We start from the raw sequence: 144179 nt of genomic DNA, 5'->3' as shown, positions 1-144179 counted from the left end.
CAGGTGACGAATGACAAGATTGGACAATTGGAGGCCACGCAGATTGCCACCAACACCAAGCTTACGTGCCTGGAGACAGCAGTCGGCAATATTGACAAGAGTCTTGCTGCTCTTTTGTGGTGTTTTGATAAGCTCCATGCGAAGACCAACGAACAGCGTGATGATTGGGAGGATGAATATATTGCTGATACTGAACAAGATGAACAAGACGCTCGCCATCGCCGATGGCTACGCACTAATCGTAGAGGTATGGGTGGTTTTCGCTGACGTGAGGTACGCAACAATGATGATGCTTTCAGGAAGATTAAATTTAAGATACCTCCTTTTGATGGTACATATGACCCTGATGCATACATTACTTGGGAAATTGGTGTTGATCAAAAGTTTGCATGCCATGATTTTCCTAAGAATGCTCGTGTTAGGGCTGCTACTAGTGAGTTCACTGATTTTGCTTCTGTTTGGTGGATAGAACATGGCAAGAAAAATGCTAATGACATGCCACAAACTTGGGATGCTTTGAAACGAGTCATGCGGGCTAGATTCGTTCCTTCTTACTATGCACGTGATCTGTTACATAAGTTACAACAATTGAGGCAGGGCACTAGAAGTGTAGAAGAATATTATCAGGAATTGCAAATGGGTATGCTACGTTGTAATTTAGTGGAGGGTGATGAACCTGCTATGGCTAGATTTTTGGATGGGTTAAATCGAGAAATTCAGGACATTCTTGCGTATAAAGATTATACTAACGTAACCCGTTTGTTCCATCTTGCTTGTAAAGCTGAAAGGGAGGTACAGGGACGACGTGCTAGTACTAGGCCTAATGTTTCTGTAGGTAAATCTACATCATGGCAGCCACGCACGAATACTTCTATGGGCGGACGTGCACCTGTACCAACTCCTTCACCGAGTCGTGCAGCAGCACCTTCTCCATCCAGCGACAAGCCACATGCTCCTCCCACCATTTCAGCAACCAAGACTGTCCAGAAGCCAGCCGCTAGTGCTTCCTCTGTTGCATCCATGGGAAGAACAAGAGATGTCCAATGTCATCGGTGCAAGGGCTTTGGGCACGTGCAGTGTGACTGTCCTACCAAGCGCGTTTTGGTGGTCAAAGATGATGGTGCGTATTCCTCCGCTAGTGATTTTGATGAAGATACACTTGCTTTGTTTGCTGCTGACCATGCAGGTAACGAGGGAACACCAGACGAACATATTGATGCAGGTGCAGCTGAACACTACGAGAGTCTCATTGTGCAGCGTGTGCTTAGTGCACAAATGGAGAAGGCGGAGCAAAATCAGCGACACACGCTGTTCCAAACCAAGTGTGTCATTAAAGAACGTTCCTATAGTATGATTATTGATGGAGGTAGCTGCAACAATTTGGCTAGCAGCGAAATGGTGGAGAAGCTTGCACTCAGCACCAAACCACACCCACATCCATATCACATTCAATGGCTAAACAACAGTGTTAAGGCTAAGGTAACGAGGCTGGTGCGCATTAATTTTGCAATCGGATCATATCATGATGTTGTTGAGTGCGATGTTGTGCCTATGCAAGCTTGCCATATTCTGCTCGGTAGGCCTTGGCAATTTGATATGAATTGTGTGCATTATGGTAGATCAAATCAGTTTTCACTCTTGCACCATGATAAGAAAATTGTGTTGCTTCCTATGTCTCCTGAAGCTATTGTGCGTGATGATAATGCTAGAGCTGTCAAAGCTAAAAGTGAGAATAATAAAATTGTCAAGTCGGTTGCTAATAAGCAAGATGAGATACGATTGAAAGGAACTTGCTTGCTTACTACTAAATCTGATATTAATGACTTGATTGCTACCACTTCTGTTGCCTATGCTTTGGTGTGCAAAGATGCTTTGATTTCCATTCACGATATGCAGCATTCCTTGCCCCTGCTGTCGCTAACGTTTTGCGGGAGTATTCTGATGTGTTTCCAAGTGAAATACCAGCGGGGCTGCCACCAATACGAGGGATTGAGCACCAAATTGATCTAATTCTAGGTGCATTGTTGCCCAAACGTGCGCTGAATAGGACTAATCCAGAAGAAATGAAAGAGATTCAGCGACAAGTGCAAGAACTACTCGACAAAGGTTATGTGTCCTTGTGCTATTTCAGTTATTTTAGTTCCCAAGAAAGATGGAACGTGGCGTATGTGTGTTCATTGTAGAGCTATTAATAATATCACAATTCGATATCGACATCCTATTCCACGTTTGGATGATATGCTTGATGAATTGAGTGGTGCTGTTGTGTTTAGCAAAGTCGATTTGCATAGTGGGTACCACCAGATTCGTAAGAAATTGGGAGATGAATGGAAAACTACTTTCAAAACTAAGTTCGGGTTATATGAGTGGCTAGTCATGCCTTTTGGGTTAACTAATGCACCTAATACCTTCATGCAATTAATGAACGAGGTTTTGCATGCTTTCATTGGCAAATTTGTTGTTGTCTGCTTTGATGATATATTGATTTACAACAAATCCATGGAGGCACATCTTGATCATTTACGTGCTGTTTTTAATGCTTTACGTGATGCATGTTTATTTGGTAACCTTGAGAAGTGCGTCTTTTGCACAGATCGAGTATCTTTTCTTGGCTATGTCGTTACTCCATGGGGAATTGAAGTTGATCAAGCTAAGATTGAAGCTATTCAGGGTTGGCCTGTATCAAAGACCATCACACAGGTACGGAGTTTTCTAGGCCTTGCTGGGTTCTATCATCGCTTCATGAAGGATTTCAGCACCACACAAGAGAATGCGTTCACCATGTTCAAAGATAAGTTGACACATGCACCTCTCCTCCAACTTCCTGATTTTAATAAGACCTTTGAGCTTGAATGTGATGTTAGTGGAATTGGTTTGGGTGGTGTTTTGTTACAAGATGGTAAATCTGTTGCATATTTTAGTGAGAAATTGAGCGGACCTATTCTGAATTTTTCTACTTATGACAAGGAATTGTATGCTCTTGTGCGCACATTAGAAACATGGCAGTATTATTTGTGGCCCAAAGAGTTTGTTATCCATTCTGATCATGAATCTTTGAAACATATTCGTAGTCAAGGAAACTGAACCGTAGACATGCTAAGTGGGTTGAATTTATTGAATCTTTTCCTTATGTCATCAAACACAAGAAAGGGAAAGAGAACGTCATTGCTGATGCTTTGTCTAGGCGATATACTTTGTTGACACAACTTGATTGCAAGATTTTTGGTTTGGACACAATTAAAATATACTTTGTGAATTGTGGCAGAACCAACCTGAATTATACCGGCTCAAGTACGTGAGTCCATTCCTGAGGGCTCCAACGTGCTTCAAACGGTATAATCACTTGGCCTGTCGGGTAACGTCCCGATAAACCACCGAATACAGGATCAATAAGGTTACCTCACACAAAGGTGAGTCTAGAGATACAGTCACCATCATATTTTACATCACAGAAAATTACGTTACAAGAGTTTCCAACATTAGTGCAAAGTTTCAAATTTAGAGAAAACATTACAAACTGTTAAAGTTATGGTTTTGAGCAGCGGAAAACATATGCGATGATTTACAATACGTCGTCAAGACGGATGTCATGCTAAGCCCAGGCACGACATCACTCGGTATCATCAGTGTTGGCCGGGAACGGATCCCATTCCACGGACCAATCTTCTAGAAGAGCACAGGGCCAAGGTAGGGGAAGAGTAGGGTCTTCAAAGACATTACCTGAAAAACAAGTAACTAGCAAGACTGAGTATACTAATACTCAGTAAGGCTTACCCAGGTTTGGGTATACTTTAGCCCGTAACTAGACTCATGAAGGCATTGTAGAGGCTTTGGGTTTATTTTCAGCTGAAAAGCAACAGAGAGTATAAACTATTTTCAAGTTTTAGCTTTCAGATTCTAGTTTGATTAGCCATTCTAGGTAAGCACCTATACTAAACAAGCAAGATATAGATTATCATCCATCAAGATTATTCCATCAACAGTTATACTTTTTACTCGATGTGGCAGAAGGAATAAGCAGTCTCGATCCTCGTGAGAGGCGGACGATCCGAATCGAATTTTAACCTTGCAAGGTAAACCTAACACACACGCTTGGAATACCAATAGGGCGTTCCGAAGCAACCGTTTCCCTCATATTCCGGGTTATGGATCGGGGCCACCACAAGCGACTGCAGGACCGTACGCACATCACTCGTGCAGGACATACGTCTGTAGCGCGACTACAAAACCCGTATTCCTGTCTGCCATGCAGAACGTACTCCCACACGTCGGTGCGTGTAAACATAAAATAAAAGTCGAGTGGTGGAGACGCGTTCCATTCGCCGAGCCAATCGGGTACTAGGTTTACCGCTTACCATATTTCGCGGTATGTGGCTAGTACTTTCAAAAGCTTAGCCACCACTACCACACATTTCGACCTTAAAGCTTTTATCAAAACAGACAGGGTAATCCTCAGGTCATGATACAGCACATGACCCTGTCCATCATCCTTATATTTGTTGCAGAATTGTAAACAAGCAACTCCTATATCGCGCGAGTGACAGGAAATCACCCGACTTTTACCGGCCCTATTTAGTAGAGCATCTAAGCGATAAGGACTCAGGTACAGTACATTGGATTCCTAAGATCTTATGCAACTAGGGTTTCATTTCAACTCCTAGACGTAATGCAAGATATATAATATAATAATGGAATTGTAATAGATTGAAATACTGGGATATGCACCGGGGCTTGCCTTTACTGGAGGGGCTGAAGTCAGGGATGTTAGTATTGTTGTCTTCCGAACTTTGGTTCGGGGCTTCCAATAATCCCTTGGTGACGTTCACTTGGTTTTCAGGAACATCCTCCGCAGACTTCTGGGAGATCTCGTAGGTACCGTTGTGGAAGTAGTCGTATCTACATGCAATGCAATATTACATTCAAAGTGTGCACATAAAACTATCTTACTTCACAATAAAGTTGCAATCCAACACTCATTTAACATACTACTCACATAACAACCAAAAGATCTGAGACTAAACTTAGATAGAGCTTTAAGAGGACATCTAATTAGAATCGGCTACTTGTTGAAGATTACAACAGAGCCGATTGGAAACAACAGAGGTTTATTCGATTGAAAGGTGCATCGGTTTCCTAATTGATCGATGAAAGCATCGATTACTTTAGCAGAGGGATGATTCCTAAAGCAACTATGTCTTAACTGAGATGTGCTTAAGTGTTATCCTAGGTAACTAGGTGTAGTTCTATCGGCTCGACTACATCAGCACAATCATTGAGTGACGTACAGCCGATTGGAGTGTGATTGAGGGTAGGTGACCGATTGGTATATAGCCGATCTCTCAGTCGATAAATCAACTGATAGAAGTGTGTGGATAAGGATGGGGAAACTAAGGATCAATCGGCCGTGTTTGACCGATATGGAAAAGCAACCAAAATCGGCTTGGGTCGGCCGATGGCAAGAACGTTAAGATCGTGTGTGCATCTCCGATACATCGACTATATGCAGTCGATGTAGAACAGAACAAAAGAATTGTATCGGCAGTAGCCAATACTAGAAAGGTAACAATCGTATCAGCTAACCAGCCGATGGTAGAAGCATCGACGGACAGCTGTTACACAGAAACATCATAGACTCAAAGAAAACGGATGCTAAGTGGCTGGGTTGATAACCTAACACTGAAGCATAGCTGTTGAGACGTATTAGCTAAGCAGCAGATACATACAAACTAACAGGGATCCTTTTACGAAAAGGATCTTAAGGAGACGGCAATCAAGACAAGGACAAGGTCTGGATGGCAGGGATATGAGCGTTCGTGTGATGGATTAACTAATTATCACACTTCTCCACTTGAGACATACATCCTATAATCTATGCTCAGCTACAACACATACATATCACAGAAGGTACAAATAAAGCATTCATTTCCTAATATTTAACCTAGATCACAAATCAAAGATTTCAATTCAAGATCATAACATAAAACTTGTAGATTTTGACCTAAGGATTCCAACAAAACTGATTTTGCATTTTTATGAACTTCTTACAAAATTCTATGAAATGTAGAAGTTCACGGATTTGAAATAAAGAAGACTCTGAAAATCTTATAGAAAACACTCTAGAACTTTCTAAATTAACACAATTAAGTCCCTGGTCCGGAAAAACAGATAACAGGAAGTTAACAATGATATTCCGGCAAAGGAGTCACCGGCATTAGGAAGATTCAGTGGATTAGGGCAAACCTTAGGGTGGCCTTGGTTATGAAGGAGAACACGCGGAAAGTAAATTCCCGCGGTGAATAGGATTGGTGACGATGAAATGAGCTCGACGATGACGAGATTCCATGGTTGACGAAGAAGCTTGCCGGGGATTGCAGTGGGTAGAGAATGGCCGAAGAAGTAGTCTCCGCGGTGACTTGTGGTCTTGCTCGGCGATTGACGAGGAAAAGGTGCTGCTGGATGCCGTGAATTCATGGGAGAAGCCGATAGGGCCGGATTGGTTCACCATACCATCTCTTCCGCGAACCTCAGGGTTTTCCGGTTCACGAGCTGAGTCTTCTCTGCTCACGCATATGCACTGCAGAAACACATCCGATATGCCTATGCAGTCACTTGCAGGGCCGCCGTACCTGGCTGCAGCTCCTGTGCGTCACTCTCGCTTGCACAAGGTGTAGCTCTGCCTCTTTTTCTGCTAGCTGCGACGCCATCCGAATCGGCCTACCACTGCCATGGGCAGAATGCTTCTACTCCATACTTGCGGATGCGCTAGTCTAATTCAGTCCGGACCTCCGCCTTCGTTTAGCCGTGCCACACTCGCCCCTTCTGCCTCCGCAAGAACCGAAGCCCGCTCACACCGGGGCTATCTCCATATCTTCCGCGAGCAGTCCGCAGTGCCGCTTGATCTCATTCGCTGCTTTCCCTTTAACGGCCTCCGACATCCTCCACGCGCGACTCTACTGCTCCCTGGGCGGGTCCGCCTGCAGCCGCCGCATTACAACTCCTCTTGCATCGCGCGCGACCTCCCTGCACATCGTCACCCTGCACGCTGTGCAGCTGCTCCTCCGCTTCCAGCTGCCGAACCTGTGTTCGCCCGGCCTTGCCGCATCACTTCCGCACTCGCACACGCATGTTCGCGCCACCTGGGCCTACTCCTACCCCGGCCGAGCCACTCGCGCACGCGCCAACCGCGCCTCCAGTGCCCTCCGCGCGCGCTCCGCTCAACACTTGTCCACACCGCCAACTTCCATACGCCATCGCGTGCACGCTCGCGCCAGCCGCTCGACGTCGCTCACGTTCGCTCCTGCACTGCCCGTGAACCGCCTGAGTGTCCGCTCGCCGCGTGCTGCTTCATCTGCGCGCCCACAACACCAGCTTTCACTTCTGCCCGCGCCGCTCCCGAGCTGCCGCGGTGCCGCACGCGCCTGGCTCGCATCGCCTGCTCCTGCTCAAGCCTGCACTGCTCCTGTTTCCAGTGCCTGCCTCCGCTCACTCCAGCGCCCGCCACCCTGCGCTGCCCGTACGCCTGGCCGCTGCCGCTCGGGCCCCTGCGCCAGCCGCCGCCAGCACCTACTGCCGCGCGCACCTCACCGGCGCGCCCACGGGCCAGCGCCGCGCGCCGCTCGCCCCGCCTGGGCCGCGCCGCCTGGGCCCGCTCGCCCGCCTGCGCCAGCCGCTCTCCGCCTGCGTGCCTCCCGCGACGCTCGCCGGCTGAGCCGCGCTGCCTGCGCTCGCACGCGCGCGCCCCCGGGACGCTGCCCCGCCTGCGCCTGAGCCCTGCGCCTGGCTGAGCGCCGAACCGTGGTGCCCGCTCCCCCCATGGCCGCCCACGCACCTGGGCTACGCCCCTCCGCCCGCCCAGTGAGCCGGCCGAACACCTGCCGCCCGTGCTCTGGCCGCTCTGCCGTGAGCCGCTACTGCCTGCTTGTACTGAGGAGAGAAGGGAAACAGGAAGAGATGGAGATGACGCTGGTGGGGGAAAAAGGCAGGGTGCCAGAGAAGATAAGGCAGAAGAGGGAAAGAACAGAGGAGAAAGGGAAAACAGATTTCCCAAGGACTTATACGTGATTTTAGAAAACTGCAGGGGCTCATTTGTAAAGCAAAATTTCCCGTTGATTTAAAACCCTAATGAAGAAATGCCCAAAACGAAAGTTGGAGAGTTTTTCAAACTCTACAACATTGCTTTAGGGCTCAAGTTCAAAAACTCAAAACTTATATTTTTATGCGTGAATCTTTGAACAAAAGTTGGATTTGAATTACTTTTGTCCTAAAGAGCGTAACTTTATAAAATTCAGGACCTAAATGCAAGCATTTATGACACGTCATGATGACGGGATAGACTCGTCATAATGGTTGGATAGACATGTCATGATGACTTGCACTTTTTACACCTTAGTCCTGAGTAAATTTTGAAAGTTACTTTTGTAAATAAAATACTTGCATAAAAGGACTTGTACTTTTATAAAATTACATAAATACCCTCATTTTCACCACTTTACCCAAAATTTTTACACACTTCAACACACACATTTCAAATGAAACTTTTGGATAAATAAATATATATTTTTACAAGGGATAAAATAAGATAAACATGTTTGCAAAACCACCCTTCACTTATTTTGAAATTACCTCTTATCCAAATACATTTTGCAAAAACAACCCTAGGAATATGACAAGATGAATATAACAGGAACATGGATAGATTGTACATGGATGAGTTTGATGAAAGAAGAGAGAAAAAGGTGATCAAGTTCTCTCAGAGCTGAGATCATAACATGAGGTTGATAAATGTCGGCGACATTCATCATAAAACTTATGGATAGCAAATGAGGATAGCACGAGAGATTGATAAGTGATGTTTGAAACATTCCTGCTCAGAGTTTATTATCTGAATGATTTAGATGATGTTGATTGCAAAACATGCCTATTTATACTAATGCAATCAAGGGATAATGACAAAATGCTCCAACTCAAAGTGCAATGCTTGATATATAACCATGAATGTGATGTATTGTTGAGATGTATGATTGCAATGATGATGCAACATGAGGATGGAGGATTCCATGCACGATCGAAATGGTGCATATGACACAATGCAATTACCATGATGCTGACCGAATGATGCATACACCATGATGCAAGGATGATGATACTTGCAATGTATGCACGTATGAAATGCATGAAGTATGATGCATACCCTCATGGGTTGATGATGCACGTGACTCGCACCCTACAACCATTCTCTCGTAACTAACACCTGAGTAGTTCTATATCCTTGAGCGAGAATCAACAGTTAGGACACTAGTAAGGTTGCAAAAAAAGAGATTGCAGTGGGGTTACGTCACATATACCTAGTCACCAGTGCAATCCTAATGGCTCAATCATATGGCTGCAGCGCACATGAGGCCTTAGGTTCTGACACGGCATCATGGTCATGTGATTAAACACCACCACAAAAGAGGAATAGCAACCTTGTAGTGCCAACAGCAACAAGATAGACTTAGGAAACCCAAGACAACCCGAAGTTGTATTGGATACACCCGTTAGTCAGTCTACGGATTTTTGATGACGATGCAACACCATGCACTGACCAAAGATGGTATGTGTTATGATGCATGACTTTTGCTGGGAGAATTGTATTCAAAAAGTAATTATTGCCATAAATCTTTTGAATTTATCCAAAATCATCTGAGCAAAAATTGAAGGTGCAACTTTCAGATGTTGTAACTGGAATAGCCAACAATATAAGGTACAACATCGAGAGAGGATAGATGAATCACTGAATGATGGATTGAAGGGTTTGCTGATGATTATCAAGATGTAACCATCAAAGGAAAAACTCAATGGTTTTGCCGAAACAGATTCCAAAACAAGATTAAGGGTTTGAGTTGGCCGTCAAGCTAAGATCGGTGATAAGATTCAAACATGATTCAACCTACTTGTTTCACAAAAGGCGTTCTCAACTCTAAGTTAGCCTAGCATATTACGTTGGCTCCTACAACACAAAGTCTAGACGGGCATTCAGATACAAGCAACATATTTCAGTACAATAACATAACAAACAAGGCAATCAAATCAACCCAAGATAACATGATGCATGCACGTCCTACACGTCCTCACAAACAATATAACTGCCAAGTAATCTTGGTCTTACGTGGTTAGTTACGGTGGCATCATATAAATACGTCTCTCCCTATCATATCTAGTCGATAATCCTAACCGTTCAGAACCTATCGAATCGTGGTTAGCATTCCTGCAGAAAATCACAAGATATGTATACCGAACCTTTCATGCCAGCATGTCATGAAAGCATCCTCAAACATTACTGTTCACTATAGAAACAGCATTTGTACAATTACCGCCGTACAGACAACGTTAACATATGTTGTGAAAACAACGTATTCACGGGGGTACCGCAAAATGCGGGGGTATGAACTGCGATCGCCATACCCTGCGCCGAACCATATACTCCCAATGTAGTCAACCGAAGTTGGTACATTGGCAGCATCTCAAGTAGGCCACTGCTTGAGAAACAGCGTTCGGTTCGCATCACCGACGGGAAGGCCAAGCTCCCTCAGTTGGCTGAGGATCCTTACCTTCTTACCTCACCGTCGAAGGTGTCGTTACAGAAAGTAAAATCGGATTGTGCATGAATTTAAGTTTTGACAGAAAAGTAATGCTGGTAGTTAGGGTTATATATATATATATACTATAGCCACCTCTATTTCCCACATAAGCATTACCCTAGGGCTTTACGTACTAAGCATAATCCTTAACGAATCCAACGTGACTTTTCCAAACATTTGGTTGGTCAAACTTTTATACTGAAAGCATTTTTAAGGTAAAATGTATCTCCAGGGTAACCTTATAGCTCTGATACCAGCTGTGGCAGAACCAACCTGAATTATACCAGCTCAAGTACATGAGTCCATTCCTGAGGGCTCCAACGTGCTTCAAACGGTATAATCCCTTGGCCTGTCGGGTAACGTCCCGATAAACCACCGAATACAGGATCAATAAGGTTACCTCACGCGAAGGTGAGTCCAGAGATACAGTCACCATCATATTTTACATCACAGAGAATTATGTTACAAGAGTATCCAACATTAGTGCAAAGTTTCAAATTTAGAGAAAACATTACAAACTGTTAAAGTTATGGTTTTTAGCAGCGGAAAAAATACGCAATGATTTACAATACGTCGTCAAGATGGATGTCATGCTAAGCCCAGGCACGACATCACTCGGTATCATCAGTGTTGGCCGGGAACGGATCCCATTCCACGGACCAATCTTCTAGAAGAGCACAGGGCCAAGGTAGGGGAAGAGTAGGGTCTTCAAAGACATTACCTGAAAAACAAGTAACTAGCAAGACTGAGTATACTAATACTCAGTAAGGCTTACCCAGGTTTGGGTATACTTTAGCCCGTAACTAGACTCATGAAGGCATTGTAGAGGCTTTGGGTTTATTTTCAGTTGAAAAGCAACAGAGAGTATAAACTATTTTCAAGTTTTAGCTTTCAGATTCTAGTTTGATTAGCCATTCTAGGTAAGCACCTATACTAAACAAGCAAGATATAGATTATCATCCATCAAGATTATTCCATCAACAGTTATACTTTTTACTCGATGTGGCAGAAGGAATAAGCAGTCTCAATCCTCGTGAGAGGCGGATGATCCGAATCGAATTTTAACCTTGCAAGGTAAACCTAACACACACGCTTGGAATACCAATAGGGCGTTCCGAAGCAACCGTTTCCCTCATATTCCGGGTTATGGATCGGGGCCACCACAAGCGACTGCAGGACCGTACGCACATCACTCGTGCAGGACATACGTCTGTAGCGCGACTACAAAACCCGTATTCCTGTCTGCCATGCAGAACGTACTCCCACACGTCGGTGCGTGTAAACATAAAATAAAAGTCGAGTGGTGGAGACGCGTTCCATTCGCCGGGCCAATCGGGTACTAGGTTTACCGCTTACCATATTTCGCGGTATGTGGCTAGTACTTTCAAAAGCTTAGCCACCACTACCACACATTTTGACCTTAAAGCTTTTATCAAAACAGACAGGGTAATCCTCAGGTCATGATACAGCACATGACCCTGTCCATCATCCTTATATTGGTTGTAGAATTGTAAACAAGCAACTCCTATATCGCGCGAGTGACAGGAAATCACCCGACTTTTACCGGCCCTATTTAGCAGAGCATCTAAGCGATAAAGACTCAGGTACAATACATTGGATTCCTAAGATCTTATGCAACTAGGGTTTCATTTCAACTCCTAGACGTAATGCAAGATATATAATATAATAATGGAATTGTAATAGATTGAAATACTGGGATATGCACCAGGGCTTGCCTTTACTGGTGGGGCTGAAGTCAGGGATGTTAGTATTGTTGTCTTCCGAACTTTGGTTCGGGGCTTCCAATAATCCCTTGGTGACGTTTACTTGGTTTTCAGGAACATCCTCCGCAGACTTCTGGGAGATCTCGTAGGTACCATTGCGGAAGTAGTCGTATCTACATGCAATGCAATATTACATTCAAAGTGTGCACATAAAACTATCTTACTTCACAATAAAGTTGCAATCCAACACTCATTTAACATACTACTCACATAACAACCAAAAGATCTAAGACTAAACTTAGATAGAGCTTTAAGAGGACATCTAATTAGAATCGGCTACTTGTTGAAGATTACAACAGAGCCGATTGGAAACAACAGAGGTTTATTCGATTGAAAGGTGCATCGGTTTTCTAATTGATCGATGAAAGCATCGATTACTTTAGCAGAGGGATGATTCCTAAAGCAACTATGTCTTAACTGAGATGTGCTTAAGTGTTATCCTAGGTAACTAGGTGTAGTTCTATCGGCTCGACTACGTCAGCACAACCATTGAGTGACGTACAGCCGATTGGAGTGTGATTGAGGGTAGGTGACCGATAGGTATATAGCCGATCTCTCAGTCGATAAATCAACTGATAGAAGTGTGTGGATAAGGATGGGGAAACTAAGGATCAATCGGCCGTGTTTGACCGATATGGAAAAGCAACCAAAATCGGCTTGGGCCGGCCGATGGCAAGAACGTTAAGATCGTGTGTGCATCTCCGATACATCGACTATATGCAGTCGATGTAGAACAGAACAAAAGAACTGTATCGGCAGTAGCCAATACTAGAAAGGTAACAATCGTATCAGCTAACCAGCCGATGGTAGAAGCATCGACGGACAGCTGTTACACAGAAACATCATAGACTCAAAGAAAACGGATGCTAAGTGGCTGGGTTGATAACCTAACACTGAAGCATAGCTGTTGAGACGTATTAGCTAAGCAGCAGATACATACAAACTAACAGGGATCCTTTTACGAAAAGGATCTTAAGGAGACGGCAATCAAGACAAGGACAAGGTCTGGATGGCAGGGATATGAGCGTTCGTGTGATGGATTAACTAATTATCACACTTCTCCACTTGAGACATACATCCTATAATCTATGCTCAGCTACAACACATAGATATCACAGAAGGTACAAATAAAGCATTCATTTCCTAATATTTAACCTAGATCACAAATCAAAGATTTCAATTCAAGATCATAACATAAAACTTGTAGATTTTGACCTAAGGATTCCAACAAAACTGATTTTGCATTTTTATGAACTTCTTACAAAATTCTATGAAATGTAGAAGTTCACGGATTTGAAATAAAGAAGACTCTAAAAATCTTACAGAAAACACCCTAGAACTTTCTAAATTAACACAATTAAGTCCCTGGTCCGGAAAAACAGATAACAGGAAGTTAACAACGATATTCCGGCAAAGGAGTCACCGGCATTAGGAAGATTCAGTGGATTAGGGCAAACCTTAGGGTGGCCTTGGTTATGAAGGAGAACACGTGGAAAGTAAATTCCCGCGGTGAATAGGATTGGCGACGATGAGATGAGCTCGACGATGACGAGATTCCGTGGTTGACGAAGAAGCTTGCCGGGGATTGCAGTGGGTAGAGAATGGCCGAAGAAGTAGTCTCCACGGTGACTTGTGGTCTTGCTCGGCGATTGACGAGGAAAAGGTGCTGCTGGATGCCGTGAATTCATGGGAGAAGCCGATAGGGCCGGATTGGTTCACCATACCATCTCTTCCGCGAACCTCAGGGTTTTCCGGTTCACGGGCTGAGTCTTCTCTGCTCACGCATATGCACTGCAGAAACACATCCGGTATGCCTGTGCAGTCACTTGCAGGGCCGCCGTACCTGGCTGCAGCTCCTGTGCGTCACTCTCGCTTGCACAAGGTGTAGCTCTGCCTCTTTTTCTGCTAGCTGCGACGCCATCCGAATCGGCCTACCACTGCCACGGGCATAATGCTTCTGCTCCATACTTGTGGATGAGCTAGTCCAATTCAGTCCGGACCTCCGCCTTCGTTTAGCCGTGCCACACTCGCCCCTTCCGCCTCCACGAGAACCGAAGCCCGCTCACACCGGGGCTATCTCCATATCTTCCGCGAGCAGTCCACAGCGCCGCTTGATCTCATTCACTGCTTTCCCTTTAACGGCCTCCGACGTCCTCCATGCGCGACTCTACTGCTCCCTGGGCGGGTCCGCCTGCAGCTGCCGCATTACAACTCCTCTCGCATCGCGCGCGACCTCCCTGCACATCGTCGCCCTGCACGCTGTGCAGCTGCTCCTCCGCTTCCAACTGCCGAACCTGTGTTCGCCCGGCCTTGCCGCATCACTTCCGCACTCGCACACGCGTGTTCGCGCCACCTGGGCCTACTCCTACCCCGGCCGAGCCACTCGCGCGCGCGCCAACCGCGCCTCCAGCGCCCTCCGCGCGCGCTACGCTCAACACTTGTCCACACCGCCAACTTCCATACGCCATCGCGTGCACGCTCGCGCCACCAGCTCGGCGTCGCTCACGTTCGCTCCTGCACTGCCCGTGAACCGCCTCAGTGTCCGCTCGCTGCGTGCTGCTTCATCTGCGCGCCCACAACACCAGCTTTCACTTCTGCCCGCGCCGCTCCCGAGCCGCCGCGGTGCCGCACGCGCCTGGCCCGCATCGCCTGCTCCTGCTCAAGCCTGCACTGCTCCTGTTTCCAGCGCCTGCCTCCGCTCACTCCAGCACCCGCCACCCTCCGCTGCCCGCACGCCTGGCCGCTGCCGCTCGGGCCCCTGCGCCAGCCGCCGCCAGCACCTACTGCCGCGCGCACCTCACCGGTGCGCCCACGGGCCAGCGCCGCGCGCCGCTCGGCCCGCCTGGGCCGCGCCACCTGGGCCCACTCGCCCGCCTGCACCGGCCGCTCTCCGCCTGCGTGCCTCCCGCGACGCTCGCCGGCTGAGCCGCGCCGCCAGCGCTCGCACGCGCGCGCCCCCGGGCCGCTGCCCCGCCTGCGCCTGAGCCCCGCGCCTGGCTGAGCACCGAACCGTGGCGCCCGCTGCCCCCACGGCTGCCCAGGCACCTAGGTTGCGCCCCTCCGCCCGCCCAGTGAGCCGGCCGAACACCTGCCGCCCGTGCTCTGGCCGCACTGCCGTGAGCTGCTACTGCCTGCTTGTACTGAGGAGAGAAGGGAAACAGGAAGAGATGGAGATGACGCTGGTGGGGGAAAAAGGTAGGGTGCCAGAGAAGATAAGGCAGAAGAGGGAAAGAACAGAGGAGAAAGGGAAAACAGATTTCCCAAGGACTTATACGTGATTTTAGAAAACTGCAGCTACTCCCGTTGATTTAAAACCCTAATGAAGAAATGCCCAAAACGAAAGTTGGAGAGTTTTTCAAACTCTACAACATTGCTTTAGGGCTCAAGTTCAAAAACTCAAAACTTATATTTTTACACGTGAATCTTTGAACAAAAGTTGGATTTGAATTACTTTTGTCCTAAAGAGCGTAACTTTATAAAATTCAGGACCTAAATGCAAGCATTTATGACACGTCATGATGACGGGATAGACTCGTCATAATGGTTGGATAGACATGTCATGATGACTTGCACTTTTTACACCTTAGTCCTGAGTAAATTTTGAAAGTTACTTTTGTAAATAAAATACTTGCATAAAAGGACTTGTACTTTTATAAAATTACATAAATACCCTCATTTTCACCACTTTACCCAAAATTTTTACACACTTCAACACTCACATTTCAAATGAAACTTTTGGATAAATAAATATATATTTTTACAAGGGATAAAATAAGAAAAACATATTTGCAAAACCACCCTTCACTTATTTTGAAATTATCTCTTATCCAAATACATTTTGCAAAAACAACCCTAGGTTTTTCTGTAATTACAAAGATACCCCTTTTTACTTGCACTTTAAATTTTCAAAAGCTTCACATAACATACACAAGCTTTACACTAACAAACACTTACTTCACACTAACAAATTATATACCTAGCTTACAGTAACATGAACTGTCACATGAATGATGCTGATTTTAAGGATGTCTTGCTGCATTGTAAGGATGGAAAAGCATGGAACAAATTCATCGTCAATGATGGGTTTGTGTTTCGAGTTAACAAGCTATGCATTCCAGCTAGCTCCGTTCGTTTGTTGTTGTTACAGGAAGCGCATGGAGGTGGCTTGATGGGGCATTTGGGAGAAAAGAAGACAGTGGATGTACTTGCTGGTCATTTCTTTTGGCATAAAATGAGAAGAGATATGGAGTGATTTGTTGTACGCTGCACTACATGTCAAAAAGCTAAGTCACGTTTAAATCCGCATGGTTTGTATATGCCTTTACCAGTTCCTAGTGCTCCTTGGGAGGATATTTCTATGGATTTCGTGTTGGGATTGCCTATAACTAGGAAGGAACATGATAGCGTTTTTGTGGTTGTGGATAGATTTTCTAAGATGGCACACTTTATTCCATGTTATAAAACTGACGATGCTACACATGTTGCTGATTTGTTCTTTCGAGAAGTTGTTCGTTTGCATGGTGTGCCAAACATAATTGTTTCTGATCGTGATGACAAATTTCTTGACCATTTTTGGAGAACTTTATGGGCACAATTGGGAACTAAGCTTCTATTTTCTATCACTTGTCATCCCCAAACTGATGGTCAAACTAAAGTTATTAATCGAACCTTGTGTACCATGTTAAGGGCTGCTTTAAAGAAGAATATTAAGTTGTGGGAAGAATGTTTGCCTCATGTTGAGTTTGCTTATAATCGTTCCATGCATTCTACTACAAAGATGTGCCCTTTTGAGATTGTTTATGGCTTCATACCTCATGCTCCTATTGATTTAATGCCTTTGCCCACTTCTGAAAAATTGAACTTTGATGCTAAGCAATATGCTGACCTGATGTTAAAACTGCATGAAACAACTAAAGAAAACATAGAGCGCATGAATTCTAAGTATAAGCTTGCTGGTGATAAAGGTAGAAAGCAATTGATTTTTGAACCTGGTGAATTGGTTTGGTTCCACTTGAGAAAGGATAGGTTTCCTGCTTTGAGAAAATCTAAATTGATGCCTTGGGCTGATGGACCGTTTAAGATGCTAGAACGAATTAATGATAATGCATATAAGCTAGACCTGCCTGTGGATTTTGGGGTTAGTCCCACATTTAACATTGCAGATTTGAAGCCATATTTGGGAGAGGATGATGAGCTTGAGTCGAGAATGACTCAAATGCAAGAAGGGGAGGATGATGAGGACATCGCCACCAATTATACATCCACACCTACACCAGTATCTACTTCGACAACACATCTTGGTCCTATTACTTGGGCTCATACTCGTCGGCTTACCCATCAAGTAAGTTCACTCTTAAGCTCAGGTTCATCAGATTTAGACAATGGAGAAACGTGCACTCTTGTTTTACTTAGGAACAACGGATTGGATCAAAAGGAAAGAGGCATCGTGCAGGCTGGATTCGGACTGCAGCACAAACACGACTTGTGATGGCCACCACGACTTCATCTGGACTTTGTTTTGGACGTTCAAGTACTTCCTGGAAAGCTTATCAAATCTACTTTCCAAAAGATCCGGAATCACCTCCATATCTATTCGGAGTCAACCGCAATCGTCGATTTACTACAGAGTCCTTTTCAGCCATGGTGCTGCGTCACCCTATTTTGGCCCAACGGGCCGTGTATCAAGTTGAGTCCAATTCGGACGCGTCCTAGGGTTGAAACATGACCCCAGCACCCTTGTGGTAGTTCTCCCACTTCTTTATAACCTTCAGCCACCGTCAAGAATACTGAGGTTTTGTTAGATGCAAGTTTAGCTTTTGCTACTTCCTTGTAGACGTGCGTGCTGATCCAGCCGCCCGTCCACTTATTTTCGGAACCCCACCATAGTTGAGATTCAGTTTGAAACCTTCAGTTACATCTCATAATTTCAGTACTTGTTTTACTTGTTCTTGCTAGTTCTTCGATTGCTTGCATGACGAGTGCCCTAGTGGCCGGGTGTCGCAGTTCATAAGATCGCGGCAACCATAGGAGGTGGTGTATCGGTTGCTAAGGTGCAGCATCCTTGGAAGGCTATAGTCAGGCCGTGAACATTGCCTCCTCCATTAATCGAGTTATCACCTCCATTAATCGAGTTATCCCATGCCTCTGATCGAAAGATCAGGAACAAACCCTAGCAGGTTCACATCACTTAGTGTCGTAGGGAATCTCCAACCGGGTGGCGGAATGCACCCGCCTAATCCTAGACTAGGATGAGTTTGGGGAAAGTCTAGGGATGCTTAATCAAGAGGTGAAAGAACACGGAAAGCACACAGGGATTTAGAGTGGTTCAGGCCGCCGGAGCATAAAACCTTACGTCCACTGTGCGTTGTATTGCTTATGAGAGCTTGTGGAAGCTTGAGAGTGTCTATAAGACTTGGTGGTGTGAGAGTGAACCTCCGTTCTAACATGTGCGCTCTCCCTTTTATAGGTTCAAGGGGAGCGCATACACTGAGTGGGGTCTCGACAGGTGGACCCAGCGACATATTAAATAACGTACACATTGGAGCCTTAAATGCTACAGATTTGGAAATCCTGCTCTTCGGCCCCCGTGCGTATCCCCTACCAAGGTATGGTCATGCGCCGTCTCGCTTGCACAGTGCCTGCTGACAGTGACATGCAGAGTAGAAGACATGCTATCACTGTTGGGTCAATTCCCGCTGACGGGCGAAGGGGCTATGTTGACTTGCCGTGCTGTAACCTGCACGCACACTGTAGCAGCGCACGCCGCAGCCCTCCTGCAGCAGATCATAATTACCCTTTGCTCATGCGCGCGGCGCTGTGATGTGACTACACACCGCCCGCCCGCGCGCAGAGCACGGTGATGCGATGCGCCACCTCGGTAACAGGCGGGATTACCGTGGTGTTAGCATACCTGCCCAACGTGTCAGTGGGCAGCCCATGCCCTGTCTTGGGCACGCGCACCCCACCTACTCACATTTAATGCGGTAGTTGGGCTGGTGTTCCACTGAAGGCTTACTGCCACCGGACACGTGGCGGAGCTAGCTCAGCAGCCGCTTCCTCAGGGGCACGTGGCGGCACCGGACCTCCTCCCCGGAGGGAAGGGAGGTCCGGACCCCCGAGGCCGGCCCAGGTGTACAGGCCCCCAGGGGGTCCGGCTTCCACACGTGGCGGCACCGAACCACCCCGCGGTGGTTTGGGCCCGCGGTGACCATTCCTGAGCACCTTGTCCTTGTGGGCACGTGCAGGTGCCGGACCTGCCAGAGCACCAGGTGAGGTCCGGAGATCGTGACCCCAGCTGTTAGGCCCGAGCCGTACGCCCCATCACCCAAAGGCTTAGGGTGAGGTTACGGATAACCTCGCGCCCTTCGGGTTGGACACCCTAGCAGGAGGTACTCCTGTCCGTATGTATCGACAGAGGCCTCCGGGCCCACCTCGGGTGAGGAACGAACCCACAGGTGGGGCCATAACCTTGTGTTGCGCTGGGTGGACAGCTTGCGCCCTCAGTGAAGGGGCAAGAAGGACCTTCCCCCCCAGCGAGATCCCCGAGGGGTCATCCTCTATCCGCGTTCTGCGCGCCTGATGGTTCAGCTTCTTGTCTTATTCGCGCCCGTCCCACGGCACCGGCTTTTCGGATTCCACCTTTTCCCCCTGTCTCCAGCAACCACGCCTTTTACCAGCGGGCGTGGGTCCACCGATCATAGAGGGTGAGAGGCGGGGGCGTGGTGCGAGCGACTCTTCGACTTCTCCTCGATCGCCGTGGAGTTCAAAGGGGGAGTAGCTTTACTTAAAGGCATGCACCACAGGGATCGGCTATCTTTTCGTACTTGACTTCTCCAGATGCCGCAGCGCCCCTTCGTCACCACTTGCACATTTGCGATCTGCTTTTTGTGCCTGGCGTTCCATCTTCCTCCTGCATCCTTGCAATCTTTCTCCTCGCACCCGCAGCAATCACCGCCATGTCTTCTCTTCGCCATCCCCGCCGCTTCTAGTGCCAGGATCAGCTCGACACAATGCGCCGCCTCTTGGGGTGGACCACGCCGGAGCTCTCCGAGAAGATCCGGGCAGGCACGACCTCCCTCAACAACCTGGTCACGGGGGAGTTCGTACTCTTCAATGCGCACGCCACCTGCGGGCTAGCGCCTCCGATCTCCTCCTTCTTCCTTCTGCTCCTGGAGGAGTTCGGTCTTCAACTCCAGCACCTCACTCCCCACTCCGTCCTCCTCGTGGTCGTCTTCGCCCACTTCATGGAGATGTTCGTGGGGGTCTGTCCCTGGGTTGCCATCTTCAGGTATTTCTACGCCCTGGTCGGGTTAGGGAGGAGCAAGTGCGAGGTTGGCGCCTACTACTTCAAGCTTCGGCACGGGATGTCCAGCTCCTACATCAACACCTTTTCCAGTGCCAAGTGGGAGGACTGGCGCGACGACTGGGTCATCGCCATGACCGATGCCAACGACCGCCTCGAGTTGCCGATGGAAGGGCCCCTCCTCGACTGCAACTGCTAGAAGGCTAGGCCGTCCCTACCGGAGGAGCTCGACCCAGTGCTGGGCTGGGTCAAAACTCTGGCGAGGGGCGGCCTGACGTCCATGATGGTGCTGGGTGACTTCCTGAGGCGCCGTATCGCTCCCCTGCAACAACGATCCAGGATGGCCTGCATGTTCACTGGGTGAACAACTGCTGCAGGATCGTCCACGGGGCTAGCTCGGATCTGTCTAGCACGGAGCTGGAGGTCCTGATTCGGTCGATGACCGGCGAGGCGTACGCCCCGGAGTCGCTGGTGGTTCCGAGGGGGATCAAGGCCCTGTGCGAGGACCATGCAATGCGGACGACGGTCCTGGCATCATTGCCGACTCTGACGAGGGCGGTCTGCCGGTCCGGCAGGTGGGGGGCGACCCCAATCGTGGGATCCGAATCCCCGGCACCTCGCTCGACAGCTAGCAATGCGCCTACCGAAGCCCCGGCGGATCCTGCCACGGAGGTCCGGCTCCCGCCAGGAAAGGGAAAGGGAAGGAGCCGGAGCTACGCCACAAATACAACGTGCGCTCCGGCCCGAACCGCGAGGATGATGAGGAGCGCGCCATCCCGATTCATAAGGACGACGAGGAGCGCTCCATCCCGATCAGCAAGGACGATGAGGCGCACGCCATCCCGATCCGCAAGGACGACGAGGAGCGCTCCATCCTAATCCGCAAGCATGACAAGGTGCGGGAGGCGGCACCTCGTGGAGCAGCCGGGACCACGAGGAGGCCGGGTCGCAAAGGCTCCATCGCGGCGATGGGTCCTACCTGGGGGAGCCGGTCCCCAAGCGCCAGAAGATGGTGGAGTCGGGGGGTAGAGTAGCTCCCGAGCCCCGCCACCGCTGCTGCAACTTCGGCAGCTGCAGGGGAGGCCGGAGGAGGCGCGGCGGTCTTCGTTGCAGCATCGATCACCGCCACCTCCACAACAGCGCCAGGCATCGCCAACGCAACCATCCCAGCCGTAGAAGCAGGTCCCACCGCCACCACCAGCGCAGCAGCAGTAGGCCCCGCCACCACCGCCAGAGACGTCTTCAGTGAAAAGACCCCACCAATCACCCGGTGCATCCTCCTTAGGGAGGAGGGAAACCCCGATTACGCAGGCAGGGTGGGGGGGTGTGAGGCTACACGTGAGTGGTTAACTCCTCATGTTTTTCTTTGTTCCATTTAATTTTTGGATCCTTATCTTGATGATGTTTGCCAGGACTGCTTGCCCTACCACAACCTCCGTGTCCTCCATCGAATCACTAGCCAGGAGGTCTGGCCCCCAGCTGGCTCCTTCCACCTCTGCTGGGGGCCGGCAGCAACAACGGCAGCACCACCGCCCCCACCCACGTCGGTGGAGGCCCGAGCCGGAGCCCCGGAGGCCGAAGCCGCACCCCAGGAGGAGGTGACCCCTCCGACCATGGAGGGCGGAGGGTCAGCCGCGGCGGCCGCATCAGGAGCCACGGTGGAGGCCCCCTTGATAGAGCCGGTTGTAGAGGAGGCTACGGCGACGGTGGGGGCAGCCACAGCGGAGGTCGCAGTGGCTCCTAGCTCCGGCCCCCAGCCTGCACAGGAGGACATGCTGGAGGTGGTATACGGGAGGCACCTCCTCTCGAAGCCGATGAAGGTCCCACTCCCCCACCTCTTGGTTAAGGCCCATCGGGTGATGGAGGAGGCGGAAGCGGGCTTCCGGCAGGAGTGGGAGGAGCTAGAGGCAGAATGCCATCGGCTCTTCGACTAGGAGCGCCGTCTAGGGGAGTGCATCTAGGCGGTGGCCTCCCACGCCGCAGAGGAGCCGGCCCAGCTGGAGCGGGAGCGTGATGTCCAGCGCAAGAAAATGCGCAGGGTCATCAACCGGGAGATGGCGGTCGCCTGGAAGGAGAAGGAGGTGGACTTGAAGGAGCGGACTGCTCATCACAAAATCGACGGTGCCAAGGCTACGGCAAAGATGATTGACAACAAGCGAGCCGCCCTCTAGCAACGGGAGGTGGCCGTCCAGGAGGAGAAGGCCCGCCTCGCCGCCATCCGGATAGACATGGAGGTCCGAGCTCGGGACCTCAAGGAGTGGGAGGTGGCCGCCCAGGAGAAGGAGGCTCGCCTCGCCGCCCTCCAGACAGATATGGAGGCCCGGACCCGAGACCTCAAGGAGCAGGAGGTCAAGGTGGAGGGGCTCCTGGCGGAGCAGAGCCCCGGGATCGAGCAGGTTGTGAAGTAGGTCAGTGAAGCAAACACCACCCTGGATTCCCTTGGGCTAAGTCCCATCCAGGTTGCAGAGGCCCTTTCTTCGCTCGGCACCGTCCTTCCGGCGCTGGACTCCGCTGCTGAGCGTCTGCAATGCCTGGAGTCCACCGTTGTCGGGTAAAGGGCAGGAGCTCGCTCGGGTGGTGGTCGACTACATCCTCACGTGCTTCCGGAGCCATGACCCTGCGACCCCCCTGACTCCAGTCCAGGTTGGCCCCGTACCAGAAGCGGTGGCCGCTGCCCAGGAAGGAGTACAAGAGGTGGTGAGGATCGTGGCCGCTCGCTTCGAGCGCTTCACAGGGCCGGACCTGCAAAAGGAAGAGGCCCCTCCGGACCGCCAATAGAATAGATATAGTTTTTTGTATATATTGTTAATAATGTAATGTTTCTGTATATGACAAGCAATAAAAACTTAGCTGTTTTGCAAGAAAACTTAGCTGTTTTTCCAATTGCTTGTTCCGTCATGTGCTTCCCGGACTACCGAGGTCCCTTGTGTGGCAGAACTGCCGGAATTATTCTGACTCAAGTGCGCTAGTCATCGCTGTACAGCCGATACTAACTCAATGCACTTCAAATGGAACAACCCATTGGTCTGTCGGGTCTCCGCCTGATGCAACCACGGTTCAACAGGATCGAAGCAGGTTTACCTCGCGCGAAGGCGAGTTTACAATCACATCATAGCTCACCAATTTTTAATTTATTGAATATTGAACATTATTACAAACCGTTTCAAACTTAAGTATACTTATACAGACATTGTTTCCAATGACAAACTAAACAGCTTGTCCAGGTTCACAGCGGAAGAAAAATTTACGCGCGACTACACACGTTGCGGAGGTTGACATCACACTCAGCCCAAAGTATGACGTCATTCAAGAGGGTCACTGCCAGCCGCGGACAGATCCCACTCCACGGACCAGCCAAATGGAATGGAAGTTTGCCATGGGAACTATCCGTGGGGTTTTCAAAGGTCATACCTGAAAAATAGACTAGCAAGACTGAGTATACTAATACTCAGCAAAACTTAACCACTTCATGGTATACTTAGCCATGTAACTAGACTCATGAAGGCTTAAAATGGTTCTGGGTTTAATTTCAGTTGAAAAGCAACAAAGAGTATGATCTAACTTTCATATTTTAGCTTTCAGATTCTAGTTTCATTAATATTTCTAGGTAAGCACCTATACTAGACAAACAGGGTAGAGATTAACATCCATCCAGATTATTCCATAATGGTTATTGTTCTTACTCTATATGGCGGAAGGAATAAGCAGTCTCAATCTTCACGAGAAACGGACGATTCTGAATCGAGTTTCATAACCTTGCAAGGCAAACCTAACTCAACGCTTGGAACATCCAACGATAGTTCCGAAGCAACCATTTGCTTTTCATTCCGACTCGTGGAACAGGGCCACTACAAGCGACTGTAGGACCGTACGCACACCAATTGTGCAGGACATACGTCTATAGCGCGACTACATGACCGTACTCCTGTCCGCTGCGTGGAACATACTCCCGCACATCAGTGCGTGAGAAAAATCAAATTATGAGTGGTGGGAGGTATGTCCACTCATCGGGCCGATTGGTTACTAAGCTTACCGCTTTACCATATTTCGCGGCATGTGGCTAGTACTTTCAAACGCTTAGCCACCACTACCACACACTGCGACCTTATCAACTTTTATCAACACAGACGGGGCAACCTTCCGAGTCATGATACTGTACATGACCCCGTCCATCATCGTTATAGTGATTGCAGAAAAGTAAACATTCAACTCCTATATCGCGCGAGTGACAAGAAATCACCCGACTTCTGCCAGTCCTATTAGCAAAGCGTCTATTCAATAAGGACTCAGGCTCAATACATAGGTTTCTAGGATTCATACATCTAGGGTTCCATTTCAACTCCTAGATGCAATGCATAATATAGATACATAAGTATAAAATTGCATAAGTGTAGTAATTTAAAGTACTGGGTTATGCATCGGGGCTTGCCTTCTTGAGTGGGGTTGGGGGCAGGAGTGTCAAAGATTTCCGAACTTTGGTTCGGAGCTTCAGTTAGAGTCTCCATGATGTTTACTGGGTCTTCAGAAAACCCTTACTCAGTTTCCTGGACTAGCTCGTAGTCTTCGTCGTCGAGTGTCGTTGACTCTACCTGATATGCAATGATTTGAATTAATTGGTTCTCGAGTTAACAGTTTTATTTCATAAAAAAGTTGCAATCCAATAGGTTAATACACATAATTTCATAAAGCAAGAGGTTTTAAAAATAAACTTATTATTGGTATCCTAATTTAATAGTCCTAATTAGTTGAATTAATTGAATTAGGTTAACAAGTTTGATTTTTAATTTGAAATTCATAAAGGCTATGGCATTGCATTTTTGTGGATAAACTTATTCTTAGTGGATAAGCTTACTATGAATTTTTCATAATTTTCTGAAAATAGACACTAGGGTATTTGAATTTAGTTCAAATGTTAGGTTTAAATTCAAATATTAGGTAGAACAGTGCTATAAATTCTTGAAAATTTAATTATAAACTAACTATCAATATATCAACATATGGTAAAAATATCTAAGCATGAAAAGCTTTAGAACAAGTTTGAATAAATTCAAATCCTTTCAAGCTTGATTTGCACAAAATTAAAGTAGCTGGAGCTAGGGTGCAATACTGGTGTTGAAATTTTTACACAAGCTTGTACTTACCTTAAAAAGACTACACACCAAAAAGCATAGGAAAAAGAGCTAGCAAGCAAAAGTTATGCACAAGATACCCTTTTGCTAAAGTTTAAAATAAATCAAAAAGTATTTAGTTTCAAACCAGATTTTATTAACAAAAGTTGTAGAATTAGACTTTTGGATTCCAACAAAATTGGTTTGGCAATTTTTGGATTTTTCTACAAATTCCTATGGATTTTCAAAGTTGGCTATTTGGAATTAGAGAGGGGTACTAATTTCCTACAGATAGGCCCCTGGAAAGATTTGAATCGTTACAAATAGACCGTTGGTCGGGTTTTACAGAAGGGGCAGATCGACGGCAACCAAATCCGGTGAGGGGGCGCATCGGCGGCGAGGGGCAAGTGAGGGAAAAGGTTCAGGGACACATGGCGGTCACGGGGGTGGCCGGTGTCGGGGAAGAGAGGGGCCGACGCAACGTAACGACAACGAACAGGGGCGGGCGGCGGAGGTCCGAGGGACGTCGTCGACGTTCCGGTTATCGGAGGGCAGGAGGGCGGCACGAAAGTGGCTAGAGAGGTTCCACGTGATGATGTGGTGCTGGTGGTGTGCTTGGCCGGGGCTAGGGGGCAGTGGATCGCCGGGACGACGGCGAGTTCGAGCGGCGGCGGGAGCTCGAGCTCACCGGCGTAGCGGTCCGGTCGTTCTGGTGCAGGAGAGCAAAATTGGGCGGGTTGGTGAGCTTCAGTGGGTGACGGAGATGCTGTTTGTGTACTGGATCGGGGATGGGAAACGGCGTGGGCGGCTGACGACGGCGACCAGAGGTTGCGGCGGAGGTCCGGTGTGGTGCGGTGGTCGGGAAAGGAAATGGCAGTGGGAATGTGGGTGCGGGAACATAAGAGGGAGTGCATTGGGAGCTCTAGGATGTGCTTCAAGTTGAGGAGAGGGCACAGCGAGCGAGAGCTGGTGCTGGCGGCCTGCGGCGTGCGGGGCGGCCGCGGGCGGAGCTCGGCCAGTGGCGGGGACAGCGTGGCGCGTGCGGGAAAAGACAACGGGGAGAACTAGGGTGGCTGTCGACCGGGGAGCGACGCGTGGGGGCTGCCAGGAATAGGAGCTGGCACTGGTCGGGCTACAACGATGGCGAGCAGCGGCGGAGCGCAGTTCGGGCGGGTGGCAGAGCGGCGAGGCAAGGCGAGTAGATGGCCAGCATGGGGTGGGGATAGGCGGCGCAGACGCTAGGGCGGCACGTGGCGCGAGGAAAGGCGGCGCGGGGGCGGCGGGTGCGCAGCACATTGCCGGCGAGGGTGGCGGGGCGGCGCAGAGAAGAAATAGAGGAGGAGAGGGGCTGGAGGTAGATGAAGGGGGCCTGTTTCCCGAAAGTGCAGGGACTCCTCTATAAAGCCTAGATAACTTTCAAACCATAGCTCAAATGAACATGTGCCCAAAAGCAAAAGTGTAGTGTTTAGCAAGTTCTATAACTTTGCTTTAAGGTTCAGTTACAAAAGAGCTAAGGATTTGAAACTAATATAAAACTTAGCAAAGTTTTCAACTTTAAAGAAATCCTATTTAAAAACTACATTACACTTACATCCTATGTGTAGTTTTATCTATATTTGCGATTTAAAAGCAAGTTCTTGACTTTTACAAAACAACCTTCATATATTTGGATTTTACCTCCCATTCTCACCCATTTAACACTAAAGGACCTAAATTTTCCAGAATTACATAAATATCCTTTTCCCTTTTGCATTCAAATTTGAACACACATACACAAGATCAAACATGCACACATACTAGAATTTAGTGTGTTTGTAATCCTAATACTTGAATGTTACAGCCTTCCCCCCTAAAAAGAATCTTGTCCCGAGATTTCAGAATAAAATGGAATTGGACGATTAGATTTGGGAGTTGGCTTGAAGGAAATCTGGGAAATTTCGTTGAAGATAGGATTCGGTTTCCCAAGTCGCTTCTTCTTCAGTATGATGATTCCATTGAATTTTGAACATCTTGATAGTTTCTCTTCTAGTGCTTCTCTCTTTAGTATCTAGCACTTTGATTGGATGTTCGGTATAAGTTAGATCAGATTGGATTTCGATGGTTTGGGGATCGATGATCTCGGTAGGAACTTTGACACATTTCCTAAGTTGAGATACATGGAAGATGTCATGGATGGCTGCTAACTGAGGAGGAAGTTGAAGACGGTAAGCTACGGGTCCACAGATTTCGAGGATTTTAAAGGGTCCGATGTATCAAGGAGCAAGTTTTCCTTTTACGCCGAACCGTTGAACACGTCGAGTAGGAGATACTCGAAGATATACGAAGTCTCCGACTTGAAACTGTAATAGTCTCCTTCGTAGGTCAGCGTAGCTTTTCTGTCGAGATTGGGCTGCCTTTAGATTGTTTTGAATAGTCTTCACTTTTTCCTCTGCTTCAGTGACAAGGTCAGGTCCAAATATCTTACGTTCGCCGATTTGTGACCAACTTAAAGGAGTTCGGCAACGGCGACTGTACAATGCTTCAAACGGAGCCATCTTGAGACTGGTTTGATAGCTGTTGTCGTAAGAAAATTCTACCAATGACAAGCATTTGTCCCAGAAACTTAACGGTATCCAGCCAAAACTCACATTTAGAGAATTTGGCGTACAAGTGGTGGTCTCTTATTCTCTGAACAACAATACGGAGATGGTTCCTATGATCTTCTAGATTTTTAGAGTAGATCGGAATGTCATCAATGAAGACCACAACAAATTTGTCGAGTTCTTGCATGAAGACAGAGTTCATGAGATACATGAAATAAGTTGGAGCATTGGTAAGACCAAATTGCATGACCAAATATTCGTAGAGTCCATATCTGGTGGAAAATGCTGTTTTTGGGATGTCACTCAGCCTGATCTTGATTTGATGATAGCCGGAACGAAGATCAGTCTTAGAGAATATCTTGGCTCCGGCTAACTGATCGAACAGAATGTCAATGCAGGGCAGAGGATACTTTTTTTTGATGGTTACCACATTGAGGGGACGATAATCTACACATAGCCTTAAGCTATTGTCCTTTTTCTTCACGAATAGGGCTGGACAACCCCATGGTGAAGCACTTGGACGAATGTAACCCTTATCAAGGAGATCCTAGAGTTGGAGTTTTAACTCTGCCAGCTCATTGGGTGGCATACGATAGGGTCTCTTAGATATGGGGGCTGTGCCGGGTTGGAGTTCTATGACAAATTCAATATCCCGGTCCGGGGGCATTCCAGGCAAATCATCTGAAAAGACATCCGAATATTCGCAGACAATAGGGATGTCCTTTAACTTGATCCCTTCTACAGCATAGGCATAAGAGTTACTGCATTCCCGTTGTGGAAGATAGAGAATGGTAGCTTCATGATCAGGTGAATCTATCTCCACAGTTCAGAAAAAGATATCTAATGATACTCGGTGCCGAGTCATCCAATCCACGCCTAGGAGGACATCCATTCCTTCTAGGTCCAATAACATTAAATCTGTTTTGATCAAAATACTACCCAGCTGAATTGGCACCTTTCTATAGATTTGATTTGATGAAATTTTACCGCCAGGAGTTGTTATCATATAGGTTCCTGGAGTAGGATAGAGATCTAGGCCTACTTTTGTTCCACATTTTGAACTGATAAAACTATGGGTGGCACCAGAATCAAAAATTATAATCACGGGTTGATGGTTTATAGAGAAAGTACCCGTCATTATTGGCACACCCTCGGGGAGTTCGGAAAGAGTCGTGAAGTTCACCCTTCCCTGGCGAACTTGTACCATCTGCTTCTTGCCCTTACCCTTATTGTTTGGGTTGAATGTTTGCCCTTAGAAAGATCTTCGGGTTTGAGGGCCATCCTTAATGAAATGGGACGGGCTGCCGCAGTTGAAACAATGATAGTTGTTGTTTCCTTGGTTGGATAGCGGAAAGCTCGGCCGTGAGCCTTGTTGCTGTTGCTGCTGGGGTTGTGGTGTCTGTGGTCGATTGAATCGAGCCTGCTGGGGTGGCCTGGCTACCCATCTGCCTGGTATATTGTTTCGAGGCGGTGCTCGGTTGAGGGTCTAGTGGGTGTCTTCCGTTTCTTCTCAGCCCGGTGGGCTGAGATGCAATCCTCCTGGGTAATGGCCATATTGACCAATTTATTGAAGTTGTCTGCTCTTACCAAATTTAGTCATTCCTTAAGCTTGGTGTTCAGGCCTCGATGGAAATGATCTCGCTTACGGGCATCAGTGTCCGCATGATAACCCGCATATTGGCACAGGTGATTGAAAACCTGTGCATATTGCAGAACGGTGCGGGTTCCCTGAGTCAAATTCAGAAATTCATTGAACTTTCGCTCAATGAGTCTCTCTGGAACGTGATATGCTCTAAAAGCGGCCCGGAATTCGTCCCATGTGACGACATGACCAGCCAGCTGCATGGCATAATAATGGTCCCACCATATGCGGCCGGTGCCGCGAAGTTGTTGGGCTGCGAAGAGTGCCTTGTTCTCATCTGAACATGGAGCAGACAATAATGCGAACTTAGACTCGATGGTGTGGAGCCAGGCGTCAGCGTCGAGGGGCTCGTCTGCCTTATGGAACAATGGGGGCTGGGTGCTGAGAAAGTCTTGATAATTAGCCGATGGGTGTTCATCACGACCTCGGGGCTGGTGATAAAATTGGCCCATCAGAGCCTGCACTAGCTGGTTGAGGAGTTCTGTCTGTCGGGCCATGACCTCTGCTAGATTTGGCGGGGCTGGTGGCAGTTGCAGGGAACCGCTAGCTTGGTCTGCCTGGAAACCTTCCGAGGTTCCACATGTGGCTCCAACCATCTGAAACAAAGGAGATGTCCATTATCAACCATATTCTTACTCCTATTTTCAGATGATATATTGTTACCAAACAGATATGTGATTCACATGCTCCGTTCAATCAACTCATTCCAAGTGTAAGGATATTGAGACAAGATAATAGAACACGAGGCTTAGATTACAATGCAGATACTGGTGGTCCTTAACATCTTACATCAGGGTGGTTCGACTGCCACGGGTCAAACTATATGTACACATGCCACATATACTACAACAAGTGGCTCTAGGTCTAGGTAGGCTACTCACTACCGATGTCACAGCATGCTACACTAAGTACATCTGAAAGATCGACGATTTAGATGGACTAAAAATTGTCGAGGTTGCCTACGGAGGACTGGCTGCTGGAAGAGGAGTGATCTGGCTGAGGATTAGGTTCTGGGTCTCCATGCTCAGAGTCAAGATCGGAAACTCCCTCGATTTCCTCTGGGTCTTCTTCTTCGCCTTCAGGGGCTACAGGTACAGCAGGAGGTATTGGCTGTTGCTGAAGTTCGTCCATGTGAGCATGGGCATCGTCAACCTCAAGAATAAGGTCATGAATTTGCTCTTGGAGGAACTCAATGATTGTGTTGCGTTGAGTGATTATTGCATCACTCTCATTGATTTAATCCTCCCGGTGAAGAATAGTCTCCTCACGTGCTGCGATAATCTCCTCCTTCTCCGTGACCAAGGCTTGAAGCTCTACTATCTGAGTGACCTGTCAATCAGCATTTCGATAGTGGCCTTGAGCTATACCAATCAACTGACCCATACCGCGGCGTAGCAGGATTTGATAGTGGTGTTGAACATTCATGAATCTGATGATACCATGGATCGTTTCTTCGGCTGAATCTCCCAACATGTGGCCATAATGGGCTATCCTGAAATTCCACTCAGGATCACCAGAATCTATTGCAAGGAATAGGCCAATGGGATGCCCTGCAACTTCCATGGGATGCTGGTTGCAGAAGATGTGGATGGCCTCCAGAGCTGCAGTCTCAATGGTATCGATGAGACGATAACCAACCACATCAACCTCGATGGGCTGCCACTGAGAACGAAAAGGGTGCTGAGGAATAGTCATCTTGACTCTGCACCGGGGAACACCCTCCTCTCTATACTCCACTCCATCGTACTGGGGAGGCTCGGTGTAGAAGAATAAACTAAGTGATTCCCATAAAAGATGGGGGAAAACCCTCCCAGTGCAAGGCATTGGTATGGAGATGCCCTGCATGATCCCAGAAAATGTTTGAAGGAGCCGCCATTCAGGCTACCACAAGGATTCTATTGAAACCACACTAAAGATAGGCAACACTTTACCTATCCTTAAAAGAACAACACATTCAAGCACTCATTTTTGTTTGTTAATGGATTGTGCATGCACGAACTATTCGACCTCACAACCAAAACAACTGCCGAATATCTTTGGACTTACGTGGTTAATTTCAGTGGCATAACACATACGTCTCTTACTAATATCTAGTCGATAAGTCCTATCCGTCTTAACCTCTTAATCGTGGTTAGTGTACCTGCAGAAGACCACATTTATATAATCTGAACCTTTCATGGCTGCATGACATGAAAGCGTCCCCAAACAGTACTCTTCACTATAGAAATAGCATCTGTACCATTACTGCCGTACAGACAACGTTAACATACATTATCAAAACAACGTATTCACGGGGGTACCGTTTAAAATAGGGGTATGAACAGCGATCGCCATACCCTGCGCCGAACCGTATACTCCCAATATATTCAACCTAAGTTGATATATTGGCAGCATCTCAAGTAGGCCACTGCTTGAGAAACAGCGTTTGGTTCGCATCACCGACGGGAAGGCCAAGCTCCCTCAGTTGGCTGAGGCTCCTTACCTTCTTACCTCACCATCGAAGGTGTCGTTACAGAAAGTAAAGTTGGGTTATACATAAATTTAAGTTTTGACCGAAAGTAGTGCTGCAAATCAGAGCTATACTCTTTACATATATATATTAGTAGCCACCTGATTACTCCCATATAAATCCCTAGGGCTTTACGTTCTAAGCACCAACCTTAACGAATCCAACGTACTTCGTAAATTCATTTGTTAAGCAAGTTTTTATCCTGAAACATTTTTAAGAGCTGCTGCAGTTGTAAAAATAAATCTACAGCTCTGATACCAGCTGTGGCAGAACCGCCGGAATTATTCCGGCTCAAGTGCGCTAGTCATCACAATAAAGCCGATACTAACTCAACGCACTTGAAACAGAACAACCCATTGGTCTGTCGGGTCTCCGCCCGATGCAACCACGGTTCAATAGGATCGAAGCAGGTTTACCTCCCGCGAAGGCAAGTTTACAATCACATCACAGCTCACCAACTTTTAATTTATAGAATAATTAACATTATTACAAACCATTTCAAACTTAAGTATACTTATACAAACATTGTTTCGAACGACAAGCTAACCAGCTTGTCCAGGTTCACAGTGGAAGAAAAATTTACGCGCGACTACACACGTTGCGGAGGTTGACACCACACTCAGCCTGAAGTATGACGTCATTCAGGAGGGTCACTGCCAGCCGGGGACGGATCCCACTCCACGGACCAGCCAAACGGAATGGAAGTTGGCCATGCGGAACTATCCGTGGGGTTTTCAAAGGTCATACCTGAAAAATAGACTAGCAAGACTGAGTATACTAATGCTCAGCAAGACTTAACCGCTTCATGGTATACTTAGCCACGTAACTAGACTCATGAAGGCTTGAAATGGTTCTGGGTTTAATTTCAGCTGAAAAGCAACAAAGAGTATGATCTAACTTTCATATTTTAGCTTTCTGATTCTAGTTTCATTAACCATTCTAGGTAAGCACCTATACTAGACAAATAGGGTAGAGATTAACATCCATCCAGATTATTCCATAATGGTTACTGTTCTTACTCTATGTGGCAGAAGAAATAAGCAGTCTCAATCTCCGTGAGAAACGAACGATTCTGAATCGAGTTTCATAACTTTGCAAGGCAAACCTAACTCAAACGCTTGGAACATCCAACGATAGTTCCGAAGCAACCGTTTGCCTTTCATTCCGACTCGTGGAACAGGGCCACCACAAGCGACTGTAGGACCGTACGCACACCAATTGTGCAGGACATACGTCTGTAGCGCGACTACATGACCGTACTCCTGTCCACTCTGTGGAACGTACTCCCGCACGTCGGTGCGTGAGAAAAACCAAATTTTGAGTGGTGGGAGGTATGTCCACTCCTCGGGCCGATTGGTTACTAGGCTTACCGCTTTACCATATTTCGCGGCATGTGGCTAGTACTTTCAAACACTTAGCCACCACTACCACACATTGCGAACTTATCAACTTTTATCAACACAGATGGGGCAACCTTTCGAGTCATGATACTGTACATGACTCAGTCCGTCATCCTTATAGTGATTGTAGAATAGTAAACATTCAACTCCTATATCGCGCGAGTGACAGGAAATCACCCGACTTCTGCCGGTCCTATTAGCAAAGCATCTATTTGATAAGGACTCAGGCTCAATACATAGGTTACTAGGATTCATGCATCTAGGATTCCATTTCAACTCCTAGACGTAATGCATAATATAGATACATAAGTATAAAACTGCATAAGTGTAGTAATTTAAAGTACTGGGTTATGCATCGGGGCTTTCCTTCTTGAGCGGGGTGGGGGCAGGAGTGTCAAAGATTTCCGAACTTTGGTTCGGAGCTTCAATTAGAGTCTCGATGATGTTTATTGGGTCTTCAGAAAACCCTTACTCAGTTTCCTGGACTAGCTCGTAGTCTTCGTCGTTGAGTGTCGTTGACTCTACCTGATATGCAATGATTTGAATTAATTGGTTCTCGAGTTAAGAGTTTTATTTCACAAAAAAGTTGCAATCCAATAGGTTAATACACATAATTTCATAAAGCAAGAGGTTTTAAAAATAAACTTATTATTGGTATCCTAATTTAATTATCCTAATTAGTTGAATTAATTGAATTAGGTTAACAAGTTTGATTTTTAATTTGAAATTTATAAATGCTATGGTCTTGAATTTTTGTGGGTAAACTTATTCTTAGTGGATAAGCATACTATTAATTTTTCATAATTTTATAAAAATATACACTAGGGTATTTGAATTTAGTTCAAATGTTAGGTTTAAATTCAAATCTTAGGTAGAACAGTGCTATCAATTCTTGAACAATTAATTATGAACTAACTATCAACATATCAACATATGGTAAAAAGATCTAGGCAAGAAAAGCTTAGGAACATGTTTGAATAAATTCAAATCCTTTCAAGCTTGATTTGCACAAAATTAAAGTAGTTGGAGCTAGGTTGCAATACTAGTGTTGAAATTTTTACACAAGCTTGTACTCACCTTAAACAGACTACACACCAAAAATCATAGGGAGCTAGTATGCAAAAATTATGCGCAAGATACCCTTTTCCTAAAGTTTAAAATAAATCAAAAAGTATTTAGTTTCAAACCAGACTTTATTAACAAAAGTTGTAGAATTAGATTCTGGATGCCAACAAAATTGGTTTGGCAATTTTTGGATTTTTCTACAAATTCCTATGGATTTTCAAATTTGGCTGTTTGGAATTAGAGAGGGGGTACTAATTTCCTACAGATAGGCCCCTGGAAAGATTTGAATGGTTACAAATAGACCCTTGGTCAGGTTTTACAGAGGGGGCAGATCGACGGCGACCAAATCCGGCGAGGGGGCTCATCGGCGGCGAGGGGCAAGTGAGGGAAAAGATTCAGGGACTCACGGCGGTCACGGTGGTTGCCGGTGTCGGGGAAGAGAGGGGCCGAGGCAACATAACGACGACGAACACGGGCGGGCGGTGGAGGTCCGAGGGACGTCGTCGACATTTCGGTGACCGGAGGGCAGGAGGGCGGCGGGGAAGTGGCTAGACAACTTCCACGTGATGATGTGGTGCTGGTGGTGTGCTTGGCCGGGGCTAGTGTAACACCCTAAGGTAATTTCCTCAAATTTTAATTAATTTATTTGAGTTTAAATAAATTTTCCAGTCTTTTACTTAATTTATATCGCATTTAAAGTAATTTTATAACGCAAGTAATTAAAATTTATCATAGGATTAAATTGTTTTGTGCATTCATGCTGCAGCATTGTTTTATTTGTGTTGAGTTCATAGGTTTGAATTCAATTTGTATTTGAATTCAAGTAGAATTGTTTGAATCAGTGGGGTATAGAAAAAAGAAAAGGAAAAGAGAAAGAATAAAAGAAGAAGCCAGCCCAAACCATCCCTCTCAGCCCGGCCCACTCTCTTTTCTTCCCTGGGCTCCCTTCCCTCTCTCCTTTCCCTCCCAAGGCCCAGCGCAACCCTCTTCTCCCTTTTCCCTTTTCCCCCGCGTGGGCCAAGCAGGCCCATTTTCTTTCCCCAGCCCGAGCTGCGCCCGCTTTCTCTCCTCTCTCTCCCACTGACCGCTGGTCCCGGCCTGTCAGCGCTCTTCTCCCCCTCTCCTCTTCCTTCTCCGGCGTAACGGCCGCGCAACGGCACGGCCGAGATCCCCGGCCCCTCCCCGCCGTAACCCTACCCCGAGACCTCTGGCCTGCTCCTCTTATCCCCCTGCGACCTCCCTTGAACCTATCCCCACCAGCGCCGCCTCTAACCCTAGCGCCCCGCTCGTCCCGAGCCTCTGCGCCGCCGCGTTCCTCCGCCTCTGCTCCGCCGCGAATCCACAGCTCCGGTGGCTCCCAGCCCAAGCCAAGAGCTGCGGTAGCTCCACCTCGTCATCAGGTAGCTGTTCAGGGCCTCTGCGTCAACCCCCGAGCCCCGGCACCACCTCCCTCCGCGAGAGCCGAGCCTTTCCGCCGTCGGTCATCGTCGTTCTCCTCCGCCCACTGCAGTTCCGGTCTCTTCAACCCTCTGGTGAGCCTCCCCTCCTTCCCCAGGTGCTTGTGCGCCAGATCCCTTAGTCCTTAGCAGCCCGTGGCGCCCGGAACGCGCGCACGCCGGCGTGTTCACCGCCCCGAACCGCCATCGCCGTGGGGATCCCCTAGCCGAGCCCTAACTCACCTTCTGGAGCGCATAGATGGGTTCCCCACGTTGTGCTCTACCCCCTAGGCTTGATCTCGTCGTGAAATGCCCCCGGGAACGCGTGATCGCGTGTCTCCGGCGAGGCGCCGCCGCGGAGACCGCGCTCCGGCGAGCAGCGCCGCCAGCCCGCGCCCCCTTCTGTTTCCGGCCGTCCGATCCGCGATCAACGGGTCAGATCAGAACCCGCGTACCGTTTCGCTCGCGCCGTCAGATTCAAATCCAAGCGTCCAGATCCACGGATACCCCTTCGGTTAATAGATCTAATCTCAGCCGGCCGCCTTAGATCTAACGGTCCAGAACAGATCTTACCCTTTCAGCCTTGTCTTTTTGCTAAAGAGCCCCCGTTCTTTTCAAGTATCAACCCGCAGTCCACCCCGTGAGTCAAAAATAATTGCAAGTAGGTCCTTTTCTTCCTGTTTAACACCCCGAACTCTCTAGAATTTATTTCTCAGCCCTAGTTTTGGAGTTTTTGCGTGCTAGCCCCTGGATCTAGGGTTTAATTGCGTTTAAGTCCTCGGTTTTTGCGCAGAACCCCTTAGGACCTCCAGTTTTCTTACAAATAGGTCCCTGGACCCTGTTTCGAGCGTAGTTTCCGCGTTTTAGCTCCGTTTTAGGCGTTCTTTATATCCACGCGATCGTTGTAACGCGTAGATTAGTTCTAGGCTAGTTCCATGCGCTGTTCTATTGTATTGGTGTACTGTTTTCTTATAGTTTGCTATGGTTTGTGCATGTGTGTATGTGTGGGCTATGTTTGGTGATCGTGAGTGTGGCAGAACCAACCTGAATTATACCGGCTCAAGTACGCGAGTCCAATCCTGAGGGCTCCAACGTGCTTCAAACGGTATAATCCCTTGGCCTGTCGGGTAACGTCCCGATAAACCACCGATACACAGGATCAAATAAGGTTACCTCACACGAAGGTGAGTCCAGAGATACAATCACCATCATATTTTACATCACAAAGGATTACATGACAAGAGTTTCCAAAAGCAGTACGAAGTTTCAAATCTAGAGAAATCATTACAAACTGTTAAAGTTATAGTTTTTGGCAGCGGAAAATATACGCGATGATCTACAGCATGTCGTTAAGACGGATGTCATGCTAAGCCCGGGCACGACATCACTCGGTATCACCAATGTTGGTCGGGGACGGACCCCATTCCACGGACCAATCATCTGGGAGAGCATAGGGCCATGACAGGGAAAGAGTAGGGTCTTCAAGGGCTTTTCCTGCAAAACATATAACTAGCAAGGCTGAGTATACTAATACTCAGCAAGGCTTACCCGGGATTGGGTATACTTAGCCCATAACTAGACTCATGAAGGCATTGTAAAGGCTCTGGGTTTATTTTCAGCTGAAAAGTAACAAAGAGTATGAACTACTTTCAAGTTTTAGCTTTCCTCTTCTAGTTGAGTATTTATTCTAGATTAACACCTACACTAAGCAAGCAAGGTAGTGATTATCATCCATCAAGATTATCCATCATTAGTTACACTTTTTACTCAATGTGGTAAAAGGGATAAGTAGTCTCAAGCATCGTGAGAGGCGGACGATTCGAATCGAATTTTTAACCTTGCAAGGTAAACCTAACACACACGCTTGGGATTACCGGCAGGGCTTTCCAAAGCAACCGTTTACCTTTCATTCCGACTCGTGGGCAGGCCACCACAAGCGACTTGCAGGACCGTACGCACATCACTCGTGCAGGACATACGTCTGTAGCGCGACTACAAAACCCGTATTCCTGTCTGCCATGCAGAACGTACTCCCACAGGTCGGTGCGTGAAAAGAACCAAATAGATCGAGTGGTGGAAATATACCCACTTGCCGGGCCGATCGGTTACTAGGCTTACCGCTTTACCATATTTCGCGGCATGTGGCTAGTACTGTTCAAACGCTTAGCCACCACTACCACATAGATCGACCTTAACAACTTTTAACGAAACAGACAGGGTAACCTTCAGGTCATGATACAGCACATGACCCTGTCCGTCATCCTTAAAGTGGTTGCAGTAATGTAAACATGCAACTCCTATATCGCGCGAGTGACAGGAAATCACCCGACTTCTACCGGTCCTATTAGCGAAGCATCTAACCGATAAGGACTCGGAAGCATTACATTGGACTCCTAGGATTCATGCATCTAGGGTTTCACTTCAATTCCTAGACTTAATGCAAAATATAATATAGATAGACATAGATTGCAGTGTAAATAAAGTAGTGGGATATGTCCGGGGCTTGCCTTTACTGGTGGGTCTGAAGTCAGTAAGTCAACATCTTCCGAACTTTGGTTCGGGGCTTCAGTTAATCCCTTGGTGACGTTCACTTGGTCTTCAGAAACATCCTCCGTAGACTCCGGGGAGATCTCGTAGGTACCGTTGCCGAAGTAATCGTATCTTCATGCAATGCGACATTACATTCAAAGCGTGCACATAAAACTACCTTACTTCACAATACAATTACAATCTAGCACTCATATAACATATTATTCACATAACAACCAAAAAGATCTAAACTAAACCTAGACAGAGCTTTAGGAGGACAACTAATTTGGATCGGCTACTTGTTGAAGATTACCACAGAGCCGATGGGAACAACATGGGTTTAGCCGATTGATGAGTGCATCGGGTTTCTAGACGATCGATGAAAGCATCGATTATTTCAGCAGAGGAATGATTCCTAAAGCAGTTGTGTCTTAACTGAGAGGTGCTTAAGTGTTATTCTAGATAACTACGTGTGGTTATATCGGCTCGATTACGTCAACACAATAATTGAGTGACGTATATCCGATCTTTCAATCGATAAATCGACTGATAGGAGTATGTAGATAAGGAAGCGGAAACTAAGGATCGATCGGCCGTGTTCGACCGATATAGAAAAGCAACTAAAATCGGCTTGGGTCAGCCGATGGCAAAAACCCTAAGATTGTGTGTGTCTCTTCGATACATCGACTCTGTGTAGTCGATGTAGGACAGAACAACAGACTTGTATCGGCAGTAGTCGATACTAGAAAGGTAACAATCGTATCAGCTAACCAGCCGATAGTAGAAGCATATCACAAGAAATGTATCGGCTGACAGCTGTTACGCAGAAATATTCTAAATTCAAAGGGAACAGATGCTTAGTGGCTGATCTGATAGCCAATACTGAAGCATAGTTGCAGAGAGGTATTGGCTAAGTAGCAGATACACACGGATTAGTAGGGATCTTTATACGAAGAGAACCCTAAGGAAACGACAATCAAGACAAGGACAAAGTCTTGAAGGCAGAGATATGAGCACTCGGGTGACAGGATTAACTAACTGTCACACATCTCCATTTAAAACATATATCCTATAATTATTTCCCAGCTATATCACATGCATACAATATAAAGCACAATAAAACATTCATTCCCTAATATTTGACCTAAACCACACATTAAAGATTTTCACTCAAGATCACAACATAAAACTTATAGGTTTTGACTTAGGGTTTCAAACGAAACTGATTTTACATTTTTATGAACTTCTTATGAAAATCTATGAAATGTAGAAGTTCATCGATTTGAAATACAGAAAGCTTTGGAAATTTTACAAGGAGCATCCTAGAACTTTCTAAAACGTAGCAATCAAGTCCCTAGTTCGGGAAAACCGATAACAGGATGTTAACGACGATATCCCGGCAAAGGAATCGCCGGCATTAAGAAGATTCAGAGAAACAGGGCAAACCTTGGTTATGGAAGAGAACGGACGGAAAGTGATTTTCCTTGGCGAACAAGATTGGCGATGGGAAGAGCTTGATGAGAGGGTTCACGAGCTTTCTTGAGGTGTTGTGGTCTTGCTCGGCGATCGACGAGAGAGAAAGATGCTGCTGGATATCGTGGACTCCTGGGATGAGACGATGGAGCCGAATGGGTTCGCTATACCGACTTCTCCGCGAACCCTAGGGTTTTTCTTGCTCACGAGCTGACCCGGCCACCGGTGGAACACTTCCGCTCGCACTCGCGAACATGCCGGTTCAGTTCCGCTCGGACTTCCGCATAGATCAAGAGAGCTTGCCGTACCTAGCTGCACCTAGTTCCTCCGAGCTCGTCGTACCAGGTCACTGCCTCCGCTTCGTCGCCTTTGCTTCGCCATCTTTCTTTCCGGCTCGCCGCTCCTCGTGCATCTCATGAGCGAATGAGCTCGCACCTTTCCTTTCAATTCGTCGGCCTTTGTCGGGCGTGCTCCATTGGTGGCAGTGCCCCAGACTGGCGACCGCCTCCTTCCCGTGCTTGCTCGCGTCGGCGCCGGCCTGAAGATTGGGTTCCCGTCCCTGAATAACAGCCGCCATCGCCACTCCTGCACCATTGCTGACAGCCTCACCGACACTTCCGCATACGTGTGCCTGCGCGTTCCCGTACCGCGAGCTCCGCGCTCAACTCGCGCAGACCATTCCACAACATGCCGTCGGCCCCGCATCCGCACACGCACGCTTGCACGTCGTCGTCCTGCTCGGCCACCTCTCCTGGCGCACGGCCCCTGCAAGCATCGCCCGTGTGCCGCTCACGCCTGCGCTAGTGCCTCTCCTTCCGCGCGCGCGCCTCCTCCAGCCCGCCGCCGGCGTTCTGCACAGCCCGCCGCCGGCGCTTCGTTCCATCCGCGCGCTTACGCCACTCCGCGCGCTACTGTTTGCTCCGGCTACTCGCCTCCGTGCGAGTGCGGGTCTCGCACCTGCCGCACCCTCGCCGGCTCCCTGTGTCCGCGCTCCAACCGAGCCGCCTTACATCGCCGGGTTTCCCCTTTGCGCCTGCGCACGTCACTCGCCTGGCCACCATCCTGCGCGCGCCTACTCCTGGGCCAGTCTCCACCCGAGCCCCGCATCCTGGGCCTGCTGCTCGCCCGTTCCCGCCGTGCATCGCTGGCCTCCGCGCCAAGCCGCCCCGCGCCTGCATCGTTCGGGGCCGTGCGTTCGCCTGCCTCGGGCTGAGCCGCCACCACCTGGAGCCGCCTGCTCCCGCGGCCGGACGCCCTGCTCCGCTCGCCCCGCGCCGAGCCACTGCCTCCGCCCGCCGAGCTGCTCTGCTCCGCGCCGTCCAAGCGCCCTGCACCGGCTTGCCCACGCAGCCGCGCGCCACGCGCTCCGCCCAGCCGCCAGCGCCTACTGCCGCCCCGCCTGCGCGACGCCCGCGCGCGCGCGCGCCTGGGCTCTGCCGCGGCCCACCGGCCGAGCCGCCCGCTGCGGCTTCCGCCCCAGCGCGCCCTCTGCTGCCCGCGCCAGGAGCCGCGCCTGCTGGCCTGCGCAGCCGCACTCCACCCGCCTGCCTGTGTTGCTGCCTCTGTGGACTGGTTGGAGGGGAGAGTAGACGGGAGAGAGAGAGAAGAATAGATGCAGACGCCAGTGAAGGAGAAGGCCAAATAGGAGAAGAACAGAGAGAAAAGAAGGAGGATTAGATTTCCCCAAGGACTGATGCGTAATTTCAGAGAACTTCAGGGACCTATTTGCAAAACAAAAATTTCCCGTCAAACCAAAGCCCAAATGAAGGAATGCCCAAAATGAAAGTTGGAGAGTTTTTCAAACTCTACAACATTGCTTTAGGGCTTAAGTTCAAAAACTCAAAATTTACATTTTTACGCGTGAAGTTTTGAGTAAAAGTTGGATCTGAATTGCTTTTGTCCTAAAAATGTAATTCGTCAAATTTCAGGACTTAAATGCAAGTATTTATGACACGTCATAATGACGGGATAGACTCGTCATAATGGTTGGATAGACATGTCATGATGATTTGCACTTTTTACACTTTAGTCCTGAGTAATTTGAAAGTTACTTTTGTAAATCGAACATTTGCATAAAAGGACTTGTATTTTTATAAAATTACGTAAATATCCTTATTTTTACCATTTTACCCAAAATTTTTACACACTTCAACATACACATTTCAAATAAAACTTTCGGATAATTACATAATTTTTACAGGGGATAGAATAAGAAAAACACCTTTGCAAAATCACCCTTCCCTTATTTCGAAATTACCTCCCATACAACACATTTTGCAAAAACAACCCTAGGTTTTTTTTTTGTAATTACAAAAATATCCTTTTTACTTGCACTTTAAATTTTTCAAAAACTTCACATAAACACACTTAACTCTATACAAATAAACACATATTTCACACTAACAAAATATATCTAGTATTGCAAATACACGAACTGTCACATCCTCCCCCCCTAAAAAGAATCTCGTCCCGAGATTCGGACGAAAGGCTCTAAGGGTAAGAGAAGTGAATCACACACCAAAAGTGGCAAAAGCAATCACACCAGAGAAGATTGAGGGTGATGACGAGAGCATGACGAGATGAGTATAACGAGAGCATGAAGAGATGGTACATAGATGAGTTAACAGGATAAGAGAGGAAAAGGTGATCGAGTTTTCACAGAGTTACGATCACAACAGGAGGACGATAAATGTCAGCGACATTCATCACAAAACTTTGTGGATAGCAAGTAAGGATAACACAAGAGACTGATAAGTGATGTTTGAAACATTTCTGCTCAGAGTTTATTACCTGAATGATTTTAATGAGGTTGATTGCAAAACATGTCTATTTATGCCGATGCAATCAAGGGATAATGATAAGATGCTTCAATTCGGAGTGCAATGCTCGACATATAACCATGAACATGATGCACTGTTGAGATATATGATTACAAGGATGGTGCAACATGGGGATGAGGGATCCCATGCACAATTGAAATGGTGCATATGACACAATGCCATTACCATGATGTTGACCAAATGATGCATACACCATGATGCAAGGATGATGATACTTGCAATGTATGTACGTATGAAATGCATGAAGTATGATGCATACCCTCATGAGTTGATGATGCATATGACTCGCACTCTGCAACCGTTCGCTCGTAACTAACACCTGAGTAGTCCTATAGCCTTAGACAAAGATTAGAAGTTAGGACACTAGTAAGGTTGCATAAGAAGAGTTTGCAGTGGGGTTACGTCACATAGACCTAGTCACCAGTGCGCCCCTAATGGCTCAATCATATGGCTGCAGCACACATGAGGCCTTAGGTCCCGACACGGCATCATGGTTATGTGATTAAACACCACCACAAAAGAGGAATAGCAACCCTATAGTGCCAACAGCAGCAAGGAAGACTTAGAAAACCGAAGGCAACCCGAGGTTGCACAGGAGGCATATCCGTTAGTTAGTCTACGGGTTTTCGATGATGATGCAACACCATGCACTGACCAAAGATGGTATGTGTTATGATGCATGACTTTTGCCGGGAGAATTGTATTCAAAAAGTAATTATTGTCATACATCCTTTTAATTTATCCAAAATCATCTGAGCAAAAAATTGAAGGTGCAGCTCTCAGGTGTCGTAACCAAAATAGCCAACGATATAAGGTACAACACCAAGAAAGGATAGATAGATTACTAGATGATGGATTGAAGGGTTTGATGATAATCATCAAGGTTTAACCATCAAAGAAGAAGTTCAATGATTCTGCCGAAACGGATTCAAAACAGGATCAAGGGTTTGATTTAGTTGTCAAGCTAAGATCGGTGATAGGGTTCAAAGATAACCTAATCCACTTGATTCATAAAAGACTTTCTTAACTCTAAAATAACCCAGCAGATTACATTAACTCCTACAACACAAAGTCAAAACATGCATTCAAATACAAGCACATATTTCAGTACATCAATGTTTCAACCAAGGCAATCAGGTCAATCCAAGATGTCATGATGCATGCACGTTCTACACGTCCTCCCAAACAAAAATAACTGCCAAGTAATCTTGGTACGTGGTTAAGTACGGTGGCACAATATAAATACGTCTCTCCCTATAATATCTAGTCGATAATCCTAACCGTTCAAGACCTATTGAATCGTGGTTAGTATTCCTGCAGAAAACACAATATGCATATACTGAACCTTTCATGCCAGCATGTCATGAAAGCGTCCTCAATCATTACTGTTCACTATAGAAACAGCATCTGTACAATTACCGCCGTACAGACAACGTTAACATACGTTATCGAGATAACGTATTCACGGGGTACCGCAAAATGCGGGGGTATGATCTGCGATCGCCATACCCTGCGCCGAACCATATACTCCCATTATAATCAACCGAAGTTGGTATATTGGCAGCATCTCAAGTAGGCCACTGCTTGAGAAACAGCGTTCGGTTCGCATCACCGACGGGAAGGCCAACCTCCCTCAGTTGGCTGAGGATCCTTACCTCCTTACCTCACGATCGAAGATGTCGTTACAGAAAGTAAGGTTGGGTTGTGCATGAATTTAAGTTTTGACAGAAAAGTAATGCTGGTAGTTAGGATTATATACATATATATAGCCACCTCTATTTCCCTTATAAACATTACCCTAGGGCTTTACGTACTAAGCACAAACCTTAACGAATCCAACGTGACTTTTTCAGACATTTTGTTGGTCAAAATTTTATACTGAAATCATTTTTAAGGTAAAATGTATCTCCAAGGTAACCTTATAGCTCTGATACCAGCTGTGGCAGAACCAACCTGAATTATACCGGCTCAAGTACGCGAGTCCAATCCTGAGGGCTCCAACGTGCTTCAAACGGTATAATCCCTTGGCCTGTCGGGTAACGTCCCGATAAACCACCGATACACAGGATCAAATAAGGTTACCTCACACGAAGGTGAGTCCAGAGATACAATCACCATCATATTTTACATCACAAAGGATTACATGACAAGAGTTTCCAAAAGCAGTACGAAGTTTCAAATCTAGAGAAATCATTACAAACTGTTAAAGTTATAGTTTTTGGCAGCGGAAAATATACGCGATGATCTACAGCATGTCGTTAAGACGGATGTCATGCTAAGCCCGGGCACGACATCACTCGGTATCACCAATGTTGGTCGGGGACGGACCCCATTCCACGGACCAATCATCTGGGAGAGCATAGGGCCATGACAGGGAAAGAGTAGGGTCTTCAAGGGCTTTTCCTGCAAAACATATAACTAGCAAGGCTGAGTATACTAATACTCAGCAAGGCTTACCCGGGATTGGGTATACTTAGCCCATAACTAGACTCATGAAGGCATTGTAAAGGCTCTGGGTTTATTTTCAGCTGAAAAGTAACAAAGAGTATGAACTACTTTCAAGTTTTAGCTTTCCTCTTCTAGTTGAGTATTTATTCTACATTAACACCTACACTAAGCAAGCAAGGTAGTGATTATCATCCATCAAGATTATCCATCATTAGTTACACTTTTTACTCAATGTGGTAAAAGGGATAAGTAGTCTCAAGCATCGTGAGAGGCGGACGATTCGAATCGAATTTTTAACCTTGCAAGGTAAACCTAACACACACGCTTGGGATTACCGGCAGGGCTTTCCAAAGCAACCGTTTACCTTTCATTCCGACTCGTGGGCAGGCCACCACAAGCGACTTGCAGGACCGTACGCACATCACTCGTGCAGGACATACGTCTGTAGCGCGACTACAAAACCCGTATTCCTGTCTGCCATGCAGAACGTACTCCCACAGGTCGGTGCGTGAAAAGAACCAAATAGATCGAGTGGTGGAAATATACCCACTTGCCGGGCCGATCGGTTACTAGGCTTACCGCTTTACCATATTTCGCGGCATGTGGCTAGTACTGTTCAAACGCTTAGCCACCACTACCACATAGATCGACCTTAACAACTTTTAACGAAACAGACAGGGTAACCTTCAGGTCATGATACAGCACATGACCCTGTCCGTCATCCTTAAAGTGGTTGCAGTAATGTAAACATGCAACTCCTATATCGCGCGAGTGACAGGAAATCACCCGACTTCTACCGGTCCTATTAGCGAAGCATCTAACCGATAAGGACTCGGAAGCATTACATTGGACTCCTAGGATTCATGCATCTAGGGTTTCACTTCAATTCCTAGACTTAATGCAAAATATAATATAGATAGACATAGATTGCAGTGTAAATAAAGTAGTGGGATATGTCCGGGGCTTGCCTTTACTGGTGGGTCTGAAGTCAGTAAGTCAACATCTTCCGAACTTTGGTTCGGGGCTTCAGTTAATCCCTTGGTGACGTTCACTTGGTCTTCAGAAACATCCTCCGTAGACTCCGGGGAGATCTCGTAGGTACCGTTGCCGAAGTAATCGTATCTACATGCAATGCGACATTACATTCAAAGCGTGCACATAAAACTACCTTACTTCACAATACAATTACAATCTAGCACTCATATAACATATTATTCACATAACAACCAAAAAGATCTAAACTAAACCTAGACAGAGCTTTAGGAGGACAACTAATTTGGATCGGCTACTTGTTGAAGATTACCACAGAGCCGATGGGAACAACATGGGTTTAGCCGATTGATGAGTGCATCGGGTTTCTAGACGATCGATGAAAGCATCGATTATTTCAGCAGAGGAATGATTCGTAAAGCAGTTGTGTCTTAACTGAGAGGTGCTTAAGTGTTATTCTAGATAACTACGTGTGGTTATATCGGCTCGATTACGTCAACACAATAATTGAGTGACGTATATCCGATCTTTCAATCGATAAATCGACTGATAGGAGTATGTAGATAAGGAAGCGGAAACTAAGGATCGATCGGCCGTGTTCGACCGATATAGAAAAGCAACTAAAATCGGCTTGGGTCAGCCGATGGCAAAAACCCTAAGATTGTGTGTGTCTCTTCGATACATCGACTCTGTGTAGTCGATGTAGGACAGAACAACAGACTTGTATCGGCAGTAGTCGATACTAGAAAGGTAACAATCGTATCAGCTAACCAGCCGATAGTAGAAGCATATCACAAGAATGTATCGGCTGACAGCTGTTACGCAGAAATATTCTAAATTCAAAGGGAACAGATGCTTAGTGGCTGATCTGATAGCCAATACTGAAGCATAGTTGCAGAGAGGTATTGGCTAAGTAGCAGATACACACGGATTAGTAGGGATCTTTATACGAAGAGAACCCTAAGGAAACGACAATCAAGACAAGGACAAAGTCTTGAAGGCAGAGATATGAGCACTCGGGTGACAGGATTAACTAACTGTCACACATCTCCATTTAAAACATATATCCTATAATTATTTCCCAGCTATATCACATGCATACAATATAAAGCACAATAAAACATTCATTCCCTAATATTTGACCTAAACCACACATTAAAGATTTTCACTCAAGATCACAACATAAAACTTATAGGTTTTGACTTAGGGTTTCAAACGAAACTGATTTTACATTTTTATGAACTTCTTATGAAAATCTATGAAATGTAGAAGTTCATCGATTTGAAATACAGAAAGCTTTGGAAATTTTACAAGGAGCATCCTAGAACTTTCTAAAACGTAGCAATCAAGTCCCTAGTTCGGGAAAACCGATAACAGGATGTTAACGACGATATCCCGGCAAAGGAATCGCCGGCATTAAGAAGATTCAGAGAAACAGGGCAAACCTTGGTTATGGAAGAGAACGGACGGAAAGTGATTTTCCTTGGCGAACAAGATTGGCGATGGGAAGAGCTTGATGAGAGGGTTCACGAGCTTTCTTGAGGTGTTGTGGTCTTGCTCGGCGATCGACGAGAGAGAAAGATGCTGCTGGATATCGTGGACTCCTGGGATGAGACGATGGAGCCGAATGGGTTCGCTATACCGACTTCTCCGCGAACCCTAGGGTTTTTCTTGCTCACGAGCTGACCCGGCCACCGGTGGAACACTTCCGCTCGCACTCGCGAACATGCCGGTTCAGTTCCGCTCGGACTTCCGCATAGATCAAGAGAGCTTGCCGTACCTAGCTGCACCTAGTTCCTCCGAGCTCGTCGTACCAGGTCACTGCCTCCGCTTCGTCGCCTTTGCTTCGCCATCTTTCTTTCCGGCTCGCCGCTCCTCGTGCATCTCATGAGCGAATGAGCTCGCACCTTTCCTTTCAATTCGTCGGCCTTTGTCGGGCGTGCTCCATTGGTGGCAGTGCCCCAGACTGGCGACCGCCTCCTTCCCGTGCTTGCTCGCGTCGGCGCCGGCCTGAAGATTGGGTTCCCGTCCCTGAATAACAGCCGCCATCGCCACTCCTGCACCATTGCTGACAGCCTCACCGACACTTCCGCATACGTGTGCCTGCGCGTTCCCGTACCGCGAGCTCCGCGCTCAACTCGCGCAGACCATTCCACAACATGCCGTCGGCCCCGCATCCGCACACGCACGCTTGCACGTCGTCGTCCTGCTCGGCCACCTCTCCTGGCGCACGGCCCCTGCAAGCATCGCCCGTGTGCCGCTCACGCCTGCGCTAGTGCCTCTCCTTCCGCGCGCGCGCCTCCTCCAGCCCGCCGCCGGCGTTCTGCACAGCCCGCCGCCGGCGCTTCGTTCCATCCGCGCGCTTACGCCACTCCGCGCGCTACTGTTTGCTCCGGCTGCTCGCCTCCGTGCGAGTGCGGGTCTCGCACCTGCCGCACCCTCGCCGGCTCCCTGTGTCCGCGCTCCAACCGAGCCGCCTTACATCGCCGGGTTTCCCCTTTGCGCCTGCGCACGTCACTCGCCTGGCCACCATCCTGCGCGCGCCTACTCCTGGGCCAGTCTCCACCCGAGCCCCGCATCCTGGGCCTGCTGCTCGCCCGTTCCCGCCGTGCATCGCTGGCCTCCGCGCCAAGCCGCCCCGCGCCTGCATCGTTCGGGGCCGTGCGTTCGCCTGCCTCGGGCTGAGCCGCCACCACCTGGAGCCGCCTGCTCCCGCGGCCGGACGCCCTGCTCCGCTCGCCCCGCGCCGAGCCACTGCCTCCGCCCGCCGAGCTGCTCTGCTCCGCGCCGTCCAAGCGCCCTGCACCGGCTTGCCCACGCAGCCGCGCGCCACGCGCTCCGCCCAGCCGCCAGCGCCTACTGCCGCCCCGCCTGCGCGACGCCCGCGCGCGCGCGCGCCTGGGCTCTGCCGCGGCCCACCGGCCGAGCCGCCCGCTGCGGCTTCCGCCCCAGCGCGCCCTCTGCTGCCCGCGCCAGGAGCCGCGCCTGCTGGCCTGCGCAGCCGCACTCCACCCGCCTGCCTGTGTTGCTGCCTCTGTGGACTGGTTGGAGGGGAGAGTAGACGGGAGAGAGAGAGAAGAATAGATGCAGACGCCAGTGAAGGAGAAGGCCAAATAGGAGAAGAACAGAGAGAAAAGAAGGAGGATTAGATTTCCCCAAGGACTGATGCGTAATTTCAGAGAACTTCAGGGACCTATTTGCAAAACAAAAATTTCCCGTCAAACCAAAGCCCAAATGAAGGAATGCCCAAAATGAAAGTTGGAGAGTTTTTCAAACTCTACAACATTGCTTTAGGGCTTAAGTTCAAAAACTCAAAATTTACATTTTTACGCGTGAAGTTTTGAGTAAAAGTTGGATCTGAATTGCTTTTGTCCTAAAAATGTAATTCGTCAAATTTCAGGACTTAAATGCAAGTATTTATGACACGTCATAATGACGGGATAGACTCGTCATAATGGTTGGATAGACATGTCATGATGATTTGCACTTTTTACACTTTAGTCCTGAGTAATTTGAAAGTTACTTTTGTAAATCGAACATTTGCATAAAAGGACTTGTATTTTTATAAAATTACGTAAATATCCTTATTTTACCATTTTACCCAAAATTTTTACACACTTCAACATACACATTTCAAATAAAACTTTCGGATAATTACATAATTTTTACAGGGGATAGAATAAGAAAAACACCTTTGCAAAATCACCCTTCCCTTATTTCGAAATTACCTCCCATACAACACATTTTGCAAAAACAACCCTAGGTTTTTTTTTTGTAATTACAAAAATATCCTTTTTACTTGCACTTTAAATTTTTCAAAAACTTCACATAAACACACTTAACTTTATACAAATAAACACATATTTCACACTAACAAAATATATCTAGTATTGCAAATACACGAACTGTCACAGCAAGTGTGAGTACAAACTCGTACTCAAAAAGTATAACACAACTATGAGGCTCTAGGCTAGCTGACTCAACTGCATTAGCTTTTAGTCTTGGCAAATTTTATTAAAACTATTTACTATAAGTGGATGAATTACCATAAACCCAAATTACATAAGAAATTAATCAATATTAATTAAGAGCTACTGAGAACCATCCAAACCAAACCACCCGGGGAATCTCCCTAATCAAAGGTTGATAACCCCACTAATCAGACGGAGGATCTGGGCCGCTCATGACTGTGAGCACAGCTGATATATCAGTTTAACACTCTTGAGAGGTTGCACAACTTTACCCACAAGTCGTGAGCTACGCTAGTTGTTCATCACACTTCCTTAGGTGAGATGGCTAGCAAGCACACTACGAGACCGTTACAAAGGATCACGTTGGTGAGGTGTAACCGCTAAGGTTTCTGGATCAGCAACGATGGGGCCCACCTCCGGGGGTACAAGACACACAGCACAGACCAAGCCGGAGGAGCAGGGAACATTGAAGCTTACCACCCCTCTTGCCCACGCAGGTAAGTTACTCCCGAACCAACACGACCTAATTAATAAGTCAAGACCGTCCCATTCCAGTCTTGTGGTTGCGCGGTTGTCCCAGGTTGTCGCTCTATGAACCGGTCCTTATGGAGAGTGGCCAACCAAGCACTAAGCACCGTGCTAGCCCTCTAAACCATGTTTCTAACAAAAACATCTTTTAAGGAGACGTGAGCCACTCAAGCACACAGCACAGAGGGCCACTCTCAGAATTAAGTTGCATAAGACCATTAATCAAATTAATTAAAAAGGACCAAGTGTGTTATAGCGCAGCAACCTAGCACAACTAACCAAAATGCAACCCAAAGGAAAAATTTAAAGGATATAAAGTGGCTAGGAAATCCTTATAGGCATACAGAATTAAAATGCAGTATGAAATTGCATTAAAAGTGATAGGAGGTTCATGTTATACTTGCCTTCCTCGAAACTCTCCTGCTGCTGCTCAAACTGCTCAGAAGACGGCGGCTCCTGGTACTAGTCCAAAGGCTCCGCGTCTACTCACGATCATCAAGCATGGTCCACACATACACACATGCACAAACAATATCAAACTATAAGAAAACAGTACACCAATATAATATAACAGCACACAAAACTAGTCTAAAGCTACTCTACGCGTTACAACGATCGCGTGGACATAAAGAACACCTAAAACGGAGTTAAGACGCGAAAACTACGCTTGAAACAAGATCCAGAGACCTATTTGCGAGAAAAAATAGAACTTCCAGGGGGTTCTGTGCGAAAACTGGGGACCTAAACGTAATTAAAGCATAGACTCGGGGTCTAACGCGCTAAAACTCACGGCATGGACGGCGGGTTCAATTTTGAACAACTCCAGGGGGCCGAACAGAAGAAATAGGACTAAAACGTAAATACTTGTGAACTAAAGAGGACTGCGGGTTGATTCTTGAAAAAGCCGAGGTCTCTTTAGAAAGATCACCATGCCGAACCGGTACGTTTTAATCTGGGCCGCCGGATCTAGCATCTATGGCCCAAATTAGATCCTAACAGCGAAGGGGTACGCGCGCACGGTGACCCTCGGATCTGGATCCAACGCTCCTGACTCTCACTTTCCTCGGATTTAACACGGTGCGCTGGATCGACGACGGACGGCTCAGATTTAAAACCCCGGACGAACCGGTACGCGTGGACTCCGTCCGTTGGATTTAGATCCCGTGGCTCGGATCCAACCCAACCGCGATCTAATCCTATGCGCTGAATACGGATCGGGCGGCCAGGAACAAAAGAGGCGCGGGCTGGCGGCGATCCCTCACCGGAGCTCGGCTCCCGCGGCGGTGCCTCGCCGGCGCTTCGTCGGAGCAGGCGATCTGGGCCGTCAGTGGGTCTTTTGGCCTGCGGTTCTGCCGTAGAGCACGAGCGCGGGATGGGTAATCCACTGGTGGGCTCAGGAAGGGGCGGCATCGGCCGGAGGGAGAGGCTCGCGGGGAGAGGCGGCTCGGGGCGACGAACATCGCCGGCGTGCGCGCGTTCCGGCCTCGGGTGGTGCCTATGATCTACGACATCTGGCGCATCGTGACCAGGGGGGACGCGTGGTGCTCACCTAGGGGTTGTGGGGGCCGGAGCTGCAGCGGACGGAGGAGAATGACGACGATCGGCGGCGAAAGGGCTTGGCTCTCGTGGAGGAAGGTGATGCCGGGGTACCCCAAGCGTCTGGATCCCACGGTCGGCTCGGGGTTGACCTGTGAAGCTGGCAGAGGGGTCAGGGAGGCGTGGGGCTCACCGGCGGCGAGCAATTTCGGCGGCGGTGGACTTACCCGCGGCGGTGTTCCGGGAGAAATTCGGACCGAGGAATGGGCCGAGGTCGCGGGTGAAGGGCGCTGGAGCTCCTGGGTGGTGAGGCGGTGCTGAGGCGCAAGCTCTCGCGGGCCGTGGCGCGGTGGAACGGCGTGCCCACAGTGGCGCAGAGGAGGTGGTGCGGCGGAGGAAAAGGGGGCGGCGGCGCTGGAGGTCCTCGGGCGACGCAAGAGCTAGGGTTAGGGTTCAAATGGTTGGGGCTGCTCTTTGTAGGGCGGCGGAGCCACACTGGCGAGCGGGCCCGGGGAGAGAAGGTCGCCGGCGATCTCGGGGCCGTTGCGCGCTGGGGAGGAAGAAGGAGGGGGAGAAGAAAGGCGCTGACGCGTGGGGCCGCTGAGTCAGAGAGAGAAAGGAAGGGAGGGGAGAGCGGGCGCGCGGCTCGGGCTGGGGAACGGGGCAAGCTGGGCCGGCGCGGCCCAAGCGGGGAGGGGAGAGGAGGGAGGGGGCCCGAGGGGGAAGAGGGGTAGCTGGGCCGCCGTGGCCCATTCGGGAGAAGGAGAGGGAAACGAGAGCTGGGCTGGGCCAAGGCTTTGGGTTGTTTTTCTCTCCTTCTTCTTTTCCTTTTCTTTTCTATACTCAACTAATTCAAACAAATCTAATTGAATTCAAAATACAATTTTGAATTCAAACCTATAAACTCAACACAATTAAAACAATGCTCCAGCATGAATGCATAAGCAAGTTGATCCCATGATAAATTTTAATTACTTGCGCTATAAAATTACTTTAAATGCGAGATAAATTAGAGAAAACCCTGGAAATTTTATTTAAGCCCAAATGAATTCATTAAAATTAGGGAAAATTACATTAGGGTGTTACATCCAACTAGATCGATCCGAACTTCCAACATTCCAAAACCGGACAAGCGCGATCAAGGTAACAAGTCATGTAGCGAGCAAAGTGATACTATTCCAAAAATTCCTTACAAGCTATGGACCAACTCTAAGCATGGCTAAGCATTTATTCAATTGATTAGTTAGTAACTACAAGTGTCAATGATATGGATATATAAAAACAAGGAAGGTAAATGTACGAAAATAGAATCAACGATGCAATAGATAAATATATAGCATAAACATATATACCCAAGTGAGATAACTAAATTCAATCAAGTTAAGCGGGTCAAGAAATCATGCTTAGCTGCTTGCCTTGATTTTCTTCCGGCTCAACAATGAACTCAACTCCCGGCTCGGTTTCGAAGGTCTCGGCGGGCTCAACGGGCTCGTTTTCTGGCGTTTCGGTCACTATAATGCATGAATGAAATGCATGCATTAGCATGATGCTGATAATATGAGAATGATATGATATGAAATGAGGAATGAATAACACACTTAAACAAGAAAAGCATCACGAACACTAGAAAAAGGTTCTCGCTTACTATGCTCTTAAACGTAAGGATCTAAAGCTAGGATTGCTCAAAATAATTCATCTAGCAAGCATAAACCAAGATTTAATTTTAGCATATAGGGAACATCATAAGAAACTTATGAGAGTTGGATTTGTAGCAAAATCATTTTATCGAATTACTTATGCAATTCACAATTTTCAGCTACTCTAAATAAGTTCAATCTTAAAAGATATGCAAAATATTTCCACAAATTCTCAGAAAATTACCAGAGGATATAGACATGAAACCAAAGATAACAGAAGTGGTTTTGCCTTTTTATCATATTTCAAAGAAAAATTATGAATTAAACAAGATTGCAGGCAGAGAACAATTACACACACTAAAACCCTATCAACCAGCATAGATTCATTTGCACAAGTTGCACCATGAGATAGCACATTTCACTAGGAAGCCTCCACAAGGTGGCATTTTCCTATTGCGGGTGCAGCTGGCGCCACGGCGAGCCTCGCCATCAACAGCGAGGCAGCCGCACCCCCGGTTTTGCCCCTGGTTGCGCCCTTCCCAGCAGCTCGTGCCCAGGCCGCCATCCTCCCTCTCGCGCCTATAAAAGCTCCACCCGAGGCCCTGAGCTCGCCGTCCCAACCCAACTCTAGCAAGTCGCCACCCGCGCGTGGACACACCACTCCGCCCCCACATTGCCCAAAACCAACCCTCCCATAGCTTTCTCCGCCTCACACCAAAGCTGCACGGCAGTCCCCGCGCCCTCTTCCTCACTGGAGCGCTGCCACCACCATCTGCACCGCCGCCGGCTCTGGCCGGCGCCAGCGCCGGCGAGTCATCTCGGTCCATCACTTCCCCACCTAAGGCCGCAAACAGGTGCGGTTTGTTCCCCTCTTGCCTCTCCCACATTCGCCCCCCGCCGCTGGCGACCCTTGTCGCTGGAATTTGGCCGGCCGTCGCCGTTCCCCTGCACAAAGGATCCTTTTACTTCGATTTCAATATTTCTAGGGAGATTTCCGTAAAATCTCAGGGACACATCTATGAACTTTGAAAATGTAAAACAACTCACTAGAAAAATCCTAAAAATACAAACTAAGAAGTTCTAGACTCCTTCTACAACTTCGTACTTCCCGGGCTCTAAAAATTGCCAAACATTTACTGGAGCAAGATCAAACTACCAAAAACACAATGCAATAACAAAAACTCAAAAAACTATTAAGGATTGCTCACAGAGATTCAAACAAAACTGCAGTTTTCAAAGCTTCCAAGAATTTTATGGCTCGGGATAAACATCACAAAATTGAGAAAAAATATTTTAAATTCACCAATTGAAAGCTAGTATTTGAATAAAATTTTTGGGAGCACAGCTTCTTAGCGAAATTTAAACTTGCTTCACAACATTCACTTAAACAAGGTAAGAAAATTAATTAACTCAAGCCAATCACACGCACATGATGCTTCATTATGCTTGGATAATGCTTATGATGATATTGTTTTAATAGTTAACCATATTTATCAACTTTGGGTCGTGACAGCCACCAGCTTCAGGAAGTCTTAATGGAGGAAGAACACCCGGGCTGTGAATTGCGATGACGAAGTCAAAAAAGATGGATTTGTGCTGAGGTCTAATGCCTAAACTGCCACTGATTAAAATAAAGCACGTGTTGTTAAAATCAACGCTCCAGATAAATTGTTGTGGGAGCAACCAGTGGCTCCGTTCAAGCACCGTAACATCTCTGCGACCGGACAGACCATCGCCACCTGCTCTCTCACCCAACCGCGATGGCCTGCGGCGCGGCTCATCCCGGCTGCGGCGGCCTGCACACGACCCCTCTCCCTCCACCCATCCGCCGATCTGAATTGCCGCCGTGCCCTTCTCAGCCGCCTGGCGCTGCGCAGGAAGGGATTCCCAATTGTGGCGGCCTGCGCGCTGCTCTTCCCCGGCCTTGGCGTCCTGCGCAGGAAGGGACTCCCGATCGCGGCGGCCTGCCGCGAAGCAGAGGTTCGTGACCCAGGTGCTCGCGGCCTAGCTTCTTTTGCCCAGGACCTCGCCAGCGCCAAGCAGTCCACGGCTGGCATCGAACCTCAGCGCCGAGCAGCAGGGATTCTGCCCAGGATCTCGCTGGCATGAAGCAGTCCCTGGCTAGCGTGGAACCCCAGCACCGAGCATGTGAAGTGACTTCGATTGATCATATTACTAACTGAAAGGATAAAGGAAAATATACCAGAATACCCTTAGCATTATTTGCATGAGTGGTTCCTAGCCCACAAAATTTTAGGTTTTGGTCCACGTCCAGATTCTTCGTAACAGGTTGCTCTTACTTTTTAACCGACCATTGGATCTGGATTCCTCAACGGCTCTTAGAGTTCTCAAGCATCCTAAAAATTCTCTAAGACTCCATTTACAATCTTGGAACTGAATTTCATTCTAATAATCATAATTTAGATATTAAGCTAATATGATTATATACAGAATATATTTATATACTATTATTAGATACTTATGTGCTATATTTCTAGAGCCAAATTGTATGCTATAAGTTACGGAATAAAAACAACATAGCTTGGTGGTATATAGAACCAATTTCCATCTTCCATCCTATAAATTTATGATAAGCTTATATCTAAACTTTGGAAAGTGGTCGGGCAAATGGTGGGATATCAAATTGTAAGCCAAATAGACTACTTTATTAAATATATTTCAATTCAGCCCCTAATAATAATCATGTTTGGCAACGGGAGAGACCAGCAAGCGAGCCCATTGCCGAAAATTGCCAGCAGATCAATCTTTTTTTTAGCATTTACCCCATCCTCTGGGCCCATTAGCTCATATCTGCGGCCCAGTTATGCGAGGCTCGGTCTTGGAACACGGAACCGCCGCACATGAGTCCCCCGCAAATCGTGCGTGAGCCGCGCGGCCGCGCCACCACCCACCAGAGAGCAAGCCGCCGCTGTCGCCGCCTGCCCGCCTGCCCCTCCGCCTGGGCCTCCCTCCCCGCGGTCGGCAGGTGCTAGGCGCTCCAGGCCTGCACGGAGGCATGAGCATGCCTCCGCTCTAGTTCCCTCTCCTCTCTGTTTTTCCCGCTTCTTATTGGGGGCAGGGGATGTCAAATCTCGATTCCACCGCCGCGGCGGCGGGGAGGGGGATGGCGGAGCGGGAACCCACCGCCGCATCTGTTCCAGGTACGCGAGTGCACGCCCTCTCGTCTCGACGCTACTGTATTCGCAGCAACGTAGCCGTTATCTGCTAGGCCTTAGAGCTAGGGTTTATGGCATTAACTTGGGATGAGTGCTTCGGGTTTGTGTTCATGCTCACATGGCTGCTTAGATGAGCGTTTGCTTCTCGACCTTGTGTACGGAGACTATTGCCTCGCGCTATGTCAGTTCATTCCCTTTACTAGCTTCCTGGAGAGAGCTTGCTAATTGGGTTGGTTTCCTGGTTCCTAGCTTTGAATGGGACACCGAAACGCATGAGGAGGAGGAGAAGGAGGAATAAGATGCGGGAGCAACAGGACTCCCCGCCTGGTTTGGATTCCACGGTGGCAGCAGAGGTGGAGGAACAGGGGGTGGCAGCAGAGGCAAAGGGAAGGAGGATGGAGGAGAGGGAGGCCCCCGATGCTGCTGCTTCTGGTATGTGTGCTTGCCTGCATCCTTTGACCTTGCCATAATGTTGCTACAATGCCATGTGCTTTGGCAATACACTCCTGTTACTAGCTATGTGGAGGTGTGGAAAGACCGTGCTAACTGGGTTGATTTTCTGCTTCATAGCTTTGAATGGGACAATGAAATGCAAGAACAAGAAGAAGAAAAACAAGAATAAGATGCAGGAGCAACAGGAATCCCCACCTGATTTGGATTCCGTGGTGGCAGCAGAGACAGAGGAACAGGGGGAGGCAAAGGGAAGGGGGATGGAGGAGCGGGAGGCCACCGATGCTGCTGCTTCCGGTATGTGTGCGTGCATGCGTCCTTTGACCTTGCCATGATGTTGCTACAATGCCATGTGCTATGTCAATACATTCTTGCTACTAGCTCTGTGGAGGTGTGGAAAGACTGAGCATGCTAATTGGGCTGGTTTCCTGGTTACTAGCTTTGAATGGGACACCAAAATGCATGAAGAGGAGGAGGAAAAGGAGGATTAATATGCGGGAGCAACAGTACTCCCTGCCTGGTTTGGATTCCACGGTGGCAGCAGAGGCAGAGGAACAGGGAGAAGCAAAGAGAAGGGGGATGGAGGAGCGGGAGGCCACCGAGGCTGCTGCTTCTGGTATGTGTGGGTTGCCTGCATCCTTTGACCTTGCCATAATGTTGCTACAACGCCATGTGCTATGTCAATACATTCCCGCTACTGGCTCTACGGAGGTGTGGAAAGACTGCTAACTGTGTTGATTTCTGCTTCATAGGTTTGAATGGGACAATGAAATGCAAGAACAAGAAGAAGAAAAAGAAGAATAAGATGCAGGAGCAACAGGAATCCCCACCTGATTTGGATTCCACGGCGGCAGCAGAGGCAGAGGAACAAGGAGAGGCAAAGGGAAGGGGGATGGAGGAGAGGGAGGCCACCGCTGCTGCTGCTTCTGGTATGTGTGCGTGCATGCGTCCTTTGACCTTGCCATAGTGTCGCTACAATGCTTAGGATAAGGCTCACAACTAGGTTTTATCAACTAGGCAGTAGGCATGCTTCACTTGGTGTTTACCTTTATGTGGTTACATAGATACGCGTCCATCATGTCATGTCAGTTTAGTTTTCGTTTTAGTGTGTACTAATTTCTATAGCGAGAGTTGTGATTATAGTTGGTTTCTTGATCTTAGCGCTGGAGGGGACACCAAAGTGTGATCAGGAGGAGGCCAAGGTGAAGGATAGTGTGACGCTCAAGGAGGAAGCCACCGACACTGTTGTTTCAGGTATGCATGTGTCTGTACACCCTTGGCTCTTACTGTATGGCGCTGTGATGCTCTTACTTCAGTCCGTGCTAGGGTTTGTCACATGAAATGGCAAGGGCCACTTCTCTTTGGTTCATGCTCAGGTTGACATGTTCGATAGAGTGAGTGTTCTGATTATAGTTGCTTTCCAATTTCAGCTTCAGAGGGTACACCAAAACGCAAGAGGAAAAAAAGGAACAAGATGCATGAGCAACTAGAGTCCCCGCACCCACAGGCAACGTCGGGTATTGTTGGAGTGGATAAAATAATGTCCAATAAATCTGAAAATGGCTGCGCAGATGGGGTAGAGGCATCAGGACATGCTGATGTTAATATGGATCCCATAAATGGGGAGGATCCAAGTTGTGCTCAGTCAAATGCAAATGATGCTGATATTTTGGTAGAGAATTGCTCCAATAACTTGCAGGAGAGCTCTGCGGAAAGAAAGAGACAGAAGAGAAAAAGAAAGTGGGGTTCATCCAGCAGAGGGCCAGGTTTCTCTTCTGAGAATGATGGAATGGTTGCTAAGGACAGCCTGGATTCTTCAGCACATCATGATCTTAGCTGCGTATGTGCTTCATGTTTAGTTGAGGCACGCAAAGATAATATCAAGAATATTTACTCACCAAGAGGATCACTGGTCAGGTTTCGCAGGAAAAAACTTCTGATATTGGATCTTAATGGTTTGCTTGCGGATATAAATCAAGATTACCACAATGTGCACAAGGCAGATGCAAAGGTTAAGAACAAGTTAGGTAAGCTTGATATCCTCATAGTTGAAACGGCTGTTCTCTTAGTAGGACCTAAGTTGTAAACCATGCTAATTTGCAATTTACTCCTTTACCAGTTTTTAGAAGACCGTACTATGACGATTTTCTGAGATTTTGCTTCCAGAATTTTGAGCTAGGAATATGGTCTTCAAGGAAAAGGTTACTTTTGTCCCCTCTTTTCTTTTCTTTCTTTACTTTATACTCTATTCTGTTCTAATTGTTGTATTCTAACTCTACAGGGAAAATGTCAGTATTGTTGTTAACATTCTTATGAGGAATTTCAAGCAACACCTACTATTTCGTTGGGTAAGTAATAGAAAAGCTGGAGGTGTATATTGTTGCTATAGTCATGAACTTCCTTTTTTTTCTCATTGTTTTCATTAGAGTAAAATGTTGGTGGGTCATCAACTTGTACTGCTGTGTCATACAGGTCACTGTACTACAGATTTGCATTTTTAAGTATGATTAGGGAGCCATTAATTTGGACTAGTTAACCCATTGTGGCATTTGGTGATTGCATGGCAGCAACATCAGTTAATAGAACACCTAAGCCATTGGCAGTGTGCACCTGTGGACACTTTTTGCATAAAAACCCTCTGGCTAGTCAGTTTAGTTTGTCCCTGGACTATATAGAGCCCAGCCAATATCTGATTCTCCTCCTTATTTTAAAAATATCTCATTCTTCTCATTTTCCATTGTGTATTTCAAATGTTCCTTGCATTCTGTAATTTAAGCATCTTGCCACTCGACTTTTCCTTGGTTATATACATATTTTCGTTGGTGCGTAATCCTGTCACCATTTTGGATTTGATCCTCTCCATCATGCTGCATGTACATGTGTAATAAGAGATGAGAATTTCTCTGTTTTAAACAATGAGAATTAAGTGGTCTTACAGACTCATACTTGTTAAATTCTTCGCAGCTGTTGTTGAGCAGAATGTTGCATTTCATAATTCATTGGAAAATGTTCTACACCACCATTTTAGTGGGATTTCCTCCAGATACCATAAGTTTTATAGTTCTAGGCCGTCATTCTTTCCATGTTTGTAGACCAATTTGTTGCTTGCTCCATCAATAAACCAGTGATCACAACTGGTTTCTCAATGATTTACCTTGTACCACACTTAAAAGTCATGGTAAAGGCGTCTCACACAATCTATGGTCATCATTAGTGAACACATCCCCACAGCTGGTACTGAGGCCCACAGTACAAGAAAACAATAGGAAATCAATCAATGAGCGAGAACAGAAACAATACAAATAAAGTATATCCAGGTGCTGACTTTTTGCCTTTCAGTCATGATGGTCCAAGATACATTGTTATCTATATGCCTAAATCATGTCCAAGATTTGCAGGAATTTCCAGGATTGTCTCCACTTGCTCTACATGACGGCTTGTGCGTGGGAATGTGCTATCTTTTGGGTCAATCTCAAAAGATATCTTGCTCTCCAATTTTTCTTAAGGTGGCAGCCATCCAAGCAAATTAGAGGCCAGCGGCCACTTACAAACCTTCGGTTGCAGACATCAAGTCATGGTTCTTAAGGTGTCGCCTAGGCGGTGAGGTGCTCGCTGGGGGCAAGGCGTCCCCGATGCCTAGCCGCTAGAGAGCGAGAGAGAGCAGGAGAGAGCGAGGGAGGGGGAGGGTGCCTGAAGCGGGAAAAAACGCATTGCCCTCTGCTCAACTGCGATGGTGGTGATCTGAAGGGGATGGCAATGGGGTTCTGTTTGAGTTTTGGGAAGAGGGCGGTTCATGGTTGGCGGAAGGGCTTCGGGGGAGGGCATGCTCGATGGCTTGTCATTTCTCATGCAGGGTGGTGGCGTTGGGAGAAAGGCTGCGGCGCAGAAGGGAACCGAGAGGATTGGGTAGGGGAGGTGGGAGGGGGAGGGGTTATATATGGGCTGTTAGCTTGGGTTGGGCTTTAGCAGGCTAGTGGGTTCATTAATCATTGTGGTTAGGGCCCATTGATAGATTTTTCTTTTCTAATTTATCTGTGAGTATGGTGTCAGCCTTAACGCCTCACCTTAGCCACCTAGGCGATAAGAGGAGGGTGGGAGTTGCCACGGCTCTCCTTAATACTTAAGAACCATGCATCAAGTGATATACACACACACACACACAAAACTAAGAAAACAATTTCACAAAAAGTCGGCTTTTTGCATAGTCCCACAGCTGTTTTTTATTGTGCAACTGCTTATACAGCCTTGAATTCTATTCTTCGAGCCCTTGCTAGCTTGCTTTTGAGCCATGCTGTATTCTGCACAATCTTTTGCAGACTTACTCAAACTCATCTTATGCTTTGCCCGCATAAGTCTGGACCGTGAAAGATTAGGCAAACCACTATCTGGGGTGTAGTTTAACTGCACTTTGAAGATTCAGGGCCCTAGACAGGAGGGAAGTCAGGCCTCCCCATCAGGGATTGGAAAGTCAACCTCCTTCCTACCCCTATGCAGAACACCATTGAACCTGACTCGGATTTGTGTGAAGGCATGCCAACTACCATCGGGGCAGCCTAGTTGCTGCCACCATCCACATGAATGATTCATTTTGCGTGAGGTTTCATAAGGGCTGCTATTGAAATGTCAACAATTAGTTTTTTTTCAAAAGAACATCAAGGGCACCCCTTTTCTGAGGTGGACTGCCATGTGAGCATTTAACCATATTAACCTTTTTAGACACACCAATGACCCACTAAATGTACTTTATCGACAGGAATATCTAGTCTTAAGTACAGTGACCCCTGACCCAGATGATAGGGCAACAAGCTGAGTGACACATTGTACACTTACTCTTTCCATCAATATGGTAATGGAAGTTATGGATCCTGTGCTGTGCATCTCTAAATCAAAATAATCAATTTTCAATATTTCTCATTGGTAAGTTGGGCTGTGGCAGTTCTTATCTTTTTATAGGAATGCTGTCCCCTGTGTTGCCATATTACTTTTATGTTATGATTTCTATATTTGGGTCACGAGTTACTCATGTACTAATGTTTTTGTCGATCATGTTTGTCAGGACATGTCTTATTGCACTGTTACGGGGTGCAACACAATTGATAATAAGAACAAACCATTAGTGCTGAAGGAACTTAAGAAGCTGTGGAATAAGGAGGACCCTAAACTCCCATGGAAGAAGGGAGAGTTTTCACCTTCAAATACATTACTAGTGGATGATTCACCCTACAAGGCTCTGTGCAACCCGGTACTAAGTTCATCATGGCTCATATATCTGTGATCTCTGTTAAAAGCATGGCCCATATGTTGTAATTCATGCACTTTGCTTTTGTTATTTGCTTTGTGCAGCCAAACACTGCCATCTTCCCTCATCCTTACAGTTACCGTAACCAGAGTGATGATTCCTTGGGTATGCTTTAGCACGTCACAATGCTGTTTACTGTTTCTAGTGTCATAGATTCTAACGTTCTGTACACACTAAACAGGACCTGGTGGAGACCTTCGGATGTATTTGGAGAGAGTTGCTGCTGCAGACAATGTTCAAAATTTTGTCCGGGATAACCCATTTGGTCAGAATGCCATCACGGAGAGTGATCCAAACTGGAATTTCTATGTGCAGATAGTTGATAAAGTTGAGAAAGCAAATAGAATAGTTGATAAAGTTGAGAAAGCAAATAGTGGATGAAGTGAAGAAGCAAGTGAGAGGTCTTTAGCTTTACAGGCATGAAGGGTTCAATCCGCTTAAAGTTTTGCGTTTGCTTGCGTTGCTTGGCAGAAGTTTTCCGTTGGGCCAGTGCAAGCATGTGTAGTATTAGTTTAGAAATTGTTGTTTCATAGACAAAACACGATTCAAATTTTTTGGATAGTTACTATTTCACCATTTCCTGCTGGTATATCATAACTAAAGAAGCTACAAGGGTGGTTCTCCTGAACTTTAAATATAGCTGAGGACTGAGTTGTGAATCATAGGCTCCCTTTGGTTCAGCTGTGAACCTCAAATTCACGTTCTGAGAATCAGATTCCCAACCAAAGCCTTCCGAGGAACGAATCGATTCTCGTAAATCCACCGATTCCACGCAGTGTAAAATGATGCGTGTAAAATGTGTAAAATGAAATCGGGACGCAACGCAGATTTCCCCGCTTCCCCGCCGCTGCACGTCCTCCTGCTCCTGCCCCCTCCCACCTCCCCCCCCCCCCGACGTCCTCCCGGCGCCCCCTGCCGGCCCCGCCGCCTGCCCCCGACGCGCCGCCTGCCTACCCCGCCGCGCCGCCCCGACGCGGCCCCCCGGCTCCCCCTCCCTACCAATGCCCGTCGCCCGCCCGCCCCCCGCCATCCCCCCGTGGCCCCCCGGCTCCCCCTCCCTCCCGACGCCCGCCACCCCCGCCGCCCGTCTGGCCCAATTCGCGCCGCCGCGTGCGTGGGGAGGATGTGGCACCAGCGCATGGTGGAATGAGGAGCTTGCCGGCTGTCGACCGGAGTGTAGGAGGAGAGGGAGACGATGACATTTCTGCTATTTCTCGAGAATGTACGGGAGAGCACGGAAAGGGGCTAGAAAAGAAAAGGAATATATGTTTCTGCCGTTTATGAAATATGATGTGTATTTATATGTTATATATAATTTTTAGAATGAAATACAAAAAGATGATAATTATAAAATTGAATAAATTAGTATATATATATTAAATATTGATAAACTTGAAAATTTCCTCTTTAAAACGGTCATCTACGGTTCCATGTGATTAATTAGAATATAAACGGTCTTACACGGCCTTAGGGGTATAACTGACATTTCTTGCAGAAATCCACAGTTGGCAGTTGATTCAGCCAAACAGCTTTCAGCTTTCCGACAGCTGATTCCACATAGCAGCTTTCCCACAGCTTATTCCAAAAATTAGATTTTCAGGAATCCACAGCTGAACCAAACACAAGAGATGAGATAGAGTGAGAGGGAGAGCAAGCTAAATGGGTAAATGGGTAAAAGTTCTCTCCTCCAAGTTTTAGGGCTCTATGTATAATTAGAAGGAGGTGGAGGAGGTGATTGTTTATATTTATTCTATTGGTGGGGTTAAATATTATAAGTTAGTACCTAGTATTTACAAAGAAGTCCTTGGAAGGTTCCTGGATGCTGCAACTAAGTTCCTAAATCTTATAAACAAGCCCTTAGATTTCGTAACTTAGCCTCTTTTACACAAAGGGGGTCCCTAGCTTTAGGTGATGGCTTAAGGCGCACCCTTAATAGTAACCCTTCAGCTATTCGGTCTCGGCTGGCACAAGCTAATCTTATTAAAAGAGGTATATCTACAATCTAGCCTCCGGTTGCAAGGAATGTTCTTTCCAACTTAGACATGTGTGTCTCACTAAAAACTCCATCCTAAAAACCTAGTGGAAAAAAGGGCATGGAGAAAAGAGCACGCACATATTTTGATTTACATGCACAAGTGCCAACTTTAGATCCTTCAGAGTTTCAATTTTGCAAGCCGCTTTGCTCTTGAGCTTCAATCAGCGAGTGGCTCATCTTCCGGTGTAGTGGAGTAGTCGTGGCCGAAGGTAGTCGCAGTCAGCGATGTAGTCAGACAAGTCATGGCTGAAGGTAGTCACAACATCTTCAAGTCTTTTCTCACAAGCACTGGACAAGACTCCATCGTCTAAGAAGGACCGGTCCTCCGGTACACCTCCAGCCCCTCTTGGTTGGTGCTCATGAGATAAGCTTTGCATGTAGTGGAATTAGTCGACGTAGATGACATAAAAGTTGAGGTAGTTGTAGTAGTGGTCGAAGGTGATGCAGTTGTCATGCACCTTGAGCCGTTGAAGGTGATGATGAGCGGGCGAGCCCTTTGAGCCGAAGTAGCGGTGAGAGAGATATCGAAGGTGAAGCCGAAGGTCCCAGCAAACCCCTCAAGTCGAAGTAGTGGCGAGGGTGATGTCGGAGGCGAAGCTGAAGATCCCGGCGAGCCCCTCAAGCCAAAGTAGCGGCGAGAGAGACGTCGGAGGTGAAGCCGAAGGTGACGGCGAGCCCCTCGAGCTGGAGTATCGGCCGAGGCGGAGTAGTTGATGATACCGAAGGTGACGGCGAGCCCCTCGAGCCGGAGTATCAGCCGAGGCGGAGTCGTTGACGATGCCGAAGGTGACGGCGAACCCCTCGAGCCGGAGTATCGGCCGAGGCGGAGTCGTTGACGATGACAAAGGTGACGGCGAGCCCCTTGAAAGTGCATTTGGCCCCCTAAGTGGGTTTTGGTGTTGATGACATACAAAATTAAGGAGCTAATGAGTTTATCAGGTTATGGACAGGTTAAAATTCAATGAAATAAAAATGAGCAAGAAAAAGATGCCAAATTTGCTTAAAGGATGGTGTTGGCCTTAAAAGAAGATCTTTTAATATTTTCTATTTTGAATTTGAGTATAGAAAACACCTTACTGTGAAGACGGATGCGAATGGATAGCATGATGGCATCAAAGTGCTTATTTGAGATGCTGACCATCAAGGAGAGACACACATAATCACACACTTGTGCACCTAGTTTTCTGATTGTTTCAGTATGTGTCGAAAGTTCCGACACCTGTCGAAAATTCCCAGTAACTTCCGACAGGGGATTCTCGGCCAACCAGTTTTAGCTGGGTCGGAAGTTCCGACCCTGTGTCGGAAGTTCCGACAATCACTTAACCAGTGCACTGACGGCTAGTTTTTGGGGCTCAGGTATTTATACCCCCTCAGCCCCTCCTTCACTGGCTGCTGACCTAACCCAAGAAAAACACGTCCAAGAGTATTTACTACTCCTCTCCAATCCCTCCTTGAGCTAATTCTTTAGTTGATTTGAGCTAGGGTTTGAGTGAGAGCAAGATTGAGGTGTGAGACTAAACCTTTTAAGTGAGAGGGCAGCCAAGTTCATCTCAAGAACACTTGAAGCATCTTCATCCTTCAATTCACATTTGTTACTCTTGAAGCTTGCTTCTAGACGGTTTGGTATCGCCCGTGGAGCGTCCTCTCGTGTGTGTGCATCCTGGGAAGTTTGTATTACCCTATCCTTTGTGGATTTTATAGTAAGTGACTTAATCCTCCTTTATGGTTGATTGAGTGAGGTAAAGGATTAGTGGAAGACCCGGCTCTTTGTGAGCTTCTCAACGGAGAGGTAGCTTCCTTAGTGGAGGTGAACTTTGGTAACAAATCTCTTTTATCTTATGCTTATTACATTTATTTAGTTCTTGTTGACATAGAGGTTATTTTTTTGTTGATCTACGTACTTGAGTTGTTGTGCTTGCAAAGATCACCTGCAGAAGTCTCCTAGTATCATTGTGCATAATTCAGTTAGATTCTGCAGTTTCAAGTTTAATTTTAAATTTCGTATAAGAACTTTTCTTTTGTTGGAAGTTCTGGTCCTGTGTTGAAAGTTCCGGTCCTGCAGAAGTCTCGGATTTAATTGCTGAGAAGAATTTCTAAGGTTTTACTGTTACGCCTATTCACCCCCCTAGGCATCACCAAGATCCTTTCACCCCTCGAGCTGGAGTATCGTCCAAGGCGGAGTCATTGACGGTGCCAAAGGTGACGGCGAGCCCCTCGAGCCGGAGTATCGGCCGAGACGGAGTCGTTGACTGTGCCGAAGGTGATGGCGAGCCCCTCAAGCCGGAGTATCGGCCGAGGCGGAGTCGTTGATAGTGCCGAAGGTGATGGTGAGCCCCTCGAGCCAGAGTAGTGGCGGGGATGAAACTTTGAGTGCCAGGCTTCGTCGAATCTACAACGTAGGTGGCGTTGATTCGACGATTTATACCTGAAAGAGGTGATATATTTGCAACGGGTGTAGAATGGTTCGGCGACCATTTTCTTGGAGTTATCCATAAACACAAGTGCTTTTTGCACTTTTCTTTTTTCTTGGCCGAAGGTGTTTGGCTTCGTGTCCCTTAGTATTGATAGTTCCTTGGCTTTTTTGTGCTTATTGCACTTTTCTTTTTCTTAGGCGAAGGTGTTTCGGCTTTGCATCCCATAGAATCGATAGCCCCTTGGCTTTTTTTTCTTGTTGCACTTTTCTTTTTCTTAGCCGAAGGTGTTATGGCTTCGCATCCCTTAGGATCGATAGCCCATTGGCTTTCTTTTGAGGTCATAAGCCTCTTAGCTCCTCGGAGCTATTCTTTTTTTGCCATGCATGATGATGTGGTTATGCAATGAGTTGATTTGATGTATGCTTTTAATGCATATGAATGGAGATGGATGCATTTGCAAGGATATTGCAAGATTTGCCAATTCCAGATCCTTGAAGCTGACAAGGACCGAAGGTCAAGACAGTGCTCTTTAATGCTAGAGCGGATGAATTGCCATTGTTAAGGTGGAACCCAACTATTGATGAACATCATTATAATGGAATTCAATGACTAATGAACACCAAAAGAAACCAATCCAATAGCCAGTAAGAGATATCTCTTGATAAAAACCCATAACATGTGAAAACCAATGTATCAAGCACTTAGGTTTGGGATGAAAACCAATATTCCTGCAAAATGAATGCGAAGGTCTTTGGGTTAGCCTAAGGCGGAGAATGAGTGTTTACCTTGAAGAAAACCTGCATGTTAGTGAAGGCAAATTTCATTATATAAGAAATGTATAACTTTCAAAAACATCTCCTCATGTTAGTGAAGGCAAATTTCATTGTATAAGAAATGTATAACTTTCAAAAATATCTCCTCTGGTTGAGTGTTTTGGGTAAAGTCTAGATTGGAGGTCATAAGGTGTTTTGGCTTCAAGACCCTTAGGTCTAGAAGCCCCTTGCCAATCAAGTGCTATTGCACTTTTAGATAAGTATGCAAAGTTTGCGAGACATGTGAACTTTGCTAACTTACACAATTGGAGCATTCAAGATGCGATGGTCCATGTTTGCAACTCTTCGTTGCTTCGACCCAAGATAAGCTGAAACGCTTAGACAAAAGCAGTTAAGCATCGCAAGGTTGATAAACATCTCTAGGTGTGGTACCTTCGAGATGTTTTGCTTGGAGTTCTCTAGCACATTCTTTGCTTGTAGAGGTTCTTAGCTTAAAGAAATAGTGATTTAAGTTTAGTAAAGAATGCTTGTAAATGACTTGGTCCCTCGAGGACCTTCTAACCTCAATTTCTGAAATATATTCTTTGCTTCTGAAGATTGCTTGTTTGGAGAGAACATGATCTAAGGTGAGCAACAACCGCCCTATAAATGACTTGGTCCCTGGAGGACCTTCGAACTTCAATTTCTGAAATATATTCTTTTCTTCTTAAAATTCTTTGCTTGAAGAGAGCCCTCGTCCATGACTAAGGAAAGCCAATTGAAGCGTCCCCCCCCATCAGGCAAGACTTAAAAGTGTTGCTTTATCAGTCCCAGGAGGCTGATAACACTTTTATTACATCAGATGGTACATCACCGTACAACTCTGCGCGGTAATGGGCAGTGAAGCGCCACTATCGCGAGGATTACAACTAAAACCCACACCACTACACTAGCTATGAAAAGGAAATCATCAGAGTCTGGCGCCATGCGGAACTCCAACGGTGGCCTTAACCACAGGCAAGACTGGGTGCAGGACGAAACCCTACTCGATGTCTTCGGGGACGTAGTCTGGGTCTTCCACTGTAAAAGTAAGAATGGGGTGAGTACAAACGTACTCAGCAAGTCCAATCACACCCACGGAGGGGGGGGGGTATATCAGAATTTAATGCACAGGACAATCCAAGGATAAGGTTATGGTTCATTTGCGGAAAACTCGGTTATATGAGGGGATTTGTTTTAAAAGCATTTTCAAAATGAATTTTCCAATACCAAGGAACACACGGTATTGATCCACACAGATCCAAGATTTAAACTGCTACCGGACTCCCCGTCCGCCGTAGCACACGACACAACTGCCGGACACTTTTCCAAAAAACTCGCACTAGCCCAACCATTCCCAGAGAGAAAACACTAGTTATGTGACCACACCGTAACTTGCCCAATACCGTGGGCACTGCTATTCGAATAGATTTTTATCTCTGCAGAGGTGTGCAACTTTACCCACAGGTGGGGTACCATAGCACGAACACCTTAGTGCCGGTGCAGATCCCATCAAAGCCCTTACGCACCTTAGCTAGACCTGGCTAGCCATCACGGGATCTGTCAAGGGGTCATTCGACCTATCACCGAGGTTTAACCGAGGCATAAGTCACACAGAGCTTATCCCGTCTCCTTGATCACCCGTTGCTCCCAGCTCTCCTGATGGCTATCAGACTAACTAGTGGGGTTAGGCTAAGCCGTTGCCCATACAACGGTCAAGTGGTTTGCACGACAGGAAGCTAGGTGAGATGACACATCAACTCGGTCCTTAGGGGTGACAAGATGGATATCTCCCTTCCTCGCTCAACCACACAGGTACGAGCACACCAACGGCAAGTCACATAGAAATGCCATCCATCCCGTCTGACTTGTCTTTCAAAACCACATTTTATCCCTTCCCACACACACACATTTTCTTTGTAAAACCAGGTAGACAAGGTATGGTTATCACAAACAAGGGTGGCTATCCTACCATGTTTTCAGCAAGCAAAACCATGCAATTTTATAAAACAGGCCACTGGGTTGTGTTTATAAAAACTAGGACAGAAACATGCATCAAAGGGTGGAGTTGAACTTGCCATCGTCAAACCCTTGCGGGAGGTCCTGATCGAAGCACTGCCCCTCGGGCTCGGGATCGGGATCGCAGAACTGGTCCTCGTTCACCTGGTCACAGTCGGGACCTTCCTCGTTCACTCCGTGTCCTAAGGCGCAAACAAACAGACACACAATCAAGCGGAAGAACTAAAAGCTTTCATCGTTGAGCTTGAATCGGAAATAATTTAGTTACGGAGTTAGGGGTAATATTGTTGGGTGGTTTCTTAATGGCGTGGTTGAAACTATGCTAGAAAGGGCGTGGTAAAGTTTCAGGTCGATCGGAGGTCGTTTGGCGCATAAAATGACGAGGCGAAGGGGGTTTCAGGGGCTAAACAGGGGTCCAGGGGCTTATTCGTAACTTATCCGGAAAAGGGCAAGGACCTATTTGCGAATTCTAGAAATATTCAGGGTACGCTAAAGGGTGTCGAGTGTATTTAGGTTTATGTATTAGAGGGTTCAATTTAAATTAATAGAAAGAGCGAGGCTTCTTTTGCGAAAAGGGAGTGAATAGAGGGGTGTTCATGGGAAGGGGGGGGTTTGGGTAATACAGGGAAGGGGAGGGGGCTCTGGGCAAAAAGCCCTTTCTTCCTCCTCTCCCCCGCATAGAACAGAGGAGGGAGGTGGGGGCTTCTGCGCGGGCCATCCCCGGCGGCCTGGGGCGCGGCGGTGGCTCGGGATGGGGGAAAAAGGGAGAGGGAGGGGAGGGGATTCGATTCCCGGCCTCACCTCGGGCCGGGGCGGCGCGAGGAGGCGTGGCCACGGGAGCAGGGGCGGTGGCGCTGGGCGGCTCGGCGGGGCGGCGCTGGAGCAAGGGAGGCGGGGGTCTGGGCGAGCGGCGGCGGTGGTGGGGTGCCGAGGATGCCCCTCGGCCCTATTTATAGGCGGCCGAGGCGGTGTGGAGGCGGGACCGCGTGGTGGCCGGTCTCCGGCTCGGCGGGCGCCATTGATGGCGTCTTGGCCGCTTGCGGCCGTCGTGACGCGGTGGCGAGGGTCGAGGCGCCGCACGTGGGGGAGCGCTGTGCGGCCACAGTGGCGGGGAAGAGACGGTCGGCGCGGCGGGGCGGGACGCGGCAGCGGCGTCGTGGGGGAACGCGCGTGCGCGTGCGACGCGGCGAGGCGTGGGCCGGGGCGGGCTGCGAGCGACGAACGGCGCGGCGCGGCGCACGGCCACGCGTTGCGCGTGCGCGTGCGTCGTGACGCGGCCGGGCAGGGGCTCGCGCGCGGCGCGGCAAGGGTGCGCGGCGCGGCAGGGGCTGGCACGCGGCCGGGGTGAGCGGCGCACGGGCGCGCGCGCGTGCGCGACGCAGGAGGGGCCGGCCGACGTTCAGGAGCAGGAGAAGGGTAGAAGAGAAGGGAGGAGAAGGGAGGAGGGGAAAAGGAAAAGAGAGAAAAGAAAGAGAGGGAAAAAGAGAAGAAAGAAGAAAGGAAAAAGGAGAGAGAGCAAGAGAGAGAGAAAGAAGGGAAGGGGGGTTGCGTCGGCGCCGACCGCGGCGGCGACCGCGGCCGGTCGGCCACGCGCGCGGTATTCGCGCGAGGAGAGAGAGAAAAGAAAGGGAGTCGCGTCGGCGCTAATCACGGCGGGCGGTCACGCGTGGGTGACAAGCCACCGAGCGGTGCGGGACGGGACGGCGGTTGGCTCGCGTCGGCTGTCAGGATGGCGGAGAAACGTAGAGGGTTAGAGCTTGGGTTTGACGACGAATAAGTTTTTGATCGGAATACTTTAACGTATGGTTTAATTTGGAAATTTTCGGGGCGTCACAAACCTACCCCACTTAAAATGAATCTTGTCCTCGAGATTCGGCCGGCTCCTAAACAGATGGGGAAACTCCTTCCTTAGGGCCTCTTCACGTTCCCAAGTTGCTTCTTCCACTCCGTGTCTGCTCCATTGAACCCTGCATATCCGTACTTCGGAGTTTCTTGTCCTCCTAGTGACAGTGTCTAGAATTTTGACCGGTACTTCCTGGTATCGCAGATCCGGTTGCAGGTCTATTGTTTCTACCGGCACGTGTTCACCCTCGGGTACTCTCAAACACTTCCTTAATTGCGAGACATGAAACACTGGATGTATATCTGACATTTCTTCTGGTAACTCCAGTCGGTATGCTACTGCTCCGACTCTCTTTAGAACCCGATACGGTCCAACGTATCGAGGGGCCAATTTTCCTTGTACTTGAAATCTTCGCGTTCCTCGAATAGGCGAGACCTTGAGATAAGCAAAATCTCCTGGGTCGAAACTTATTTCTCGCCTTTTCTTGTCTGCGTAGCTCTTTTGTCGAGACTGAGCTGCTTTCAATTTCTCGCGGATCTCCGCTACTTTTTCTTCTGCCTCTTTTATAAGTGCGGGTCCTACTAGGGTACGTTCTCCAACTTCCGACCATATTAGGGGAGTTTTGCACTTCCTTCCATAGAGAGCTTCGAATGGCGACATGCCCAAGCTGGCTTGGTAACCGTTGTTGTACAAAAATTCTGCATAAGGCAGACTTTGCTCCGAGTCCTTTCCGTATGTCAGGACACATGCTCTCAGCATATCCTCCATGATTTGATTTACCCTCTCGGTTTGGCCGTCCGTCTGTGGGTGGTACGCGGAGCTGAAATCTAACTTGGTGCCCATGGCTTGATGCAAGCTTTTCCAGAACCTAGAGGTAAATTGGGTCCCTCTATCTGAGACAATCCTGCTAGGTACTCCGTGTAGCTTTACTATGTTTTCCACATAGAGTTTTGCCAGCTTTTCTCCACCGTAATTAGTTCGTACGGGTATGAAATGTGCCGATTTAGTGAGTCGATCCACTATTACCCATATGGAATCGTGTCCCTTCTGTGTTCGGGGTAGACCCACTACAAAGTCCATTCCTATCTCGTCCCATTTCCACACCGGGATAGGCAAGGGTTGCAATAATCCCGCCGGTTTTTGATGTTCGGCCTTGATCCTTTGGCAAGTATCACAATGAGCCACGAATCTTGCAATATCCGCCTTTATTCCATTCCACCAATATTTTTGCCTTATATCCATATACATTTTGGTGGATCCTGGGTGGATGGAGTAGGCCGAGTTATGGGCTTCGTCCATGATTATCTGCCTGAAGTCTCCGTTCCGGGGTACACAAATCCTATCCTCGTACCATAACGTTCCCTTATCGTCTACTCTGAAACCTGGTGCTTTGTTTTCTCCAGTTTGTTTGCAGATCTTCATTAACTCCTGATCCGAGCTTTGGGCCTCTCTAATCCTGTCCTCTAGTGTCGATTGGACGTTTAGCACTTGGCTGGAACCTCGAGGAACCATGTGCACATTTAATCGTGCCATTTCTTCGCGCAGATGGTCATTTTTGGGCCCATAGGATTTTCGACTTAAGGCATCGGCTACTACGTTTGTCTTCCCGGGGTGATACTGAATTTCCAAATTGTAGTCCTTGACCAACTCCAACCATCTTCTTTGCCTTAGATTTAAATCCGGCTGGGTGAAGATATACTTCAGACTCTTGTGGTCGGTGTAAACCTCACACTTATTTCCAATCAGGTAGTGTCTCCAAATCTTAAGGGCATGCACTACGGCTGCTAATTCCAAATCATGGGTCGGATAATTCTGCTCATGAGTTCTGAGTTGGCGGGAAGCATATGCAATGACTTTCCTGTCTTGCATCAGTACACACCCTAATCCTTGTCGGGATGCGTCACAATAAATGACAAAGTCCCGATGAATGTCCGGTAGGGTCAGCACTGGGGCGGTTGTCAACCTTTGCTTCAATTCTTGAAAACTTCTTTCACAATTTTCCGTCCAGGCGAACTTCTTCTCCTTCTTAAGAAGTTCCGTCATGGGTCAGGCTATCTTGGAAAATCCCTCGATAAATCTCCGATAGTACCCGGCTAATCCAAGGAAGCTCCTGATTTCACTAACGTTAGTTGGTCGCTGCCAGTTAGAAACGGCTTCGACCTTCTCTGGGTCTACTGCTACGCCTTCCGCGGTCAGAATGTGACCAAGGAAAGCTACTCTCTCCAACCAGAATTCACACTTGCTAAATTTGGCATATAGTTTATGTATCCTTAGCTTTTCCAACACTACCCGCAGATGTTGCTCATGTTCCTGAACACTCTTGGAGTAGATAAGTATGTCGTCGATAAAGACTACGACAAACTTATCCAGCTCGTCCATAAATACTTTGTTCATGAAATTCATAAAATAGGCAGGGGCATTGGTTAGTCCGAAGGACATTACAGTGAACTCAAACTGCCCGTATCGGGTGACAAAAGCCATCTTGGGGATATCACTTTCTCTAATCTTGAGCTGAAAATATCCTGACCTTAGATCGATCTTGGAAAAGTACCTGGCTCCTTTTAGTTGATTGAACAGGTCATCAATCCTGGGGAGTGGGTACTTATTCTTGATGGTGACCTCATTCAATGCCCGGTAATCCACACACAACCTCATACTACCATCTTTCTTCTTGACAAACAGAACTGGAGCTCCCCACGGCGACGAGCTTGGTCTGATGAAGCCAATTCGTTGCAGTTCTTCTAGTTGCTTCTTTAATTCTGTTAACTCGGAGGCCGCCATCCTATAAGGTCTCTTGGCTATAGGGGATGTTCCGGGGATAAGGTCTATGACGAACTCTATATCCCTGTCCGGCGGCATACCGGGAAGCTCTTCAGGGAATACATCTGGGTATTCGTTTACAACCGGGACTCCTTCTAAGGGCTTGGCTTCCACGCTAAACACCATTGGGTCAAACTTACTATCCCGAGTATGGCAGATCACTTGAACTCCTTCGGGGTTTGTTAGGTGTACCACTCTGTCGGTACAGCCTATGAGACCATTGTGTCGACTTAACCAGTCCATTCCAAGGATCACGTCTATTCCCCCAGACTTAAGTACTACCAAATCTGCTAGAAAGTCTACCCCACTTAAATTGATCCTTACCCGTGGACAACCTAATTGACAATCGATGTCGCCTCCAGGCGTCCGGGTTAATAGGGGTGTTTTTAGTAGTACTGTAGGTATGTTGTGTTCCTCCACATAGCTCGAGGATATAAACGAGTGCGATGCTCCAGAATCAAATAATACTGTTGCCAGAGCTGAGTTGACTAGGTACTCACTGAGCACTACGCCCTGAGCTTCTTGAGCCTCCTGCGCGTCGATGTGATTGACGCGGGCTCGTTCAAATAATTGCTGGGACTGCTTCATCTGCTGGCTGTTGTCGTTGTTGCGGATGGGCACTCGGTTGGCGCCGATCAGGGCTGGTCTGGGTCCGTTCACCGTGTTGGAGAAGGCCGATGTGGCCGGCTTATTCTTGGCATAAGGGCAATTGGCAATGAAATGCCCTGTCTCCCGGCAGTTGAAACAGGCCCTAACATTGGTGTTGTCGGATGCGACCAGGCTGGCATTACTCTGCGGGGCCTTCATGGTACTCTGGCTCCTAGGCTGTGTGTCAGGGGCCCGTGGTCCTGTCACTTGGGACTAAGTCCTGTACTGCATTGGGGCCTGAGATCTTGGTGCAGTATAGCTGAAGTTTCTCGGCTTTTGGAAACGGTCCTGTTGGCGGGCCTTACTTTCCAGGAATTTGCGTTTGTTGTCCTTCCTCTCTTCGGCTTTGGCCCTTTCCGTAAGGATAGCCTTGTTCATCAGGTTATTAAAGTCAGGATAGATCTGCGGGGTAAGCAAGGTCCGGAGTTCTGGGCTTAATCCCTTCTTAAACATGTCTTGCTTCTTATCGTCGTCGTTCACTTCTTCCGGCGCATATCGGGCCAATTCTATGAACCGGTGGGTGTACTCTTCCACCGTCATGCTTCCTTGTTGTAGTGCGCGGAATTCATCCGCCTTGCGCTTCATGGTGGCCGAAGGGATGTGGTAGCGGCGGAACTCCCTCACGAATTCTCCCCAAGTGATGGTAGAGGCATCTTCGGCTGCAGCACAGTAATTTTCCCACCAAGCTAATGCGGTTCCGGTGAGTTGGTGAGCCACCAGAAGGACTTTGTCTCGGTCCTGGCATTCGAATGGTTCGAGCTTCCTCTGGATCACTCGTAACCAGTCGTCTGCATCCAAAGGGTTGCAGGATCCGGCAAAGGTGGGCGGCTTGGTCCTTAGAAAGGCCGTCAGCTTGTCATTCATATTCTGCCCTCGTGGTTGCCGGTTAATGAGGGCATTGGTCAGAGTCTCCAGTATAAGGGTCTGGTTGTGGATTATCTGTGCCAAGTCTCCGAGGGGTGGGGGCGGTGGTAGTTGCTCTCCTCCTGGATTTTCCCCTCAGTTCTGGCTGACTTCCTGTTCTTCCTGAGGGAGGTCTTGTTCAACAGGCTGTGCTCCGGCACCAGCGGCTGCGGGGTTCCGGCTACGGGAGGCCCTCGCGACGTTCCGGGGGGTCACCTATTGATTGGGTAAATTGGGGTTACGATTATGTGATGTTTAAGTTGTTTTATTCGTATATAAAGCAGAATCTACCTTCTGCCGGTACTCATATAAACAAGCAGTACACAACAAACCAGCACACAACATCACATACAACAAGCACAAACCATTTTATTACTGCGAGGGGGGTACAACTTGGGGGTAAGACTAGATCTCATGCTACTCGGCCAGGGTCTTGTCTAAGGGCACGTCGTAAACAGAAAAGGCTGGGGAAGGGGCATCACTGGGACGGCGTCGGTCACTCTACTCGCGAGGTGTGCCTTCTTCTAGGGTGGGGAGTGTGAGCAATCCTCGCTCGCCGTTCTCCGGGTTCCCATCTATCAAGGGTTGCGCTGCAGCATCCCCTTCGACGGCGGCAGCAGAACTTTCAGGGTTCCCTGGCGGAGCTTGCGTGTTCCCAAAGAGCGGTTCCCATCCTATGACGGGTGTCCCGAGTAAAACGTGGTCTTCCCCAATCGCCGGGACTGGTGTTCCACTCCGGGTCCAATCTTGCATACGCCGGTCTCGGGCCTGCCTGAGGCTCTCTTGGGCGACTGCTTCGCTGCTGACCGCGGCTGCGGCTCTTGCCTCGGCGTGGGCGGCTCGGATTTGCTGTAATCTCACTGCGAGCTCCGCTTGCTCGGCTCAATGGGTCTGCTCCCTTAGAAGGTTGGCTTGCTCATCAAAGAGTTGGTCCAGTGCGGCTAGGTAAGTGGCCACTTGGTACAGGGGGCCTTCTTCGTGGCGACGTCGTTCCAGGTTTCTCATGCGTGCTTCCCAGACTGGGGTTCTGATGGCCGGCGGGAAGAACTTTGCTGGCGTGGGGACGAGGTGTTCTTCAAAAATCCGGCACAAATAACGGAGTGCTTTTCTGATGGCCAAGGGGTAGGTGTCCTGGTGTCTAAACCCTATGGCAGTCACTCGCCAAGGCTGGATGTCGGGGTAGCGGTTGCTCCTGGCGATGACCAGGATCACCCTGCAGCGGAGGGTACCGTGGTGCTCGTACTCTCGGCTGTAGTACCTTGGGCGTTCTGTAACGCCAAGGCCTTCCAGGGTGTTGATAAAAAGGCCGGGAAAACCGGGTGCTGCTTGGCAATCGCCCTGGGTCCATCCTTCCTCAGCCATCTGAAACAAGGGCAGGGTAAACAGTCTAGCACAGATACAAAAGGGAGTAGATAACATTTATTATTGCAACAGGGTACGGTTCTCATGGATACGTAGTTATTAGGGTAGGATTCCATCTCGGAGTGCTAATCCTATCATGGGGATTCCTCCTCGTCCCTGATAGGGCGCTTCTTTATTGGGAGGCACCGATCCATCTCATCTTCGGTCTGAGTACCTTTGTCCCAATGGGTTTCCTCGGGTTCTTCTTCCTCTTCCTCTATCCATCCACCTGTTCCGCTGCGGTTTTCGTATTCCTGCATCTGGGCTTGGAGGGCGGCTAAGGAATACTCGGCGCTTGCGGCTCTTGTCCGTTGTTCCTCCAGCTCCTGGGTTATCTTTTCAATCCCATGGATTAGCTGCCTCAGTTGCGCCGCCTGTTCGCGGTAAAGTGCATCCAAGCCAGTAAGGTAGATGGATAGGTGGGAGACCGTATCTTCTAGGTCTTCTTCTTCTCGTCCAAGTCCCCTCATTCGGGCAATCCAAGTGCGTCCTCTTCCCTCAGTGGGTGGGAAAAATCCCATAGGGGTCCGCTGAAGGTGGTGCTTGTAGAGCACACGCAGTCGTCGCAGGGCTTTACGGGTGGCCTTTCGGTAGGTGTCAGGGAAGCGGAAACCAGAGGTGGAGATGAACCAATGGTCCACATCAGGGTAGCGGGTGCTCCTCTCCACAAAGACCATCATATCGCACCGAAGGGTGCCTCCGGAGATGTATTCTCGGTAGGCATACTCTGGTGGTTCCATAACCCCAACGCGTTCCAGGCTGAGTAATAATAACTTAGGAAGGCCGGGCTCTGCGTGGCAGATTCCGTTAGCCCATCCATTGCCAGCCATCTGGAACAGGGCAAAGACCAGCGGTGAGTGTATGTGCAGAAAAATATCTAAGTCAGAACAAGTCCTAGGGTCTGAAACAGGGTCTCGCTTCTAGGGTTACGTCCTACGGCAAGCCTACAGCTCTGATACCACCTGAAGCGTCCCCCCCATCAGGGAAGACTTAAAAGTGTTGCTTTATCAGTCCCAGGAGGCTGATAACACTTTTATTACATCAGATGGTATATCACCGTACAACTCTGCGCGGTAATGGGCAGTGAAGCGCCACTATCGCGAGGATTACAACTAAAACCCACACTACTACACTAGCTATGAAAAGGGAATCATCAGAGTCTGGCGCCATGCGGAACTCCAACGGTGGCCTTAACCACAGGCAAGACTGGGTGCAGGATGAAACCCTACTCGATATCTTCGGGGACGTAGTCTGGGTCTTCCACTGTAAAAGTAAGAATGGGGTGAGTACAAACGTACTCAACAAGTCCAATCACACCCACGGAGGGGGGGTATATCAGGATTTAATGCACAGGACAATCCAAGGATAAGGTTATGGTTCATTTGCGGAAAACTCGGTTATATGCGGGGGTTTGTTTTAAAAGCATTTTCAAAATGAATTTTCCAATACCAAGGAACACACGGTATTGATCCACACAGATCCAAGATTTAAACTGCTACCGGACTCCCCGTCCGCCGTAGCACACGACACAACTGCCGGACACTTTTCCAAACAACTCGCACTAGCCCAACCATTCCCAGAGAGAAAACACTAGTTATGTGACCACACCGTAACTTGCCCAATACCGTGGGCACGGCTATTCGAATAGATTTTTATCTCTGCAGAGGTGTGCAACTTTACCCACAGGTGGGGTACCATAGCACGAACACCTTAGTGCCGGTGCAGATCCCATCAAAGCCCTTACCCACCTTAGCTAGACCTGGCTAGCCACCACGGGATCTGTCAAGGGGTCATTCGACCTATCACCGAGGTTTAACCGAGGCATAAGTCACACAGAGCTTATCCCGTCTCCTTGATCACCCGTTGCTCCCAGCTCTCCTGATGGCTATCAGACTAACTAGTGGGGTTAGGCTAAGCCGTTGCCCATATAACGGTCAAGTGGTTTGCACGACAGGAAGCTAGGTGAGACGACACATCAACTCGGTCCTTAGGGGTGACAAGATGGATATCTCCCTTCCTCGCTCAACCACACAGGTACGAGCACACCAACGGCAAGTCACATAGAAATGCCATCCATCCCGTCTGACTTGTCTTTCAAAACCACATTTTATCCCTTCCCACACACACACATTTTCTTTGTAAAACCAGGTAGACAAGGTATGGTTATCACAAACAAGGGTGGCTATCCTACCATGTTTTCAGCAAGCAAAACCATGCAATTTTATAAAACAGGCCACTGGGTTGTGTTTATAAAAACTAGGACAGAAACATGCATCAAAGGGTGGAGTTGAACTTGCCATCGTCAAACCCTTGTGGGAGGTCCTGATCGAAGCACTGTCCCTCGGGCTCGGGATCGCAGAACTGGTCCTCATTCGCCTGGTCACAGTCGGGACCTTCCTCGTTCACTCCGTGTCCTAAGGCGCAAACAAACAGACACACAATCAAGCGGAAGAACTAAAAGCTTTCATCGTTGAGCTTGAATCGGAAATAATTTAGTTACGGAGTTAGGGGTAATATTGTTGGGTGGTTTCTTAATGGCGTGGTTGAAACTATGCTAGAAAGGGCGTGGTAAAGTTTCAGGTCGATCGGAGGTTGTTTGGCGCATAAAATGACGAGGCGAAGGGGGTTTCAGGGGCTAAACAGGGGTCCAGGGGCTTATTCGTAACTTATCCGGAAAAGGGCAAGGACCTATTTGCGAATTCTAGAAATATTCAGGGTACGCTAAAGGGTGTCGAGTGTATTTAGGTTTATGTATTAGAGGGTTCAATTTAAATTAATAGAAAGAGCGAGGCTTCTTTTGCGAAAAGGGAGTGAATAGAGGGGTGTTCATGGGAAGGGGGGGTTTGGGTAATACAGGGAAGGGGAGGGGGCTCTGGGCAAAAAGCCCTTTCTTCCTCCTCTCCCCCGCATAGAACAGAGGAGGGAGGTGGGGGCTTCTGCGCCGGCCATCCCCGGCGGCCTGGGGCGCGGCGGTGGCTCGGGATGGGGGAAAAAGGGAGAGGGAGGGGAGGGGATTCGATTCCCGGCCTCACCTCGGGCCGGGGCGGCGCGAGGAGGCGTGGCCACGGGAGCAGGGGCGGTGGCGCTGGGCGGCTCGGCGGGGCGGCGCTGGAGCAAGGGAGGCGGGGGTCTGGGCGAGCGGCGGCGGTGGTGGGGTGCCGAGGATGCCCCTCGGCCCTATTTATAGGCGGCCGAGGCGGTGTGGAGGCGGGACCGCGTGGTGGCCGGTCTCCGGCTCGGCGGGCGCCATTGATGGCATCTTGGCCGCTTGCGGCCGTCGTGACGCGGTGGCGAGGGTCGAGGCGCCGCACGTGGGGGAGCGCTGTGCGGCCACAGGGGCGGGGAAGCGACGGGCGGCGCGGCGGGGTGGGACGCGGCAGCGGCGGGCGGCGCGGCGTCGCGGGGGAACACGCGTGCGCGTGCGCGTGCGGCGCGGCGAGGTGTGGGCCGGGGCGGGCTGCGAGCGACGGACGGCGCGGCGCGGCGCACGGCCACGCGTTGCGCGTGCGCGTGCGTCGTGACGCGGCCGGGCAGGGGCTCGCGCACGGCGCGGCAAGGGTGCGCAGCGCGGCAGGGGCTGGCACGCGGCCGGGGTGAACGGCGCACGGGCGCGCGCGTGCGCGACGCAGGAGGGGCCGGCCGGCGTTCAGGAGCAGGAGAAGGGGAGAAGAGAAGGGAGGAGAAGGGAGGAGGGGAAAAGGAAAAGAGAGAAAAGAAAGAGAGGGAAAAAGAGAAGAAAGAAGAAAGGAAAAAGGAGAGAGAGCAAGAGAGAGAGAAAGAAGGGAAGGGGGGGTTGCGTCGGCGCCGACCGCGGCGGTGACCGCGGCTGGTCGGCCACGCGCGCGGTATTCGCGCGAGGAGAGAGAGAAAAGAAAGGGAGTCGCGTCGGCGCTAATCACGGCGGGCGGTCACGCGTGGGTGACAAGCCACCGAGCGGTGCGGGACGGGACGGCGGTTGGCTCGCGTCGGCTGTCAGGATGGCGGAGAAACGTAGAGGGTTAGGGCTTGGGTTTGACGACGAATAAGTTTTTGATCGGAATACTTTAACGTATGGTTTAATTTGGAAATTTTCGGGGCGTCACACCAATTAAGTTAGGGATTTTCATCCCAACCTTCTCTATAAGTTAATAAAAGCCATAATCTTCTCTGGTTAATAGAGATTTGAAAACTAATATGGTGATAATCTTTTCCAAAAGCTCTGACCTTCTCTAGGTTAATGAAGATAGAAACCAATAAAGTTATAACCTTCTTCAAAAACTCTGACCTTATCTAGGTCAATGAAGGTAGAAAACCAATAAAATCATACCTTTCTCCAAAAACTCTGACCGTCAATGAAGGTAGAAAACCAATCAAATCATGACTTCTCTGTAACCAAGTATTGTAACTGCATTTTGGAAGGAAAATTATCCTCAAGAGAGGGATTAGTGAGTTGGTTTCACTATATTGAACCAACTTAGTTGGAGAATAAAGAGCTTAGAGTATGCTGATACACTAACAGATAAATAATAAGCGAAGTTATTTGAAACTGCAAATATAGAGATTAGTGAGAGGAAATTTCAGTAAATGAGATGAACATAGATTTTTAGATAATCGAAGGTGTCGCACATAATTGGAAAAATATTTTGGCAGGTCCTGCCAGCTTCGATGGTTTGTTTAATGATAAAAAATATCATTGCCAAGTTATGGAAAAGCTGCACCGTAGAGGCTGAGCAGCTTCGATCGCTAGTTTTCATAATAGAGAAGTCTCTGGTAAACATAAAAAAACCTTTGCTGCGATCTGCTGGTTAGTACAGTACAGTCCAAACTGCAGCCGGCCGATGTCGAAGGTCCGCAAAAGCATAAATTTTGCAGAATTATTATGGTTCAGGTGGAATACTTACTGATTTTTGGTCATAGTTCGGGCCTTTCACTTGGTCCAAGGGTTGCATACCTCGCTGACGCGAGCGATGGTGACGAGTGGGCAACTCACAGGACAAGCAAGTGTTGCTCTGCATGCCTCGTTTTACACTGATTAAACCGGCTCCTTGGATTGGGTTGCCGAAGGTGGCTGCATGTCTGCTTTTTGCTCCTCGTGCGAAGGTGCCTGCCAGCTTCGCGGCTTTTGCGAAGGTGGTGGCCGTGACTTCTTGCATGGCTTCTACGTGAATGATCGAAGGTGGCAACGAAAGTCCGTGGCCTGCATGCTTGTCTGGAACCTTCGTATGAGAAACCAGGTTAGTTAACAGTAGCTAATCGAAATAGCTAATCATGTGTGGAGCTGTCCCAGTAGTTGTCCGACTGGGACACGAGTCACGGCACGCGCCGCAACTGGGCCTGCACGGTGTCGCAGAACTGCTGATCCTGCAATCCTGGTGGACCTTGCTGTAGTCGTGCCGCAGGTGGACGTACGGCGATCCTCGCCGCGCCTCAGCACGGAGCGAAGGCTCTTGTTTTATCCTGCGGTGGGGTGCCCCATGCCGAGGATGGGGAAGTTTTCATCTTCTTCCAGGATCCACGTGGAGCCCGGGAACGGCTCACGGAAGAGGTCGCCGAGGGCGCCATCGCTGCTGGCCGCCGAAGATGTCGGAGTGGCTGAGGCGTTCAGCGCCGATTGCGGGCGTTTGACGGCGCGCGCGTAGGCAGGGGTGCTGGTGCCGCAGCTTTGGTGCAGCAACTTGTAGATCGGCAGCTTTGGGTCACCTTCGCAGGCTGAAGCGAAGGTCCCGGACATCCTCGCTCATGCGGAGGTAACGGACGGCCTCGGATGGACCAGCGAAGATGCCGACGATGTTCTTGTAGCTGCCTGTGTTCGAAGGCTGTTGAACTTGCATATGATTGATAAACTCGCTCGCCAACAGCTTCGCTTGTTATGAGCAGGGACTTGTCGTTGTAGCGACGTGCGGCTGCTCGAAGGTGATGTGGCCTCGTGGGCCATGTTAATTAGGACCAAATTTCGCTGCTTGCCTGCACGGGATGAGCTTGCTTGCATGTAGATTGCCGTTGTAGCAATATGCTTGCATGTAGCCTCGTGGGCCGTGTACATGTGGCGTTGCTTGGCTTCTGATTCTGCTCGTGAGCTTTTCCTTCGCTAGCTTGAAGTTTCTTTGATTGAATCTGATCTTCCTTGGGTTTTGGATTTTCATAATCAACTAGTGACCTTCGCTTGGTGCTTAGCCTGCAGCTTCGGCCTAGTTGTGGTTGGCACTTGGTGAATCAGGAACTAGTTTTGCCTTCGTGTTGCATGATGCTGCTGTACGAAGGTGATTGATGAGCACCTTGGTGAATCATGGTCTCTTGCATTTTTTCTTTGACCGGTTAGTAACCATCGTGGGTTGTACTTTTATTTTTTTTCATCAGCTCATCTCTCCATGCCGCGGCAGCGGCTTCGACGCCGATGTTGGCGCAGCTGACGACGCAGCCTGCCTCGAGCGAAGGTGGCGAGCACTTTCGCTTGGACCTGCATGGTCGCGAGTGTGGAGACATGCCCACGTGCCTCCAATGTGGTTTTGCCTGATGGTGTTTCCTCATGGATGCTCTGGTAGCTAGTTGCTGTTAGCTCTGGAACGAGCTGGAACGCCGGTGACCAGCGCAGGCGAGCTCGGAACGCCGGCGTGAGTGAAGATGGACACACACGAACACTTGGAACACAAGCACACGAGAGTTTTGTGCTGCCCAAAACCCGCAGCGTTTTTCTTGCTTGTTCTTCTCCTTTATTGAACACAAAGCAACAGACTCCGGTGATTATCCGCACATCACGCTAACGACGCGTCCATCCCCACGTCCATGATGTGCGTCCACCTCTAGCGCGAGCTATTCTCGCGGGCATGATGCGCATGGCAACCACACGTTGGTCCTCATGCGCATGACTAACAGAAAGCTTACATGCAAATCTAACTAACTCTAACAGACGCTAGGCTCATCTAACAAATCTCCTCCTGAGCCTTGCGTCTCCTCTACTTGATCTTGACGAGGCCGAGCTTGTCACGAAGTTCACAGAAACGCTCTCGCGGCAATGGCTTCGTCAGTATATCTGCCAGCTGCTCGGTAGTGCCAACTGAAGCAACATTCACCCTGTCCTCCTCGATGCACTCCCGAATGTAGTGATATCTTGTATCTATATGTTTGCTGCGATCATGAAAGACAGGATTTTTACTTAGCTGGATAGCTGATTGGCTGTCGATGTAGATCCTGACCGCCCCTTCAGACTTGCCCTTTAGTTCTGACAGAAGGCGAGTCAGCCAAACTCCCTGGCAGGCAGCTGTTGTGCACGCAATATACTCGGCTTCGCATGAACTGAGTGCAACAACCTTCTGCTTCTGACTCTGCCAGGTGATGATGTTCTTGCCATGGAAGAAAAGGACACCTGTGGTACTCTTGCGAGTGTCAACGTCTCCAGCATGATCAGAGTCGCTGAACCCAACAAGTTGAGCCTCCTTCTCCCTTGTGTAGACACAGCCGTAGTCAAGAGTTCCAGCAACATACCGCAACACTTTCTTCATGGCTGCCAAGTGCTCGGTGGTAGGTTTCTCCATGAACCGGCTAACATACCCCACCGAGAAAGCTAGATCCGGTCTCGTGTTCACCAGATATCGCAGCGAGCCCACCATGCTCCGGTAAGCAGTGGGATCAACGCCGGGCGCTGTGCTTGCCTTGCTCAGTTTCAGGCGTGGCTCCATTGGAATGCAGCTGGGATTGCAACCAAACAAGCCAGCATTCTCGAGTATCTTCGCTGCGTACGCCTTCTGACCCAGAGTGATGCCCCTCTCGGTCTGATTTACCTCCAGCCCAAGGTAGTAATGGAGCAGTCCCAGGTCACTCATTTGAAACGTGCCCTTCATCTGTGACTTGAACTTGTCGATGTTGCTTGAGCAGCCGCCAGTGATCACCAGATCGTCAACATAGACTCCCACAACAAGGCGGCGTGTACCCTCTCCTCGGAAGTACACGGCGTGCTCGGAGTCGCTCCTTCTAAACCCAAGTCCGATCAGCGAGCCATCCAGCTTGGCGTACCAGGCCCGTGGTGCTTGGCGCATTCTTAGAGCGCCTTGACGAGCCGGAGCACCTTCCCCTCATGTTCCTTGAGCACGAAACCGGGAGGCTGCTCGACGTAGACCTCCTCCTGCAGCTCCCCATTTAGGAATGCCGATTTGACGTCCATGTGATGCACTGGCCATCCTTCATTCGCGGCGTGCGCCAGGAGAAGACGCACGGACTCCAGACGTGCCACCGGCGCGAACACCTTGTCGAAATCCACGCCTTGACACTGCACGTAACCTTTCGCGACCAGCCGGGCTTTGTACTTGGAGATGATCCCGGCTGCGTCCTTCTTGGCCTTGTACACCCACTTGAGGCCGATCGGGCGCAAGTGATGCGGTGGATCTGCAAGCTCCCACGTCCCGTTCGCCTCGATCGCGGTCATTTCGTCGAGCATGGCAAGGCGCCAGCACTCATGTTGCTGTGCCTCGGCAAAAGTGGACGGCTCGGTGTCGCTTGCCAGCAAGAGATGCTCCTCCAGCTCCCGTTGTGCCAGTCCTGGCGGCGAGGTTGGCCCGAGCACGTTATCGAGTCTCCTGAAGCGAAGAGGAGCGTCGTCATGATCGGCGTCCAGGTCCACGTCCCCAGCGCTAGGGGGCGTGGCAAACTGCACTTGCTGCCCAGCGACGTGCGCTGGTGTCCACGGCGACGCCGGTGCTGGCGCTGCTGCGGAGGAAGGAGGCGCGGGCGATGCCCATGCGGCAGCAGGTGTTGGCGAGCGTGCAGGAGACGTCGTGTGGGCTGGCGATGTAGCGGTTGCTGTTGTCGTCACTGTGACGACACCAGGGGACTCCTCCAGCTCCTCCTCGATGGCGAAGTCGCCGCTCGTATCTCCCAGCTCCCCGGTCCAGCTCCACTGGCCGCCCTCGTCGAACAAGACGTCGCGGCTGATGTGTACATGACGCGTTGTCGGGTCGAAGAGGCGGTAAGCCTTGGAGCCAGGCTCATACCCGAAGAAGATGGTGCGCCGGCTTCGATCATCGAGCTTCCTCAACCCCGGCGTCGTGATCTTCATGTGTGCGATGCACCCGAACATTCTCAGGTGGTGGACGCCGGGCGGACTCCCAGTCCAGAGCTCGTAGGGGGTCTTGCCTCCCACGCTCTTGGAGAAAGAGTGGTTCAGCAGATATACTGCCGTCGTGACCGCCTCCCCCCAGAACACGCCTGGCAGCTCCTTGGCCTTTAGCATGGATCTCGCCGTGCCCACGACGGCTTGATTTCGGCGCTCGACGACTCCATTTTGCTGGGGAGAATACGGAGCCGTGAGTTGACGCTGCACTCCCAGCGTGGCACAGTACTCCTGGAAGTGGCTGGCCAGGAATTCTCCCCCCCAATCGGTATGGAGGGCGAGCAGTGGCTTGCCGGTCTTGCGCTCCGCTGCGGCCTGGATGCGCTGGATGGCAGTGGCCGCTCCGTCCTTGCTGGGCAGCAGGGCTAGCCACATGTAACGTGAATAATCATCAACGAGGAGTAGGAAATACCGGTTACCACTAGGTGTTGGAGGCGAGATCGGTCCGCAGAGGTCGCCGTGGAGAAGTTGGAGGACTTCGGTGGAGCGCCCCAGGGCACGCGAAGGGAATGGCGTCCGCTTATGCTTCCCTGCCAGGCAGGCGTCGCACAGCTGGTCGGGCTGATCCAGCAACGGCATCCCGCGCACCAGCTCCTCCCTGCCCATCTTCCTGAGCGCACCGAAGTTGACATGCCCGAAGCGAGCATGCCACAGCCAGGCGTCTTCCTTGGCATGCGCTGCCCAGCACACCAGCCGGGCGATGGTCACCTCCAGTACATAGAGCCGGCTTGGGCCCCTGTGCACCTTGGCGAGCAGACGACACTCCTCGTCGAAGACTCGCATCATCCCTTCCTCGATGAGCACCTTGAAGCCCACTTCGTCGAGCTGGCCGACGCTAATGATGTTGGTGGTGAGGCGTGGGATGAAGTAGACGTTCCCGAGGCTGCGGTGCTCCCCGTTCTTGCAGGAGAAGAGGATGGTTCCGCGGCCCTCGATCCGGACGACGGAGCCATCGCCGAAACGCACCGTCCCGACGACGCCTGTGTCCAGGTCGGAGAACGCGTCACGGAACCCGATCATGTGGTTGGTGGCTCCGGTGTCCAGGACCCATCGCTTCAGGTCCCGGTCCTCCGAAACGTCGATGGCGGCGAAGACCTTGGCCTCCACGATCTCAACGCGAGTCGGAGGTGGTGGTGCAAGGGAGTCATCGACGCCTGCGTCGAGCACTAACGGGAGCGGTGTGGAGTTAGGCAACTCCATGGCTAGGCCGCTCTCGTCCATAGTCCCGTATGCGAACATGAGGGTGGCCTCGTCCTCCTGGGTCGCGTAGGCCTCCTCCTTCACCTTCAGTTTGCCACGACAATCTTTGGCCCAGTGTCCCTTTTTGCCGCAGCGCCTGCATTCATCATCCTGGCTGGCCCGGCCCGAGTAGCTGCGTCCCTCAGGAGTGCCCTTTCCTCCCCGGCCGCGCGGCTTGCCACGGCGCTTGCCCCGGCCACCGGAGTTCGCTCCTCCGCGGCCAGAGTCTCCGTCCTTCTGCTTGTAGCGGTCCAGCCACTGCTCCTCCGTGAGCAGCAGTTTGCCGCCCGAGACTTGGGGCGACGGTGGTGGTGGCGGCGTGTCAACCTCATCGGCTGCCCGGAGCGTGCCGGTGACCTCCTCGATCGTCAACGTAGAGATGTCAACGAAGGATTCCATGGATATGATGAGTTGCTTGTACCTGGGACGCGCCACTCGCAAGTACTTTGCCACCACCTTGGCCTCCGGCTCCGGATCGCCAAGCACCTCGAGGCGCTGCACGATCCCATTCAGGCGGTGCGCAAAGTCCTCGATCGGTTCTCCATCGCGAAGAGTGATCGTTTCGTACTCAGTGCGGAGGTTCTGCGTAGTCGCTTTGCGCCGCCTCGCGTCACCGATCCGGAGGGTCTTGATGGCCTCCCATGCGCCCTTCGCCGAGTCCTTGACGGCGAGCGTGGACACCATCTCCATGGGAACGGCGCTGCAGATGGCCTCCAAAGCAGTGCGGTCGTCGTGGTACTCGTCGTCTCCGGTGTCAACGACGTCCCACAAGTGGCGCGCCTGGAGCTTCAGCTTCATGAGAAGAGCCCACTCGTTGTAGTTCGTCTTCGTCAGCTGGGGCCAATGGCCGGAGCTGCCGGTCTCACGAATCACGCGCTCGACGACGACTTCGCGCGGATGGCGCGACTCGCGCCGGTACTGGGGTCGGGCGTCGCGCGTGCGCGAACGGTGCGGCGGGGAACGGCTCGGCGACGGCGTGCATTGCATGGCCTTCCCTTTGGGCGATGCTGGTGGCGTCTTGTTGCCAGACAACTCAACCTTGGGCGGGGAACGGCCACGGCGCGGCGGGGACGCCATTGGAGCGCGACGGAACGAGCGGCCTGGCTCTGATGCCAAATGTTAGCTCTGGAACAAGCTGGAACGCCGGTGACCAGCGCAGGCGAGCTCGGAACGCCGGCGTGAGTGAAGATGGACACACACGAACACTTGGAACACAAGCACACGAGAGTTTTGTGCTGCCCAAAACCCGCAGCGTTTTTCTTGCTTGTTCTTCTCCTTTATTGAACACAAAGCAACAGACTCCGGTGATTATCCGCACATCACGCTAACGACGCGTCCATCCCCACGTCCATGATGTGCGTCCACCTCTAGCGCGAGCTATTCTCGCGGGCATGATGCGCATGGCAACCACACGTCGGTCCTCATGCGCATGACTAACAGAAAGCTTACATGCAAATCTAACTAACTCTAACAGACGCTAGGCTCATCTAACAGTTGCATCATTTTGAACCTGCGATCACTGCTCCTATACTAGCTTCCGATAATGCCCATAAATCCCTGGTCGGAGGTGAAGCTGATAGATTCTTTTTCGCTTAAAAGTGATGAGAGACCAGCAACAGCCAACATTCACTAGCAGCTTTCTTATCTATAAACATCTTGGCTTCATAAAAACCAGCAGCATGGTCACCTTCGACGGGTTCTTGCCTCGTTCGAAGGTGCTGGATGTGTTCTTGGCTTCTTGCCTCTCGGCATCCGAAGGTGTGTGCAGGTGATTGATCGAGGGTGAAAGATGATATCGGGTGCTTTAGTTCTTGGCACTTGGCACCTTCGCCTTGTGAGAATGCTATCATCAGCGGCTGGCTGCCTTAATGCCCGGCGGCTTTGCATACATACGGAGGTCACATCAGTGGTATTGCTGCTGAGTTGCCGAAACTGCTGGATGCATGGGAAAGGAGTGCACAGTCGAAGGTGAGGCTGCTCAGCTGCACTAAGCTTCGCTCTTATTTTTCTCTTGATCTCAATCTGTCTTAATCCCACGGTGGGCGCCAGCTCTTGGGGTGGCGCCCGGAACCGGCGATAGATGAGATAGAGTGAGAGAGAGAGAGCAAACTAAGTGAGCAAGTGAGTAAATTGGTAAAAATTCCCTCCTCCAAACCTTAGGGTTTTATTTATAAGAAGGATAAGCCGGTTATTTATATTTATTCTATTGGTAGGGTCAAGTATTATAGGTTGGTCTCTAGGATTTATAAAGAAATAACTGGAACTTACAAATAGGTTCCCGGATGCTGCAGCTGAGTCCCTACACCTCATAAACAAATCTTTAGACCCCATAACTTAGCCTCTTTTACACAAAGAGAGTCCCTAGCCTTAGGTGATGGCATAAGGCGCACCCCCGACACCTTGTATCGAAAGAATTACAGGTTTTTAGTAAGCCTGTAACTTATTTACCATTGGAAGTTTTTATGACTATGGGACAAGGATGTTTCAATTTTCGGAGCTGTAATATTTTGCGAATTGTTGTGATGCATCTCAATTCCGTGGTTTTGTGCCAATGGTAGAGCTGATGGTGTTGTTTCATAAGAGAGAACTGTTATTCAGCAGAAACTTGTGTGCCCTCTTACCATTCTCTTATGTTTAACCCTTGACCTTGCATTGTGGGAGACCATTGAGAGCCACGAGTATCCTGCTCAATTCAGAAAAGCTTGTCATTTTGTTGTCTATTTGGCCATGATGGTATTTTGTGGAAGTAGCAAGGTCTATGCATACAAGGTTCTCAATTCGTGCAAAATCTGATCTCTTCTTGAGTAAGGACTGTAAGGTAATCATGTTTCAAAACATGCCAGATGCCACCAACATAAACATGTCTCTGTTCATGAATCAGTCGCTTGACTGTTTGATCAACTCTCTTTCATATACATGTATGCAACTCCTTTGGACGGTTCAGGAAACCATTATTGAAGATCCAATCTAATAGTGAGCAGTCACTGCTCACTGCTTCCTCCGTTCCAAATTGTAGATCGTTTTGGCAAATCTAGATACATTAATTCTACTATGCATCTAAATATAAGCAAAATCTATGTATAGATACATAGCAAAATCTATGTACGTATATTTGTTAAAACGAACTATAATTTGGAATGGAGGAAGTACATCTGAGATGCTGCTTGTGCAGCGTACTGAATGAAGTGCCTGATGAGCATGAGCCTGCTATGTCTAGTGCAGGTTGCAGAGTCACGAGTCCCTTGCTGAAAGTGCAGCATGGTGTGGTCACAGGACTCAGCAGCGCATCCTGGAAGACAAGGAGATCCCACCTGATCCAGCTGAAATATTCAATTGCCACGCCATTATGAGTTTCTGATATCCAAAAGACAAATGCTGTAAGTATTCCACTATTTTTTTTCTTGGTTTGCAAGTTGGCCTGTCTGCATTAATTACAAATCATCCTTAGTGCTGCACCTGCATATTTGGACTTTGGTTCAGCTCAAGCTTCTTTTCTGATGTAACCTGCAACTGGCAAGGCTTCTAGTCCTATATAGAAGACATAAAGTCAACTTATGATGAACGATTCAAAGGAAAAAAAATTTGGTATAAACTCGAACATTGAGTTATAAAAGGCTTTGCTCGCCTGTTGCATATGCCAAAAAGAGCTGCTGATTGCTTACAGTTACACTTCGCAATCAACACGGTACAGTAGCAACGCAGTGTGCATTAGTGTCAAGGAGACTTGTGATCAGCAAGGTTCCGCAGAGCACGGAGCACTCCAACAAATCCATGCCTCCATATATGCTTCCCGCCACACCAGACTACAACACTAGCGGCATGGATATGCCTAAACTGGTGCTGCAAGCTGCATCGCATTGATCGCGCATTCGTCGATGTATTGGTGTGGGTGGCTGTGCCCCCCATGAGCATGATGGAAATCGTCTACCTTAGAGACTTGGACCACGCAGCATCATGAAGATTTGGCGCAGCTTGTCTGGCCTGGTAACAACAAGCACATCGCCTTCAGGGATGAGGCCCTGCGTGGGAGGCTGATACTGATATGGAGGGAGGCTTCACGTACTGCATTTCGTTCGGTCGTCTCATGCGGCTTGTGAGAGCCGTCCTTTGCTCCTTTCCCTTTGGGCGATATCCCACGGACTCCACACATTTTCTTTGCTCTTTTCCTGTTCTGGATGACTAAGTCTTGGGGTTCCACTGTTCTAGTGTAGTCGTGCACAGTCAGCTACCCCCCCCCCTTTTTCTCCTGATGAGAATGGCTTGTTTAGCAGCAGCAGCAGTACTTAGCACAGTAGATTATCGTCTAACCTTGTGTTTTTCGAGAAGGTAGTAGTAGATTAGTAGATTATCTTTTCTTATTTGTTGTCCCTTTCAACAACCCAATGTCGAAGCAAAGTGGGAAGACATGCCGTTGCATCCGGCCAAATGCATGGTGTACTACATCGAGAAGTGGAGCTGTCTGCTCTGCAGGAGAAGGAAAACTAATTCCATCCAAGTAAACAAATCATCTTGATACATTGAAGAGCTAAACTAATCTCCTGTTCTAACGGTATTGCTGCAATCTCGATGCTACTTCTGATCAGGCGAGCGGTTTAGATACGATATATTGGTATAGCCATCAGCCTCCATCCACATGTGAATGTGATAGATGGCTGCCATGTGCATTGCAATACTTTTCTGACAGCTACAAATATCTGTTCTTTTGACCGGACTCACACTGCATGCAATGCAAGGAATCGAAGATCAAAGAATTGCTTGGTCTGGGTTGTTTGCTACTGACTGGTTTGTTTGTTAAGGGAATCAATCAGTCAGCTGTGGATGATCAGATCAGGAGGAGGAGCCCTGACCTACCATGCTGCTGCTGCTCAGACTCTGCTCTTCATAGAGGTCACATGGGTGCTGGTGGAACCTTCTGATGGCTTATGCAGGGGAAAAGGAAAAGATATATGGTGTGCTTGCAGCAGCAATAGCAGGAGCATGTGCTGGCCAGCCAGCCAGTCTAGCTGGTGCAGCACATAGGTCTCTTGCTTCTGCCCTGAAAATGCATTGCAATTGCAAGATTATTGGTGGTGGCCTCAGCCTGGGCACACCTCTCCTCTATCGTGTGTCCTGTCCTTGCCCGCGCCTTGATAGCCTTGCTTTCCCATAGCAATTGCCTTGGGTCGCCAGTTTGCCACCACCACTCTTTTCTCGTATGCTAGTGGCATCCCAAATACTAGTACTATCCAAAACATTTTAATCCCATCCCTAGGCAATTAGGCATGCTAGAGAATTCTTCATTCCCATGACAGTTCCTAACTGTAACTGACAGAAGCCGTAGATTTGGCGTAAAAGCCAATGAGCAGTCAGTCAGAACTCAGCAGTGAAATGAAGCAGTTAGCACCGAGCATCCGAATAGATCTGACCTTTTGCAGTAGATGTTACCCTGAATTTTTTTGATACTCTTGTTACCCTAAATTGAGTAACCACCAGGCACCAGGGACTACTACTAGTACCATCAAATGAATGGCACATCATGATTCCGGCCAGAATAAAAGGTAGACAAAGGCGCTGGAAAGGTAAAGATGGAGACAAACATCAGATCTCGCACACCACCTTACCACCCAGAGAATTTCTTGGCCAGCAGTATTATTACTTGATGCTTAGGTAGCCCAAGCTAGCACTGCTATGGATACTGTCAAGAAAGACGTATGATAAAAACTGTTCTTTTTCTTTAACTTATTGCCACGTCTCTTTTTTTTCTTCTACTTATTACCACCGTCAATCTGCGAAAAATCTCTGCATTAGTGCACATAGTAACAGTACCGGCAGGAATCCATATGGTACATCTTACTTATTAGACTTTAGTTATTAGCTCCTGTTTAGCAGTCAAGGGGCCGGTCCTCTAGGGAATGTAGATGGCGTATCTCTTTCATCCTGAATGCTCATCAATAAATTTTTATTTTCAGGAAAATTAGAGGACCATACATCGTAGACTCTTGACTGAAACACACATGATATATACATGTAGATATCATCATGTCCAATAAATAACTGGAAAAACCGAAGCAATGAGCGTCAACTGTTGATGAATGCTGCTAATCATTGTTGCAGGTACTGATGAGGCAAATGAAAGTTAGGCTGCACCTTTCAGGCTCAACCGGATACTGGGATCCAGTCCAGTGGGGCAAATGAATCATCATCATCATCACACCTGCAAGCGCAAGCCTCCTCTTTGCACCGTCCATATGAAGAGACTCCCAGCTACATATGTTGTTCTCAAGCAGCACCTAGAGAGCGTCAGTTTTGTTTCCTGTCAAAATCTAATGAAGTCTCTAGGTAACCGACAATCATGTCCGCTGTGTTTTCCCTAATCTCCTTGCTTAAGCTGCATATTTTACCGGGCAAGTCCATGCTTCAACTTTTTTTCTTTTGGAAATGTCACCTTGGAAATCTCATTTACACAGCAGGTTTTCTCATTCGTACTGCAGGCGGTGGTTGTCATTGGTCTGCTCTTTGCTGTGCAGTTGGCATCACTGCATATATCCTGCAATGCTTCAACGGCACGCCTTGGAGGTATGGACAGTGTGGTCTTCACGGATGAACACCATGAATGCACTGTTGGTCAGTAGCAGCTCCCCTGCCCGCTCGCTGGCCCGTGCATTCAATGCTTCCAACCATAAACAAGAATTACAGTACAGACGATTAGCAGTAACTCACACAGCTAATCCCTGCACACACCACATCGTTAGTTAGATTAGATTTTACTGTGCCCAGCAACCAGGCTGTCAGGAACGGCGGAAGTTTCCCTCCTACTCAACTGAATCCAACCAGCCAATTCTTCACCGGTCTTGGTTGCCTTCAGGCTTCAGTCCTTCACGCCACCAGATGCCAAAATTGTTGTGGTACACGTACACGCGCAGAGAGAGAGAGAGAGAGAGAGAGAGAGATGGGGCACATGGGCTGCCGCTGAGAACAGAAGAGGGGGGAGAGAGAGAATGGGTTGCAATGGCTGGTCTGGTTCTGGTCCCAGCAAGCACAAGCGGTAGGCCATGGCAGTGCAATCCAACCATATTTTGTCTGTCAGTCTCCCCCATCTCTCTCTCCGTGAGGTTGAGAGCTACCCGCCTTCTGTAATTGCAACTATCAGGATCATTATTGACTCGTCACCTCACCTTAATCTCCATGGTAAGCTCCCAGTTTTATTTATTTTAACAAAAGAGAGGCAAAGTCATATGCAGCACCGTGCCAACTTGCCAAGCCTCTCCTCTGTTCTCAGTTTCTCACTGATTCTCTAGTCTTCCTCACAAGGCTGCCTCCCCTTCCCTCCCTCCCGGCCATAGGAACAGGAAACGGGAGGAGGGCGCCGGAAATCTTGGCATCCTGCTACCTGGAGGCCGGAGCTTTGGCAGTGAGTGAGAGTGAGAGGCAGCACTGGTGGCTGGCCTTCTTGATCGGTTGATGCTCACCGTCAGGGAGGCACGAGCGTCTCCCTCTCCCGGGAGGGTCTCCGGTGAGGCCCCCCACCTCCTCCTCCGGGAAATGCGGCGGGACAGTCAGAGATGACGCCTTCTTCTTCTTGACCTGCTACCTGCTACTACCAAGGGGGCAGCCTCCTGCATTTCCGGATTCCCTTGTGGCCTCCTCTGCTTGCTACCTCTTTCTTGAGGCCGCAACGGCAAGAGGGGAAGGGGAATCGGAGGATGCCGGCCAAGTACCTGGGGGCGTTGGCGGATGACAGGCGCCCGGACTTCCACCGCCAGGTGGGCTGCGTCACCGGGATCTTGCAGGCCTTCGACCGCCGCCACCCGCTCGCCTCCTCCCACAAGAGGCTCCTTCCCCCAACAGGTTCGCTCCCCTTGCTCTGCCTTCTCTTCTCTTGCCGCCTTCTCCGTTCTGCAACTGCAGCAATCTAGCTTCTGTGTGCTTCAAGCCGTGATCTGTGCCTTGGATGCGGCCTATTTCAATTCAACCCCGGTCTCTTCGCCTTGCGATCCCTACTTGGAATGCGGGCAGCAAAGAACTCAGCTTTTTCAAGACTTAGATCAGGTCCTGGTTTGTGATTTCAGCATGGATAAACAAATGGTACAAATTACCCGACAGGTTCAGTCCCTGCAGATGCATGCTCCAGACTTTGGTGTTCGTTCCAATCAACCTGCAATGAGTTCTGCTAGGTGCTGTTGATAACTGGTAAGGTACCACGTTTTTGGGCGAAGATGTTGGGTTGGCTGCAACTGATGATGAACGAAAAGTTGGTGCTGGCTGCTGACACACCAAGAAGCGTCCTTTCACATCCATTAACTATCTTCAAATCAGCCATGGCCACTGACAGAAACTAGCCCTTGGAGACTAGGAACCTTGCTTCAGATAAGAAAATTGTGCCTGAGAGAAGGTGGCACTGGAACCTGGCTGTACGCACTATCCATTAGATCAAAGGAAAAAAATTATTTCCCCAAATTTGCTCCTTTAATTTGGCAGTGATGCTGACACTTCGTTTTTTTTCTATATCATGTGACTAATGTCTTCCTATTTCCCTTTTGTTGTAACAACTGCCATGCTTGCTTCTTTTGTCTGGCTCAGCACTGAGAATCATTTCACTTCCTGCAGCAGGCCATGCGCTGTCCAGCAGCCCAAGTGTAGGGGGAGACTGCACAAGATTTTCACCCCAGGTTGTCCTTGTGAGTTTCCGAATTTTGCATATGCAGCAGAGTAGTTACACCTGTGTTTTTTTAACTGACATCCAAATCCTGATTGAGTTACTGAAACTGCATTCAGGAGAAGAACTCGAGCAAAACTTGGGCTGAAAACCAGAGGACACCAGCAGCAGAAATGTCGCAGACCTCATATTCATCGTCACCATCTTCGTCATTCTCCTCTCTTGATGGAAACAGGTCAACTCAACAGGACCTATCGTCCACTGACCGAATGCTATTTCCAGAGAGGTCTTTCAAGTGCTCGCCGATGCTCAAGAGCTCTTTTGACAGTGAGAATGGACTCAACTACCCTGATGATGTGCTTATCAAGCCTGATAATATGACTGCAGCTCAATCCAGCCTGCCAACTCTCGGTATAAAAAATCTTGTGAAGGATTCAATCTACAAGGACAGCGGTGACTCGTCAGTCAGAGTTTTCAACGGGGATGAAGTAAAAGATCACCCATTCAACTTTGGAGATCCACCCAGGCAATTGGATGGGCCTCCTCGCAACAGTACACAAGGAAAAAGCAAGGGTCTCATGGACATCAACGAATCTCTTCGAGTGCTAGCCAAGCTCAGGGAAGCCTCTTGGGCTCCATCTGAATCAGGCCATCATGCAAGACTTTCATGTGATGCTCCTCGGTTCTCATACGATGATGGGAAGGAGGCAGCATCAAGAATGAGGGAGGTACCAAGGTTGTCACTGGACATCAAGGAAGGTCACCTTTGGAATCGTGAATTGAACTCTCGATCGAAGCCAATCTTGAGTTCCTCAGACAGAAGCAGCAGCAACGGTACTGGGTCCAATGCAGGCCTGGAGACTCAGCAGGAACAGCCTGCCTGCAAGCGGCTTCCTAGTGTTGTTGCAAAGCTCATGGGATTGGAGGAGTTGCCTGAGCATAATGAAAGTACAGCATCATCGCAGGCATGCAAAACAGTCAAAGAGAGCAAGCAAGAGACCATGTTGAATCCCTTGAGCATCTCATCCCACAACGAGTCCGCTCCTCGACAACAAAGGAATCAGGATTCAACAGTAAGAAATTTACCTAACTCTAAGTTTCCTGTTGAAACTGCACCGTGGAAGCAACAAGAAAGAATTGTCCTACCTCGAAAACTACCAAAGGGATCAAAAGGAGCCCATGGAAGAGAACCTGTTACATCAGTCTTCAGCGACATAGAGAAGCGGCTCAAGGACCTTGATTTTCAGCAATCGAACAAGGACCTTAGAGCCCTTAAACAGATCTTGGATTCTATGCAAGCAAAAGGACTGTTGGAAAACAAGAAACGGGAGGAAGCATCCATGTCAAAGCTATATGATGGAAACCATGATGACCAAGAGATGGTCAATCTGAACGTGACAATGAACAGTAACACCAACTCCATATGGGTGCCTGAAGAGAGCAATGCAGAAAGCTCTTTCAAATCGCCTATTGTGATCATGAAGCCTACGAAATCTGCAAACCTTTTCAGCGAAGTGGATTCTTCTGTCATTCCATTAGGGGGTTCGTCTGACCTTCCACATCTGCAAACAGGCAATAGCACTGATAAAAGGAAAGCTTCAGTGATCAATAGGACAGCTAAAGAGCAGCATGCGAAATGGAGTCCTAGAGTCCCTACTTCTCAATCCCTTGTTTCTTATGATAGGAAATCAAATGGAAAGAATGAAGATAGCAGTAACAAGCAAAAGTTTAGTTCACTGCTGGTTACTGAGAGCTCATCCAGAAGACAGCAGCTGCCAAGAGACAGTAGCACAAATTTGCAAAAGAATAAAAATTCCACTAGCCCAAGATTACTACAGAGAAAACTTGATTCAGAGCGGAGGGCTAGACCACCTATTTCTTCTGCTGAGTCAAACAAAAGCCAAAGGCAATCTGGAGATAGGAATAATTTGGACACCGTGTCACCCCGAAGCAAATTCAGAAGGAAACCTGTGCGTGCACAAGAAGTTAATGATGGCATGCCCAATGGATTGAATAACAGGACAGGGAGCCTGAATCAGCAAGGCAATGATATGTCCACAAGGTCAGATGGCAATATGTGTGTTGCTTCGGAGGTGGATATAGTAGTTATAAGCAGAGACAGGTCTACAGAAGTGAATGTTTCTAACTTTGAGCAAGGCAATGGAACTCCATCAGGAAGGAATCCGCAAAAAGTGGTAGGGTTTTCTTCGAATTATGCCTTTATTCTAAAGCGTCACTACTTTTAAGATGAAAATATCATTTCCAACACTTAACTATTCTGACCGAATAATAGTATAGAAATATTGGCTGGTTTTGGTCTTCTGGAAATCTCTCTCCTTGGCTAGTTGAGTCAGGAAACAATAATGACAAATTAAATCATACAATGTACAATACTGCATGTCTAATTTTTATGGTTTGCATCTTTTCTTTAGAAAACCTCATATGATGCAAGCAAGGATGTGTCAACTATAGACCCTTCCACTGCTATCTCTGAACGGCCAAGTCCAGTTTCTGTGTTGGACTCTTCGTTTGATCAGGAGGATTTGTTTCCTACCAGCGGGATTTCAACTTCACTTACTGCTGGTAAGATCAGCTTTCTACCACTCTCCAAACTCTTGGTGTTAACCATAGCAACTGGAAGCTCAAATATGATTTTTGTTTCACTTCGCTATAGTTTTAATTTACTTTTCATCCATTCTGAATTGTTTGTTGCACTTTCGAAGCAACATTTGAACCAAAAGTTTTATGTGTACTCCATTTTGTACACCCCCAATGCATATTCTGATTCCACAGTAAGTTACTGTGGACAAATGATGCCAAAATTCATAGGTGACAGTGCATCCTGGCACAGTAAGCAAGTTTAATCATATGGGTTTTGTGGTACATGCTTCTAGTGCACTCCATGTTGGCTTGAGTAATGTTGCATAATTAATAAGTACTACAACCTTTACATTTGTCTCTAGGATGGAAAGGATGCAAGTGGCTACTGAAGCAAAAGTTCTTTTCTTTGCAATTGGCACCTACCAATTCGATATTCTTCTGTATCCTTCACATCATGGCTTACTCAGTATCTGAAGCACACTATAATGCATATTGTATCAGTCCTCAAGTATTTGGCAGTGTAAATTTTCAGTGATATTGCCCCATCTTTGCTTCATAAACCCACACTATAAGTTTTTACTACCACTGCATCAATATTCATGGACTTTTATGCAGTTCATCAAATCATCAATGATCTCTAAATAAATCAATCCCTTTCACTACAAATTCGTTGTCAAGTTTTTGCATAGGTTATAATAGATTCGCAAAATTTGACAATTGTGACTGAAATGTACATGATGGCAATATTGTTTGAGCTCTTTTCTGAATTCACTTCCTGATGTGCCAGAAAGATCAACTAGCGTGCATTATTGTTTGCTGAATTTTTTATTGCTGAGACTTACCCATTGACATGTTCCCTAAAACCTGCAGATGATGAGCGCCACACATCAGAGAAACCCTGGAAACCTTCTGATACAAACCCAAGAGAGGCTGCTATGCAATCCAAGAACAATAAGCTCGCTAATGTTGCTAGCTTGCTTGAGAAGCTCCAGCAGCTTAGCATCAACAAGGATGAGGATGCCCCACCGGTTGACCACATTGCTTTCTTGTGTGAGACAGAAAGCCCAGAGCACCGTTATGTGTCTGAGATACTACTGGCCTCAGGCCTTCTGATGAAAGACCTAGGGTCAGCACAGTCAGGTCTCCATGTCCACTCTTCTGGCTACCCAATCAACCCTGACCTGTTCCACGTGTTGGAGCAAAGAAAGGCAGGATGGGTCAGTAAACCTGATGGTATCCATCAGAGCAGAAGCGGTGTGAAGTCTGATCCTAAGAGAGCACATCGGAAGCTGATGTTCGACACTGTGAATGAGCTTCTCCTTCAGAAGTTTGAGCAGGAAACTGCAGTTTATTCAGTCAGCTCATTCACCAGAGCGAAGGATCTACCTACAAAAACTCTTAGTGGGCAGCACCTGGTGAAATTCATATCTTCAGGAATCGAAGACCTGGAGATGGAGCAATCACGCATCTGCCAGAAGGAAGGCAGCGTGATACCTGATGCAGAGATTCTGCAGAGGCTGCAGGGATGGACGAGCTTCCACAGGGAGCTCCCAGGGATGGTGCTGGAGATCGAAAGGTCGATATTTAAGGAGCTAGTCGACGAGGTGGTGCGTGGTGGGTCCACTGACAGCCCACAGATGAAGGCAGCAGGCAGGCGGAGAAGGCGGCTCTTTGCTTGACACGGTTTGGTTGACCATATCACCATTCATCAGGTTGTCGAAGTGGATGGACTTGATCTGTGAAGATGCAACTTTGTTTGCCATGAGAGCTTTCTTTCCTCTAAAGAGAGGAGGTATATAAGTTTCTGTATTAGCAGCGCAGATTGCAGAGACCTGGAATGGGCATTCATTTGTGCTATGTAGATACTATGTATACCAGTGCTTTTTGACTGTTTGTTTCATTGGGAAGATGCTATTTCAGTTGAAAATTACAACTACAGGTTCTTCCAGTACTCAACTTGTGAATGCCCCTTAGCCACTTTGTAATGTATCCCTGTCAGCCTCTCAGATGAGAGCTGCTACCCAACACTTCCATTAGTTTCAGCTCGTTTTGCCACCATTTAGGCCTGAGAAACAATTTGGGCCGATTCAAAGACCCACTGTGCACAGCCGACTATGCTACCTTGCTCTCCGTGTAGGTAGCCTTAAACTCGCCTTTCTTGCACGGCCCAATATCCAAATACGCTGGATTCTTTCCTAAGCTCGTCGCCGACAATAGAGCACTCTGTCATCAGATAAGAAAAAAACTAGTATTTGGGGCGCGGGAAGAACTGCAAAGATACAAGATATTTGTAACATGATTTGTCAATGTAGTTTATGAGATGTCTGTTAATCATTGAAGAGTAATGCAATGGTATCTATGCCAAAATAAACAAATCAACTATATCAATCAGAATTTTTTTCTGCAGTTAAGTAAGTTCTGTTGCTGAGAAAAAGGAAAAAAAGAGAAAAGAATGCTGACCATTTCAGTGTTCTGGTGACCAGAGGACCAATTGGCGCAGCGCTCGTCCTGTTGACAACACTTGCGAGTCGCAAGGATGTGAACAACTGTCCTAGTGTCCTTAGCAAAGGCTCGTGGTGCTGACCTTATGAAAGAAATTAGTCATGGTTATATGGTGAGAAATACAATAAGATCAGGGTATACCATGTCACAAACACATGCTGAGCTTACTGGCAAAGTAATTTACAGATTGATTGTTTTCTCTGAACTTTGTTGATTGATTGACCGCGTAGAAGTCATGTTCAAGGTACTTTATTTTTCTTGCAAATATTACAGATTCAGAAATAAAATTCAGACTTGAGGTACCTGTGACACTCAGGTATCTAGCATTGTCACACCCTAAAATTTAGTGTGATGTTATGTGCAAAATATGGTAAAAGTATGTTTAAAAAAATTTAAATGCTAAGGAAAAATGGTTTCATATAATTATAAATTAATAAAGGTCCTTTAGCGTGAAATAGATGAGAAAGAGAGGTGGAATTCAAATACATAAAGGTTGTTTTGGAAAAAGTTAAAAACTTGTGTTTAAATCACAAATATAGGTGAAACTACACATAGGATGTATTTGTAGTGCAATTTTTAAATAGGATTTGTATAAAGTTTAGAATCTTTGCTAAATTTTATATTAACTCCAACTCCTTAGCTCTTCTGTGGATGAACCTTAAAGCAAAGTTGTACATTTTGAAAAAACATACATTTTTGCTTTTGGGCCCATCTTCATTTGAGCACTGGTTTAAAAGTTATTTATGCATTACAGTATGGTCCCTATCCTTTCTACAAATTGCATTTGGGTCCTCCTTCGTCTACCTCTCTCCCCCTCTCCTTTGTTTTCTCTGCCGCGCGCCGCCGCCGCTGTCCTGGCCATGTGCGCTGCCCCTGCCGTCCCTGCGCTGCTCTGGGTCAAGCCACGTGCCACCCCAGCCCAACGCCACCGCCCCCCCGAGCCGCGCTGTCTTCTCCTCGCCGTGCCACGCCGCCCGACTGCCCGCCCGAGCCGCCCCTCGCCGTTGCTCGCCGTCGTAGCAATCCCGCGCCACCTCTCGCTTCCCGGCGATCCCACGCGTCAACCCCCTGCCGTGCCGCCGCCCTCCCGACCCCGTGCTGGCCCGCCATTGCGTCCTCCATGTCGCATTGCCTCTGCCCGAGCTCCGCCCCGGTCGCCACGCACGTCGCTGGCACGCCAGCTCCTGCTTGCGCACAGGCACACCCTCTTCTGGACCCCGAGCACCTCCTATAGCTTCTCTAGCACACGCCCTGGCATTTGCACACCTCTTCAACTCAATTTTCCCTGCTCCGACCGCCACCTCTCACCGGACCTCCTCCGCGACTCCGGCTCACCGTCGTTAGCCTCCACCACTACTCCCCATCCCCGATCCGAAGCACGAACAGCATTCCCACGATCCACCGAAGCTCACCGAGCAAGCCAGCTTCAGTTTCCTCCACCAGAACTGCCGGACCACAGCGCCGGCGAGTCCCTTTCCTCCGCCGCCGCTCGGTCTTCCACCGACCAGCCGGTACAGAACCCCTCCACCCCGACCAAAGGCATCATCAGCATCACATCCTCCTCCTGAAGCAATTTCGCCCCTCCATCACCGCCCTCTGTCACCCTAGCCCGTAGAATGCCGGCCGCCATCACCGCCGGTGAGAACCCGACCCACCTCGCCGTCAATTCCTACCTTCTGCTCGGTCTCCGACCAAATTAAGTTGGAGGAAAGCATCCCCGCACTCCCCCGGTGCTCATGCGCGCCTTGTTTCCCCGTGTTCGCCGGCCCCTCACCGGGAATGACGACATGCCGCCACGGCCGCCGCCATCTCTCATCGCCGGCCGTGCTCCGCCACTGCTCCTCGAGCACATCACCCCCATCGTGTTTGGTAACTCCTGTAGGTCGCGTAGCACCTATCCCTCCCAACCCAGGACCTCGCCGCCGGCGAGAACACGCCGGCCGAATGTCACGGCCGTCGTCTTCCCCCGGCAAGGACTCATGTGTAATTTAAATTGCTGTTCTAAGGGCCTAAGTGCAAGAACCCGAGGGCCTCCCTGCGAACTACTTTGTTATTTCATGTGTGCAAAGCTGCCGGCTTGTAAAATTCGTAGCAAATTGTAGAAAAATCCAAAAATTGCCAAACCAGTTTTGTTGGAAACTAGAATTCAAACTCTACAACTTTTATTAATAGAGTTGGGTACGAAACTAAATACTTTTGAATTTATTTTAAATCTAAGTAAAAGGGGTATTTTATACATAACTCTTGCATACAAGCTTAGCTTCTTAAGATTTTTGGTAAGTAGCATCTTTAGATCATGTGTAAGCTAGTATAAAAGTTTCAAGCTTAGTATTATTTTTTAGTTCAAGTTCTTTTGAATTTGGGCAATTCAATTTGAAATGTTTTGAAATTAATTAAGCATGTTCCTAAAACTTATTTATTTAGATCTTTTTACCATAATCTAATATATTGATAATTAGTTCATAATTAGATTTTCAAGAATTTATAATTCTAATTACCTAAAATTTGAATTTAAACTTGAAGTTTGAATTCAAATTCAAATGTTTTAGTTTCTGTTTTCAGTAAATCCAGTACTATAACCATAACTTAAGTGTAAATGGTGCTTTAAGACTAAACCCCCTTGTTTTATGAGATCATGTGTGTTAACTATTGGATTGCAACTTTATCGTGAAATAAAATCTTTAACTCAAGCACCATCTCACTTAAATCATTGCATACCATGTAGAATCGACGATGGAGACTACGAGCTAGTCTTGGAACAAGACCAAAAGTTTTCTGAAGACCCAATAAACGTCGCCGAGACTCTAACTGAAGCCCCGGACCAAAGTTCGGAAGTCTCTGACACTCCTGCCCCCAACCCCACTCAAGAAGGCAAGCCCCAGTGCATAATCCAGTATTTCAAATTACTACATTATGCACTTCTATACTTGTATATTATATCTTGCATTAAGTCTAGGAGTTGAAATGGAACCCTAGATGCATGAACCCAAGGAACCTATGTATTGTGCCCGAGTCCTTATCGACTAGATGCTTTGCTAATAGGACCGGTAGAAATTGGGTAATTTCCTGTCACTCGCGCGATATAGGAGTTGAATGTTTATTATTCTGTAGTCACTATAAGGATCATGGACGGGATCATGTGCAATATCATGATTCGGAAGGTTACCCCATCTGTGTTGATAAAAGTTGATAAGGTCGCAGTGTGTGGTAGTGGTGACTAAGTGTTTGAAAGTACTAGCCACAAGCCTAGTACCTGAATGGCCCAGCAAATGGACATGTCTCCACCACTCGACTCTTATTTTATGTTTACACGCACCGACGTGTGGGAGTACGTTCTGCGTAGCAAACAGGAGTACGATCATGTAGTCGCGCTACAGACGTACGTCCTGCACAATTGGTGTGCGTACGGTCCTGCAGTCGCTTGTGGTGGCCCTGATCCATAATCCGGAATATGAGGGAAACGGTTGCTTCGGAACGATCTTTGGATGTTCCAAGCGTGTGAGTTAGGTTTACCTTGCAAGGATGGAATTCGATTCAGAATCGTCCGTCTCTCGCGGAAATTGAGACTGCTTATTCTTTCTGCCACATAGAGTAAAAAGTGTAACTATTGATGGAATTGTCTTGATGAAAGTTAATCTCAACCTTGCTTGCTTAGTGTAGGTGCTTACCTAGAATGGATAATCAATTAGAATCTTGAAAGCTAAAATTTGAAAATAGATCATACTCTTTGTTGTTTTTCAGCTGAAAATAAACCCAGAACCCTTGCAATGCCTTCATGAGTCTAGTTATCTGGCTAAGTATACCACGAAGCGGGTAAGTCTTGCTGAGTATTAGTATACTCAGTCTTGCTAGTAAATTTTTCAGGTATGACCTTCGAGAACCCCCCGGATAACCCTGCATGGCCAACTTCTGTTCCTTTTGGCTGGTCCGTGGAGTGGGATCCGTCCCTGGCTGGCAGTGACCCTCCTGAGTGACACCAAGCTTTGGGCTGAGTACGTGTCAACCTTCGCGACGTGTGTAATCGCGTATTTATGTTTCCTTCTGCTGTAAACCTGAGCAAGCTTTTAGCTTGTTACTTTAGACAATGTTTGTATAAATTTACCTAAAGTTTGGAATGGTTTGTAATAACGTTTAATATGTTGTAAATTATAAATTGGTGAGCTGTTGCGTTGTAAACTCGCCTTCGTGCGAGGTAAACCTACTTCGGTCCTGTTGAACCGTGGTTGTATCGGGCGGGGACCCGACAGACCAATGGATAGTTCCGTTTGAAGTGCGTTGAGTTAGTATCGGCTGGTCAGCGATGACTAGCGCACTTGAGCCGGAATAATTCAGGCGGTTCTGCCTCAGTACCATGGTTAACTCAGGCAAGGATAATAGGTTGAACTTTTCGAATTCTCATTTGCTTCATTCATAATGTAGAAATTGATCCAGTACGCAACAACATTAGCCATCGTAATTTTGAATTTTATGTATGTATCTCCAGACACCAAGGGGATATTCAGAGCTCATTTTCAATGAGAATTAGTTGAGCGCTGGTGTTCTCTCTCAGAGAAAATTTGTAAATACGAAGATTGTAAAGGGGAACATACATGTTGCTTGGTTTCTCCACTGCTTGCAATGGATGCATGCATGGCTTAGCGTAGACCTGCAAATGTAATCAATTGATGAACCTTACTTACTATTCTCTGAAGCTTAAGACAAACAGAGAAACTTTATGGCTCAGGAGTCAGGACTGGTGAGTTTGCTCATATAGGTAAACTACCATTGTATTTCTGAGTATGAGTGCAATTAGCATACCTATAGATTGACCTCCAAATTGACATTGATGTCTAAGCAGGGGTCCTAGCTGTTGTTGCTCCAGAAGATATGGTTCCTCGTGAATGCTGTTAGAATTCAGCAGCAAATTCAGCAAATTAAGCAACGGCAAAACGAAACCACATTTCTCAGAACAACTGATGGCACTGTTGAGATGTTTGAGAGCTACAAAGAAACTTTATAGAAGAGCAGTTAAATTAACAGAGCCTAAACTGACCTAAAAGAGTCCATTCTGCTGCCCATTGACTCTGAAACCTCAAACTGAAAACACAAGAGGAAGAGAAGGGTTAGAATTAGAGAAGTTTTTATGGCAGGAGCCAGAATTAGATTATCATATCAGGAACCATATATATCCTGCAAGGCAGCAAATTGTTTGTTTCTTAATTAAAAAAGAAAATTATTTTGTAAATTACTAATATCAAATTAAAGAGTGTAAAGATCCAGGTAGTGCGCATTTACTAAACTAAAATATGAGATAAGAGAAAATGATGGGGAAATGAAGGCATGATTTTATATTAACAAACTATTACAAATGAAACACTTTTGCAAACAGCAGCCATGGTTTGGCACAGAACCCCGGGTGGAGGGAGACAGGAATAATGGTGGACAACTAATAAAGTATGTCACCTTTTACAATGCACTAACACAAAATATTTTCAACAGTTATGGATGCAGATAGTATCTTTGTACAGAGAAATTCTGTTACGTAGTCCTAGAAAATGAAGTCTGCCAGTGTACCTGTGAGGTATAAAAGCCAAGAATCTAATTAGAAGCCTATGTGCAGTTGAACAATCTAGTCAACAAATTGTGACTCAAGACCAGAAAAGTAGAAACCAAATCCATAATTATAGAATAATAATACCATATGTTGTATGTAGTACCACCAATACAATAGCTCTTTGGAAGAGGGTCATATGCTCCTTGCCCTGCCTCTGCTTGCTATCAGCAAGAGGTAACGCTGCTCGACACTGCATTACAAAGACCCAAACATGAGATGGGCAACCACTGCTCTGCAGTACATCTGACATGATTTTCTTTAACTAATAAGTATGCACTAAATAGCTACCTAAGTATACATGTAAATTTACAGCTGTGTAAATTGCTAATATCACAATGTAATTCTTTTTAGACTGAAAGAGGGGAAGGGGGGGGGGGGGGCTACTGGATATATATTCAATAAATAAGAGTTTTAAAAAAAGTACAAGGACTACTAGCTAAGGAGAAAAATTTTCTAGCCAAGAAGTCATTGACTGAACATTTTTTGATTTTGCACAATGAATTACCATTGCAAAATTGGACTTGAAGAAATCTATGGTATGCTGTACTGTTGGTCCTCTTGCTTCAAAAATGAGTCCATTACGAGCCATCCAAATACTCCAGCTCATCAATATTATTACCTCCATAATGAATGGTACGTGCAGCCTTGCTCTGAAAGTTTCAAGAATATTAAAGGGGTTCAAGTCCAGATTATTGACTAAGTTCAGTGAAGCCCAGCATTGTGTAGCAAAATTGCACTGCAAGAAGAGATGATTCAAGGTTTCCATGGATCCTGTTCCACAGACAACACAACACAGGTGTAGTCATCAAGGATCATGTTTCTGCGTCTAAGGAGATCTCTGGTACTAAGTCTATCTTTCAGCAAAAGCCATAAGAAAATTTTATGTTTTAATTGACAGCAAGATTTCCAAATCCAACTGTAAGCAGCATGCACCTCAGAGTGTCCCTTCATGTGTTTGTATGCTTTGGAGCATGAGAAATTTGGTCCCAGATATAAGACCATTGGTCATTTTCTTCACTCATTGGTAGATTTGTCAGCAAATTCTGCAACTGCATAAGTTGTGTGAAAGCTTCATCAGCCAAAGGGTTGTGAAAAATTCTATGCAGCTGCAGCAACAATCTGGCCTTTTGCAAAGACATGCATTTGTTTCTTGTAAAGGAATAGAGTTCAAGGAAACTGAACCTGGGGAGAATGCCGTTCCACATATCATCCTAGAGGTATGTTGACGAGCCAGATTGGACATTTGAGCAGGCCAGACCCTTGTATGAATCCAAGAATTTCAAAATATGGCACCACCAGAATGGGCCTTTCCATTTCTATAATAGTTATCCCAAACTAAGTTGACCCAAGGCAGATCTTCCTTGTTGAAGAATTTGTGTAGACGTTTGAGAAGAAGGGCCTCATTTTGCACTCTCAAATCAATGACACCTAGACCTCCCTCTTCCTTTGGCAAGCAAACCAGTTTCCATGCTGCTTTTGGTGGCTTGTTTGAGTTAGACCTCCCTCTTCCTTTGGCAAGCAAACCAGTTTCCATGCTGCTTTTGGTGGCTTGTTTGAGTTAATTTCTGAACCTCTCCACAGACAGTGCTTTCTGTATTTGTCGACTTGTTCAATGATAGAGATGGGCAGCTTCATTGAGCACATCATAAATGTTGGAAAAGAGGAGATAACTGAGTTTACCATAATAAGCTTTCCTGCTTGGGACCTCAAACCTAAGGTTACTAGGAGTTATCTTTCACAATGTAATTTCAGGCAGAAAGGTCTGCTACTCGAAAAATATAAACAAACTTCAGAGCATTAATCAGGTTTCTCATAACCAAATCAAACACCTGCGATGACCAAATCAAACTGCAATCCACCAAAACAGAATTATGGTTCACAAAATCAAACTACAGGCTACTAAAGCGATCCACGATTGCATCAAATCGAACAAGGAATCACTAATAAAAAAATCCATGATGTAGGAGGGTAATTGCCACTCACGGGTGGTTGAAGAATGGTGTGTGCTTCCTGTTTTACTGTTTTAGTTGAGGACGAGGCTCAGCACAGCACGTCAGACGGTCAGAGAGGCGTCATCACGTCTGGCTCAGCCTCGTTGCAGTACTGGGACTGGGAGGGAAGCACCGCCACAACTCAATAAAAGGGGAGGCGACGGGCACAGCTAGCGTTACCAAAGCGAGAGCGAACCTCGAGGGGTTGGGACAGCTGTGGAAGAGAGAGCGGTGGTGCAGAACGCCGCCAGAAAGTAGTGATGTGCACCGTGGATGGAGAGGGCGAAAGACCACCAGGGTAGGGCAGTCCTGGCACGACTCAAAATGGGATGACATGGTGGCTGACGCGTGGAACTGATTAATTGGGCAACGGTGAGAGTTCCGACCTAATACCAGAGCCGTAAATATGAGATCGGACGGCTAATACCAGAGTCCCTGATCGCGTCCAGCCGTCGAGGGACTGGGCGGCGGGTCTGCCGCCGGACTCATCTCCTGCATCCTCTACAGGCTCGACTACATCCAAATCATGCTGGGCGCCAGTTTTGATGTTGTTCCTTTCTTTTTAATATAATCGGCAGCTCTCCTGCCTGATTTGTTTAAAAAAAATTATGCTGAACACGTATAAGGTGTGCCGCCTCTAACGCCGCGCCGCACGGGATGAGCCCGAGCTGTGGCGCCGCATCGACATGCGAGGCCACGGGGTGCTCTCGGACCAGAGCCTGGTCAACCTCAACTAGATGGCGGTGGACGCCGTGCGGCGCAGCCGAGGGCGGTGCCAGGCATTTTGGGGAAATGGCAAGGAACTCCTCAACGGCTTCCTCCGCTGCGTCGTCTATGATCCTCTTGCCTGTGTTGAGGGTGCGCCTTAGCCATCACCTAAGGCTAAGGTTAAAAGAGGCTAAGTCCCCTTGTGTATAAAAGAGGCTAAGTTAGGGGTCTAAGGGCTTGTTTGTGAGTTCTTAGGATTTAGTTGTAGTGTTTAGGGACCTATTTGTAAGTTCTAGGGATTTCTTTGTTAATTCCAGGAACCCTCTCCTCCCTGTTGTAAATAGAGCCTTAGTGCTTTGAGGAGAGAACTTTTACCCATTTGGTCATTTGCTCGCTTGGCTTGCTTTCCCTCTCACTTTATCACTATGAGGTTATTAAGTTGAACTTGAGTTATTTTTCTTAAAATATGTCCGGTTTCGGCACATCCGAACCCCACAACCTCTGATTAATTGGTACGTAATAAGTATAAAGTTAAGGAACAATCCTTCTCAATGTAAAGAACATGTTGATCACATGCGCATTCGTGCAGCGCGCCAATGCTGAAGATTCTTGTCCTCGACTCGCGCCAAGAAGAATCGGCTCCAGCATTCACGCAGGCGATAAGGGGGTTCCCTCTGCTGGAGGAGCTCGAGCTCTCGAACTGCTGGCGGACGCAGGACAAGGGAGTGTTCGAGGCCGTCGCCAAGGAGTGCCCGCGGCTGAGGTGCCTGAGAAATCGCCGGTTATTATCCTCTCCCCCCTCTATGGATGGGACGACGCTGACGATGGGGAAGCCATGGCGATTGCCGAAATGCACGAGCTGCGTTCCCTGCAGCTCCTCAACAACGTCCTCAGCAATCAAGGGCTGGTGGCCATCCTTGACAAATGCCTCCACCTGGAGTGGCTCGACGTACGCGAGTGCTGCAATCTCAGCATGGATCCTGAAGTGCAAGCTAGGATCGACGCAAAGAAGCTGGTCACCAAGCACATGGATGAAAAGAGTGAGGACTTCGAATCCGGCAGCCGAAATACTGAATGCTCTACTTGCGAATTACCTTGAACGTGATAAAGAAAGGTACCGGCGGAAGCGCTACGTCGATGACATGGAAGCCAAGGTCATCTCCACTGTTTATGAGCTGCGCTTGAGCTCCACCGCAATGATCTCACCAGTAAAGGACTGGCAGCCATCCTAGACAAGTGCCGTCACATAGAGTCCCTCGACGTATGGAACTGCTTCAGTATTGTCATGAACAATAATGCCCTACAAGCTAAGCGCGGCTGGATTAAGCCCAAGAAGCTGACCACCAAACTACTTACGGATTACTTCAACCCCAAATTCTTTAACCCCGAGGGCCTCGATAGACACAACTGCCGCAGTATCATCTTGAACAACTGCCGTAATGTCTTTGTAGACGACACCCAAGGAGCTAAGTACAATCGGTTCATTCTCAGGAAGAAGACAATAAACTACCACCGCAAGACCAAGAAAATGATGGCTGAGATTGAGAAAAACATGGCCTTACTACATATAGGCAACAGTTATTTTAAGGAATTTGATGGTGCAGAGTTTATATTGAATAGTAGGTGGCATAAACATGGCTTTGGTCATAATCATTGGGAACTTGATTCTGAGATGTTTGAGCGTGGCTACGGCTACATTTATTATAGAGTCGTTGATGAGAAGTTTGAGCCTGGTATAAGGGAATGTTCTACCTGTCTTATGTTTGAATACTTCAATGAGCGTTGGGAAGTCTTGGACGTTGACGACTATGCTGATTACTATGACCCTTCTTACGGCCTTGATGGAGATGATGAGACTGAACTTGAAGTGCATGATAGGTTGATTGGCAAGAGGTTGCGCAGGTACCTGAAGATGGAACAAAAGTGACAGTAACCTGGATGTTATGAGGGAATCATGTTGTGTCCTCTAGCTTGAATCTCTTCACATTCTTTGCTGTGGTTTCTACTTTCCAGGCATCATTATTGTGCTGGAAGCCACTTCATTCTGTGTTCTGCTCTTTCGTGTTATCAAGTGTTCATCTTATATTACCAGAATGTGACGTGTGGATATGATTTGCTTCAAGTATTCCTAGACAATTGTCGGTGTTAATCAGATGACCAAAACAAGAACAAATGGTATTGATATTCATTGTTGGCAAAGCTTGGGCGGTGATGCATTATCTGTAATGGAGAAGCAAATTAGTTGCAACTCGAAGGCCAAATTGGGGTGGGTGGTCATCTCCAGTGTTTCGAAGGTGTTTATTTGGGGTGGATAAATCGATCAACTGAGAGAACCAAAATGTGCTGTCCTTGGACAACGGGCTCAAAAGTCACAAGGCACCCAGCTACTTATTCAAAAAGGTTACAACTCTTGGATGGCAGCATTTTAAATCTGGACACAGATGTCACTGTACGTAACTGTGTAGAATTTACTAGTCCACTTCTCTATTTTTTGTTTAGCTTCCACGTTCATTCCCTGTTCCCCTGCATGTACTGGTTTCTATACTTCTGCATATGGCAGTAAAGAATAAGTAGCAGATGATTTATAAGTCTAAAATATGGGAGCTGCTTTATGTATAAAATATAAAAGATTCATGGATGCAGATAAGGAATTGTGAATATCATTACTAATAACTTAGCACGTTTGCAAGTTAGTGAAGCGTGTTTGTGCAAGTCAGCTCAGAATATGTAAGGATGCCCATTTAATTATCTAGATTGTGCAGGTACCTGAAAATGGTATGAGAATGATGCAGATATTGATGTTTTGATGGAACATGTTGCCTTATGACCACAATCTCTTCATACTTCATTGTGCATGGCCGGGATTCCTCTGCAGCTTCCAAGAACTTGTTCTGGTTTCCAAGGCATTGTATGTTCTCTCTTGCGTTCAACTACTATGATCTTACTGAAATATGCAATTCACAGCAGGCATGTACCATGTTGATTCGTTTTGTTTAAATATACTTTTCCCAGAACAAGTGGCTACGTTAAGTATGAAATATATATGCAATTCACAGCAACCATGGATGTTTTTCCTCGGCAAAAAAAGGAACCATGGATGTTTTATTTTCAATGGTTGTTGGCATTCACTTGTGAATGTTAAGGCCGGATGTTTTTTTCCCCTTAATCTAAAAGAAAAGCAGCAACCATGGATTTGTTTGTAAGATGCTTTATGTCGGAAATATGACTGTTTCTGCTGGAGAATGCCTTGGAAATATCTGAAATAGGCCAATTCAGTGTTACTACATAATGCAGATCATTGCCTTGATGATGTAAATATACACCATTTACAAAATCCCCTTCTAATATCCAGATATTTGTCTTGAGTGGACTCCATCTTTCGAATAAGCAGACAACATGGAAAAGAGAGGGTTTGACGGTCTCCCCATTCGTCTTTGTGGGTATATTTGTGTGTGTGTGTGTGTGTGTTTTCGCGATCTGTTTTCAACTTGTTCTTTGTGGGTATATTTGCAATTTTCGTGCCTTTTTTATGGAAACAGAACAGAATCGTCGAACACCAGCACACCTGATCCCCTTCCTGTGTTGTCCAGGGATCCACTGAACAAACTCGACCGGCGCCGATCGCGCGACGCCCTCGTCGACTCTCGTGGCCGCCGCGGATGCGGCACCACGCCAGCGCCGGCACCGGCCAAGGAAGGCCGTGACGACCCTGCACCTCTCAGTGTTCTTCTCCCTGGATCTGCCGCCGGCCAGGGACTGCGGGGAGCTGCCGCCGGAGCTCATCTCCTCCATCCTGCACAGGCTCGACCACGTCCACATCATGCTGGCCGCCGACAAGGTGTGCTGCTCCTGGCACCGCGCGGCGTGCGACGAGCCCGTGCTGTGGCGCCGCATCGACATGCGCGGCCACGCGGCGCTCTCTCGCCGGAGCGTGGCCGAATTTATCTTTGGAGAATGTGCCTGGGCGCGGAACCTGGCCGACCTCAACCAGATGGCTGTGGACGCCGTCGTGCGCAGCAAGGGCAAATGCGAGGCGTTCTGGGGGGAGAGAGCAGGCGGCACCGGCGATTTCCTCAGCTTCCTCGCCGACCAGTTAAGATTTCTAATTCACTTTGTTTATGCCAAAGTATGAATGCTTCTATATCTCTCGCATAGCATACGACTATGATGTTCTTGCCTACTAGATACATCCCAGGAAAAAAAATAAAATTTACACCTGAAACTGTTCTTCCTCAACATCGTTATGATCATCTTGTCATCTATACTGACTGTGATTGTTTAAGTCATCGTCTTCCTCTATCTTGTTCCTAAAAGAGAAAGGATGTATATCACCCTCACTATCGAGCCTCATCTTCATCTCGTGCGATGAATTATGCTATGCAAGACTCTTGGAGGCATTAGAGAGATTCACTCATCTTGAGGAGCTTGAGCTTTCAGAGTATGTCAGCCATGAGGGGGCGTTTGAAGTTGTTCCCAAGGCGTGCCCACGGCTGAAGCACCGCAGATACACCCACGAAGAACGGTACGATGAACCCTGTTGCTTGTGCAATGATGAAAGTGAAGATGACAGAGAAGCTATGGGGATTGCCACAATGCACGAGTTACGTTCCCTGCGGCTCGTCTACAGTCAGATCACCAACAAAAGTGCTGGTGGCCATCCTCGACAACTGCTCTCTCCTGGAGTCAGTCGATCTGCGCAACTGGACAACGCCCTGCGAGCTAAGTGTGGTCAGATCAACACCAAGGTGCAACTCATGAATGACTCTGCTAATGAGTACGAACAGCGCCCTGCGACCGAAGTGCTGTACCCTGTTAGTGAATGCTCTCCCTGCCATGACTAGTTCGAATGCAATACTAGAAAAGGGTACTGGAGAACTTCCACTCGCACCAATGATGAGGAACCCCTGGTGATTGCAACAGTGCGGGAACTACGCTTCCTGCAGATCATACCGCAATGATCTCACTAGTCAAAGATTGGAGGCCATCATTAACAAGTTCCCCCACTTGAAATCCCTTGATATACGCAATTGCCGTGATATTGTCATGAACAACACCCTGCAAGCCAAGTATGCACGGATCGAGACCAAAGATCTGGCCAGAAAACTACTTGCGGAAATTCTAGCAGACTTGATCCTAACTATCACGACACACAACACTGCTGCAATGTCATCATGAACAGATGTCGCTATATCAAATTTGGATCAAAAGACACCGAGATCATTCTCAGAAAAAAGATAAGAAACTACCGCCGTAGGACCAAGGAACTTATGGCCAAATTAGTTCAGGATGGCTTGGATTACAAGGAACGTCGTCGCGAGGAGTTTGAACCTGAGTCTTATTAGTGAATGCTCTACCTATCCATGTTTGAATACTTCATCAATGTAGGAAAGATGACCTTGAAGACTATATATATGCGGATTAATATGATCCTTCTTATGCCCTTGATAGACATGACAACACCGATTTGATAGTTGATCTTTATAACTTGGCCATGCCGACCTCTAACCTGGTTGATCTAGAGGCACCTTTCTCTGAGGACGAGGTGTGGAGAACCATAAGCTCCCTCCCTTCAAACAAACCGCCAGGGCCTGATGGTGGGAAATTTTATAAAGCATGATGGTCAATTATCAAGATGGATATTATGGCCGCAATATCTGTTGTTTGGAGCCGGAAAATGGGCAACTTTGGGGTATTGAATTTAACTTACATTACCCTACTACTGAGGAAAGGAAGATGCCATCAGCATTAAGGACTATAGACCAATAAGTTTGGTTCACTCCTTTGCCAAGCTCATTACCAAGATTTTAGCCAACAGATTGGCTGGTCGTCAGTTGGTTTTTCCAAACCAAAGTGCATTTATAAAGGGTCATTTTATCTTGGACAATTTCGTGCTGGTACACCACAGCACAAGTTTCCTTCATCAACAAAAACAGGCCCAAATTCTCCTCAAGCTGGATATTACAAAAGCTTTTGATTCAGTTTCTTGGCCTTTCCTCTTGGAAGTATTGAGAAAATTGGGTTTTGGACCTATTTGGTGTGATATTATTAGTGGCTTGTCTCATCGCCCTCCCACAGTGGGCCTTGACAGCAATTGATAAAATCAGAGGAGGTTTTCTGTGGAAAGGCAGGAAAGATGTGAGGGGAGGGCATTGCCTAAGTGCATGGCCCAAAGTAACATGACCAGTTGAATTAGGGGGGCTCGGCATTTCTGATCTGCAACATCTAGGTTGGGCTCTAAGAATGAGATGGTTGTGGCTGCAAAAAACAGAGCCAAATAAGGCATGGGCTTTCCTACCAGCTCATGCTCCATCTCAGGTCAAACATTTCTTTTCTGTGGCTATTATTTCGGTTGTGGAGGATGGTAAGAACACCCTCTTTTGGAAGGACAAATGGCTGCTTGGTCAGAGCTTGGAGGATTCCTTCCCTTGTTTGGATCAGTTGCAGTTAGACAAAGGAAGAAAACAATATATAGTGCTCTTACAAATAGAAGCTGGATCACTGATATAAGAGGAGCCCTTACTCTAGACGTCCTGGTTGAGTATCTCACCTTGTGGGACCTTCTCTCCAATGTAGAGCTGCAACCAGATGTCGAAGACTCACATTTGGCAGTTCTCTACCACTAGGAAGTACTCGGTTAAATCTTCTTATGAGGCTGTATTGATTGGGGGCACGAGCTTTGCACCTTGTGAAAGAATTTGGAGGAGCTAGGCGCCCGGCAAATGCAAATTTTTCTTGTGGATAGCGGCCTATAAGAAGTGCTGGATAGCAGGCCGACTTGCTAGAAAAGGCCTTCCACATCCTGCAGTTTGCCCCCTATGCGACCAAGAAGATGAAACAATTGATCATCTTTTTATCTCTTGTGTTTTTGCCCGGCAAGTCTGGTTCAGCACTCTGCAAAAATTTGGCCTGCAGATCCTAACTCCATGGCCGAATGAATTATCCTTTGATGATTGGTTGTCGGGAGCAAATGGAAGAGTTGAGGGGATGGTCCGAAAAGGGTTATACTCTCTTATCATCCTAGGGGCCTGGTCTATTTGGAACCATCGTAATCGCTGTGTGTTTGACAGGATCTCTCCTAGTGTGCCTAAAGTCCTTTCTGCCTTAGAGGATGAACTTTTGCAATGGTCTTTTGCTGGGGCTCGAGGGGTGTCTTACCTCCTCGCTCTAGTGCCACCAGCTGGTTAAGATGGTGTGTGTGGTCTGGTCCTTCTTTCTCTCTTTTAGGAGAATAGTCTTATGTGATTGTACTGGGTGGGTTACAGGCCCTTATCTGTAACACTTGGGGTTCTTTTCCCCCACCTTTTCTTCTTAATATATAGATGTGCAGTCCTCCTGCGTGTTCGAGAAAAAACACCGATTTCCAGGTGCATGATAGAATGCTTGGCAAAAGGTTGTGCAGGTACTGGAATTGGAATGGTGATAATTAATGCATACATGGATGTTTTTCGACATCGAATTTGTCAATGATGACCACCTATCTGCTGTAGAATATCCAATTCACAGGAGCAACTTGATGTTGGTACGTTTTGCTTCCATACAAAAGTGGCCGTTTTAAGCAGGTCTGAAACATGTTGATGTTCCTCTACATGTAGCTCTGCACGGACGATAAATGTTGTTTGAAATATGGTTGTTCCTCTGAAAGATGCCCTGAAAATATATGGAATTTCTGATCAATTAATGTTCATTATGTTTGTAGATAATCATGCGAATATCCTTTTGTCAAGAGCATCATGAAACAACACACAGTTTTACCCATTCGCTTATGTTTACAGTTTGTTCACTTATGTTTTGTCTCATCAAACTTAGATGACAATAATTATATCTGGTGATTCAACTTAACAATTTTGAAATAAATTACAGTGGACATTTTTACACTTTAAATGGATTTGATCCTTGGGAAATGTGTAGATTCTTTTAAAATTACGTAATTTGTTCTAACCGTGCAATAATTGCCAGTAACAAGTAGTGCCCCTGAATAAAGTGGCAAAGATATGCTGCAGGACATTCTACTTGTTACAAGATCTCTCGCGTCCAATTATATACTAGACTAATGCTTTGCCAAGCTGTTTACAGTTCTAAGCCTGCTTCGGAATCAGCTTCTTTGTAATACACCAAGATGCAAGAGAATACAAACTGCAAATTTGTAACAACCAATTATTTTATTTACAGAGTTAACTTAGTATCTGTTTAGATCCACCAACTAATGGGTAGCTAGCTAAGTATAGCTAGGGTGGATTCAAATAATGCCAACTAATACGCAGGTAAAGCCTTTCTAACTAACTAAATACTCTCTTCGTTGTAAATTGTAGGACCAAATTTAGATACTTGAATTTTACTATGCATCTAAATATACACTATGTCTAAATATATAGAAAAAACTATATATCTAAATTTTTCAAAGCGACCTACAGTTTGTCTAAATACATAGGAAAAACTATGGATCTAAATTTTTCAAACAACTTACTGTTTGGAAAGGAGGGAGTAGCAACTATTCACATAGCTGGTTCAACCTAGTCAAGTCCGCCGGTTGGATCCTGGGACCTTAAACTAGTTTTGACTTGGTCCCGCTGAACATCGTTTAGAGCAAATAGTAGAGTTCTATGTTTTTCACTACAAATGATGTTTTTTTGCCCTTCACCACACAGAACTTGCTCGTTTACAATGTTTGACTCTCAGTTTCACTTTGTTATAAGTTTTGATCGCGTATATATTATTAGGAATGCCAATGTCTGTACGTAAGCAGCACTGACATTATCGTATTGGATTTTCCTTCTAACCATCTTTTTAATTGGTGGGTCGTCGCGTCCCGTCGTATCCCCTATGTCATTTCTAATAATCAAATACGGTAACAAAGATTTCTAATATGAAGTCACTTTGCCACATCTGCAAAATTGATTCTAATAATCAATTTAGGAACATGTGAAATGTATGGCAAACAAGTTTGCTCAAAGCTGCACTTCAGTCCCACTTTGTTTGGTGGAACACTAGCTATCTGAAAACAAGTCACCACATTTCTTTTTTTTTAGGAGAGACACCACATTTCCCATATATGGATAAAATTGACTGTAACAGTAATGTAAGGTTGAAGGTGAACAAAGTCCTTGCTTTTAACTGATCATGCAGCTCCTTTTAAAAATATTCTCGATCTGGCTGAGAGGTCAGAGAGTCATCTTTACATTATTTATGGTAGAAATACAATGGGGATAGTCCAGGAACGAAGAGACTAGACCACATAAATAGCATTGCTTTGTTCTTATTTTGATCATCCTTCTTGTCTCGTCCAGTTATTTGTAGGAGACTATGACAAGTAAAACGTGCCAACGAACACATTACATTGCTGTGAATCACATTTATTTGTTGATTAGATAAGCTATTGAGCACAATGTAAATCTCCAGTACAAAGATAGAACCCACAGCATAAATTCTCTGCAACATTTGGAAATAGCAAAAAGACCCCCGGCACAGCTGAATGACTGTGAAGATCTTTTACCAGAGGAGGCAACCTGCATCAGAATCACCAAATCTACATGATTTCCATTCCATTTTCAGGTACCTGCTCAGCTTCTTGCAAAGCATCCTGTCATGTGCATCGAAATCGGCCTCGTCGAGGTTACATAGTCCGTGTGATGGATCATAGTAATCAGCATAGTCATCAGGGTCAAAATCTTCCCATAGCTTTGCAAAGTATGCAATCAGGAGATAGGAAGAACATTCACTAATAGGGTTGCCCGGCTCAAACTCCGAATGATCAAAATTATAATAAAATCTGTACCTCAGTTTCTTGGTCTTGACCCGGGCACACATAGCTCGCATTTCAGCGGTCCATATGATGTTGGGGCAGTTGTGTAGAGACTCTACACTACGGGAAATGCCTACTTTGCCGAGTGTCAAAAACACTCGGCAAAGCTCCAAAAACACTCGGCAAAACCTTTGCCGAGTGTTGCACTCGGCAAAGGGCACACGGAAGAGAAAATATCGGCAAAGGAGAGTTTGCCGAGTGCATTTCGTCGGGCACTCGGCAAAGAATTTGCCAAGCGCAAAGTCCCGCCCTCGGCAAAATTTAAGCGCCGTGACGGAGCAGGCACCTAACGGACGTTTTGCCGAGTGTTTACACTCAGCAAAGATTATGTCTTTACCGAGTGTCAGGTCCTTGGCACTCGGCAAAGATGATTTCTTTGCCGAGCGCCAGGACCATGACACTCGGCAAAGATAATTTCTTTGCCGAGTGCCGAGGACCTAACACTCGGTAAAGAAATTATCTTTGCCGAGTGTAAACACTCGGCAAAGATTCTTCAGAGTTTGCCAAGTGTTTACACTCGGCAAAGATTCTTCATATTTTGCCGAGTGCAAACACTCGGCAAAGTGCCCAGAATTACCCATTTTAATCTGGATTTCTATTTCATCCACGCATATATATATCAAAAACACATATATGATCACAAAGACCACCAACATCACATCTATATCACAAACATCACATCTACATTACAAACACAATCGATTCACATACATGTCCCAAATCGGTTTACAAACATAATATCATTACAGACCACAAATATGCATGTCTCTCAATATAGTCCATAGATGTCAAAGAACATGAGAAGTCTACAGAAACAGGATAAGTGATAGAATCATGATCAAGACCTCCAACCCGGCGACCTCCATACCGGCGTAGTTGGAGAAACATGAGGGTCATTTGAAGCCGCCGATTGATTCTGCAAAGAGGAGAAGCGATCGCATGTGTGAGACAAGATAAGTAAAGGTCAGACATGGCTAAAACTTATCCATACTCACAGGAGTAGAAAACTCAGCAGGAGGTCGAGGTGAACCGAACAATGAAGGTGGTGGAGCTACACCCGCTGCGGCACCAAGAGTCTGCATGTAGGCAAATATATCCCTCATCCTGTGCTCGTTCTCCAGACATAGCCTCCTCTCTTCTTCTAATTGGGCCTGCAAAATTTTGAATCCAATGTTATGATAATATAAAAAAATGGTATACAATAATCAATGAACGACGAATAAAGAAGAAATGACCTGGAGTGCCTGTATCCGATACTGTGAAGTGTCTTGCCGAGGTCGTATGCCTGGGCTCGCACTCGTGCTCCTTGCTCTAATCTGAGATAGAGTAGGAGTAGAGGACGAGTCGATTGCGCCGTCGGCAATCCAATACCGCCCATGATTCTTACCTCCTCCAACCCTCATGACAACTTCTCCGTCAAGGTCCTCGGTGGCCGGATCAAACTCTGGACCATGGACCTCCCTTGCCATCGTTGTGTACGCACTGAGGCGGGTATGGACCATTGGGTTGTTGTATGCCTCGGGCCCGTCCTCCGGATTGTAGTCGACGTCAGACGTCGCCTTCCCCTTGTGGGACATAGCATATGCCTTCAGGAGGGAGCAAGGCTGGCCACCATGTGACGACGACTGCAACAAAACAAGCAAGACGGTTAGAAATCATGCATAATTGAGTGTTTCATTAAATAAATTCATTCGTGTACCCATGCTTCTGCGTATCCGCTGAGGCCGCGACTGCCTTGATGGTGTGTTACACCTGGCATCATCAAACGCTGCTCCCGACAAGCGTTGTGCGACTCCTCCCACTCATCGGAGCACCACTTCTGCACCATCTGTTGCCAGCACTCTTGATGCCCGAGGCACCAGTAAGGAGTCATCTACAGGGCATCAAGTATTTGACATGTTACAAGATTAAATTAAGCCTGCTTAATGAAAAGAAGAATGCATATTAATTTTCTTTATTTACCTGCAAGTACTGCTCCGCAGTCAAAGACATGGTTCTTGCTTCCGTTTTGGTGACCTTCTCTCCAAGAACGGAGCCGTGAAAACTAATAATGGCCTGGATACGCGCCTCATAGTGCATATCCACGACTTGTTTCTTACAGACTTTGGTAGCCACCACATCAGCTCTGTCCTGAAATCCGTCCTGACATCTGAAGAAATCCTGCATGCAAACACGATGTATACGATTCATCTTTTTAAGAATGTGAAATGAATGCAATGTATTTAGCACTTACCCACAGTTAAAACATACGATAGTTATAAATTAAAAGTTCTCCAAAGAGATATATGATTTTATGTGAAATCCGATTAGGTGTTAAGCATCGTAGATGTCAAACTTTTACGAAATCTTATACAAATTTTATCACAGTGTCCTCACATGATATCATGACATCTCGACAAGTTTCATAATTTTCCGACCAAATTTATCTTTTATACAATTTAAACACGACTTGAACATAATTTAGTCGCCATGTTTCGTGAATAGTAGGTTTGAAATTTGTGATCCTTTCTTCATTACAGTCTCAAAGCATGCTCATTAACATGAATAACAATTTTTCATACATTTTTTGCACTATTCAAATGACCACGCAGTTCAAATTTGAATTATTCAAGAAATTCAATACAATGAAATAAATTATCGAAATATAGCAAACACTTCGATAAAAGAACCTAAATTATATATCTTGTTCAGGAGAATATAGGAAGGCTATAGAAAAAATTTTAGAGAAATTAAAGGAAAAAATTTTGTATATTTTGCCGAGTGTCTGGCAGCGGCACTCGGCAAAATGCCTCTTTGCCGAGTGTCTAGCTCAGGCACTCGGCAAAATATATCTTTGCCGAGTGTCTTGGACCAGACACTCGGCAAAGAGTCACGGCGTCAACTACCGTTATGTCCTGACGACCGTTTGACGAGTGTAATCCTTTGCCGAGCGCACGGCTCTCGGCAAAAATATTATTTGCCGAGTGTTTTTCTTTGCCGAGTGCCCGGCACTCGGCAAAGGAAAGGTTCACCATGTGTTCGTCTTTGCCGAGTGCGGCACTCGGCAAACAGTATCTTTGCCGAGTGCCCGATTTTTTGTGCTCGGCAAAGTCGTTGGCACTCGGCAAAGTGCTGGTTTCCGGTAGTGCTAGGTGGGTGCAGTTGTTGAGGATGGCTGCCAGTCCATTATTGGTTAGGTCATTGAGGAAGAGCTGCAAGGAACATAGCTCGCACATCGTGGCAATCGCCATGCCTTCCATGTCTTAGTTGTCATAAGTTCTTCTATAGCGTGGGTGGCAATGTCTAAAGTGCTTCAGCCCTGGGCAAGCCTTGGCAACTACCTCATACATCCTTTTATCACGGATGCCCCAACACTCTGAAATCTCAAGCTCCTCGAGAAGAGGGAACATCTTAATTATCTCCATGAATCATTGGTCAGAGATGTTTTGGCATGATATGAGGATAAGACTCTTTAGCAAGGGCGCCCTGCAAAGATATATGATTCAATTTCTATGCACCCGATTTGTACAACAAAAACTGAAGGGGCACACATCCACTGTTTAAGTCAATCAAGATGCAAGTGATGAAGTCTATGATTTTTCTTTAACTTGGCACACCAATTAGTAGGAAACAAACTAGTTAGTACAAGTAGCCGTAGGAAAAAAAGCCTAGTTAAGTTATTGTTCAACATTGTAGCTGACATGTTAGCCATGCTGGTGTCAAGAGCCAGAAATAGTGGTCAGATAAATGGAGTGGTACCACACTTGATAGATGAAGGGCTGTCAGTTCTTTAGTATGCAGAAGACACAATTATTTTCTTAGAAAATGATCTAGAGCAGGCCAAGAATCTGAAGTTGGTGTCATGTGCATTTGAAAAAAATTCTTGCCTCAAGATTAATTTTCATGAGAGTGAACTTTTTTCTCTGGGAGAAGCCAAAAATAATGCACCAGACTATATACAATCGTTTGATTGCAAAGAGGGAGCTTTTTCTTTTTAAGTATTTGGGATACCAATGAGCCATCATAAAATTACAAGTAAGGATTAGGTTAGATGGAAGAAAGATTTCAGAAGAAGTTAAGTAGCTGGAAGGGTAAACTGTTATCAGTAAGAGGGAGACTAGTGCTCATAAACTCCATCCTCTCTAGCTTACCAATGTTCATGCTCTCCCTTTTCAGAATTCCTAGAGGTGTTCTCAAAAGGCTAGATTATTATAGATCTAGATTTTTTTGGCAGAGTGATGAGCATAAGAAGAAATACAGATTAGCAAAGTGGAGTATTCTTTGTACACCTAAATGCATAAAGGGTCTGGGGATTACTAATTTGGATGCTCAGAATGTTTGCCTCTTAAGCAAATGGTTGGTTAGACTTATGAATGAGGAAGGAACCTGGCAACAATTGGTTAAGAGGAAATATCTGAAGGACAAAACTCTAACATGTAGCCAAGCAACCAGGTGATTATCAGTTTTGGTTTGGCTTAATGGAAGTTGAGGAGTATCTCCTGGCTTGGGGAAATTTGTTGTTACAAATGGAGAACAGGTAAGGTTTTGGGAAGATTGGTGGAAAGGCTAGGAAACCTCTAATGAAGCAATTTCCTGGTCTTTATAGCATCACCAGGAGGAGGAACCAAACAGTGGCAAGTGTGCTAAACAGCAACCCATTGAACATCTCTTTTAGAAGTGCTTTGGTGGGGGACAAGCTAAGAATGTGGACTGGATTAGTCACAACAGTAGTACAGGTGGATTTGGTGGAAGCAGAGGATCAATTTGTTTGGAATGTAAATAAGAATTCTGTTTTCTCAGTAAAATCGATGTACACAAGCTTAATGCTAGGTAAGAGTGTACCTGAGAAGTGTGCTTCCTGGAAGTTAAGAGTACCGCTGAAAACTAAAATTTTCTTGTGGTATCTAAAGAAAGGAATAATTCTCACAAAAGATAACTTGATCAAGAGAAAGTGGAAAGGGGATAGAAAATGTTGCTTTTGTAATTCTGATGAAACTATACAACATCTGTTCTTTGATTGCCATGTAGCAAAATTTGTTTGGAATGCTGTATATTTTACTTTTGGCATTGATCCTCCTTCCAGTGTTACAAATATGCTGGGATCTTGCGTTAAGAGGGTTCTCTCCAAAGCTTAGAAAACAACTGCTAATAGGAGCCTCGGCTTTGCGCTGGGCTATTTGGTTAAGTCGAAATGATGTGTTCAGACGATTGTGTCCTAACTCGTATTCATAGGTAATCTTCAGGGGAACCTACTGGGCAAGGTTCTGTTCGCAGCCATCTAAAGATGAAGCGGCGAATCTTGTGAAGAATAATTGTCAACGCTTGGAAGGAGTGGTAATGGAGCTTTTCACCAAGTTGGGATGGAACTTGAGAAGCAGTATAGAAACATGGATGAGGCTAATTTACGGCCGGCCGTATTATAAGCTGTTCACGCCACCTACACTTTACACAATCAACTTTTCTTTCTTATGTAACCGTATCAGCTCGGCGCCTGAGAAAAATTTACTAGGGTGTCTGTATGCATGGGAGGTGCAGAGATGGAAAAAAGACAAATGATGTAACCACATGCATGCATATGTGAGAAGAGAAAAGAGAATGGATAGGTGTGTGCATGCAAACAATTTCAAACACAGAAAAGACGTAGTTTCAAAATCGAGCGTCCAGATCAAAATCCGACGACACGGTTGCGCTCGTATCAATAAAAGCTTCAAAACAAGATCCCACATCACTATATTTAAATGTTATACTTTTTCACATGAGAAAATATTTTTTAGTATATTCTAATTTGCTTATGACTTTTGCAAAAGTTGCTTATGGCTTTACAAAATGTTGCTTGACTCGCCTAAGTCCAGTTAAGTGGATATTGATGTTGATATTGACAAGATAGATTAGATGGTGTGATTAGAGGATGATGGCAAATAATTATGTTAGGGTAGATGGATGTTTATTGCATGATCATTGATAGGAAATTTTAGCAAGTAAATTGAGCATTTTTATTTATTTATTTTAGTATTTTTCTATTTTACTTAAGCAATTTGTGTATCTTTAAAAAATATTGTCGAAACATATGCAAGTGCTTGTTTTGAAGATCGTTTCAAAAGTTTCAGAAGAAATATGTTTGTGCAATCATAATTTGAATTTGATGGCCGATTCAAGAACTACAACTTTTTTAAGTTTTGAAGTTTCTTGCATGTGCTATCATGGGATGCAAAGTCCCCACTCCACTTGAGCCATTGTCGCTGAATCAGAACTCAATACGGATGTACCAGGTGACTTCATGTGGTGTGGCTTGTCTATTTATGTGATCGATGCAAAGGGTGCATAGGTATAAACAAAATTACGGCTGGCTGCAGTGAAGTCATTACCTAGATTTATAATCTTTCTGTGCTTCTATCTGGGGCAGACCAGTTAGTGACTGTTTATTTTCTAGCTTATGCTAAGGCAGGTTGCAAGCTTTGTTCTTGTGTGTTGGCTGTAGCCATTCACTTGTAAATGTTTCCCATAATTAAAAAAGTTACGGCAGGTAAAAAGGATGAACATAACAGAAGGAGGAATTCTTACTGATGGGCGAGGAAGAGGAGGAATTCGTTGTCGCCGGCACACTCTCCCCAGAAGGCCTCGCACCGCCCCCAACTGCGCAGCACGGCATCCACCGCAATGTCCTCGAGCTCGGCCAGCCCCTGGTGGGCGAGCTCCCAGTGGCCGCGCATGTCTATGCGGCGCCACAGCTCGAGCTCGACGAGCGCAGCGCGGCACACCTCCTGCACGCCCATCATGATCTGGACGTGGTCAAGCTTCTGGAAGATGTAGGAGAAGACGTCCACACTACTAAAAAATATTTTTAGGGGTGGGTAAAATTTGCAGGGGCGGGTACTCGCAGCTATAAATAGCTATTTGCAAAGGCGGGTATCCCTGAAAACATCCTTCCCGCCTAAAATTTCACTTTAAAGTTTCCAAATCTGTTTCCCGCTACCTTTTAAAATTTTATTTTCCACCAATTTTGACCAATCAATATAGTGCGCGATTGAACGTTACAGTGATTGACATGGAATATGTTTCATGAATATAAGTAATTGCACATACAAAATTAAATTATAAAGTAATAAAGCATATATATATATCATTATATATATATATATATCATTACAGATAATCATTGGAGTACATCATTAGAAGTTCTGCTTGAATACATGTTTTTTCTATTTTCCAACGCTACTTGAGACGGCACGGTGCTGCTGGTTCGCCTAGTCACAAAGACGGTCCTTTGCTAATTCGTGGTCTTCTTGAAAAATGTAACGTCTGGATGGATCACTTCTTGCATAATGAAACGATATAAATCGGCTACTATTGGTATTTGTTAGCGTCATTAGATCGTTAATCCCTAGCAATGGTGCCTGAAACACTGTATGGTATTTCTTACATCACAGATAAATCCGCAAGTGTACGGAATACTATTGTAGCATTTTACCTGTGAGTAATTTTGGGTGTCGTATTTTTATTTGTGAAGGGAAGGCGGCGATTATAGAATAAGTAATTTCATGATCAAATCTTGGTTGAGTATCTGATTGTATAAATAGGGGTAAGATATATATTGGTAATGAGTTAGTGTGACACACAAGTTACTCAAGCACAAACTCAAGCAAATGCTTAGGCAAGAGAAAGGAAGAAGAAAGCTACTCGGGACTTATGTACTTCCATCTAGATATACAGCTTGAACTATACACTCATACACATACACATGATTATCTTTAGCTCTAGACTCCCAGGCACTACCGGGAGAACCGCACATGACTGGCAGAGGAGCCACTAGACAACTCGGCTACTTTATGGACCTCCTACAGCCACTACTCGAACGGGGAGGGTTACGCTGGACGGACAGGGCTGTCACCATCTGCTGCCTACCTCATCAAACCATGGGATAGGACCGCATGCGGCAACACTGATTTACTCTTCTAATCTATAACACCCTAGGTGTTTAAAATCCTAATAAAAAAAATTAAACATAGCATCATGCATAATAGCCCAGAATCATTGAAACAATGCATCTAATTATATGTGTGCATATGCATGTGTATGTGCATGTGTATGTATGTGTGTACGTGAGATTTTTTTCCTTTTTTGTTTATAATCTTTCATGCTCCACTTTTCATGACAAATGTACTATAAAAGCACACTCATATTTTAGTACCTTACCGAGTGTACTGCAAATACCATTCGCAAATTCAAATGTTAAACACATGAGATGAATAGGAATTCAAATTCCAATAGTCTTAAATTTTAAATAACTTCTAAACTAAAACTCAAATGAATTTTGATCCAAAATATAAGTTGTAGATTTTCAAATTCCCTACAACTTTGGTGTTCAATGTTTTTCAAGTTTCAGTTCAAAATTTTGAGAAAATTTAATTTGAATCCCGGTCCTTTTCTCTCTCCCTCCCTCTCTTCTCTCCCCTCCCCTGTTCTGTCCCATCGAGGGCAGCAGCCGCCGGCCACCTGGTCGACATACCTACCGGCGAGCCGCGCCAAAGAACAGCACCCCGACAGGCCCCGATCGGCCCGCGGCCAAATCGCCCTCCACTGCCCTAAATCCACCCATGCCCGACACGCGCGCGCCATGCGGCCGTCGATTCCCGACTGCCGAACCACGACACGCCGGCGATGCCGCACCCTTGCCATGGCTTGACCCGGCCGCGCCTCCCTCCATTGTGCCGCGCCTAGCTCCACCTCCCCCTCTCCTCTCCTTCACGCGCCTATAAGAGGCCACTTGAGCCCCTGCTCACACACATCCGAGTATCACCACCACCACGCCATTAGCGCTACCACTCGACCTCGCCGTCGAGCCCCACTTTCCACTCCTCCTCTGCCCAAACTGAGGCTCTATACGGATTGCCCTTGACCTGCTGTACTCCCCGACTTCCCCACGCCGCCCTTCCTCGCCGGACCACCGCCGACCACCGCCCGCACCTCGTCGGAGCTTCTGCTCACCGCTAGCAGCCCTCCTCCGTCCACTCCAGCCCCAACCGAGCACACCAACAGATTTCTCTCGACCTCCTCGTGCTCCCCCACCCCTTTCCCCTCGCCACTGACTAGTTCCCTCGCCGGATTTCGTCTGGGAAACACCTAGCCCCACCAAGGGACTACATTGCAATCGTCAAGTTCTTTTTAGGTTCTTTCTGCTAGATCTAGGGACCTATCTGCAAGAACTCGTGTACTTTTATTTTTAAAAGGCTGTCAATTGTAAAATCAATCTAAAATCATAGAAAAATCAAAAAAAATATAAACTAAAATTTGTTTTGACCCTCTTGATGAATCTGACAACTTTTGCACAGAAGGATGACCGGTTACAAACTATAACTTGATCTAAAATTAATCATATTTTAAATAGCCCATAAATGTATCTCTTAATCTAGGATAGTACTATGGATGATTTTTGGACTGTAAGCTATTCTCTGCTTATTAAGACTTGTGTAAAAATCTTAAGGCTAGAATAAGTCTCTACGAGTAGTTTTTGTTGGATCTTGTTTGATGTGCTATTTTGTTAGAGTTATTTGTTCATGCTGTTCTACTAATAAGTCAGGGTTGAAACTTTTATAATAGAGAGACATTGATGCATAAATGCTATAAATAAAATTTGGATCTTTATACTTCTGTCTAACTTGCTCATACATTTTTAGGTAAGAAAAACCACATTAAATAAAAGTAACTAGTTCTGGTGCTTAGAAAAATAAGAAATTTTAACCAGAGACTACCTTTGAGTAGATTATCATGTTGGAAAAGTTTGAGACACAGAAACATTGTGAAAAGTTTGAGACACAGAAATATAAGTTCCCTAAAGATCTCCGAAAAAACCTCCTTGCATCGGGTCTCAGTCTTCGTTGAGTGGTGGAGCTCCCAGGGCCCTTCGGAGGGTTTGACATTCAAAGGTGGAATGCTTGCTCTTCGGGTGCCATGGGCATCGCTTGTGCAGGGCCTCCTCAAATCACTTCTTTGAGTTGAGGGTTCTCTTTCTCTGGGTGGGTTGTTCCCCCGCTTCTGGCTTGCTCGTCCGAGTTGTACCCAGGTAGTCGAGAGGGATATAATAGTTGGTGGGGCGCGCGCTCCTGCTACCTGGCGATGATGATGTTGCGGGCATCCCGGCTGGCGTTGATGATAGTGCAGAGGTCGCCCGTCGAGGAGTCGTAGAGGTTGCTGCTCTCCTGCTGGTTTGTCTTGACCATGCGGTGCCTGCATTTGGCATGCTTCAGGTTGATGAGTTTACGGTGTTGCTTCTGGATGTCATCTGCATCTTCTATCTTGATGTTGTCTGGGAATTCAATACCCATTGTTGCATCAATGTCTTTGTCAAGCGGATCAAGGAGGTAGTCGTTGTAGTCGTCTAGCTGGACACACTCTACGCCTTCACAGTCCTCGCCGGCGTGAATCATGAATACTTCTTGATTGGGCGCGAAGCATTTGGCACTCTGTACCACCTGGCCCTCGTTTTCGTCATCGGAAGGAGGGAGGGGTCTGCCTTCTTGAAAAGGGAGTTCGCAGGGTGTGGTAATGGATCATTGTGGACCTTATTTGAGAAACCTAGAGGGTTTCATGCCCTTCCAATGCTCAAACTTGCCTGACCAATCTGACCCTCTTATGTCACACCCGATTTTTAAGGATAAAACCGAATGCATAACTATATGTATGCCAGGATCAAGTTCCACGCATATAGTAAGTTCATTAGTGAATAATCAGCAACAGTATTAGAAAAGAGAATTAAAAGACTATAAAGATTATTAGAGTTATTCAGCTTATCCTAGAAACTTAGACTCCAAACTTGACAAGCAATCGACCGAGGGTTGCGCAGGCCTAGAACTCAGCATCATTTTCAAAAGACTTCACATCACTTTCTCCTCTGAGCAGCAATTATAACAAGCGTGAGTACACTTATGATTGGTACTCAGCAAGTGTTGGGAATTATATGACATGAAGGCTAAAATCAAGGAAAGGCTGACTGGCTTACTGCGATAAGCAATTTTAGTTGGTCAAGTTTTATTAGTACCTGATTACTAAGGTATAAGTTCATACCAAAACCCACATTAAAAGAGATAGAAGAGATATAGCCTAAGCATAACCAAAACCATATACATGATCCACGATTTAATTCATCTTCAAGTTCATTAATCATGTGAGGGTCCAAGCCACTCTTAACCGGGAGCATGGCTGATATATCAGTTTTCACTCTGCAGAGATCGTACACTTTACCCACAATTCGTGTCTCCCAATTTGCCTGAGGTAGCTAGCCTCTTAAACACTTTCGAGGTGAGTGGCAAGAGATTCACTACAAGGCCTTTATAAAGATTACCTAACTTATAACAATCCGCTAAGGTTTCAAGTCAAAGTGGTCATAACTCTCCCTAATGAGGCGGACGCCTTAACCAGGACCATATCATACCCTCAAGAGGACCGAGCTATACCCCGACGATGTGACCCCTCTTGCTCTTTCGGTAAGATCGTCATAAGCTAGTGTTTGTAATTAATCAGCCAAGACCAGAGCCATATAGTATTGTGGTTGCACTGTTTTCCTGGGTGATTCTCCATATTCCAATTGAAACATATGATCTTGTGATTAACAACACAAAGAGCATGAAAATGGATAAAATAGGTGTAACATCATCATCGTTATCATCATGGTTATTTATTATTCCCAAACCATAACCAGTTATACCAACTAAGCAATAGCTACCCAATATAAAGGCAAAACCCAGGTTGACAAGAAATGATCATAAAGACTAGGCATATCCTTAATTAGGATCCATAAAAATTAGGAAAGCTACCTAGGACAAGCTTTAAAGACTAGTTATATTTATTGTGATTATTAGGACAAAAGAATGATCAAGGAAACACTTGCCTTTCTTTTAGAGAATAGCTGCTCAGAATCTTTAACTCTTGTTCTTGAAACTCTAAACCTTTAAAGCTCTTGGATCACGCTCCTTCTAATGTCACACAAGCATCGGGCCCAAGCATACAAGCAAGCAAACAAATAAGAACAACTAAGAACATATACACCAAATAAAAGGAACGCTTTAAAAGAGCGTACAAAAGGATAGGGCTCGTTGCTATAGTCAAAAGGACGTAAGAAACACGGAAAACGGAGCTAGGGTTGAAAAGAAAAACTATCGGAAGATTTATATTATAAAAGAAATAAAAGAACTATAGGATTTCATTTATTTTTAATTTAGAAAACCAATGTAAAAGATAATCAAAAGAAAATATCCCTAATTGTAATTAACTCATATTATATTTGCATTTATAAAGACGAGGTACAACTTAGTCAAAATTTTATATTAATTATCGATGTACAAATTATCCAATTTAAACAATTAATTATAAAAGAAATTAGTGAGAGCATATAAACGCATAACTTCATATGATTCGTGTTGAATTAACAAATTAAATTACAACCACACTTAAGTTGATATTAATCACATTAACATTAATTATGAAAATCGGAGTAAAGACTTGATTGGATTTTATTTCGGAAAACTAGATGAGAGGATATTATTCAAATTTAATTGATATCTAATTTTGAAAACAGCAAATATGGTACAACAAACTACTAAACGATAGCTTAGGGTTTTAGAAAACTAACGCAAAAAGAACGGATCGAAACGGATCTAAAACGCGGAAACTACGTGTGAAACAAGGTTGCAGGGGCCTATACATAATTAACTATAGACTTCAGGGGTTAGCAAAGAATTCCTAGACACAAAGAAAAGTTACTGCGAATAGATAAATTCTTGAGGTCGGATCTGTAAATGGTCTCGGGTTGGACTTGGTTAAGAGGATCTAATCTATCCAGGGGGTTTCTTGTAAAAAGGCCAAGACATAGAAATTCATCTAAAGGTTACTAGATCTTCCAGGGATCTAATCGCAAAACGGTCATCTTCTACCTCGGGTTTACTCTGGCCGGCGGTCCGGTGCTCGGTCTTGCCGGCGCTACGGGCAACGAGAGGCTCGATTGAGGCGGGGAATAGGAAGAGAAGGTCGACGCGATCTCGATGGTATGCTCACCAGCGGCGGGGATGAACGGTGGTGGTCGGAATTTGGTGGCGGCGGCGGATGATGGCAGTCATGGCCGGTTCGATTTTCTTGCCTGCTGGTGGTGCTCCGACGGCGCTCAGGCATCAAGGGCAAGCGGCGGACGTGCAGCTTGACTTGGCCAAGCCCGTGGCTACGTCGGATTGCTCTGGCTTGCGAGGTATATGGCGAATCGGGGCAGCGACGGCCGGCGGGATTCGGTGGCGCGCGGCTCGGATAATTTTGGCGGCGCTGTGTAGGACGGCGTGGGGTGCGGAGCAAGACGCAGGGCGACGAGGACGAATGGGTCTACAGCTCGGGTTTTATAGGCTCGGACGGCGAGGTTGTCCGTGGCGCGCACGCCGAGGGCGGCGGCGGCGGCCAGGCGGTTGTGGGGCGCGGGGGGGGGGGGGGGGGGGGGGGGACGGGTTGACTAGCGGGTTAACGGGTGAGGTTGGGTTGGATTCGGTCGGATCAGGACCCGTTAAGGGTTAGGGTTTTCTTTTTTTTTACAGAAATTGTTTTTTAGTGCGCAAATAATTCTAGAGAAGTCTAGAAAATGTTTTAAAGCACGAAAAATATCTAGAAAATTTCAGAAATTCTAGGAAAATTCCTAGAGATAGATTGGGATATGAGGAGTCCAAATAAAAGATCTAGAGCTCGTGAAAAATATTTTAGAGTCTTCTAAGAAAATGGATCTAGCTCTAGGATATATGAGAATAATTGCCAGAAATTTTTTTAAAATTCTCGGAAAACCCTATTGATAGATGAACTGTAACGCTCGCATTTTTTTCTTGTTTATAATTGCATTACCAATCACAATCACTTGCTTAAAATTTTTTAAAACATTTTCCGCCACTCGAGTTCCCGAAGCCCACCCTCCGATTTTTCACCGTCCCGACATCGCGCAGTCGTCTTTTTCCGCGGAGTTGCCCGTCCCTCTTCCTTTTCCACCGGCCCCGCCATCCCGTCGCATCACCATCATGCTGCGGTCGGCCGCGTGTGCCTCCCCGGCCACGATCGTCGGTGCCGCGCGTGTGTCCCCTCTTTTCTTTTCTCATATTTTGTTCAAATCCATTTTATTTCTCTCTTCTAACTTTTTTCCCAGATTCTTTTTTTTCCAGCGCTGGCTTCCTCTTTCTTTTTCTCCCCTGTGCTGCCTGCTGCCTGCTCGGGCTGTAGCCCGCTCCTTGCACGCACGCGCAGGCCAGCACACGACCCGCCGCTGCCCCCGTTGCTGGCTGTGCGCGCGCGCTCGCATCACGCCGCCCGCGTCACGCCACGGCCGCCGCGGCCACTGCTACTCGCTATGCTGCTGCGTGCTTGCTGCCCATGCACGCCAAGCCGGCGTGGGACCCGCTGCTGCGCCAGCCCGTCTACGTCCCGTCCCCTCGCCCTCGCAGCTTGCGCCTTGTCCCCGAACATCCCGGCCGCCATTAATGGCGAGGTTCCTGTACTGCCCGTGACCCTCCCATGCCGGCCATCTCCCCTCTCCCTCCCGGCCTATAAAACAGCCCCCGAGCCAACCCTCACTCCACCCACACCACCCAGCACCTGCCCTCCTCTACCTCATGCTGCAGCTTGTCGCCGCCGCTCACCGTTGCCGGCCACCACCCATCTCCGTGGACGGCCCTCCGTAGACCGTCTCTGCACGAGGTGAGGGCCGGAATCGGATGCCCTCGGCCTCCTCTCCATTTCCTGGAAACCAAGGCTCGCCATGGTAGAGATTGAAGTACATCTTCACCCAGCCAGATTTGAACTTAAGGCAAAGAAGGTGGTTAGAACTAGTTAAGGATTATAATGTGAAAATTCATTACCACCCTTGTAAAGCAAACGTGGTAGCAGATGCCTTAAGCTGGAAATCTTATGGACCTAAGGATGCCCACCTGCAAGAAGAAATGGCACGATTAAATGTGCACATCGGCCCCCATGGTTCCAATCGCAAGTTAAGTGTTCAACCCACTCTGGAGGATAAGATCAGAAAGGCCCAAGGTTCAGACAAGGACTTGATGAAAATCTGCTTGCATACCGGAGAAAACAAGGCACCGGATTTTAGAGTGGATGACAAAGGAATCTTATGGTACAAAGATAGAATTTGCGTACCCAAGGAAGGAGACTTCTGGCAGAGTATTATGGATGAGGCCCACAACTCGGCATATTCCATCCACCCATGATCCACCAAGATGTATGTGGATATAAGACAAAAGTATTGGTGGAGTGGAATGAAAGCGGACATTGCATGGTTCATCGCCCATTGTGATACTTGCCAAAGAATCAAGGCCGAACATGAGAAGCCAGCAGGATTACTACAACCCTTACCAATCTCGGTTTGGAAATGGGATGAGGTAGGAATGGATTTTGTAGTGGCTTTACCCAAGACACCGAAAGGACATGACTCCATATGGGTGATAGTGGACCGGCTTACAAAATTTGCTCACCTCCTACCCGTACGGACCAATTATGGTGGAGAAAAGCTAGCCCGGCTCTATGTGGACAACATAGTGAAGTTGCATGGTGTGCCTAGCAGAATTATTTCGGGTAGAGGAACCCAATTCACCTCTAGATTTTGGAAAAGTTTGCATAGGGCCATGGGCACCAAGTTGGATTTCAGTTCGGCTTATCACCCACAGACCGATGGTCAAACAGAAAGGGTGAACCAGATTATAGAAGATATGCTTAGAGCATGTGTCCTTACTTATGGCAAGGATTGGGAACAAAGTTTACCCTATGCTGAGTTTTCGTACAACAACGGTTATCAAGCAAGCTTGGGCATGTAACCATTTGAAGCTCTCTATGGGAGAAAGTGCAAAACCCCCTTGATGTGGTCAGAAGTTGGAGAGCGTGCCCTAGTTGGACCCGCACTCATAAAGGAAGCGGAAGAAAGAGTGACCAAAATTAGAGAAAAACTGAAGGCCGCCCAATCTCGACAGAAGAGTTACTCAGACAAGAAGAGACGAGAAATAAGCTTCAATCTCGGAAACTTCAACTATCTCAAGGTTTCACCTATTCGAGGGACTCGAAGATTTCGGGTACATGGGAAACTAGCCCCTTGGTACATTGGACCGTACCGTGTATAGAAGAAAATTGGAGCCGTAGCATATCGTCTGGAGCTACCAGAAGAAATGGCTGACATACACCCAGTATTCCATGTATCCCAACTGAGAATATGTCTGAGGGTACCCGAGAAAGAGCGTGTGCCGGAAGAAGAAATAGATTTACAGACAGATCTTCGGTACCAGAAAGTACCTGTCAAGATTTTGGACACTGTCACAAAAAGGACAAGAAACTCCAAAGTACAGATTTGCAGAGTTCAGTGGAGCAGACACGGAGTGGAAGAAGCTACATGGGAACGTGAAGATGCCCTCAAGAAAGAGTTTCCCCATCTATTTAGGAGCTAGCCGAATCTCGAGGATGAGATTCATTTTAAGTGGGGTAGGTTTGTAACACCCGCATTTTTTTTCTTATTTAAATTGCATTACAATCAGTTGCTTAAAATTTTTTAAACCTTTTCCGTCGCTCGAGCTCCCGAAGCCCACCCTCCGATTTTCCACCGTCCCGCCATCGCACAGTCGTCTTTTTCCGTGGAGCCGCCCGTCCCTCATCCTTTTCCACCGGCCCCACCATCCCGTCGCATCACCATCGTGTCGCGGTCTGCCGTGTGCGCGTGCCCGGCCGCGATCGTCGGTGCCGCGCGCGTGTCCCCTCTTTTCTTTTCTCATATTTTGTTCAAATCCATTTTATTTCTCTCTTCTAACTTTTTTTTCCAGACTTTTTTTTCGGCGCTGGCTTCCTCTTTCTTTTTCTCCCATGTGCTGCCTGCTGCCTGCTCGGGCTGTAGCCCGCTCCTTGTGCGCATGCGCAGGCCAGCGCACGACCTGCCGCTGCCCCCGTTGCTGGCTATGCACGCGCGCTCGCATCACGCCGCCCGCGTCACGCCACGGCCGCCGCGGCCGTTGCTACTTGCTGTGCCGCTGTGTGCTTGCTGCCCATGCACGCCAAGCCCGCGTGGGACCCGCTGCTACACCGGCCCGTCTCTGTTCCGTCCCCTCGCCCTCGCAGCTTGCGCCTTGTCCCCGAGCATCCCGGCCGCCATTAATGGCGAGGTTCCTGTAATGCCCGTGACCCTCCCATGCCGGCCATCTCCTCTCTCCCTCCCGGCCTATAAATCAGCCCCCGAGCTTCCCCTCACTCCGCCCACACTGCCCCAGCACCTCCCCTCCTCTACCTCGCGCTACAGCTCGCCGCCGCCGCTCACCATTGCCGGCCACCACCCATCTCCGTGGACGGCCCTCCGTAGACCGTCTCTGCATGAGGTGAGGGCTGGAATCGGACCCCGTCGGCCTCCTCTCCATTTTCCCCTCCTCCCCGGGCGTTGCCATGCACCAGGGGGCCCGCGCCCATGGCCTGGCCGCCCCCCTCCTACCGTTCCCCTCTCCTTCCTGTTCTGTCTCGAGGAAGAAGAAAGGCAGACTTATGGATAACCCCCTCCACTTTTCCTCCTTATGCAGTCCACAGCCCTCCACCTCCCTCTCCCAAATATTTAACCAGAGCTCCTTCGATCTCTTTATTTCATTACAAATAGGTCGTTGCCCTTTTAAACTACTCCCTAAATGAACTTTAACTCATCAGTTCATGCGACATTTTGTTCAGAATCGATTCGAAACTCCACCACGCATTGAATATTCTCTCCAAGTCTCAGGATCCACGTCCAACAAATATATAGTCTTCTCTATTTTTTAATCGAAGCTCTCTATTTCCCTCTCTTTTTTTTAAGCTCGTCGGTGAACTTTGTTTTTATTGTATGATTGTTTGTGTGTCATAGCCGACGGTGTGACCGAGGAGGAGCAGGACCGTGAGCCGGAGCCCGAAGACCCGTATCTCAAGGAGGAGCTTCCGGAAGGCTTTGAGGACGGCAAATCTAATCCCATCCTTTGATGCATATTTATCCCAGTTTTATAAACATAACCTATTGGTCTGTTTTATAAAATGCATTGTTTAATTGCAAGACATGGTTGGATAGCCACCCTTGATTGCTATGACTATTCCTTGATGACCTAGGTTAATATCTATATAGGATTTGCTCTATTGGATGTTAACTACTGTTAGAGATGCTTAGGACCTTGTATTCCCTTTATTATATTTTAACCATGGCCACAACGTGCTTTACCGAAAATAAAGGTGTGAGTGTTTTAAAAGATAAAACAGGCTTTCAGGAAAATAAAATAAAGATATAATCTGATGAGATGGATGGTGTTTCCTATGTGAAATGCCACTGGTGAGCTTGTACCTTTGTGGTTGAGCATGGTTGGGAGATGTCCGTCTTGTCAATGTAAGGAGAACTGAGGTGCCATCTTGCCTAACCCACCTATCGTACAACCACTCGACTGTTGTGTGGGCAACGGCTTAGCATAAACCCCACTAGTTGTTCTGCTAGCTAAAAGGAGAGCTGGTGAGCAATGGGAGATCATAGAGTAGGATTACGATCTATGTGAGTTATATCCCTGTTATGACTTTGTTGATAGGTCATTAACCTCATGGATGCTTCCGTGTTGGCTAGTTAGATTCAGCTAAGGTGGGTAATAGCTTTGTTAGGATCCGCAGCGACACTAAGGTGTTCGTAGTGCGGTACCCTACTTGTGGGTAAAGTGTACAACCTTTGCAGAGTGTAAAATCTATTTGAATAGCCGTGTCCACAGTATTGGACGAGTTACGGCATGGTCACTTCATTAGATATTTTGGGATGGTTGGTTTCATGGCGTGAGTTGTTTTAAAAGTGTCCGGCAGCTGTGCCGTGAGCTACTGTGGATGTGGAGTCCGGTAGCATTAAAACTTGGATCCTTTGTGTAGGATCAACCCTACTTATTATTTGATTACTATAGAAATATTTTGAGAAAACTCTTTTATTAAATGAAACCTTGCATGTGTAAAATCTTGCTTTATCGCAAACGAACCCTAGCCTTATCCTTGATATAGCTTGTGCATGATCTTTATTATCCCCCTCCGTGGGTGTGGTTGGACTTGTTGAGTACGTATGTACTCACTCTTGCCTAGTTTTTATAGAGGAGGATCCGTTCGTTCCTGAAGACGTCGAGTAGGTCGCCGTCCTGCACCCAACCTTGCCTGTGGTTCAAGGTCTCCACAGGAAGCTTACCATGGCGCCAGACTCTGATGTTATCTTAGATTTCGTTGGCACTTTAGTTTGGCTTGTAGTGCTTATATTGTCCCTCTTAATAGTGGCGCTTCAGTGCCCGCTACCTCGATGGTTTGTATGGTAACAAACCATCTGATGTAATAAATGTGTTATCAGCCTCCTGGGACTAATATTTGTATCATATTTAGTCACCTCTGATGAGGGGACGCTTCATGAACATATTGTAAAAGACATTCACATTCTAAAATTAAATATTTTGGAGTGTGACACCTTACGAGACCCTGGGGGTTACTTATTATAGGTGTCATATGAGCAGCCGAATCTGAGTAGTTGTTGAAAACAATAGCCCCCTCCCCCCCCCCCCCGGACGCATGGTGGCTTCTCCTTCTCCGAATGGTAGTAGATGATCCAAATCCTCTTCCTATGTGGAGAGGGTCTTGAGTTGAACCATCTCAGACCAAACTGGACATGGCTTGGGGGTTTCAAGTTTGCCGATGGAGAGAATGTGCGTTACGCAAAAAGTAGGCGGCAAAGCGTAGCTTTGATTTGTGGGCAATTTGTTGACGAAGCCGACTAGTCGGATATTCCGACTAGTTGTTGACCATGCGGAGCTAGTAGCCGAGTAGTTTAATACTCATCCCTGACTAGTTTCTAGTCGAGACGAGTAGTTGAAGTAGTCGTTGGCGTTGCCGATTTGTCAAAGTAGTCGCAACTGCAGCGTGAGCCGAGTAGTCGAGGCCATCGCTTTGCTGACTCGATGGATGCTGGAGGAGGTGTTGTCGGTTGTGATGGGATGGTGGTAGTGAGGCTTAGAGCGATTCCGAGTCGGGGACGCCGAGTCATCATGCTGTTGGAGAGAATCTTCTGCGAGCTTGATGCACTTGGCGATGTTGTTGTCCACCTGATCAATTCTGATGATCAGATCGTCCGATTTGATCAATGGGTGAGGAGTTGCCCTGATATGGCTCGTGTAGCTTCCTATAACGTTGGAAGGTTGAATTCCGCCAAGATCATCGGCAAGGTTGTCGATGTTACAGCTAGATGCTGAAATGGACGCCTCCGGCTTCCTGGAGTATGTTAGGTGGCCGTTGAAACCGCTCGAGCCATTGGCAACGCAGATCCAGGAGCCAAAGGTGATCATTGTGCCCTCATCGAGCATGGTGCGGCCTTGCGGCGTAGATGTTATGGTTAGACCTAGATGACTACCTGAAAAGGATTCAGGGTCATCGTCTGAGTCCTAGTAGTTGTTGACAACAGGGGGGACCCCGACAGGCGGTGGCTCCCTCGTCATCGGGTTCTCTCGGAATCCATCTTGAAGGTGTAGTACTAGTCGACGAGTTCTTTTAGTCTACAAGTACTTTTCATTCTACATTTCATCAATGAGTACTTGTCGTCTAAGTCCGAGTAGTTGTTGAAAATGGGGGCCCCCCAACAGGTGGTGGCTCCCTCGTCATCGGGTTCTCCCGGACTCCATCTTGAAGGTGTAGTACTAGTCGACGAGTTCTTTTCATCAACGAGTACTTTTCATCCTTGGGTACATTTAATCAATGAGTACTTGTCGTCTGAGTCCGAGTAGTTATCGAAAACAGGGGCCTCCCGAACAGCGGTGGCTCCCTTGTCTCCAAGCTTGAGTAGACAATCTAAGTCCTCCAAGTCAGAGAGGGACTCAAACTATGTAGCCTTCTCGGATTGGTTTGAGTCCGATCTGACTAGTTCTGGTGCAACACGTATGAAGTTGCGTCAAAAAGGGGCATCCTCTCGATCTCCCCGGTGAGACCGGGGAGCAGTAACTCATCGAGGTTGTCGATGAACTCATCGAGGTCACTGCATCGAGTTGCTGCAAAGGCCTCCGGCTTCCTGGAGTTGGCTAGGTCGCCATTGAAACCACCCGAGCCGGTGGTGATTCTGATCCAGGAGCCAAAAATGAATATTGTGCCCTCATTAAGCATGGTGCTGGTGAAGCTGAAAGATGCCATCGCATTCTTCATTGGATGCTCGATGAACACCCCTACCTGGCGCGCTAGATATCGGTGTTTTACTGCCATGCCCACCGAGGGATACTTCGAGGTGGTGAGTTTGTAAGTAGGGTGTCACCGAGATCACGAACTCAAAGGTGTAAGGAACACAAAGTTTAGACAGGTTCGGGCCGCCGAGAGCGTAATACCCTACGTCTTGTGTGTGGTTTGTATTGCCTTAGATGTTGATTGGGGTGGTCTTTTTTGGGGAGGGTCCCTTCCCGCCCTTATATAGTTTGGGGGGACAGGGTTACATGGAAATCCTAGTCAGATACGAGCTTAGGAGTCCTACCCGAGTACTTTTCGTCTAGTTTTCTTCTGTTCCGACTAGTTCTGCTACAGTACGAGTAGTTCTACAATAGTACGAGTAGTTATGATTGATGTAGGGTGTGGGCCATGTCCCATCCCTTATCCTAGAATATGTATGTCATGTGCGCAGTTCCGTGGCCCTGGGTCTGACACAAACCCTAGAATTCTAGTTCAAGCCAAGAACAGCAACAAGAAGCAAAGTAAATGCACCAAGACTCAAGGATTTGTTTCCCGAAGTTCAGCTCCCCACAAGAAGCCTACGTCTCCATTGAGGCACACAAGAACACTTACTTCTCGAGCTATTTATCCTCCCCTTAGCAACCCAAGGTTACTAAGGTCACTTACAAGAAGTAGAGGTCATTACAAATGTCCTGGGGCACACCACAGCTTGGGTGCTCGATGGGCGATGCCTAGCTGCCTAGAAGCTTGAAGCTCCAAGAGTAACAAACATGAAATCTATTGGCTTGACAAAGAATGAAGTGCTCAAGAGATGAGAAATCAGCTCACTAGCACTCTCACTTGCTCTCCCTTCAAATTCCCCTCAATCCCCTCACCAAATCTTGCTTGGAGGTCAAAAGAGGGAGTGAGGAGGGCTCCTGAATGCTTAGGAATGAGGCAGGTGAGTTCTAGTCGGGGGCAATAAATATGAATGGGGTGAAGGGTTATTTATACCCTAGCCCCCAAAAATAGCCGTTGGCAAGTTAAGTTCTGAAGACTCCGAAGAATTCTTCGGAGACTCCGGACAACTCCTCCAGGATCTTCGAAGATGTGTGGAGACTCTGCACATGTCCGAACTCCGGACACTCCGCAGAAGCCCCATGTCTGGAGACTTCGAAAAAACTTCCGAAAACTCCAAACTTTCCTGCACAGAGCACTCCAAACATATCCCAAGTGTTTTGTAAGTGCAAAGGTGTCAGGGTTTATTAGGTCATCTTGCACACCTTATTCTATGCAAAACGAGTACATTCCATATCCCTCTTGATAGTACGGTATTCCTATACTCAATTTCAAAATATAAACAAATTAAATCCTCATGATTCTTCGATTTGCAACTTTCATTTCCTTTTTAGTAGTCATCTCCTTATATTAATTCACCTATCACCTATAGTACCTGCTCATCATGCTCATACATAATATTAGGTCCACAAGCGTGTGTAATTAATCAACCAAAATCCACTAAGAAAACCTAGATGTTCTTCCAATCTCCCCCTTTTAGGTGATTGATGACAACACACTTGTGGCTCACAAGAGATAGATCATTTTTGAAATAATCAAATGAAATGAAACCTCCCCCTAAATGTGTGCATCTTGCTTTGAATACAACTTCACGACTTAGACAAAAGTCAAATATTGCACACATATGAAAGAATTCATTCCAATCCTCTAGTGGGGTGTCTATGTGTGTGCAGCAAAGTGAGTGTGATGTAATATGACAGGTTATACATTCAAAAAAGATCAAAGAAGGGTGGAGTGGCACATTCTCCGAAGTTTCTAAAGAAATCTCTGTAGTCTCTGCAACCTGCGGAGTATTCGGACTTTTCTCCAGATTCTCCGAAGAATCTGCCACTTCACAGAAATAACAAGTCATCAAACATCAATTTCATCACACTAGCAAATGTCCTTGATAACTTAAGGTTCAAATGAGATCCTATCACACACAATCCATGCATTACAAGTTCTCAAGCTACATAGTCTTACACAAATAGGTCTAGGAGTGAAATAGAGGTACAGATACAAGACGACGATACGTAAATGATCTCTTTCACTCCCCATTTGGCAACAAGTCACCAAAAAGGGAATGAAAGGCAGCAACAAGCGGATCTACTCCTCATCATCGTCATCGTCATCGTTGTCGTCGTACTAACGGTATAGTGGAGGTGCCTCCTCCTCTATCTCTTCATCATAATCATGAGTGTGGCGAGAGCGTCGTGTAGAGGTTCTAGTAGTAGGAGCAAATGCAACATTTTCTACCTCTTTGCCTTGGGCTGCTTGAGCATCTTGAGTGTCCCACTCAACAAAGGGATCACCAAACTCATGCAGCTCATGGTAAGGGTCACTAGGCAGTCCCAAAGAACCCTTTATCTCAATAATGTCCCTCCAGTTCTCATTCACTTCCTTAACACAAGGAGCTACGAAGCACTCTCTTGACCATGGATCCACTGCCACGATGGCGGGAGGAACTGTGACCATATGATGGAGCTCGTAGAGGTGGATCATCAGCATGAGGAGCAGAGCTAGAAGATCCACGGTGCCTAGATGCATCGGTGGGCATCTCACTGCGAGGTCGAAGATGAAGCGGCTCATGAGCGACATCCTTAGGAAAT

The 144179-nt window shown here is 47.3% G+C and overlaps 3 protein-coding genes and 1 long non-coding RNA gene across 11 annotated transcripts; 2 read left to right on the top strand and 2 right to left on the bottom strand.

Moving 5' to 3' along the window:
* Positions 1-57247: 57247 nt before the first annotated feature.
* LOC112881428 (eukaryotic translation initiation factor 5B-like) lies at positions 57248-63983 on the top strand. Of its 4 annotated transcripts, none has more exons than XM_025946105.1 (12): positions 57248-57560; positions 57825-58007; positions 58146-58328; positions 58465-58647; positions 58778-58954; positions 59187-59279; positions 59456-60052; positions 60145-60226; positions 60307-60373; positions 63082-63267; positions 63369-63429; positions 63506-63983. In XM_025946105.1, exons 1-12 carry the CDS (start codon positions 57482-57484, stop codon positions 63703-63705), a joined length of 2091 nt encoding a protein of 696 aa, XP_025801890.1. In that variant the 5' UTR covers positions 57248-57481; the 3' UTR covers positions 63706-63983. The 4 variants fall into 4 exon arrangements, with proteins under 4 accessions (XP_025801890.1, XP_025801888.1, XP_025801889.1 ...); XM_025946103.1 differs by having other exon boundaries at positions 57825-58013; XM_025946104.1 differs by having other exon boundaries at positions 57249-57560; positions 57825-58013; positions 58146-58322.
* A 21147-nt stretch (positions 63984-85130) lies between these two features.
* LOC112880905 (uncharacterized mitochondrial protein AtMg00810-like) lies at positions 85131-86210 on the bottom strand. The gene has a single exon (XM_025945636.1). It carries the CDS (start codon positions 86208-86210, stop codon positions 85131-85133), a length of 1080 nt encoding a protein of 359 aa, XP_025801421.1.
* A 9291-nt stretch (positions 86211-95501) lies between these two features.
* LOC112880580 (protein LONGIFOLIA 1-like) lies at positions 95502-101688 on the top strand. Of its 5 annotated transcripts, none has more exons than XM_025945290.1 (5): positions 95502-96346; positions 97106-97176; positions 97274-99349; positions 99587-99737; positions 100118-100615. In XM_025945290.1, exons 1-5 carry the CDS (start codon positions 96202-96204, stop codon positions 100288-100290), a joined length of 2616 nt encoding a protein of 871 aa, XP_025801075.1. In that variant the 5' UTR covers positions 95502-96201; the 3' UTR covers positions 100291-100615. The 5 variants fall into 5 exon arrangements, with proteins under 5 accessions (XP_025801075.1, XP_025801072.1, XP_025801071.1 ...); XM_025945287.1 differs by lacking the exon at positions 100118-100615 and adding an exon at positions 100626-101688 and having other exon boundaries at positions 95507-96346; positions 97109-97176; XM_025945286.1 differs by lacking the exon at positions 100118-100615 and adding an exon at positions 100626-101688 and having other exon boundaries at positions 95507-96346.
* Positions 101689-101856: 168 nt separating this feature from the next.
* On the bottom strand, positions 101857-106891 carry LOC112880582. The gene is made up of 3 exons (XR_003226367.1): positions 106847-106891; positions 102216-102334; positions 101857-101978 (listed from the first exon to the last, which is right to left on the bottom strand). It is a non-coding gene; the product is annotated as an uncharacterized LOC112880582 (long non-coding RNA).
* Between the last annotated feature and the right edge of the window lie 37288 nt (positions 106892-144179).

This window comes from Panicum hallii, chromosome 2 (assembly GCF_002211085.1).
Source record: "Panicum hallii strain FIL2 chromosome 2, PHallii_v3.1, whole genome shotgun sequence".
In the NCBI taxonomy this organism is placed as follows: Eukaryota; Viridiplantae; Streptophyta; class Magnoliopsida; order Poales; family Poaceae; genus Panicum; species Panicum hallii.
This window is presented reverse-complemented; position numbering and strand designations above follow the sequence as displayed.

What these genes read in the sequence shown, in the direction of transcription:
- LOC112880580 (XM_025945286.1), top strand. Translation starts at nt 96,202, where the DNA reads ATGCCGGCCAAGTACCTGGGGGCGTTGGCGGATGACAGGCGCCCGGAC. An exon ending in GAGGCTCCTTCCCCCAACAG is followed by an intron (nt 96,347 to 97,105) that starts GTTCGCTCCCCT and finishes CACTTCCTGCAG; the next exon opens with CAGGCCATGCGCTGTCCAGC. An exon ending in TTTCACCCCAGGTTGTCCTT is followed by an intron (nt 97,177 to 97,273) that starts GTGAGTTTCCGA and finishes AACTGCATTCAG; the next exon opens with GAGAAGAACTCGAGCAAAAC.
- LOC112881428 (XM_025946103.1), top strand. Translation starts at nt 57,482, where the DNA reads ATGTCAAATCTCGATTCCACCGCCGCGGCGGCGGGGAGGGGGATGGCG. An exon ending in CACCGCCGCATCTGTTCCAG is followed by an intron (nt 57,561 to 57,824) that starts GTACGCGAGTGC and finishes CCTGGTTCCTAG; the next exon opens with CTTTGAATGGGACACCGAAA. An exon ending in ACAAGGCTCTGTGCAACCCG is followed by an intron (nt 63,268 to 63,368) that starts GTACTAAGTTCA and finishes TGCTTTGTGCAG; the next exon opens with CCAAACACTGCCATCTTCCC.
- LOC112880905 (XM_025945636.1), bottom strand. Translation starts at nt 86,210, where the DNA reads ATGCGCCAAGCACCACGGGCCTGGTACGCCAAGCTGGATGGCTCGCTG.